This window comes from Bactrocera tryoni, unplaced genomic scaffold (genome assembly GCF_016617805.1).
Source record: "Bactrocera tryoni isolate S06 unplaced genomic scaffold, CSIRO_BtryS06_freeze2 scaffold_11, whole genome shotgun sequence".
NCBI lineage: Eukaryota > Metazoa > Arthropoda > Insecta > Diptera > Tephritidae > Bactrocera > Bactrocera tryoni.
In genome coordinates, this window is record NW_024395824.1 from 15,215,095 (window position 1) to 15,348,207 (window position 133,113).

General features: G+C 36.8%; 3 protein-coding genes, 3 long non-coding RNA genes and 1 pseudogene across 11 annotated transcripts; 2 read left to right on the plus strand and 5 right to left on the minus strand.

Moving 5' to 3' along the window:
• Nucleotides 1-531: 531 nt before the first annotated feature.
• LOC120779733 lies at nt 532-3,317 on the minus strand. Of its 2 annotated transcripts, XM_040112109.1 has the most exons (5): nt 2,711-3,317; nt 2,365-2,435; nt 1,854-2,291; nt 1,501-1,784; nt 532-1,379 (listed from the first exon to the last, which is right to left on the minus strand). In XM_040112109.1, exons 3-5 carry the CDS (start codon nt 2,287-2,289, stop codon nt 873-875), a joined length of 1,227 nt encoding a protein of 408 aa, XP_039968043.1. In that variant the 5' UTR covers nt 2,290-2,291; nt 2,365-2,435; nt 2,711-3,317; the 3' UTR covers nt 532-872. The 2 variants fall into 2 exon arrangements, with proteins under 2 accessions (XP_039968043.1, XP_039968042.1); XM_040112108.1 differs by having other exon boundaries at nt 1,854-2,435.
• A 30,958-nt stretch (nt 3,318-34,275) lies between these two features.
• LOC120779625 lies at nt 34,276-34,644 on the minus strand. Its single transcript, XR_005705688.1, has 3 exons — nt 34,557-34,644; nt 34,367-34,499; nt 34,276-34,292 (listed from the first exon to the last, which is right to left on the minus strand). It is a non-coding gene; the product is annotated as an uncharacterized LOC120779625 (long non-coding RNA).
• Nucleotides 34,645-47,421: 12,777 nt separating this feature from the next.
• On the plus strand, nt 47,422-48,398 carry LOC120779666 (annotated as a pseudogene).
• Nucleotides 48,399-50,733: 2,335 nt separating this feature from the next.
• LOC120779429 lies at nt 50,734-51,086 on the minus strand. The gene is made up of 3 exons (XR_005705654.1): nt 51,047-51,086; nt 50,930-50,961; nt 50,734-50,875 (listed from the first exon to the last, which is right to left on the minus strand). It is a non-coding gene; the product is annotated as an uncharacterized LOC120779429 (long non-coding RNA).
• Nucleotides 51,087-53,668: 2,582 nt separating this feature from the next.
• LOC120779479 (mediator of RNA polymerase II transcription subunit 26) lies at nt 53,669-94,964 on the plus strand. Of its 5 annotated transcripts, none has more exons than XM_040111761.1 (7): nt 53,669-53,802; nt 54,706-54,903; nt 54,965-56,078; nt 56,136-56,518; nt 56,576-56,966; nt 90,647-90,754; nt 90,814-94,964. In XM_040111761.1, exons 2-7 carry the CDS (start codon nt 54,838-54,840, stop codon nt 94,905-94,907), a joined length of 6,156 nt encoding a protein of 2,051 aa, XP_039967695.1. In that variant the 5' UTR covers nt 53,669-53,802; nt 54,706-54,837; the 3' UTR covers nt 94,908-94,964. The 5 variants fall into 5 exon arrangements, with proteins under 5 accessions (XP_039967695.1, XP_039967696.1, XP_039967691.1 ...); XM_040111762.1 differs by having other exon boundaries at nt 56,136-56,515; XM_040111757.1 differs by having other exon boundaries at nt 56,136-56,966.
• A 13,747-nt stretch (nt 94,965-108,711) lies between these two features.
• On the minus strand, nt 108,712-109,303 carry LOC120779482. Its single transcript, XR_005705670.1, has 2 exons — nt 108,901-109,303; nt 108,712-108,839 (listed from the first exon to the last, which is right to left on the minus strand). It is a non-coding gene; the product is annotated as an uncharacterized LOC120779482 (long non-coding RNA).
• Nucleotides 109,304-111,397: 2,094 nt separating this feature from the next.
• Nucleotides 111,398-112,639, minus strand: LOC120779481 (putative nuclease HARBI1). The gene is made up of 4 exons (XM_040111763.1): nt 112,476-112,639; nt 111,981-112,422; nt 111,785-111,920; nt 111,398-111,731 (listed from the first exon to the last, which is right to left on the minus strand). Exons 1-4 carry the CDS (start codon nt 112,592-112,594, stop codon nt 111,484-111,486), a joined length of 945 nt encoding a protein of 314 aa, XP_039967697.1. The 5' UTR covers nt 112,595-112,639; the 3' UTR covers nt 111,398-111,483.
• Between the last annotated feature and the right edge of the window lie 20,474 nt (nt 112,640-133,113).

Consider the following 133,113-nt stretch of genomic DNA (forward strand, 5'->3'; position numbering starts at 1 on the left):
TTAGTTACGTATGAAAAATCTTCGTCCGACATGACTAAAACTCGTAAGTTCTGGTAAAATCTTTAGCTCTTAATATTACATATTAAGAGGTGCCTCATCGACATTTTCGATTTCCCCATATAAATTACACAGGAATTTGCTTTTTGTTGGATTTTTAATGTACACAAACAAATAATCGGTAAGCGATAATCAACACTTATTCTTATAGGAAATTTAACGATCTACAAAAATGGTCTGGAACATTTTTTTGCTGAGTCAACTCATTCGAAGTTATTCGTAGTTAAAGGCCAACAAAAAATTATAAAAAATAATCTCCTCAATTTTTCATCTTATATTACAAATTGATGGCTAAGAAACATAATAAATCATATTTTTCGTAAAACTTATCGAGTGTTTAGCGATGTAACCATAGAATTTTCACAAAATATCGATAATCGTTTAATAAAATTAATTTTTTCAGTACTTATTTTACCATTTTTCAGTAATTTTTCGATTGCAACACAACTTTTTATTTCATATTTCTTAGATATTCATTATATCAAAATAAAACTAAAATCTTTTTCTTACAATCGGGAAATTTTTGTCGGTGATTTTTAACAACTTGCAATAAATATTGCAATTGTTCTTCATTTTTGGTAAGACATTTGTTGTACTCCTCTATTAAAGCAACACCTCTTTCTGCTACATCATTGACCACGCTGAGACTCTTAAAAAATTCCTGATTCTCTTGATAGCTTTCATCCTGTGACCAAGATTCCACATTTTTGTCAATGAAGTCAGTAGGTAAATCGAATGTTTGAAATATAGTCATTGACTTTTTCGAAATAAAGTCACTCAGATCTAGTGATAAGAATTGGTCTGAATTTCCTGGTTCAATTTAAATTTTTTTTTTTTGGATTAGTGTTTATTTCTTTTTTATTCAAAGCTTGAATCATTTTCTGTTTAATGGGTAGAGGCACATTATCATCAAAAAGAGAAATAATGGCCAACTGTTCACTCAAATACCACAGGTGATTTATCATTTTTGAACAAGCTGCTGTTGATACGGAGCTGTTCACAGTTTTATACTCAACTAAGTCTTGCATGAAGGTCAGGTCATTGTATGGTGCCAGAATCGCAGATGGAGCAGTGTACCAAGCTTTTAAATAAATTTTAACGAGAAAAATACAAACTTCACGTAAGCCATTGAATTCTCGCGCTGTTAGTTTAAATTCTTCTCTAAAGAGAAAAATTTTTAACGAATAAATGGCTTTCGCCATCCAACGAGCATGATGAACTGGACCTGGATATTTAAACGTAAAGTTCGGTTTTGGCTTTTCTCCCAAATAATTCAGCGATAGCTCCAGAAGTTCTTTATAGTCATCTCTTGGTTGACAAACCTGTAAAGTAGACATACAAATTTCAATTTAAATTGTCTTGTTGAGTGAGGAAACTCTGATATGTTCATCAAGAACACATTGCGTTTATAATTTGTATAAAGTCTAATTTATGAATTCGTACCCGTAAATTTTCTTCAATCAAGGTTACTAATGTTTGTTTGCTATTTGATAATACTTCATTAACAGTACTATCGTCCATTCCAACCTTGAAATTGGATTTATTGAGATTATCCCAATTATTCTTAAACCTAGAAAAGGACTGAACGTTTGGGCCTGAAGTGGTTGGCCAATACACCTCAAACACTCCTTTCAAAACAAGCTCAAAGATATGACGGCGACAAGGTAAATGGATCAACTCTTGATTCAAAGCTTTTTCTAATTCAGCACAAGTCCCTTGATGAATTCCTAAAAATTAAAACAAACATATAATATTTGTTATTGAAATAATTAGCTTAAATCTAATTGATAACTGACCTGTATTGATAGCTGCTGTGTCAAAACACATCCCTTTGACATATGAACTAACACCCCACTGCTTGAGAGTTTCCAGAATGGCAACTGCTTGATCACTGGCACTTCCTGACTTCAGCTTCGGCACTCCCAACAATTGTTCAGTACCACATGATGTCAAAATAATTGGAAGTCTATCTACAGTATCAGTTCCCGTGATATCGGTTAAAAGCTTCCCGTCCCAGTGCACAATATAATTAGCTTCAAGCTTCAACCCATCTTTTAACCCCTCTGCAATTTCTTTACGTAAAACATTACGACTGCGCTGAATAGTCTTATAGCTGATATTTACAGTTTTTAAATCAACTCCAACGCTCTTCAGAGTTGCAGAAATAATATACATAGCATTCCTACTAGAAACGTTTGAACGATCTAATGCAGCAACCAATTCTGGTGTCATTACTTTAATTTTGGGAACAAAAGGGGGAGTTAATTCATTTTCATAGTCTGATACTGATTTTGAGGTTAAGCTTACTGATGATTGAGATGCTATTATATCAGATTCTTGCTTGGTAATAGGAAGTTCAGTATCTCTTACCGGCTGTACTGCAATTGAAAATTTGATTATATTTATGAACAAATAAAAATGCTTTAATATGTTAGTAAGTTATTGCCAATTTCAAGAAAAATAAAATAAAATAGTCGAAATTGAAAATAAATCAAATTCGGTTACATTTAGTTTTATTTATTGATATTTTATAGTTGACAATAGTTTCTAATAAGGTAATAAATTAATTTTACAATACATTTATCATTCATAAAAATCAATTAATGAATTATAAAATTTGATTATTAAGCATCATTTTATATAGAATACTTACTTATTTCTTCAACAACCATCTCTTCCACTTGAGTATTTGGTTGTAAATCTAAATTAATGATTCCCCTTCGATTCGAACTTTTTTGTCCCGCTAGAAAAATTTTTTTGTCACGATCTAGAGAGTCAACGCTTTTCGAATCCTTAATATCAAAGAGTTCAGTCAACTTCTTTTGAAAACGAGACTGGTTATTTACTTGAGCTGCTGAATCATATCTATTTTGATTTTTCTGTACACTTTTCCACTTAGAATGTAAACTTCGCAACTTTTTTACAGCGTTTTGTCTCCTGCAAATTGGTAACCCCGCAGAATGCCATTGCTTTTCAACTTTTATTACGGTATTCACCAAACTTTTGTTAATTGTTTCCATCAATACAACATGATGATAAAAAAACACAGACATAACCTCTTTAACGGTAGGCAACTTACGGCCAAATACGTTCGGGTTGGGAGCACCAATTAAGTAAATCGGTTTGCAGCTCATTTTTAGATACCAGCAAAAACTTTCAATATTAATTTCACTTTACTGTTATTAAATACAATAATCAGATACGAATCAAAACGGCTCAAGATATCAGACAGTATTAGCGCAAATAGCGAAGACCCGTGGCCTGTGTCAGCTGATACGACCTATCTTATGGGCGCGTAATGTAAGTGAACAGCGAAAAATGCCGTAGGACGCAGGGTTGCCAATCTCGATATTCTGTAGTAATTGTAAAAGTTGTCTTCAATATGTTTGAAGTTTTCTTAAAATAACTAAAAGTCAGCGTCGAATGCTATTATTTATAAATATGTAAACTATTTTTAATAGTTTGTTTTCAGTTTTGATATTTTGTATTATGAAAAATTGTAATTGAAAACTTAGATGTGCACAAAACTATATATGCGTACTGAGCAGTGGCAACATTGTTCAAATGAAAACAAAAAAATATGGCGGATTTCTCTAGGCAAAGGAAGGAGGGGAGTAGCGGTTTTGGCTATTCCTGCTAAAAACAAAGTTGGAGAGATTGACGTAAGCTTGAATAATATTTACTTATATTGCCATATAGGTGTCGCTAAGATCGATATGTACTATACAATAATAATAATACAAAAATAGTAATGAAAATGAACAATTAAGTTCAGCATGAAAAGATTGCATGAATTTCTTTTATGAATTATTTATATATATATTTTATAATGAGATAAATCGAAAAAATATGATTTATTATGTTTCTTAGCCATCAATTTGTAATATAAGATGAAAAATTGAGGAGATTATTTTATAATTTTTGTTGGACTTTAACTACGAATAACTTCGAATGAGTTGACTCAGCAAAAAAATGTTCCAGACCATTTTGTAGATCGTTAAATTTCCTATAAGAATAAGTGTTGATTATCGCTTACCGATTATTTGTTTGTGTACATTAAAAATCCAAACAAAAAAAGCAAAATTTCCTGTGTAATTTATATGGGAAATCGAAAATGTCGATGAGGCACCTCTTAATATTAATATTAAGAGCTAAGATTTTACCAGAACTTGTTTTTAGTCATGTCGGACGAGATTTTCATGGTAACTAAGAAAAAAAAAAAAAAATTTTTTTTTTGGCCCACCTTAATATACATATGTATATTTTTGTAAATATCTATGTATATATATAATATTTATTTATTATTATTTATTTTGTTTCTTTTATTTATATTTTGTACCCGTAATTCTTATAGGGTATGCCTATAAGCGGATCTTTCGCAATTATCTTATGGGCTAGTGAGAGCTCGAGCAGAGATCACTGCACTTTGTACATGCATATGTATATATGTATGTATGTATGTATTATGCTTTTATATGCAAACCTGCTTGTTTTTGACGGTCAAAGAACAAGGGGTATTGCCAGATGGATGCCAATGTGGACTTTGAAGCGATATTTATGTAATGTGGTGAATTTTATTTAACCCGCGTAATTTGTTGGTTTTCCAATATAGCGCAGGTATTTTTGCCGTCTGCGCTTATGCTTACGGCTTTTATATAGATGTATAGTATGTGTAAATGTATGTGTAAATATTCAAATTTGTATGTACTTGTTTTTGTAGGTACTTGTGTTTTGTGCAACTGAGAGCTCGTTGAAGAGATCAATGCGCTATTTACCTAAGCATGGACGAATTGTTTGTGGGTTTATGAGTATGTATTTCTTAAGCAATTGAGAGCTCGTTAGAGAGATCAATTTGCTTTTTGTACGCAATCCTGCTTGTTTTTGTTTGTCAAAGAACAAGAGGTATTGCGGGCCAATGTGGGCTTTGAAAATGCAATATGCATGTGTATATGACCAAATTTGTATCGAATTTATGTTTAAAAATTATGTGAACTTTCAATAATTTAATAGTACTCAGTGTAGGGTAAAATTGTAGGCAGATTCTATGCCGTATAATTAAATGTACAAATATATGTATGTATGTTCGCTCTGAGAGAAGAGCGCAAAGCGAAGTGGGTAAAGTGCAGGTATATTCCAGAATGCACTTTGTATGTTATTTGTTAATTTGTTATGTTTATTATGTACTTTGTTTTTGTTGTTGATATAACATACTTGTATATTAAAAATATGCATAGAGATAAAAGGCAATTTCATATATGTATGTATGTATGTTTGTAAGACTGTTTTTGTTTTTTGATTGCTTTTTATGTTATACTTTTAATTTTTGCCTTTGCTTACTAATTTTAAGCAATCCTGCTTATTACTTGATTAACCGTGCGATTCTGTAACTTGAGACAGTCTCAAGTCTCTAAATTTGAGATTTTAAGTTAGAGACAATTTTTGAGACTTGAGATGATATTGCTATTCTGTAAGCGACAGTCACAAAATCTATTACATTTCATTATTCAGAGATGTTTTTACACTTGAATGAAAATAAATATGTCGATAACAAATATTAAATTTTCTATAACATAGTCAAAAAACACAATTATCAATGAAAATAAAAATATATGTTGACTTTGTTTCATAATATTTACGAAATTTATATAAAATTGGTTTATTTTTAACCTTTTCGTGTTTGAGTTGCTTACAAAATATAAAGAAACGACAATCGATTAATATCTATGATGATCTCTATTCAGTATATTCAAAATGGCAGACAAGAGTTCTTTTTAGTTTTGTGACCTGCTAACTACCAGGTCTGAGGCAATATTTTGAGACTAACGCTAGAGACTGTTTAGTGAATAGTAACTAGTCTCAAATTGAGACTTTGCCTCAAAATGTCTCAAATAGAGACTAGAGACTGGTTACAGAATCCCGCTATAAGTATAAGAGGTATTGCCAGATACTAGTGCAAGTTAATTATTGAATATTTATTTGGATGGATTGTTTATTGTGTTTGGAATACACGAACGTAAGCATACTTATATAGGCAATCAATTTAATACTTATTATGAGCAATTATGTATATACACATATGTATATACTGTAATATCAGTCATACATATTAGCATAATTGTATATTAAATTAAGGTGAACATAATACGCTCACTTGGTACTCCGTATATGCATGTACATATGTTGCCTTAATGACTTCTTCTTGGTTTGTTTCCCGTCCTGTGCTCCCTCCTGGCTGGCTACCTCCTTGTACTGTTGTTTTGTTGTATGTATGTATATTGGTGTTAATGTTCGCGCCCGTTTGTTTGTTTTATTGGTGCTTTAGTTTTTCGCGCCCGATTGTATGGATTTTTGTTTCTTTATTTATGTTTTGGTTTTAGGTTTCGCGCGTTTGTGTTTTTTTGTTTTTTTTTTTTGTTTGCTGGAACTGTTTTAGTGTGTATGTACGAATGTATGTAATATTTTGAATGTACTGCACTGCACTTTCTTTTGTTTCTTGTTTTTTTTTGTTTCTAATAAATAATAATGTTGGTTTTTTTATTTGTTCTGCTTGTTCACTGCACTGTTTTGTTTTTGTACTGCACACTTTTATTTGGTTGTTTTTTTTTTTGTTCGCCACTGGACTTTACCGCACTGCACTGTTTTTCGTTTTGTTTTATTTTTGTGGTATGTTGAAATGGTGATGTTGTAGTATTTGTGTGCGTGTGATGTGGAATGTAATGATGATGTGGTGTGTAGGTAAGGTATGATGGTGAATGATGAGGTGGTGTATATAATGTATGTGGTGTGGTAGTGTAAGGTTGTGAGGGGGGTCTGAGACTCATTTAACCAATAAGATCAATAAATTCTGATAGGAAATCTTTATTAATTTTTTAAAAATTATCTAAGAATATGTCCCAAAGTTATCGATGGGAATTTGAAATATTATCGAAGCTAGAAGGGAAATAGTGGCCGAGCTTCTAGCATATATATGTATGAGCGCTTAGGCAAAAAGCGAAAACTTTGAAGCGTGATTTCTCGGTTTTTCATTTTTACGATTATTCTTAATTGGCGGGCAGGATAGAAAAAAACTAAACGTCGTACGGAATTAGGGCAAAGTTTATTATCATTGGCATAAAATTATCTTCCATTTAAACTAAAAAAAATATTAAGAAAATTCAAGTTTTAACATATTTTTAAACAGCATAAAGTAAATTTTTTTGGTCCAAAGCCACTATTTATTCAATTTAAAAAAAAATTAAATTTTACACTTTTTTTGGAATTATCTTAGTTTAACTAAAAAATAAATTATTAAAAAATATGAATCTCTTTGAATTTTTTGTTTCCGATAGAAATTGCGGCCTGCATCCTGCCCGCCGTCCGAAAAATGTACATGCTAGAAGCATCGGGCAATTGCTTCCCAAAGACAGAATATCAAATATTTCGTATCCAAAAAATTTGTGAAAGATGTTCAATTATATAACTATAAAGTCTAGAAATTTCGCTTGAATCAATTATTTTTTTCCCTCCCAAAAAAATCTTCAAAAAAATCGATTTTTTGAAGCCTCGAAAGCAGGCTCTCCCCTTAACACTTGCCATTGTCCGCGATCTTCACTGTTCGGCGACACTAGAGAAATGAGATTTTGTGCGCAGACAATGCCATACACGATACACATGTTCGCTCACCGATCGTAAAAAATCAAACATTTTCGCGAACATGGATCGGTACGCAAACAAGCCCATACACGATAATCCGCAAACGCACACATACCGATCGAACGCACTTGTGTGCTCGTGTATGGGCTCTATTAGGAACTAATTTAGGATTATTTCCTATCGTACTTGAGGCCATAAACGGATCACCAAAAAAAACACGTCACGTCACTAACTCTGCACTAACTCATTTCATGTACGTATGCATGTATGTACATATGCTATATGTATAATGGAAATTCCATCGACTACATACATACAACAAATGTATGTATTTATGTATGTATGTACGTACTCGATGGAATTTCCATTGTTTACGCTTCGAAAATTTGTAACATGCGCACATTTTCAATTTTTGCTTCATTTTTTGCTACACATTATTCAAATTAGTCCAGCAGAGCATTGTTGTTTTTTGCTGTACTCATAGATTTACTCGCAGATTTACTTATAGTTTAACCAAAGTTTCATTTCAATTCAAACAATCAACGCAGCGCTAAGAACTGACATGATACGATTGCAACCGAAGCCAGCCATACGTTTACACGATCGTGATTGCCGAAGAACAGATTGTTCGTGTTGCATCAGGTCAGTTGACGCTGGCGGCTACACGAATTGATTAACAATGTTGTCTATGCTGAATTGATTTGATTGTGTTTTTGGCACGACTGTTTGTTCTGATTTTATCATACTCGTTGCAGCTCTCTGGTACACACATATCCAAATATGTATGTTCAGTGCATTGATAAATGATAAAATAACTATATTTGAATTTCTGAATGCATACATAATCATATCTGCATGTGCAAATACATAAGCAAATACATAAGCAATGTGATCGAAGATGTACATATATACAGTTACGGACAATAAAATAAAATCAAAGGTATTACTTTGAAACAACGGCAAAATTTTTTTGAAATTTTTCAATTATGTAGTAACTTTTCTGTATAATAACAAAGGCAATAATATGTACTTTTAAAAAAGAGGAAAAGATAGCGTTGTCGAGTTTTACAGTTAACAGTAATTTAAAAAGTGTAAATAGCGTGCCTCGTGCTTAGTGACAAAATAATAGAATCAATAGCGAAATGGTTTCAAAAACGAAAAATATTGAATTTAAAAAGCGTAATAAGTAGTTATATTAACTTAATTTGATCTGTGGAATGAATAATTGTATCAATTATGAATTTATTTAAAAAAATGGGTCGAGCAACTCATTGTTCAGAGAAGAATAGATTGTGCGTCCAAAATTTGCAAGGAATGGGTCACGCGTAAAAGCAAATTGCAAACATATGGAATATGGCTCAAACATTTGTATTTGATGCCTTAAAATTTCCTAAATAAGGTTGAAAAAATAAGCCGACCAGAAAAAAGTGACTGCGGAAGTCGTTCGAAATATTGCCATTCAGTAAGAATTATGTGCAAACATTTCTTTAAGAACAGTAAGAAGACGACTTGTGGAGAAAAATTGCTTTAGCACATGGTCCCAAAAGGTGAAAATGCTGAGGAAACGGCATAGATGCAATCGTATTCATTTTGCAAAACGACACATTAATTAGGATGGAGCTGAAAATTAAAAAAAAAATGGTTCGACATTTTATGGTCTCAATGCAAAATTAATATGATAGGAAATGATAGTTGGGGCGTGAGTCCGACGTCCAAAAAATAAAGAAATGTACGTCCGTTACACGACTAGGTCCTTCAAACCCCGTGGCGGCAATATAATGGATTAAGATTGTTTCTCATATTGTGGTGTGGGTCCCATTTTCGCCTTGCATTTTGGCAATTCTAACAAGAGAGCGACCCGAAACATACTTCGGGTCTTGCAAAAAATGGTTTTCAGATCATGGTGCTAGTGTTATGGCTTGGCCAGAGTAATCACCAGATCTGAATCTCATTAAAAACTTACGGAAAATTGTTAAGGAAAATGTAGCACCCCCAATCTGGCAACTTTTCTCGTGTACAGCTGTACTTTCGTGCTCTAAGAAATTTGTTTAATTTATATAATACTAGAGCACCCGTCCACGCTTCACTGTGGCTGATACATAGATAATACTACTATTACCATCTATATGATTTCTATTAGTTGGATTATAACTACTAGTTAATGAGATATAGCATTTTTGTAAAGCAACTTGTATTAGTTTACAAAAAAATGGATCATAAAGCATTTCGGTTGTTAATAAAGCATTGCTTTTCGGGGGAAAATACTGTTGAATTTGGGCTCAGGGAAATGCACCGTACAAAATATATTTGCTAAGCTGGAAACAGGCGAATTGAGCACCGAGGACAAAGATGCTCCAAAGATTCGAAAGCAATGCGCAAAGTGGGTGCCTCGCAAGTTCATAATCCAATAAAAACAACGAATAACTGATTCTGAGAAGTATTTGAGCCCTCTGTAATAAAACCGAATTCTTGCGTCGGTGTGTGTCGACTGTCATTCTAGTGAACTGCACATGATGAACCGGTTCTTAGGCCTGGAAAGACGAAAAAGTCGGATGGAAAGGTTATGACATCAGTCTTTTCGTATGCATGTTGTATAATACATACTCAAGGACTGATTACTGAGCCCGTTATAATCCATTGCACCGCGTATTTGGTTGCAGTTCTTTTCTACTATTACAAGTACATAGCAATTGAATTATTTTTGAAGAAAAATCTGTATAAAATTGTAAGCATATATTCAAATGATTCCTACAAACATGAATTTTGAACAAATGCTTATGATTTGAAACATAAATTTTGTATTTACGAGTTGTATTAAATTTTGACATAAAGAGATAAAAAGGTATCCTATGTCCTGTAACGTGGCTTTTACCACCTTACAATAATTTACGTCAACTTCGCTCCACAGTACATCATGTACCCTCACCATACCACCATACGTACTAAACTTCACCGCATTGACTACGCACCCAACTCACCTCACTACGATGATGAAAGCTGCTAGAGCTTTCCACCATACGTACTAACGCACCATACGCATACAACTTACCTCGCTACGGTGACGAAAGCTGCGCTATGCTGCTATAAAAACAAGCACTTTACACCAAATGCGATCATTTGCTCCAGCTCGCCGAACCGGACGGTCGCCCAGCATCGCGTAGGAAAGTAGCAGTAAGCAGGGGTAAGTGCAAGTAGAAGTAGATATTTCGCAGGCATTGCGCAGAAAAGGCATCACACTTCTGTGTGATGCCAGTGCTCGCAATGACTGCCATAGAATGGGGTACTTCGCAGGCATTGCGCAGAAAAAGCATCACGCTTTGGTGACGCCAGTGCTCGCAATGACTCTGCCGTAGAATGGGGTTCTTCGCAGGCATTGTGCAGAAAGGCATCACACCGAAGTGTGATGCCAGTGCTCGCAATGACTGCCATAGAATGGGGTACTTCGCAGGCATTGCGCAGAAAAGGCATCACGCTTTGGTGATGCCAGTGCTCGCAATGACTCTGCCGTAGAATGGGGTTCTTCGCAGGCATTGCGCAGAAAAGGCATCACACTTCGGACAAGCGTCAACGCCTGGCTCATAAATTCCGTTCATTTTCATCATCGTGCCAGGTTCAACAAGCGTCAACGCCTGACTCATAAATTCCGGTCATTTTCTATTATCGGGCCAGGTTCAACAAGCGTTAACGCCGGACTCATCGATCCCGTTCATTTTCATCACCGTGCCAGTCGCAACAAGCGTCAACGCCTGGCTCATCGATCCCGTTCATTTTCATCACCGTGCCAGTCGCAACAAGCGTCAACGCCTGGCTCATCAATTCCGTTCGTTTTCATCACCGTGCCAGCTTCAACAAGCGTCAACGCCTGGCTCATCAAACTCGCTCGTTTTCATCACGCTGGTCTGGCTGTCCGCATAAGTAGTGGGGGTGTGGATATAACTTTACGAGGATAAAACTCGTCTCTTTTTTGCTAAGGGTTCGACCCTGGAGCGGCTGAGCATACCTCAGCTATGGACGAAACCCCATTACAAATGGCGCCCGAGCAGGGACCTGACTTCGTGAGTGACAGTGAAAAACATGAAACAGTCACCAACGCTCATGAATCAGGTTCGCCGCGCCCCCCACACAATCACAAGCATCGCAGTACTCCAGCGAATAGGGCTCTAACGCTGGAAACGGACACGACCACTTGGATTTACTGGCTGAAGAAGGACCGATTAATCACCGAGTGCAGATGACACCACATCGCCGTCGAAGGGCGCACCGTAGCAGATCTCCGTAGCGAGCTGAGCGCCTGCATCCGTGCAAAGCGCCACAATAAATCCACGGAGGATCTGGTAAAAGCTTTGGAAAGGGAAATGAAGGAGGAAGATAACGAAGAAAGATAACGCCATACTCGTTCCAACCACCACAGTGAGAATCCCCAGCTAAGCGATAGCAACACGTGACATCACACTGGCTGCAAAATTGCCAGATTTGGAGGTTATGAACTCCGTGCGGCGATGGAACATACGCTACAGCGGTCGCAAAAATTTACACGACTTTTTAGAGCGATGCGAGGAACTCGCCGAGTGCTACTCTATAGCAAATAACCAGCTTCTTGCTACGATGCCGGAAATTTTGCAGGACAAAGCGGTGCAATGGTTTCGTGTAAAACGCAACGCCATCAACACGTGGTACGACTTTCGTTACGAGGCTGAACGGTTCTTTTCACCGAAACGTCACCTCGCACATCTGGAAGAAACCATCCATCAGCGCAAGCAATTTCCCAGAGAGAAGGCAAATGATTATGTGCTGGCTATCCAAACGCTTATTCGCCAACACCCGAAACTTCGCGATGAAGATCACACCGAGCGTATATACGACGGTCTAAGGGTGGAATATCGCTTATATGTCCGTCGGAGCGATTTCAACAGCGTAGACGAACTACTCGAATTAACGGAAGACTACGAATTGTTAAGAAGCGAGGAGGCCAGGCAAGCAAGAAACACTAATCACTGTTTGACGGCGGTAAGTACTAAGTATTGCTGCGAGAAAGTTTGTTGGCGATGTAAGCAGCGGGGACACCGAAGGCACCAATGTCGCAACCAGCAGCGAATATTTTGCTCTCGCTGTGGACGCGACGGAATCATGTCTCGAGACTGCAATTGTCCTACACATGCGCCGATGCGAGCTACTCCGTCCAAACCCAGTACAATAGCACTCAACGCAACGATTCCGCACCCAGAAGGGAAACAAGATGGCCGTTATTATTTGCCCATTACTGTCGCAGGCATGCAGATAGAAGCTCTGGTGGACACCGGAGCCACGCTCACATATATCGGTAACGAACTTCAACTTCATCTAGATAAACACCAAATTAAAGCCAGACGCCAGACCCGTCGCATTCAGCTAGCTAACCAGACGTATATACCTAGCACGAAAATGTATCCTGTTACAATAGAGCTGGGTAACAAGTCTACGCGACTACTTGTATCAGCTCTACCGACGCTTTCGGAACATGTCATCTTTGGCACGGATTTCTTAAGGAAGCGTGACCTGACTATCACCATCGATGGCCAACCTCTAACCGCTACACGCCTAAGCACACCGGCACCTACCGATCATCTTGCTATGCTAACCGAGAGGTAACTTAACGCGATAAACGAAATGAAACACGTAGTCAGCGGAATGCCACACGCATCGGGCCGCCATACCAAGCGCCAACCACAACCACCAGATGAGCCTCAAAAGCCACAACCACCACCGGAAGCACGACTTCGTGTGCACACAAATGCAACCGAGGTGCACCCGTTGCACGCAATAAGCGTAGAAGTCACCAGATCAGCCGCCCGAACTCGCCCGAGGGCATCCAAGGAGCACAGCGGCAGCAAACAGCAACCGCGGCCGGACATAAAACCAGCCGAACTAGAAGCATTGCCGCGGCAGACGCCGCTTAGCACGAACGCCCGTAAAATACCAACCACCAGACGAGTCCCAGCTGCATGTGAAGGAAATCGCGAAGCCTGTGCAACGACAGGACTGCGCCCCGCCCAAACCTCGACACACCCCGTAGGCAGAACAAATGCTCAGGTGACGCTCTCAGCAGATCGAAGCGAAGTGACGGCTGCAGCTTCAATCCGACTCGTCCAGCGAGGCACTGCAGCGAGTACCGCCACGGCCGAAGCCAGCATTAATAAGCAACTTGTAAGGAATGCGCACGAGACACCAGCAAACACAGCGACTGCCAGTGTTAACGCATGCTCGAACGACGATGGGGCGTCTGCCCCAGCAATTGACAAGACCAACGTCGAGACGACGCCGCCTCACCCAAAAGCGACGCCAACCCCGACGACGACCCGGCCTCCAACTGCCGAGATCAGCGCACAACCGGCCACGCCTGACACATCGCACCAAGAAGTGACACCGGTGACCGAAATCCCAGGGTTCCTGGAAGGGCTGGTAATGACACGACAGCACTTTATCAAGCGCTCCAAGCGAACGCTATTCTTCCGGGGCCGACGTCTAGCCCTACAGAAGCTAGAAGGCGACCGGGTTCTGGTGCGATACGGCGAGGACAGATGCGTGCTTCATTTATACGAGTAACACCTCAGAGCAGCCGTTATAATTAAGTCATTAGCTTTCATTACCATAGTTATTCCTGCATTTATACGATTACATTAAATGGGTGTCACTAGTTGTAAGCTATAAGACCTAAGACGCCTTGTACTATAGGTTAAGAAATACTATTAAATAAAGGTTTCCACACCCGCTCCCCGTTCACGGCACAGCCAGCCAGCCTCCAGCCGAACCATCGTGGGAGATCGAAACCGCTCCTTCCACCGGCCGCCAGCGAAGTATCATTGTCCGAAGTGAGGGGGGGACTGTAACGTGGCTTTTACCACCTTACAATAATTTACGTCAACTTCGCTCCACAGTACATCATGTACCCTCACCATACCACCATACGTACTAAACTTCACCGCATTGACTAGGTATGCTGCTATAAAAGCAAGCACTTTACACCAAATGAGATCATTTGCTCCAGCTCGCCGAACCGGACGGTCGCCCAGCATCGCGTAGGAAAGTAGCAGTAAGCAGGGGTAAGTGAAAGTAGAAGTAGATATTTCGCAGGCATTGCGCAGAAAAGTTATCACACTTCTGTGTGATGCCAGTGCTCGCAATGACTGCCATAGAATGGGGTACTTCGCAGGCATTGCGCAGAAAAAGCATCACGCTTTGGTGATGCCAGTGCTCGCAATGACTCTGCCGTAGAATGGGGTTCTTCGCAGGCATTGTGGAGAAAAGGCATCACACTTCGGTGTGATGCCAGTGCTCGCAATGACTGCCATAGAATGGGGTACTTCGCAGGCATTGCGCAGAAAAGGCATCACGCTTTGGTGGTGCCAGTGCTCGCAATGACTCTGCCGTAGAATGGGGTTCTTCGCAGGCATTGCGTAGAAAAGGCATCACGCTTTGGTGATGCCAGTGCTCGCAATGACTCTGCCGCTTTGTTAGGCAGGTATCGGTACGCGCAAAGGCTCGACCGTTACTATGAGGGGCACAGCTGCGCTGCTTCGAACAGCGTCAGTACCACTGCTTACGTACCGTAGGGCAGCGTTATTAAAAACTAACGTGACTAACAGGCGACACGTAAGTGGAGTACAGTTTTAGTTGATAGCTGGAGGCCAACGAAGACGGTTGGCGATTAATAAAATCTCTCCTACACAGAGGAGCCCGTCGTATACATCACCGTGCCAGTCACAACAAGCGTCAACGCCTGGCTCATAAATTCCGTTCATTTTCATCATCGTGCCAGGTTCAACAAGCGTCAACGCCTGACTCATCAAGCCCGTTCATTGTCATCACCGTGCCAGTCGCAACAAGCGTCAACGCCTGGCTCATAAATTCCGTTCATTGTCATGATCGTGCCAGTCGCAACAAGCGTCAACGCCTGGCTCATAAATTCCGTTTATTTTCATCATCGTGCCAGGTTCAACAAGCGTCAACGCCTGACTCATCAAGCCCGTTCATTTTCATCACCGTGCCAGTCGCAACAAGCGTCAACGCCTGGCTCATCGATCCCGTTTATTTTCATCACCGTGCCAGTCGTAACAAGCGTCAACGCTTGGCTCATCAATTCCGTTCGTTTTCATCTCCGTGCCAGCTTCAACAAGCGTCAACGCCTGGCTCATCAATCTCGCTCGTTTTCATCACGCTGGTCTGGCTGTCCGCATAAGGAGTGGGGGTGTGGATATAACTTTACGAGGATAAAACTCGTCTCTTTTTTGCTAAGGGTTCGTGGGTCTCAAGGCTGACCCTGGAGCGGCTGAGCATACCTCAGCTATGGACGAAACCCCATTGCAGTCCTTACCATGGTTCTAAGCTACCTCCCCACCAATTTTCAGCCAAATCGGTTTAGCTGTCTTGAGTTATAAATGGTGTAACTAACAACAACTTTCTTTTATATAATTATATAGATGTAAACAAAAAAAAATATGCATAATGTTACAGAAATATTTTAGAAAATATCGAATTAAGATTAAAGAAAGAAAAAACATTAATATTGTTTGCGACGAAACTATAATAAGACCCTTCTTAAATAAAAAATATTTCAAACAAGCACACGCTTGTGATCGGTCAACTTGTACCATATGACAGCTAAATGCTATAGTAATCTGATCTGAAGAATTTCTTCAGAAAGTCTACCGTTACCTTAAACCATAATTCAAAAATTAAACACATTGTGTACACTTTTAGTAGCAGGAATATTTTTAGTATACAGATGATTATAAGCAATAGCAGTCTAATAGTATTAGATGGCGCTACTAAAATTAAATTCATATGATTTTTACTAGCCAATCCTTTTAACATATTTTGATCACCTTTCTGGTAATTTGTGGATACCATGCCAATAAATGTTCGTCTTTTGAAGCAAACCAATCAAACCAAGTTCCGAGGCAAAAATTTATTACTATCCCTACGATGGCAAATGAGCCAATCGAATTTAACCCTCATCGAGACCCTCGGGTCTGGCCAGGCATATTTTGTTTTTAAATGTTATTTAAATATATTTAGAGTGTAGCAAACGACTTGCGATTACAGGTAGCTTCCTAGAATTTTATTGTTTATAGAATTCAGAAAAAAATTCAAGGATATCGTATCGGAAAGGACGAAAAAAGCATATTATAATATTACACCTTAGTGCACCAATGGTGCTTGGCTAGACCCTATATATTTTGTATGAAAATATATGAACTTTGATATGTTTCTATCACTTCGCACGGTTGATTTATCTGTTTTAATGTTCGTTACATGTCCAAATTGGTTTGTATGTTTACTAGGTCAAATACTTTAGCCGCTAGAGCGTTTTAAAGGTTAAGAAAAATGTAATTTTTCTCAAAATGTTACATTTTTTGTGAACGTTATTGCCACGCCCCTGATAGGAATAGAGGGGAGGTTGAGGGCTTTCCTGAAATCCTCAGGGGTGAACTAACTCGCAAAATGGTTTTGATTCTCCCCGGCGCCATACCCCCCCAACTGTAGTAAAAAAAAGGGGGACATGGTGAAAACCCATTTTCGCCTATTGCCACGCTCCCGGTGGGGCCTTGGCGGCGAATTATACATTTCCTGAAAGCTCTTTAAATTACCTAACCGGCGCAATTTATTTGACCCACCTAGGTCAAACGCTAGAGTGTTTTAAAATGTATGTAAACATCACTTGGCCTAGCCAAGCACCATTAGTCTCGACTAAGTGTATCAGACCGTTGGTCTCGACCAGGGTTAAAAACAGTCAAGTTCCAATTAGATTGACATTCGTAATAGCAATGAAGAACACACAAAGCTAAACGTTGGCTGTTTCAGGCGGACAACTTTATGTGGATTGTTCTCGCGTGAGCAAACCATCCACTTTGTATTCGCTAAAGACGGACTGGCCGAAAATATTGTACTCTCCGTTGCGCAGAGAGGCTTATCTTTGTTTAGTTTTAATTGAAATAATTAGTAGAACAAATATGAACTATTTTCTATGCATAAATACCGATCAATAAATCTAATTTAATATACATTTTTTCTTCACTCTTCTTTCAATTATAATTACATCCCCCACACACCTACGACTATATACAAGAATAGTATCGGTAATTTATAAATAAAACGAATTTTTTTCAATCATCATCCAAATTTATTTTATCGCCTTCAAAGTAGCATCCATTCGAAGCAATGCACATGCGCCAACGCTTCTTCCAATCGTTAAAAAATTTTCCGAGGTGGCCTTCAGCTCTCGCGTCGAATTTGTTTTGATGTCTTCAATTGAGTCGAAGCGTGTTCCCTGAAGTGAATATTTCAGTGTGGAGAAAGGTAAAACTCACAGGGGGCCATATCAGGTGAATACGGTGCTTGCTCAATGATATTTGCTGAGTGTTTGGTCAAAATTTAACACAAATACGTTGATTTAAATTTTAAAAATCCTATATAGTGGTAGGTCGACTGATATAAACAACTGCTGTAAACACACTAGTCGACAGATCACGCTAATTTTTGGCATCATAATTAAGGACAATTGTAACAAGCTAGGGGAAATGATGAATTCCCGATACTTTTTTGACAGGGTGTATAGATAATACTACTAATATTATCTATATGATTTCTATTAGCTATATTATAACTATTAGTTAAAGAGATATAGCATTTTGGGTGTAGCAACTTGTGTTAGTTTACAAAAAAAAATGATTCAAAAAGCATTTCGTTTGTTAATAAGGCATTGCTTTTTGGGGGAAAATACTGTTGAATTTAGGCTGTGCATCGATTGTTTATCGAGTCTAATTGACAGTCAGCCCACTGGACTGGACTGCATATTACGAACCGGTTCTCAAGCGTGGAAAGACAAAAAAGTCGGCTGGCATGGTTATGGCATTAGTCTTTTGGGATGCACGTGGTATAATATTCATCGAATGATTACTGAGGCAGTTTTAATCTACTGCACTGCGTATTTGGTTGCAGTTCTATTCTATCATTCCCAATATTTAGCAATTTTTTTATATTTTAGGAAGGATCAGTTTGGAATAGTACGTACATATATTTTTCATCGTTTTCGTTTAAACATTGCACTGCTCTGTGCAATGCTTCGAAAATATTTCTGTATATCTCAAATTATAATAGACCATTTATCAACACTCCAGTTAGATATCTTGTTTGACATGCGTTTGTGAATGAATTTGCGTTCTTCGCCCATAATCTAGTAAAGTAGCCACAATGCCTTGACGACGAAAATGTCAATGCCATTTTTTGTGATATTAAATATATCTGACAGGTTCGTTCTAAAAAACACTGCCTGGTTCAGGAGCAATAATCAGTATAACCCATATACTAACCATGCACGCATATGAAAATTTTTTTCTCCCACATTAGCTCTGTGTTATTTTTTTACTTATGTATTTCTTTCTTTTTTTGAAGTAATAAAATTTTCAAGTGATTCTTTCATGATTATATAATTTTTTTATTTTCATGAAATATAATTTTTGTATTAATGAATTGTATTAAATTTTGACATAAAAAGTATCCTTTGTCCTTTCCCTGGTTCTAAGCTACCTTCCCATCAATTCTCAGCCAAATCGGTTCAGCCGTTCTTGAGTTATAAATAGTGTAACTAACATGACTTTCTTTTATAGATATACTACTGTGATGAAATTGAAAGGTGAGATTTTAATTAAGTGATCTGTTAAGATAAGTATCACTGTTATGTTATTCTATTAAAGCAATTGAAATTTACTTTAATTGTGTGTTTGGCTAATTTTAATTTATTCCGCCGAGTCATTTTCAATTTGTTTTTGTGCTACATTTTAAGTAGTGCAATTATTAGTGTTAATTTATATTGCTTACTTAAATTTCTTTCTTGTTTTTATTCGTTTCCATCTTTGTCCACAGCTGTTTGCGAGTTTCTTACTTTTCGTGTGTTACAGTGCATCTCAAACTGCTCGCTACATTGGTTGTTATCTTTGATAACCAACTATTTTTATTGCATTCATTTGTTATAAATATTTTTGTCATTGCTCTTTCTACTTTTATTATTTAACATTTTTTATATTTTTGTTTAATACTGTTTTTGTTCATTATGACTTGTAACTTTCCGAACTGCTCTGTGAAAGGCGAGTCGGAACGCTTTGTTTCTTGTTGGCTTTGTGATGGGCTTGCCCATCTTATATGTGCTGGACTGACAGGTAGGATTTTGGATTCCATTCTTGACAGTAAGGGCTTGCGCTGGTCTTGCTTGAAATGCAAACCAACTGAAATTGAATTGTTTAAAGTTTTTAAGCAGGCGCGCAATGGTTTCAAGGAGATTGGTCGAGAGCTTGAAACCCTTACTGAAAAATTTAGGCATTATGAAACGCTCTTTCAATCATTTCAAGGCCTAAATACTCGTATCTTCCTTAAAAAGAATGCCCCCACCCGCTATTGACCTCATAAATCTTGCATCCCCTTGTCCTCAAGGAGAGAAGGTTCCGTCTGCTCAGGACACAGAGAAAACTGTTACTGAATACGGTAAGCGGATAACTTCTCAAGATCCGTCTCCAAATACCTCCAAGTCAGCTAATAAAAACTTAGTGGTAATACCGCGGAGAAAAGCAATTTTTATCTCGAGACTTGCTGCGGATACCACAGTCGAGGATATTAACAGTTACATCTCGTCGAAATTAAAAACGGTAGATACAGACATCCGTAAATTTAGTTTCAAATACAACAGGGATATTTTCTCGTTTAAGATCGACGTATCCGCTGACAATTTTCAATTGATACTTGACAACTCAAAATATTCAACAGCGAATTCGAAATCTTTAGATATGACCGGCTGAACAGAAAAGGAGGTGGCGTCTTGTTTGCTGTTCATTCTTCAATTCCATCTGAAGAAGTCGATGTTCCGTATGCAGACTTCATTGAATTTAAGTGCATTCGTATTTGCGCTAATAGTGGTCATATCTACTTAACATTGTCTTATATACTGCCTCACTCGGACATATCTGTATATATGCAGCATGCTTCATTAATAAGTAATGTTTTCTAAATGGTTAATGATACTGATTCCATGATTGTTTTGGGAGATTTCAACTTACCGTGCGTATCATGGAAATCTATTGATGATCACACCATCCCTATTAGTACTCGTTCATGTTTTAACGAGTTCTTAGATGAAATGTCGGAGTTGGGTCTTAACCAAATTAATTTAATTTCAAACGAGTTTGGTAAGCTCTTAGATCTAGTTTACGTCGATAACGCTGCAATGTTCCCTGTTGTCCGATGTGATCCTTTGGTTCGGCCAGAGGACACGTATCATCCTGCTTTGGAAATTAACATCGAAATCATAGCCAACTTTGCTTATAATAATACACAAGACCTTTGTTTTCGGTTCAACTTTGCGAAAGCTAATTTTAAGAAGATTAATTACGAACTTTCCAAAATAACTTGGCCAGATTATAGTGGCAATATTGAATTTAGTGCTTCCCACTTTAATGAAACTATTGTAAACTTATTTGAAAAATATGTTCCGAAGTGTGTTGTTACTCAAAAAATTAGTTATAATTTATGGTTTTCGAAAGAATTATGTAAATTAAAAAATAGAAAATCTCGTGCTTTTAAACTTTTTAAAAAAATTGGTTTTGTTGCTAACTATTCAAAATATTCTAAATTGCGTCGACAATTTGCTGAACTTAACAAAATATGTTATAATAATTATATAAATAAAGTAAAAAGTAATATTATACGTAATCCAAAATTGTTCTATGGTTTCGTCAACTCCAAACGCAGGATTTCTAATTTTCCGTCCGCTATGAAATATAAGTCTAGTATGTCTAATGACAATCACACCATTTCTAATATGTTCGCTGAATTCTTTAGGTTCAACTACTCTCCAAAATCTCCAAAAAATGTTCGGCATCAGCACAAGTTAGTTCCGATTTCTGTCATTAATGCACCTACCATTTCCGAAGCAGAAGTTAAATAAATGTTAAATATGCCCAGATATGATTCCCTCTTTCTTTCCGCTTTCTTAAGAAATGTGCCAAATATATATACCAACCCCTAACAAAACTATTTAATTCATCTCTTATGCAAGGCTTATTTTCATCCACATGGAAAAAGTCATTTATAATTCCTTTACATAAGAGTGGATTTAGGTCATCTATTGAAAACTATAGGAGAATAGCAAAGTTGTCTGCAATTCCTAAACTTTTTGAAGCAATTATAACAGACGACATAACCTTCCGGATCTCTCCACTAATTTCTTGTTCTCAGCACGGTTTTCGTAAAGTGAAATCTACAATAACTAATTTGCTTGAATTTGTATCAAATGTATCAATGGGCTTTAGGGAGAATAAGAATACTGATGTTATATACACAGATTTTAGTAAAGCTTTCAATAAAGTAAACCATTCAATTCTTTTGAATAAACTTGATCTTCATGGTTTTCAACCAACATTTCTAAAATGGGTTGCTTCTTATCTTGGTAATAGGTTTCAACAAGTCATATTTAATACCATGTTCAGACCGAAAATTTAAAAGTTTAGATTATATTTAAGCATTTCATAACCCAACAGTGTTTTCACTGCCGTTAGAAAGATCAAAAACAGCTGTTATTGTCATTCTAGAATTCACATCGCTTAATATTTATCAAAAGAAAAGATTGTCATATAGTATTTTGAAATAAAAGACGACTTTTTTTAATATTTTCCATGTAATAGAAATAATGGATGCATTTTTTCATTTGTTAAGTCGATTTTCAGATGAAATTAGATTCATGGCTTTAAAAAAAATTTGTTTGTTTACATTTTTTTCCCCTTTGTAGTGTCTAAATCAGCTGGGATAATGTAACAGATTTCCAGTGCTGACAAGTAGATTGCGCAAAATCAGAGTCACACAGAGAGATTTAGCGTTGATCAGTTTCAAATCATTTCAATGAAGTGATTTGGAACTGTCATTTTTGTATGGCGAAATCCTGATAAATTTTTAAGATTAGTGGGATAATACATTCAACAGCCGGAATCGTGTGATTAAGTGTCGGTCTGAACATGGTAAAACAATACTTTTTCTGACATAATCAATGTTCCTTCAGGCGTTCCTCAAGGTAGCCATCTTGGTCCAATTCTGTTCTTGTTATTTATTAATGACATATCATCTGATGTTAAGTTTTCAAAAGTTTTATTATATGCTGACGATGTAAAACTTTTTAAAACGTATACAGTAATACCCCGACTTACGCTACCCCGTTTTACGCGAATTCGAAGATACGCGGTTTTTCATTTTGATTGCCGCGCGCATCGGCTCTCTCGCTCCGCCCACTCAGTGTTCAATTTGCGACAGGTTTAAACGTGTTCCGCGTGAAATTGTTTTAAGTGCGCAGTGCGTTTTACTTATAATTTCTAATTATGTCGTCTAAAAGAACGAAGAATGAGTCATTTGAGCCTAACAAGAAAAGAAAAACACTGTCTTTGGAGTGTAAACTGAATATAATTAAAGACTTTGAAGCAAAAATGAAAATTTGTGAATTGGCAAAGAAATTTGACCTACCGGAATCAACAGTCCGAATGGTTGTAAAAGGTAAAGAAAAAATTATGACCGCTGTGAAAGACTCTCAATCTTTGAATTCAAGTATCATCCGTAAGCGTCACGGTATTATCGCACAGATGGAAACATTGCTACAGTCATGGTGTGATAATCAAGTAAGAGTGAAAAATTGTCCTGTTGATCAAAATACAGTGTGCTTTCAAGCAAAGCGGCAGATTTCTTTTGAAAAACTAAAAGAAGAAGCTGGGGAGGCGGCTGAAAATGAAGTGTTTAAAGCTAGTAACGGCTGGTTCAGCCGATTTAAGAGTCGTTGTAATTGGCATAGCATCGCAGAGAGTAGAGAAGCGGCAAGCGCTGATAAAGAAACTGCATCTCTATCCAGAAAAACTCAAAACAATGATAGATGAAGGTGGCTACACTAGTCAAACTATTTTCAACGTAGATGAAACAGGCTCTCTTTTGGAAGAAAATGCCTAAAAGAACTTTTATTGCGCGTGAAGAGAAAAACTTTTCCAGGTTTTAAAGCCGCCAAGGATCGATTAACAGTGATGGTTGGTGCGAATGCAGCTGGAGATTGTAAAATTAAAACCTCTCTTAGTTTATCGCTCAGAAAATCCAAGAGCCTTAAAAATAAATCTAAAGCTGGTTTGCCTGTCATTTGGAAGTCTAATGCAAAAGCTTGGGTGACAACTTCTCTTTTTGAAGACTGGTTTGGCCATCATTTTATTCCTGAAGTCGAACGTTACTGCCGATTAAAAGAAATCCCATTTAAAGTGATGCTACTAATTGACAATGTGCCAGGTCATCCTCCCGCAGCTCTAATTAATTTCGATCCACGTGTGGAAGTTGTATTTTTGCCACCAAACACTACCAGCTTGCTTCAACCAATGGACCAGGGAGTCATTAAAACATTTAAAGCTTACTACACAAGGCGGTCATTTGCACATCTACATGAAGCTATGAGACAAAACAATGAGCTTTCTGTTAAAGACTTTTGGAAGCAATTCAATGTTTTAGATGCAGTAAGAATTATTGGACAATCTTGGAATGAGGTTTCACAAAAAACTCTCAATGGTGTCTGGAAAAAACTGTGTCCATTTTTTTTCACCTCTGAAACCCAAGGAGAAACCATATCAGATCCTGAACAAATCGATAGGATAATAGAAGAAGTGGTCGATATCGCCAAGCAATTAAATTTAGAGGTCGATAATGATGACGTTGGAAGAATTGCTAGATTCACACAATCAAGAGCTAACAATTGACGAGGTTATAGAAATGCGTAAGTATGAGCAAGATATTGACCAAACTGATTCGCTAGACCCAGTTGAATCAGTAAATCAAATGACAATTGCAAACTTAACAGAAGGGCTCAATTCAATTGAAAAGGGTTACAAATTTACAGAAAAAATTGATTCTAATGAAAGAACGCATTTCTACTACTAAAACGAAGGATAAAAAAAATTACTGGTATACTACGAGGAAATTTTACGTGAAAAGAAGAAAAATTTAACTCGTCCAGGCAATACTGTTAGAATATATGAAGCACTTCGACATCGAAATAACTTCGGTTTAGCTTACTTTATTCATAACAATGTAATATTTTTTTATTATCCTACACTTTATTAAACATTTTTCTTCTAAATTATTGTTTTCTTTAAACTCTGGTCCCGATTAAACAAACTTTATATGTATTTATATGCAACGTTGAACCCCGACTTACACGAATTCGACTTACACGGCAACCGCTCGGACCCACCTATCGCGTAAGTCCGGGGTATTACTGTACTTCAAACAGCGAAAGATGTCAGTTGCAAAACAGACTTAAACAACCTAGTTTCTTGGTGTGATAGAAATGGCATGCCATTGAACCTTAAAAAATGCAAAACGATGTGCTTTTCGTGTAGAGCTGTAGACCCTACTTCATACGCAATACAAAGCTTTAAGTTGGAGCAAGTATGCAGTTTTGTTGATCTGGGAGTAACTATGGACTCAAACCAAACTCAATTTTAATCTTCACTCATCTTCCACGGTTTTTAAAGCTAAAGGCGCTCTTAGTTTTGTTAAACGTTGGTCTAAAGAATTTAGAGATCCGCTTACCACAAAAATTCTTTTTACATCTCTGTTACCAAGTCCTTTCGGATAAGTTAGAGTCCTTTCAAAAAAATGTTGACCTTTTGCCTTAAATCATTTGCATTGGGATTCCAGTTTAAGTCTTCCCCCTTACACTAACCGTTTAAAACTTATAAATCTCCCTACACTCGCTAGTCGTAGGGAGATGCTTGGTATAATATTTCTTGTAAAATTCATGAATGGGTCAGTCTGTAGCCCATCTCTCTTATGTGATATTAATTTTAACGTTCCCGCTCATTCCGCCGTATATGTCATGATTTCAATTCTCATTCCAGCACATTTGATTTAACAGACTCACTCTTTACCATTAAAAAAAATATTTTATCTTCTCTTAACAAGTAACATTTAAAAATAATAAACTTTAATCTAATTCTTAATTTCGGCTGTTGAAATTTTTGTTTCTGTAGGTGAGCAGCTTAAAATCGCAACGCTTAAAACTCTCTTGCCTTTTATGACTCGGCTAATTCCGCTCGTTCGCGGATTGCACCCCTCGCGTCGGTTGGACGGGATGAGGGAAATCGTTGGGTATTATTATTAAACCGAAAAATAAGGCATAATTCTGAGAGAAGGTACAAAGGTCTGGTATTTTGTTCCACAGAACGTTTTCGGTAGCCTAATTAGGTCTATGCCTAGAAGATGTGCATCTGTATCAGACGATTAAGATTACATTACAATGTACTACCAATATTTCTATTAGTTCCCTTAAAAACATTTTTTTAATTTTGATTGTTTTTTTTTTGTCCTTCGAATTTTTTAAATATACATATTTCTTACCTTGGTTTTTGAATTGTTTTTTCCAATATTTTTACTGCTACCAATAGCCCTTGACATGAAGTACATAATAAAAATATAGCTTAGTTGAATTTAAATCAAATCCATATTTTTTTTAACGGAAAATTAGTACCATGGATAATTCTATTTTATTGTCCGTAACTGTACATATATGTTGTAATAAACTTAATCTATATTAGTACCAATTTTACGACGATATGTTATGTACATATATAGTACACACATGGCATACATATATATGTACATATGTGCATATACATAAGTGAAAGTATATTACAATATATTATCAAACATAAGAAATACTCAAAAAGTAGGTCTTATTTGCAGTAGTCAATAAATATTACTTTGAAATAGCATAGTTTAACTGGAAAGTTATCACTTTTGCATGCATTCCTAAAAATTTCATTGAACCCCACAAATCCCGTTGAGGCTATTGACTTCGCAAAAGTCAAAGAAAAATTTAAAAAAGTCACCATTTATATTTGAAATGTTTAGGATCAATTAATAAAGCTATTGATGATCTTAAGACCTCAACCCCATTAACAAAGGAACGAGTTTCCGAGGAATACACATCGCGGTTTCCTGCGGTAAATTTTCTTGTGCTAGTATGCAGCTCTAAAGAAATCTAGTACTAATTTTTAATACATTTTTTCAATAAAATGCGAATATGGCAAACCTAGTTTTGCCAAGAAACATGAAATCAACAATTGTTTCTTGAAGGAAATTCAAAGTAATCGTTAAATTCATCCTAAATTAGTTAAAATCATTATTATGAAGTACATTTCATTTTGAAATGTTGTATAAAACTTACCAATCATCAACAACTTTCCTCAAATCACAAAAAAATATTTATGTTACTACACACATACTAGTTAGCAACATTAAAGTTAACTGCGATAAACAGAATAATGCTGGATAAACAATATACCAATCAACATCCGCGTAGTATAAACTACAGCCAGGCACTAATGCTGACCAACAATAATGCAACCATTGCAACAATTATCGAGCAGTTAACAAATCAACATCCGGCACACGCGGAATAACGAGACACAAATAAATAAATCAATAGTGCTAGCATAAGTAATTTTTAAGTTATAAATAATTGGTAATTGAAATTGTAATTTAGTCTTAGCAGAACAATTAACAATAAAGGTCATCTTGACCAAAAATATGCAATTTTTTTAGCCGTTTCAATTTAACCGGCAATAATTGGCGCCCGAGCTTAAAAAGGCTTGTTCGGTTCGTGAAGGTCTAAAAGTGCCGTTAAGAAATATAAAAAAAAAAAACGCCGCGAAAAAGACAGTGTTAAGAAAATACAACACATTAAAAAGAGCGTGAAATGGATAGGAAAAGAGACTTCCTGGATGCTCGAACGATACCAACAAGAAATAGCAGCGAAAGCCTACAGCCAAGGTAACAAAATCAGTGAGAGAAGGTGTACCTCAGTACGAACAAGGAAAAGGAATAAATACACAATCATCGGTTACGAGGATAATGAAGCTGCATATAGTGTAAGTAGCATAAGAAATATAATTAATAAAAAAAGGAAAATTTTAATAAATTATTAAGCTACAGAAAAATTGTAAAAAGAACGTAAATATTGCCTTAGTTTTCCGATAACAAAAGAAAGAGATTTTTAAATCAACCAAAAACCTTATGCATTTATATTAATAAATCAAAAACCAAACCGAATTCTCGTTTTAGCTATAGTGTAAGTAAATATAAATAACCAAAAAAAAAAATAAAATACGGCTTGTACAGCCAATAACATAAACTAAACTGAAAATAATATTGCTTAACTCTGCGATTCCGTAGCCAACTCAGGAGTTGACTGGACCCTCCAGGGTAAAAAAGCCCCCTTCCTAGAAGGGATAACAAAAAATATAAATATTCAAACTAAGATAGTGGTATGCAATTTTGAAAAAAATAAAAAATTTAAAAATGGCAAGTCAAAACAATCTAATTAGACCCCCGTACTCGGGATTAATCCTCCTGCTGCATCAACAGCACCGTCAGGTCCTAATAACACAATTCCGCCAGATTTGGCGAACATGATAAAAAACATGGTAACTTTAGCAATAGAGGCAAGTGTACCTAATGTAGTACATAATATTCTTAATAATAAAATAAGCCCGGTCATTACGGACCAATAGACGAACAATTCCAAAACAACACGAATGAAATGGATAAGATAAGACCTTGTGAGATCCCTAAGGAAATTTTCAGGAAATGCCTCAGAATTTAGTTCCTGGAAAAAAAGTGTCGAACGCATTTTAAGAATCTACGAACCCTCAAAAGGGACACCTAAATATTTCGGCATTTTAAATGTCATCAGAAATAAGATAGTTGGAAATGCAGATATAGCCTTAGAATCCTACAACACCCCCCTAGACTGGACAGCAATCTCCCGCTGCTTGACTGCTCACTACGCAGACAAACGAGACATAGGCACTCCAATGTACCAAATGACATGTCTCATACAAGGACGAATGACAATTAACGAATTTTACCAAAAGGTATATGGACACTTTTCTTTACTTCTCAACAAGATAGGATGTATAGAGATGGAGAAGAAGCAGTCCACTTGTTAACGGAGAATTACCGCGCTAAAGCCCTCGATACTTATATAAGAAGAAGAAGAACCAAAAAGCCTACCCGAAGTCCACCATCTTTGTCTCAAATTAGAAAACCAAAGCTTCAGAGCTTCTCACGCTAATAACCAAACCTCTATCACACCATCAACTTCCCGTCAACAACTCATAAATCAGCAACAGCCACGACAGCAATACACCCAACCCAGAAATCATCAACCATTAAACCCTCAAACCACATCCAAATTTTATCCTGAACTAGCTTATCTACCAAATCCCTTGACATATTCCAACCCACAAAACTACCATAGCAACCAACTAAACCTTAATCACTCTAACATCCAACAACATTCAAATCGGAATCCAAATCAATTTAGTCAACAATATCGGCAACAAAACCAGAATCTATATAGTCCACAGCAAAACATTGCTCCTCCTAGACCCCCTAAACCACCTTAACCGATGGACGTGAATGAGAGTATAAGGACAAGAGCCGTTAATTACGCAAATCGGCCAAAACCCCAAGAATCCGGTAAAAGACCATCAAACGCTTCAATAATAAATAACCTCCCACAAAAATGCAAAGAAACTTTCACATAAATTCTAACGAACTACCAGAGGACCAATACAACGAAAGCGTATACAACTACAATCACCAATACGACTACAATGAGCAAACATACCATGAGCCAAATCACAAGGACACAATTGAAGAAACACTCGACCTCACTGACGTATATTTTTTAGACTAAATAGCTTTTCGCTACCTTATTTCAGATACAGGACGAAGAGCGGCGAAATAATGCAAATATTAGTAAACACCGGATCCAATAAAAATTACATACAACCAAGCTTAGTAGAAAAAGCAATAGCGAACAATACTCCTTTTCTAGCGAACTCAGTAGGCGGCAAAATAAAAATTGCTCATCTACATATCTAAATCTTTTCAAATTAGAAAATTGCAAATTAAAATTTTTGCTATTGCCAACACTCACCACTTTCCTGACATATTAGGAAACGATAGCTTAAAAGCACTTTCAGCAATCATACACACAAAAGAAAATTACATAGTAATAGCAAATACGAAAACAACCTATCTGAGACCATATAGTGTACAGGACGTTAACTTAATACATATCCGGGACGAACATATGAGTACAATAGACAAACATGCAATTAGGAAACTAGTACAAACAGTTGTTGAAAAGTAAGTAAATAAATTATTAGACCACGGTATCATACGACAATCAAGATCACCCTATAACTCACCTGTATGGGTAGTGCCTAAAAAAGAGGACGCGTCTGGCAGAAACAAATTTAGAATGGTTATAGATTACAGGAAGCTAAACGCAGTTACAGTTGCAGATAGGTTACCAATACCTGAAATAAATGAAGTTCTCTCCCAACTAGGAGAAAACCGAATTTTCTCTGTGATTGATTTAAAAAGCTGTTTCCATCAAATTCCTCTTAAGAAATCTGTGGTGAAAAAAACAGAATTTTCGGTGAACAATGGGAAATACGAGTTCACCCGACTTCCGTTTGGTTTGAAAAATGCCCGAGCCATATTTCAACGGACACTTGATGACATACTAAGACAATACATAGGCCAAAATATGCTATGTATACATAGACGATATATAGTAATTATATTTAGTAGAGACGAAAAATCACACTCCGAACACATAGACACAATTTTTGAAACCCTCAGTACAGCAAACATGAAGGTTCAAATCGATAAATGCGAATTCTTCAAAAAGCTAGGATTCGTTGTATCTTCCAAGGGAATTTCTACAAACCCTTCCAAAGTACAATCAATATCAAATTTTCCATACCCCCAGACGATCAAGGACTTACGATCATTCTTAGGCTTATCCGGATATTATAGAAGATTTATCAAGGATTATGCCAAATTGGCCAAGCCATTTATATCCCTTCTTAGAGGTGAGGAAGAAAGAATGTCGAAAAGAAGCTCGAAGAAAATCCAAATAAATCTAAATGAGGAAGCTTAATCTGCATTCAACAAAATTAAATCCACACTGACATCTAAAGACGTAATTTTACAATATCCTGATTACAAGAAAGAATTTGACCTAACTACTGACGCCTCAAAGTATGCCATAGGCGCCGTTTCAGAGCAAAATGGCAAACCAATAAACTTTGTATCAAGAACATTGCACAAGGCCGAAGAAAATTACGCAGTCAACGAAAAAGAAATGCTTGCCATTATATGGGCACTGAACTCATTTAGAAACTATCTATACGGTACAGCAAAAGTTGTAATACATACAGACCACCAACCAGTAATAAAAATAATAACTCTAAACTAAAGCGATGGAAAGCCATACTTGAAGAATACAACTATGAATTAAAATGCAAACCTGGGAAAGCAAATGTAGTTGCAGATACATTATCCAGGCCTTTTTAAGTAAACTCCCTATCAGTTGCTACACATTCCGACGAAAGCTTATCACACAATCTAATTCCAGCAGCAGAAGGACCAAAATACTATTCCCGGACCTTCCATAGACATATAATCACCAAACCCAACTTTTCAACAGAGAATTTAACTTCACTATTGAAACGATACCTTAACCCCTCAGTGATAAATGGTATATTTACTCGTACCTCTGAAGAAATAATAAGGAAAATCCAAGAAATTTACCCACTTCACTTTGGTAATTATAAAATTCGTTACACCCAAACAGAAGTAAGGGACATAACAAGCGAGGATGCACAAAACGAGGAAATACTAAACGAACACAAGCGAGCACATAAAAATAGAGACGAAAATAAAAAACAACTAATACAAAGATGTTACTTTCCAAAGATGAAAACAAAAATAGAAAATATAATTAAACAGTGTAGAGTCTTCAAGAAAAACAAGTATGATCGCAACCCTAATAAACCGCAACTATTAGAAACCCCAATACCTCAATACCCTGGAGAAATTGTGCTATCTATATGCATTTCGTATTTACAGTACGGAAAAAAATTAGTTCTAACAGCAGTAGATAAATTCTCCAAATATGCTCAAGTTAAAATAATAGAGTCAAAATCAATAGAAGATATCACAGAACCTTTACGACAAATACTTTTCGCTTTTGGTATACCCAAAACAATAGTTATTGGCAACGAGAAATCTTTAAATTCAGCTTCCATACAATTTATGGTCGAAGAGCAACTCAGTATTAAAACTTTTAAAACTTCCCCATACACAAGCACAGTTAACGGACAAGTAGAAAGATTTCACTCTACCCTGTCTGAAATTATGCGCTGCCTTCAAACGAAACGCACACACCGCTCATTCCAAGAACTCTTAGACCGATGTACATACGAATATAACTACACCATACATTTCGCAACAGGGAAACGACCTATAGAGACATTTTTTGGCAGACGTGTTACAGTAGTCCCAGAGCAATATGAAAATGCACGACAGGAAAATATAGAAACCCTTCGGAGAAGGCAGGCAAAAGATTTAGAAAACCATAATAAAACATTGAAACCTATGAAAATATATACTCCTGGAGATGTAATTTATGCCAGAATAAACAAACGAATATGGTCAAAACTTAGAAAGGAACGCAAAATATAGAAAGGAAACAGTTAAGGATGACAAATCCAGTGTAGTAATCACTGAAAAAGGACGAACGGTACATAAAAGCAACATCAGACAATAGTATTTTTTTTTTCTCTTTTACTTTGTAGGTTTTTTGTGCACCTAGTGTACGCAGACTTTAAAATAATAGACTATACAAATTCACAATTAGCAACATTTGATACAAGATTGACAAGAATACAAACAGGACCTACCGAATAATACATAAAGTAGACCTAGACGCATTTCAAATGACACTCGACGAAATGGACAACACTATTAAAACCAAGATAACATCAGAAAATCCCTTTCGACCCATCTTGATAAATGAATTAACCCTTACACAAAATTACCTAAATAGACTCCGACCCAAAAATTTAAAAAATCTATAGAAACAATAGGAAAAGTCTGAAAATGGATCGCGGGAAATCCCGATCATGACGATTTAGTAATTTTAGATAATCAAATAAATAATATAGTAAACAATAACAATAATCAAGTAGTAATAAATAAAATAATTTTTGACAGGATAAACAATATAACGAGAGTATCGAATAAGATTTTAAAAGCGGTACAATCTAATGAAGATGTACAACGAAATTTTTCTATAGAATTAAAATATAAATTAAAGATTGTAAAAGAAGAAATTATTAATATTGGTCATCGTCAATTCGTATATTTTATCATATGAAGAACTAGCATTAGCAAAATCCATTTTCATAAAAAATAACTTCACATTAAATAATGTAGAAGAATCGCTAGAACTTGCAAATATAAAAGTAGCCTCAAATGAAACAATGTTATTTTATGTGGTAGGAATACCACTAACAAACGAAGAAATTTGCGATTCAATTGTTATCAAACCCATAAAGAAAAAAAAATATATTAATAAAATTCCCTATGAAAATATCGTAACCTGTAGTAAACATAAGGTATTTGGAATAAAAACAAAATGTAGTGAGAATAATCATATAAGAATTTGTAACTATAAGAATATGATAGATATTAGTAATACTACTTGTGTCCCGCAACTACTCAGAAGCGAACCAGCAGAATGCACTCAAATAAATAACCAGCACATCCCATCGATAGAAAACATCTCCCCTGGCATCTTACTAAACCAGCAAGAATGATAGAAACAAGATTGCGCAATGACGAGTTCAAATTTTGTTCGTTCTGCGCATCTACGTCACGGTTGACCAAAGTACAATCAGCTGATTTTCAGTTGCTTGTTTTTCTTTGCAATAAGAATCAATTTTGTATTGCAGGCATACAAAAACATGAATATCATCAAAAGTTAACTTAAATATAAGTGAATATTAATAAAAGATATCAATATAAGTGAATATTTTATAGCGAACATTTACCTACATATTCATTTCATGGTATTTTTGTTGTATTATTTAATTTTGTCTCTTTGCTGTGTTTGTTTGAACTATACACATTTATGCAAATAAAAATATTGAATATTTTGTGACCAACTTTCAATTTATTTTCTTATTTAATTTTCTTTTTTTGCTGTACATATTTTCAATTAAGTTTTTATTTAAGGAACGAATCCTGAAATACATTCTAGCTCTGAAAAACAATTATTTTACTTTGGTGCTACAATTTACAAAATTACTTAAATCTAAGTGCTTCTGGACGTAATTTGTACATGTACATACATACATATGCAAATCACTACCATTTAAGTCGTCAAATACTGCTTGCAAGCCTCTCATATGCTCCATCAACATATCTGTTGGTTTTGAGAGTCCTCCTTCAGATAGGTGATCCACCCAAGTATAAGACGAACAATTTTCTGAATTGGAACAAATTTCCGGGTTGTCTTTACCAAGTTTGTGGCAGATATACCCTGCCAAATTTTCAAGTTCGTCGTTGTTGAGAATCTTCAAGTCATCATTTTTTTCAATTGGGTCAGAATAGATCAACTGACACACGTTGAAAAATATTGCCTGCAAAAATATAATAAACATACATACATGCGTATAAATAAATGGAATAAATTGTTAGTTAAGATTATTATTACAATTAGGATAAGAAACAGTGGTTTAAACGAGACTCCATCCTTTTCTGCCGTTCATTAGCCTCTGCAGGAGTTAATCTGGTAAACGTGAGAAAAGCGCTAGGTAGCAACTTCGTTGGACTCCACGAACTTAAACCTGCAAGAGTGTTTGGTTAAAAAAGTAAAATTATTGTAATCAAAATGCTATAATTACCCATTTCAAACTGCAAATTTCTTTCACATTCAAAGGCGTGGGCGAATAATAAGTCAACCGTGACGTCAGCAAGAACAGCTGACTGAAAGCAAACATGCGCGTTGTGCAATCTTGTTTCTATCATTCTTGCTAAACCAGTATAATGGCACAATTGAAATCGATAACCAAAAAATACAGGGTGGGCCAAAAGAAACCAAGGGGTGTACAAGTTTAATAACTTTTTCGTTTACTAATTTGCTTTTATTTTTTCTTTAAGATTATATAGACAACACTTGGAGAATTTATAATGGAGAGGTACACAACTGAACAGAGAACCAGAACAATAGAATTTTATTATTTAAACCACAGATCAATTATTTTAACGCAAACAGCATATCGTCGACATTTTAACGTCAGAATTTCGCCCTCTGAAGCAATGATTCGTTGCTTAGTTGATCCTCATCACCAACACGGCAGCGTAACAGATTTGCTTCGAACCGGTAGACCACGTTTAAGTCGCACTGCGGAAAATATTGAACGAGTACAGCAAAGTGTTAACGAAGCACCAGAAACATCTGCCAGAAGGCGTTCTGCTAAGCTAGGACGGCGCATTTTAAAAAAGATTTACAGTTATACCCATATAAGGTGCAAGAATTAAAACCCGCAGATCATCGGCAACGTCTAAATTTTGTAGTTAAATTTCAAGAGTTGGCCAGAAATGAAATCAACTTCATTAAAATTTTGATTATGAGTGATGAAGCTCATTTTCATTTGTATGGCTTTGTTAATAAGCAGAACTGTAGGTTCTGGGGTTCTCAAAATCAAAGAGCCATTCATCAACGCCAATTACACCCCATCAGGTGTACAGTATGTTGTAGGATCACATCTGAAAATGTCATTGGGCCTTACTTCTTCGAGAATAAAGATGGAAGTGCTGTAACCGTAAATGGAGAGCGGCATCGGTTTATGATAGAAAATTTTTTACGTCCTGCTCTTGAAAACAGACCTGGTATGTGGTTTCAGCAGGACAGAGCTACTGCCCATACTGCCCGAGACACAATGACACTTTTAAGTAAAATTTTTGGAGGACGAATAATTTCCAGAAATTCGGAAATTATTTGGCCAGCGCGATCTCCAGATTTGACAGCATCCGACTATTTTTTTGGGGTTATTTGAAGAAGCGAGTGTATGTGAACAAGCCAGAGACAATCCTTGAACTCAAGGCAAACATTGGTGCAGAAATTCGAACGCTACAGCCACAAGTTTTGAAAGATGTTATGGAAAATGCTCTAAAAAGAGCCCGTCAGTGCGAAGCTGAAAACGGCGGTCATTTAGGAGACATCATTTTTCATACTTAGTGTAAAAAAATTTCCCTTTTGTATATTATATAATCTGAAAGAAAAAATAAAAAAAAAAAATAATAAACGAAAAAGTGATTAAACTTTTACACCCCTTGGTTTCTTTTGGCCCACCCGTAGTTTAAACAAACGAGGACGTTCGTTTTTGACGGTGGAGGAGTTAGCAACATTAAAGTTAACTGCGATAAACTGAATAAACAATATACCAATCAACATCCGGCACACGCAGTATAAACTACAGCCAGGAAGTAATGCTGACCAACAATAATGCAACCATTGCAACAATTGTCGAGCAGTTAACAAATCAAGTAATTTTTAAGTTATAAATGATTGATAATCGAAATTGTAATTTAGTCTTAGCAGAACAATTAACAATAAAGGTCGTTTTGACCAAACAAAATGCAAATTTTTTTAGTCGTTTCAATTTAACCGGCAATAATTTCCATACATACATACATACATATTACGCACAAAGTGTATTTTCTTTGTTTATTCTATCTTGCTCTTCTAATGTGAATCATTCACAATGCGTAACCAGCTGTCAAAATTACTTGAAGATATAATGTATTTTTTTTTCTTCAGCAATTACTTGAGAGCTGGATACGGACCTTATATACTTATGTAAACAATCACAAGATCAGCAACGTGGAGAGACTGTTCGACTTAATTCAAAAAACCTGAGGAGAAGCAAGAGCAATTGTTAAAAACGAGCCATTAGCAAATGGTGGTTTCCTAATGACATGGAGGGACCTGGTATCACAATATGAAAACAAACGAGAACAAACAAAGTGAAAGCGCGATTAAACACCTTCAGAGTACCGTAAACAATTGTCTCACAAATCTGCACAACGTGTACATAGACACTTGTAACTTGGACCCTATCTTAATCTTCTTATGTGGAGTGAAACTACCCCTCCTGGAAAACTTTTGACATAAATCTTTGAAAGCAGTAGGAAAACAAACTGACCTCATGCCAGTGACCCAATCCGACAGTGGAAAATACAGGATATTTTTGTACTTGCAACTCCAATTTTTTTCTTCGCGGAGTGTGATGGAGATAACGAATAACATTTAACTTTGGGGGGTTCCCCCGTGGATCCGCCCCTGTGCACAATCCTCTTACAGTTCTCTAATAATATAACCCAACACCCACAAGACTTAAGTGGGAAGAAGATTTTGTTATGTACTGCTATAGTTCAAGCTCTATACAAAGTGCAACTATTCACAGCTCGAGCACTAGTAGACTCCGGGCCAGAAGCCACCTTAATTTCAGAAAAATTTTACAGAAAATTGAACATACCAACGTTCAGGAAAAATGCACAAGTGACTGGATTGCACAAGTGACTGGATTGCACAACACTGTTTTGGCAACACCCACAAAAATTTGCGAACTCACCCTTCGTTCGTCGACAAGAAAACAGTTTAAGATAATGACCCATAAACCAGCCAGCGTAGCCGCTGTCATTTAATTCGCTGAACTATGTCAATGTCGTCGTATATCTCATACAGCTCATCGTTCCATCGAATGCGATATTGGACAACGCGCAAAGGACCATAAATGTTTCGCAGAACCTTTCTCTCGAAAACTCGCAATGTCGACTCATGAGTTGTTGTCATCGTCTAAGCCTCTGCGCTATATGGAAGGACGGGAATTATGAGCGACTTATACAATTCTGTTTTTGTTCGTCGAGAAGGACTTTACTTCTCAATTGCCTACTCAGACCGAAATAGCAGCTGTTGGCAAGAGTTATCCTGCGCTGGATTTCGAAGCTAACATTGTTGGTGGTGTTTACACTGGTTCCAAGATAGACGAAAATATCTACGACTTCAAAGTTATGACTGTCAACAGTGACGTGATAGCCAAATCGCTAGTGCGAGGAGTGTTTGCTTGATGACAGGAGATATTTCGTCTGCCCTCGTTCACTGCCAGACCCATTTGCTTTGCTTCCTTATCCAGTCTGGAGAAAGCAAAACTAACGGCGCGGGTGTTGAGGCCGATGATACTAATATCATCGATTAAGTTCTGCAGCTCGAATTATTTTATCCAGCAGCAGGTTTAAGAAGTCGCACGATAGGGAATTGCCTTGTCTGAAACCTCGTTTGGTATCGAACGGCCCGGAGAGGTCCTTCCAGATCCTGATGGAGCTTTCGGTGTTGCTCAACGTTGGTTACACAGCCGTATTAGTTTTGCGGGGATACCAAATTCAGACATCGCGGCATAAAGGCAACTCTTTTTCGTGCTGTCGAAAGCAGCTTTGAAGTGGTGTGTGTCGGTTTCCCTTTCACGGGTCTTTTCCAAAATTTGGCGTATGGTGAATATCTGGGTGGTTGTTTATTTGCCAGGTCTAAAGCTTCGCTGATAAGGTCCAATTAGTTTGCTGACGGTGGTCTTTAATCTTTCACACAATACGCTTGATAGAACCTTATACACCATGTTGAAGAGGCTTATTCCACGGTAGTTGGCGCAGATTGTGGGGTCTCCCTTTTTGTGGATTGGGCAGAGCACACTTAACTTCCAATCGTTGTGCACGCTTTTGTCCGACAACATTTTACAAAGAAGCTGATGCATGCTCCTTATCAGTTCTTCGCCGCCGTGTTTGAATAGCTCGGCCGGCAATCCATCGGCCCCGCTGCTTTATTGTTCTTCAGGCGGGTAATTGCTATTCGAACTTCTTCATGGTCGGGCAATGGAACGTCTGCTCCATCGTCATCGATTGGGGAATTGGGTTCTCCTTCTCCTGCCGTTGTACGTTCACTGCCATTCAACAGGCTAGAGAAGTGTTCCCTCCATAATTTAAGTATGCTCTGGGCATCGGTCACTAGATCACCTTTGGGCGTTCTACAAGAGTAACAGCTCATGCTTTCGTAATAATTTTCTTCATAGTTATACCCATTATAATTGGTGGGTTCGGAATTGACATATTCCTTTAATGTTAGATGCACCTGATATAGCTTTCCCACAAATAAATAATATAAGATTCTGATTATTACCTCCTTCCCTTACACTACTATTAGTGAGAAATATAGTAGAAAACGGAGCTGGTACAAGTTGAACAATTTACCCACACTTATCATCTGTTATTGCTCACGGAGGAGCATCAGTTGATCTAGCAATTTTTTCACTTCACTTAGCTGGAATTTCTTCAATTCTAGGGGCTGTAAATTTCATTACAACAGGCAAATTTCATTACAAGAGTATGGATGTGTTAGTATATACAATTGTGTGGGTGTATACAATCAAGGGTTAATTGTGAATCTAATATATAAAATTCTCGTGTCCCGGTGTACGTTATTGAACTCCTCTGAAACCGCTCGACCGATTTTCGTGAATCTTAGCGTGCATATCGGCTAGGGTGGAGAATCGGACAGCATCTATTTTTCATCCTCCTAAATGTTAAGGGAAATTGGAAATTGGAAAATTCCCAAAAAGTAACATTTTTCCATACAAATTTTTTTTCAATTTTTGTTTGTTTTGTTTTTCAATATTTTTATTTGACAAATATTTGAATCATTCAATTTCGGTCGCATGCTTTTTTTATTCCGGCTATTCAAAAGAAAAATTATTGAAAATTATTCAGTGAAAACGTTATGTTTCACGTAAAGTGATCAATTACAGATTGAAATTTCTTACGAAGCCAAGAAGAGGTCGCGCTAATATCGGTCGGCGTTCCTTTTGCCATCAACGTATGGCAGCCCAAGACACATGAACGACTACTCCCAGGATGCGATGACATACATGTGGAATTATGGAACGCGGTCAATCAGCAAGCGATCGTCACGATGTCACAGCACGACTTTTCAAACAACAGCAGCGATGTTTGATGGACTTTATCTTGAAGCAACATATGGTACATTTGTATTCTGTTGAGTAGCAAAAAAAAGTTAGCCGCATGCACACATTCTTCTTTGGATGGTGGATGGTGGTTACACCAGAGCAAACTGATGAACTCATTTCTGCAGAAATTCCTGATGCAGAGAAAGATACAGTATTATACCAAGTGGTGAAAACCAATATGGTTCATGGACCTTGCGGACACCAAAATCCCACTTCGGGTTGTATGTCTGACAATAAATGCACGAAACACTATCCAAGTGCTTTTCTTTCGGAAACTCAAACTTGAAATGATTGATATCCACTGTATAGGCGTCGCTCACCAGACGACAATGGCAGAACATTCAGCATTCAATTTAGAAGAATGAATATTGAAGTTGACAACACATGGATCGCATCATATTCGCCATTATTGTGTAATTCACATTCAAAACTCATATCAATGTTGAGTATTCGGACATTGGCCAAATTATTGTAACTATGATTCCTTAAGTGCACGCGCAATGTTGGCTGCCAAAAATACCGATGTTGTTCACTTAATCTAGAAGATTCAAAGTCAAATTCCGGGAGACTTGCGCTCATACAAATCGATCGATCGTCTTGACAATGAAGACGACGCCGTGAATTATCCAGTGGAATTTCTAAAGTCTTTGGAGAGGCTTGGTATGTCACCGCATCATTTGCGTCTCAAAGTTGGATCTGTCGTTATTATGTTCCGCAAACTGCGCTATCAAATACAAGGGGGCAGAATGCTTGATTCTACGAATTCCTTTGAGTTCTAACGATTTGCCATTTCAATTCAAACGTATTCCGTTTCGAGTGAAAATTGCATTCGAGATGACAATCAACAGGACACAAGGATAGTCGCATAGTGTGTGGCATAAATCTGGAAATGCTATGTTTTTCACACGGTTAGATACACCGAAACAGAACCAAAAAATATTGTTTATCAAGCTTCGTTATATTGAAAAAATTTGCAAAATCGAAAATAAATGATTTTCAACACAATATAAATTCAACTTTCTTTTCATTTCAAAACACATAATTTCAGGCAGGACAACGGCTGCCGGGTCAGCTAGTATAAATATAAATATGAGTACAAATATAACTATTACTTTGAATATAACCTGATATAATTTTTTATTTACCGCGTTGATATTCTGAAAATTCTGATGCTGTTGTTATTGTTACCTCTGCTGATGGATTTGCGCCTACTTGTCCGTCCCTTGTTTTTGGGTTCGCCTAAGTTATGTTGGCGCTGTTGAATGTTTTTGCATTGTCCTCTAATTTGTATTTAGACGAGTTAGGAGGGCAAAGCAGGGTAATGCTCATTCATTTGGTATGAGCACTAACAATACTAATGAACTAAAAAATCGTGTATTATTGTAAGGAAAGCGTGGGATGCATTGTGACATAGTTTTAATATACCGAGCAACTCACGTCTTTAGGAATATAGTAAAACCTTACCGTAATAAAAAAATGTTAAATAATCGCTGCATGCCTAACAATTATAATATAAACTTTGTTATTAATTCGTAACTATTCATTTCTTCTTTTTTAATGGCGTAGACCTTGCTTACGCGGTTACTTGAGTTAACAATAGCGCGTCGTTTCTTTTTTTCGCAATTTGGCGCCAATTCGTGATCTCTCCAACAGAGTGGAGTCCTTTTTCTTTATCTGTATCTTCCGGTGGGTACTGCGTCAAATACTTTCAGAAATCGAGTGTACTCATCCATACGGACAATATGACCTAGTCCGTGTAGCTACTGCCTCTTAAATCGCAGAAATATGTCAGTGTCGTCGTATATTTCGTACAGCGCAGCATTTTACTGAATGCGATGTTCGCCGTTTCCAATGCGCACAGCACTATAAATCTTCGGCAGAACCTTTCTCTTCAAAACTCGTAACGTCGACTCATTGGATGTTATTATCGTACATGTCTGTGTACCTTGTAACAGGACGGCACCTGTTGCCAAGAGTTATTCTGCGTTGGATTTCGAGGCTTATATTGTTTTCGTGTTCGAAGTTATGACTTTAAACAGTGTCGTGGGAGCCAAGTAGCGAGTGCGACGACTATATATTTGATTACAGGAGATATTTCATCTTACCCTCGTTCACTACCAGACCCATTAGCTTCGCCTCCTTGTCCAGTCTGGAGAAAGCAAAACTAACAGCGCGGGTGTTGCGGCTAATGACATTAATATCATCGCCGTACGCCAGCAGCTGTAAACTCTTATAAAACATTGTGTCCTCTCTATTCAGCTCTGCCCCGGCGAAGTCGGTCAACTTCAACCCGTTTGATATTTCATCAAGGAGGCTGAATTTACCGACCGTTGAGCTAAAGATGCCTGTTTGCCTACTCTTGCGTTAAAGTCACCTAGCACGATTTTGACTTATTCCTTTTCTTATTATACTAAATGCTCCTTTCAATACAGCAATTATACTCTAAATAAGGAAAGATCTCGACTCCTTTTGAATTTTTTTTAATTATCCAAAATATTGCAACTAAAATGAATATGCAGGGATTAAATACCTAAAGGAAATGTATTTATGTATACATGAATACGTAATCATATTACAATGCGAGTAGCGTCGTAGTAACCTTGCATGTTGCCTAAAATTATCAATTTTAAATAAATATATCTAATATTTAAAAAATATTCACGTTAATGAGTTTTTTAATTATTTCATTTACGAATATATTTAGTAATTTAATTAATTAAACAAAAATTCAAACGACGCATTTACGCTTGTTTTGAGCTTCAACTGTCAAAATTTCATTTTCCATTTGGCACAGCTAAACGTAAAATTTACACCACGTAACAATTTTCCGCCCCTATTCAAGACAAATAAAAATGTAACTTGAATAAATTTTTTTGCTCTCGTGTTAATATGTATGGAGGATGGGGTCATGTGTAGAAGTTCACTCAAGTGAGGAAAGTTCTCTGATCGCCATTCACTTGGGAGTGGCCAGAAACGATTCTTTTACATATGACTCAAGCAGCTCACAACTTCCGGTCTTTGACCAAGTATCCTCTGGGTAGCCTAAGAACATCCGTTCGAAGGTGAGCTAAAGTGAGAAGGCGAAACATCCCCTGCATAGGGTTGTGCGCTGGGTTTGGGACCCGCCACGTAAAAAGCCTATCCCAATGAAAAGCGACAAACAGCCTCGGATGAGAAACCCCTCTTTTGATGACGACCATGGCAAACGAAATAAGGATAACGATATCAGGGCATGCACCTGGAATGTCCGGTCCCTTAATTGGGAAGGTGCCGCTGCCCAGCTGGTTGATGTCCTCGTGAAAATAAAGGCTGACATCACCGCCGTCCAAGAAATGCGATGGACGGGACAAGGACAGAGACGAGTAGGTCCTTGTGACATTTACTACAGTGGCCATATAAAGGAGCGCAAGTTTGGTGTGGGATTCGTGGTGGGAGAGAGACTCCGTCGCCGAGTACTATCATTCACTCCGGTGAATGAACGTCTAGCCACAATCCGCATCAAAGCGAGGTTCTTCAACATATTGCTGATTTGCGCCCACGCTCCGACGGATGAGAAGGACGATGTGACCAAAGATGCCTTTTATGAGTGCTTGGAACGCACTTATGAGAGATGCCCCCGCCACGATGTCAAAATCGTGCTTGGCGACTTTAACGCCAGGGTGGGCAAAGAAGGTATCTTTGGCACTACGGTCGGCAAATTCAGCCTCCACGAGGAAACATCCCCAAATGGGTTGAGGCTGATCGACTTCGCCGGGGCCCGAAATATGGTACTAGATTCCAGCACAAAAAATTCATCAAGCTACCTGGCTGTCTCCGGATCGAAAAACTACCAACCAGATCGATCATGTTGTGATAGACGGAAGACACGTCTCCAGTGTTTTAGATGTGCGTGCGCTCCGAGGTCCTAACATCGACTCGGACCACTATCTTGTTGCAGCCAAGATTCGCACCGCCTCTGTGCAGCAAAAACGCACGCCAACAAACACAAGGAGGTTCGACGTCGAAAAGCTGCAATCACAACAGACTGCCAAACGTTTTTCTACTCGGCTTGCACTCCTGCTCTCTGAGAGCACTTATCAACAACTCGGTATAAGGGAGCTGTGGGACGGCATTTCAAACTCCTTACGTACAGCTGCATCCGAAACCCTTGGTTTTCGGAAAGTGCAAAAGAACAGCTGGTACGACGAGGAGTGCCGTGCCGCAGCGGAGAGAAAACAAGCTGCCTACCTCGCAACGTTACGATCGACCACTACACGTGCGGGATGGGATAGATACCGAGAATTGAAGAGGGAAGCGAGACGCATCTGCAGACAGAAAAAGAAAGAGGCCGAAATGCGTGAGTATGAAGAGCTTGATAAGCTGGCCGACGGGGTAATGCTCGAAAATTCTACGAAAAAATGCGGCGGCTTACAGAAGGTTTCAAGACCGGAGCATACTCTTGTAGAACCCCCAAAGGTGATCTAGTGACCGATGCCCAGAGCATACTTAAATTATGGAGGAACACTTCTCCAGCCTGCTGAATGGCAGAGAATGCACAACGCCAGGAGAAGGCGAACCCGATTCCCCAATCGATGACGATGGAGCAGACGTCCCATGTCCCGACCATGAAGAAGTTCGAATAGCAATTACCCGCCTGAAGAACAACAAAGCGGCGGGGGCCGATGGATTACCGGCCGAGCTATTCAAACACGGCGGCGAAGAACTGATAAGGAGCATGCATCAGCTTCTTTGTAAAATATGGTCGGACGAAAGCATGCCCAACGATTGGAATTTAAGTGTGCTATGCCCAATCCATAAGAAAGGTGACCCCACAATTTGCGCCAACTACCGTGGGATTAGCCTCCTCAACATCGCATATAAGGTTCTATCGAGCGTATTGTGTGAAAGATTAAAGCCCACCGTCAACAAACTGATTGGACCTTATCAGTGTGGCTTTAGACCTGGAAAATCAACAACCGACCAGATATTCACCATGCGCCAAATCTTGAAAAGACCCGTGAAAGGAGAATCGACACACACCACCTCTTCGTCGATTTCAAAGCTGCTTTCGACAGCACGAAAAGGAGCTGCCTTTATGCCGCGATGTCTGAATTTGGTATCCCCGCAAAACTAATACGGCTGTGTAAACTGACGTTGAGCAACACGAAGAGCTCCGTCAGAATCGGGAAGGACCTCTCCGAGCCGTTCGATACCAAACGAGGTTTCAGACAAGGCGATTCCCTATCGTGTGACTTTTTTCAACCTGCTTCTGGAGAAAATAGTTCGAGCTGCAGAACTTAGTAGAGAAGGTACCATCTTTTATAAGAGTGTACAGCTGCTGGCGTATGCTGATGATATTGATATCATCGGCCTTAACACCCGCGCCGTTAGTTCTGCTTTCTCCAGACTGGACAAGGAAGCAAAACAAATGGGTCTGGCAGTGAACGAGGGCAAGACGAAATATCTCCTGTCATCAAACAAACAGTCGTCGCATTCGCGACTTGGCTCCCACGTCACTGTTGACAGTCATAACTTTGAAGTTGTAGATAATTTCGTCTATTTAGGAACCAGTATTAACACCACCAACAATGTCAGCCTGGAAATCCAACGCAGGATTGCTCTTGCCAACAGGTGCTACTTCGGACTGAGTAGGCAATTGAAAAGTAAAAAGTCCTCTCTCGACGAACAAAAGCTAAACTCTATAAGTCGCTCATAATTCCCGTCCTGCTATATGGTGCAGAGGCTTGGACGATGTCAACAACTGATGAGTCGACGTTGCGAGTTTTCGAGAGAAAAGTTCTGCGAAAGATTTATGGTCCTTTGAGCGTTAGCCACGGCGAATATCGCATTCGATGGAACGATGAGCTGTACGAGATATACGACGACATTGACATAGTTCAGCGAATTAAAAGACAGCGGCTACGCTGGCTAGGTCATGTTGTCCGAATGGGCGAAAACACTCCAGCTCTGAAAGTATTCGACGCTGTACCCGCCGGGGGAAGCAGAGGAAGAGGAAGACCTCCACTCCGTTGGAAGGACCAAGTGGAGAAGGACCTGGCTACGCTTGGAATATCCAATTGGCGCCACGTAGCGAAAAGAAGAAACGACTGGCGCGCTGTTGTTAACTCGGCTATAATCGCGTAAGCGGTGTCTACGCCAATTAAGAAGAAGAAGTTAATATGTATTAGGAACTGATAACTCTGTAACAGTGGCAACTTTAATTTATATAAAAATTAGCTTAATAACCTTGCAACACGGAGGTAACAGATTGCACAAACACATTGAAACATTTTCAGCTGTTCACTAACACTGTTACATTTTCTGGAATTGAGAAAAACTATCGACATTCTAAACATATTGTAATATTGACTTCCTAGAATAGGAAAGACGAATACCCAATTTATCAAGAAGAAGAAAACGAAAAGCGCAGTTGAAGTGCTGAACACAATGAACATCTGTCAAATGTTAGAATACACACTTTCTTATATACACAGTTATGTAGTTGTGCAGCTGCCTCAATAACTGTGTCCCTAAGAACTTGTGTATTTAAATATTTGACAGATGTCGTTTGCAGTCTGTCGCGCTCATTGTGTTCAGCACTTATTTTGGATTTTAAAGAGGTAAGATCGTTATACCATGTTCAGACCGACACTTAATCACAAGATTTCGGCTATTGAATGGATTATCCCACTAATCTTAAAAATTTATCAAGATTTTGCCATACAAAAATGACAGTTCCAAATCACTTCATTGAAATGTTTTGAAACTGATCCACGCTAAATCTCTCTGTGCCACTCTGATTTTGCGCAATCTACTTGTCAGCACTGGAAATCTGTTACATTATCACAGCTGATTTAGACAAATGCAAACAAAAAAAATTTTTTTAAAGCAATGAATCTAATTTCATCTGAAAATCGACTTAACAAATGAAAAAATGCATCCATTATTTCTATTATATGGAAAATATTAAAAAAAAACCGTCTTTTTATTTCAAAATACTATATGACAATCTTTTCTTTTGATAAATATTAAGCGATGTGAATTCTTGAATGACAATATCAGCTGTTTTTTGATCTTTCTAACGGCAGTGAGAACACTGTTGGGTTATGAAATGCTTAAATATAATCTAATCTTTTAAATTTTCGGTCTGAACATGGTATTACTTGATAATTTTATAATAAATTTCTATTATATATGTATATATATATGTAATTAATTTCTTTTATATATAGAAAACGAGAAAGCTTGACAAGAATAAAACGGTAAGCGTTGTGATTTGAATGTTGTGTGTATAATTAAAAAAATTAATATTACAGAAAAACATTTGGAGCATTATATTATATTTTCATTTTCTAGATGCCAGAAAGGCCGAGGTGCAAGCGCAAAGTAAACTAAGACGCACCATTCAATTAGCCGCATCATCGGTGACTTGGAGGACGAGCATTATGTGGAGCTCGCTTCGAAACAGCCCATGTCAAGAGCACGTGAGCACGGATGCTTTTAATATAATTTACTGTCATTAGTGGTACTCATTTAACGTCGTAAACGTATGGCAACATCGCAAATTCGCAATATCGTAAAACAGCTGTTAATTTTTAGATGCATTTTATTTTACGACAATCTTGCAAATATTCGAGACCGTTTTCAGTGGCAACCATAGCATTTTGCGCAATTCGCAATCAGCTAGAAGCGTCTATTTGGTGTTTTAAAAGAAATGGAAGCGGTAAGTAAATTCATAACAATTAATTATTGGCTTGTATTATTAATATTCAATTGATTATTTAATAGAAAAAAAGATTAAGGCTAAACGGCACATTTCGTTGGTCTGAAGGCCAAACGAAAGACCTTTTGATAAATACAGTGGACGCAATCCGAACCATTTTGAGGTAATATTGATATATTTTTTTCATTTCATAATTCTACATTTTACGATCTGCTTTTAGAAACCAACAGCCCAAAGGTTTTACAACAAAATTGGCGAAAAAGCTCCAAATTTAATGAATATTAAATGGGACATAATGAGGACTAAAATGAGGCATTTGAAAACGACTTTTTTATCTGCGCTCAAGTGGAAAGAACAGACTGGTGCAGGCTTACTTGAAAGTGATGATCCTCATAGTGTGGAAGAATACATGAAAAGAATATGTATTTTCTATGAAGACCTTCACGTGATATTTGGACGTCGCATAAGTGATCAGCCACCAGGGATTTATCAATCAACAAAGTTGGTGTCAGAGTTGGACGATACATATATAGAATATATTACTCCAGAGATAGACCCCGACACAAGTTCTTCGAGTCCGTTACCCAGTCCGTCCGTTATTATGTATCCGTCTGCAGATGAGGTAGTTAGTCCGTCCGCTAATTTTGCATGCACATCTACACTAAGAAGAAATATGAAAAGATCTCATAGCAGTTCAAATCCATTTTCATTACTTTTCGAAATCCAAAATAAAAAGTTGGAACTAGAAACGAAAAAATTGGAATTTGAAAAAGGGAGAGAGGAAAACTATTTTCAATTGCAGAAATTACGGTTGGAGAAAGAAATAGAAGTAGAAATGGAAAAAGTCAGATTGGAACACGAACGATTGAAAAGCTTAAATAGCTCATAAAATGCCAAAATGTAATCATCTGTATTCCAATATAAAATTTTTTCCATCTTGACTTTTTCTTCTTAATACATTTTTTGGTTTGTTTTACTTATAGTGACTTAGTGAATATGGTCCACCTTGCTTTTTTTTACCTTATCTGTATTAAGATATTTCTAGTCAAATAATTTATGTTACTTGTTTATATAAAGAAGTTGAATTTTATTTGAAAAAATAAATAAGAAAAGAATTTTTAAATTAAGATATTTATTGATTAAACATTTGTTCAAAGATTTCTCGTCGCCTTATCTCCCCTTCATTGGTACGAGCATTTGGTTCCCATGACGACTCGTCAATACTGTGCTCCGATTCCTCAGGTTGGTAATCGGAATAATCGTCTTGTTGGAGTATAAAGTTGTGTAACAATGCACAACAGAGAATACATTTGTTAACTTTTCTCATACCATTTTCATTTTTAATTTGGAGCCTTAAGCCTTTTAAACTACCAAATCTTTCCTTCAGCATTCCAAAACAATGTTCAATTCGAATTCTATATCGACTGAATGTTTTGTTAAAGAAATTCCTTTGGCTTAGTGTTAAATTTCTAGAATTTTCTCTAAATGGCGTTATAACAGTACTCGATAATTTATATGCACTGTCACCTGCAATCCATTCACCTTCTCCAAAAAATTTATGTGCTTCAATTGACAATTCCCTGTTATTAAAAATACGTGTATCATGAACGCTACCTGGAAAGCCTAAAATCAAGTGCCTTATTTGTAATCTATGATCGCACACGGCTTGTGCCTTAACGGAGTAAATATGTTTTCGTGAAAAGTACGCTTCTGGGTCCTGTGACCGTTTTTCCGCCAATGGAATTTCGGTACCATCAAAGTATCCTATGCAGTTAGGTAACTCACTCGAAGCTTCTAAAACGAGCTTTTTGCGTTCTTCCGTATTTGGCCAAAATAAATACTGATCCTTATATTTCAACAGCGCATTAAATATGCATTCAGTTAAATTCTAAAATATAAATACATGTTAATGTATTTTGAGGAAACCTGACAAATTCTGACCTGAATGATACCACCATCACTGATTCCAAATAAACCTGCAATCTTCGAAAGAGTAGCTCCTTCACCGCTAGAACCTAAGCGATACAACACAATTGCCAGTTGCGTTTGAACTGGAAATTTTTTGCCCGAGCGAATTTTGTTGAAAAGATCGTCTCCCTTTATTAGATCCAATAAATATCGAAAGTTTTCCAAGTGACAAGTGTGATCTTCTTGAATCGTTCCCATAAGATTTCATTTAAAAATACCCTGGATTTCGGTACATTATTTTGAACAAATTGTAGCCTGTATCTGCATTCTTCGCCTAAAGCCAATACATGCATTAGGTCCTCCATTATTTCATCTTCTTTACTTTTCCTCTCTTCTGCAAAACTAAAAATGTAGTCATTTAAAATAAAACCAATTTAATTTAAATACATACATACCATTGTCCTCACAAAAGAATTCAATAATCATTAAATCATTTAACACTGCTACTTCCAATAACTTCAAAAGATATTGTTTATTACTGATTCTCGGCATTTTAGCTTTTTTATTACCTACAAATGAAAAAATGACAGACTTACCGTGCGATTCTGTACTGTGATACAGTCTCAAGTCTCTAAATTTGAGATTTTAACCGTGCGATTCTGTACTGTGATACTGTCTCAAGTCTCTAAATTTGAGATTTTTGAGACTTGAGACGATTTTGCTATTTTGTAAGTGACAGTCACAAAATCTATTACATTTCCTTATTCAGAGATGTTTTTACACTTGAATGAAAATAAATATGTCGATAACAAATATTTGATTTTCTATAACATAGTCAAAAAACAGCATTATCAATAAAAGTAAAAATATATGTTAACTTTGTTTCATAATATTTACGAAATTTATGTAAAATTGATTTATTTGTAACCTTTTCGTGTTTGAGTTGCTTACAAAATAGAAAATAACTATAATCGATTAATCTCTGTGATGATCTCTATTCAGTATATTCAAAATGGCAGACAAGAGTTCTTTTTGGTTACCAGGTCTCCAGTTTGAGTCAATATTTTGAGACTAACGCTTGAGACTGTAGTAACAAACTGCCAACCAAAATAATAACACTAACAGAAATTTGGGTACAAATTCTTTTGTTAGCGCATAGCTTACCTATGTGTTATGGATAACAAAAAGTATTTGTTACCCGTAACATACTGTGAAGAGATTTGCTTACAAATGTATGTATTCTGTTAGAACAAGGCAGCATGCAGTTTGTTGCCTATAACATATAAACATGTTAGTAGGAATAAGCAGTAACAAGAATATTTGTTACCCATTTGTTACTTCTAGCAAATTCAATTCTTTTAAATAAAATTCAGTTTTTTTTATTATTTCGCTTTATTTAATAATAAAATTAAAATAATCAAATATTTACTTGAGCTAATAGCGAGCTCCACGTAATACTCGTCCTCCAAGTCACCGGTGATGCGGCTAATTGAATGGTGCGTCTTTGTCATACGAATCCAACTGCTCCAAATGATTTCTGTAATATTAAAAATTTTAATTACACACACGTCATTCAATTCACAATGCTTACCTTATTCTCCATCTTAAGCTTTTTCGTTTACTCTATATAAAAGAAATTAATAACATATGCTTCTATTTATATAAGAAATTATTTATAAAATATCAAATTATGAAATAACGAAATTACCTCTTTAAAATCCAAAATAAACTGCGCTTTTCGTTTTCATCTTCTTGAAAAATTGTGCATTCGTCTCTCCTATTCTAGCAAGTTAATGTTACAATATGTTTAGAATGTCGATAGTTTTTCTCTATCGTACTTACGTATTCTCCCATTCAATTGAAAATTCCAGAAAATGTAACAGTGTTAGTGAACAGCTGAAAATGTTTCAATGTGTTTGTGCAGTCTGTTACCTCCGTCTTGCAGGGTATCTTGCATATTGAACTAGAGGCGTTTCCAGTTTTTTCATTCACAACAGCTAGGTCTGTTTTCCAAAAAGAAGTAGTTGGCAATAGCGAGAAACCTCATTTTGACAGATGAAAATGTAAACAAACCAAAATTACAGATTTTTTGGATTAGTATTTAGTTAAAATTAAAACAAATATGAACACTTGTTTTCAGTTTTTTGTATTAAAGATCTCAAATAAATAAAATCAATATATTTGAATAGTATTTTAATATTCCGTTTATTAATTTGAAATTTCAAACTAAATTGTATATCAGCTGATTGTTCCGCATTGCCAACACAATTCATTTTTAAGCGAATATATGAAATAAGCCTAGTGCGTTTAAGTATTTCAATTTGGAAATTCCAATTGCAAAACGTCAAAACCTACCTGATCCAGTGAACTGTCAAAGCTTTGTGGTTGAGCGGTTCTCTCAATTCCAGTGACAGGCGAATTAAGCGTCTCTTTATCTCTGCTAGCAAGTTGTCTAAATTTCTCAAGTAAAAACAATTGGGTCGGCTTTAGTGTACCGTCCCAGGATTTCGTGAAAAAAATTGGTATGGTCGGATAGAGGAGATTCTCCTGATCACGAATATATATGGTTATAGCCACAGGAAGATTATAGTTTTCGAGATATTCGCGTTTAAAATTTAAAATTTGCAATATTTTATTAAAATTTTTTCTATATTTAAAATTAATTTTGCACTTATATTTTTCAGTTTTATTTATTTATTTATTTTAAATCATATATTGCAAAAATAGCTTTTATTATACATTTAAATTATTGTTGAATTATGACTATTTAATAATAACAAATTAATTTCAAACTGTCAGATGATAAGTGTTACCTTATCGACATCATTTGTAAAAATAAATTTGTCAAATAATTAGTGTTAACGTACTAAAATATTTTACAAACTGAAACAAAAAAAAAATAAAAAGAAATATTATACCCTAAATAAAAGAAACATAATCGTTGATAAACAATAAAAAATTTAAACGGTCTGAAGGCCGCCAATGTAAATATGAGTTCTAGGGGAGTAAAAAAATGTATACACCCGGTGTTGGACCGACCAGGGTTATTTTGTTTGAAGCGCGGCCGAAGACCGCCCACGCGAAAAGGAGTTCTACGCGAAAAAAAAATCTGATACACCCCGGTGTTTGTTCGATCAATGTCGATAAGGTAACACTTATCATTTGACAGTTTGAAATTAATTTGTTATTATTAAATTGTCATAATTCAACAAGAATTTAATAGCGGGATTCTGTAACCAGTCTCTAGTCTCTATTTCAGACATTTTCAGGTAAAATCTCAATTTGTGACTAGTTACTATTCACTAAACAGTCTCTAGCGTTAGTCTCAAAATATTGACTCAAACTTGAGACCTGGTAATTAGCAGGTCACAAAACCAAAAAGAACTCTTGTCTGCCATTTTGAATATACTGAATAGAGATCATCACAGATATTAATCGATTGTAGTTATTTTCTAATTTGTAAGCAACTCAAACACGAAAAGGTTAAAAATAAATCAATTTTACATAAATTTCGTAAATATTATGAAACAAAGTCAACATATATTTTTACTTTTAATGATAATTATGTTTTTTGACTGTGTTATAAAAAATTTAATATTTGTTATCGACATATTTATTTTCATTCAAGTTTAAAAACATCTCTGAATAAGGAAATGTAATAGATTTTTTGACTGTCACTTACAGAATAGCAAAATCGTCTCAAGTCTCAAAAATTGTCTCTAACTCAAAATCTCAAATTTAGAGATTTGAGACAGTATCACAGTACAGAATCGCACGGTAAATGTATAATAAAAGCTTTTTTTGCAATATATGATATAAAATAAATGTGTACAAACGAATTAGTGATGTGTTAGTGTATATAAAATTGAAAAATATAAGTGCAAAATTAATTTTAAATATAGAAAAAATGTTATTAAAATATTGCAAATTTTAAATTTTAAACGCGAATATCTCCTAAACTATAAGCTTCCTGTGGCTATAACCATATATATCCTTGATCAGGATAATCTCCTCTATCCGACCATATCCTTTTTATCCTTGAAATCCTGGGACGGTATACTAAATTCTTCCCTTTAATTTAATTAATTTGACGAATATTTTAAATAATTTATTTAATGAGGAAATCAATCAGACGACGAAATTGCGTTTGTTTTAAATTTCAAGTTCTTGACACCTGCCATATGCACAGCAATATGTGAAATTTTGATGGCTTCTATAAAAATCATACCTAGATCGAGAAACGGCAACACTGAAAAGATCTTTTCAATACAACTCTGATGAATATGGCGAGGCCTTCATCGGTATTCTCGATGTCGCTTTCTTTCCGCCATTACGCGATTAGTTGTTTTGCATGGAAGTAACATGCGTTCGACGTGTTGTAACAACTTTTCTAAATTTGCTGTAAAAAGTGAACGTTTTATCACACGCAAAACTTGAAGCAATTTCTAAACATCAAGTTAGAGCGTACGTTATAGAATTAATTAAATTGTATTGCGTTAATTAAGCAAAGCGAGGTGATGATGTTCAAAAGTTGTTTCCGTGTCAATGACAATATACAAGCAATGTTGATAGTAGGTCGGTTTTAACACCAAAAGATTGGGTTGCAACAAGCTGGTGAATTCTTTTTTAGTATAAAATGTGTAAAGATTCACGATATTTAGTTCAAAAGTTACCAAATACTATAAAACATTTCCCAAACGCCGTGTGTGAAGTTAAACTAAGGCATCTAATGTTTGAATTAATTAGATTTTTTGTACGTGTACTTCGTGTTATTGTAAATTTGACTTTCTACAATTGCCATAAAATCAGTGTTTCCTAGAAATACTACGTTTCCTAATATAATTATATCAATTGGAGATAAATTTCTTTTACAATTTATGTATTTCAAATAGGGATAATCTTATACCATATAAAAGCGGTTTCGCCCAGTTGTGTTGTCAGATAAATTTCTAAATATCACACTTCTCTGATCGCATAGTATTTTGTTGTTTTTTATAATAATAGTATAAACGTTTATAAATACAATAAAGTTGTCATACATATTTTTCATGAGCTTAAAAATAAATATTGGAAACCGTTTCCTAAATATGCATTTTTAAATGTATAGTTTTGTGCGTTGTTGAAGCTTTACCGAAATTTTGAAGTATAAAAAGAAGTAATAAGGATGCTTGTTCAAGGCTGTGAAGCTTATGATGTCGCGGATTTCTTTTTTCTGTGCAGCGCCCCAACTGCTTCAACAATAGCAACCACAGGAAAAAATCTATATATCTGATATAATGAGTCGACATTGGGCATTTTGCGGATTACTCAATTGTTAAAACTATAAGTGGAATTAAAGTTTGGTTCTGTTCAAATTTCTCTTTACAGCTTTTGGAATTATTTATAATCTGTTGAAACAAAAAAGTAGCGATTTCTAAGGGTCCATGTTCAGCAGTTATAGTTTTGTTGTAGTTCCGGTTATTTTCATTACATAATTTATTTTTGTTTCGTTCATTATAAATGAACACCAAGCACATACATGATCTAACTCTTCGTTTATGTCAAGCGCTCGACCAAAATTATGATGTAAGTATTATGAAGTAGTCTGTTATGTACAGATGCATTAAAAGATTTTTTATTTGTATAGGTGGTTAACATGGATGCAGTCATGTCGGTTATATCAACCTTGGAGGGAACAACGATTACAAAAGAGCAATTGGAGACCACCAGATTGGCAAAATTTATTAACCATTTAAGGCGTCGTACCAAGGATGAGCATTTAGCACGCCGTGCCAAGTCTTTACTAAAGAAATGGCGCGAAATGGTGGGAATACTGCAACAGCAGCAGCAATTTATTGACGCCACATCAATTACCTCATCTGCAACTTTGCCGTCTGTATCTGGCCATAGCAATATTTCGTACCAACCACAAAGGCTGCGATCGCAATCTATTTCTCCAGCTGCATCCTCAATGCACATCGATGTGACACAACACCAATCGAATTCCAATAGTATCCCAGTCGTTGCTGTATCTTCTGCGATTACAGAACACATACCGCGGGCAACAAATGTAATATCGGCTTCTTATAATAACAATAAAAGGCTTGCAAATATCGAAAGCCAAAACGAAAGAACGCCGGATGCATCCATCCATGTTAAAAAACAGCCAACAAGTTTTGAGAATGTTCTCGTTGGTTTTGGCGTTACGGATAGAAGTAATGTGGATATATCAAGTAATAATTCGGCTTTTCGTAATAAATTAAAAAAACAACAAATTGTAATCTCGCCAGACACAGAAACATTTATAATTGACCATTCATCAAATTCAAATTCTGAAATGAGTTTGATGCTTCCTCTGACCAATCGTTCTGCAAATCTCGGTCCCATTATAATTGATATACAGGACTCAAATTCTGGTTCCAATTTAGTTACTCCCATATCTACCAATATTCCAATCACCACTAAAATACAAATACCTGGACAAGCTAAAGCAGAATCGGTTAGTTTAGATAATATACTCAATACAGCGTCTGCGACATCCCTTTCACCACTAAAACAAAAAAAGGAAAGAAAAGAAAAGAGACGTAAAGAAAAAGGTGAATACGATATTCAAAGAGAAATTGATGCCTTCGGAGATTCAAAAGCTGCCACTGTTTTATTAGAAGAAACATCAAATAAACAGCATCATCGTCAGTGTGGTGAAAGCGACGAGAAATATTCATCTTTTGCCAATGAAGAAAAGTCTCGTTTGGCATATCCAGGTAAAACTGACGTTCTTCACTTGATCAAAAACTAAATCTTTTTCATATTTTCGTTAGAAATTCTTTCGCTACTGGACAATAGTTCAATGAGCTCTATGTTCCCTCCAGAAAATTCTACGCATCCAATTGATGAACAAAATAAAGTTAATTGTTCTGCAAGTAAAAGTAGTCGTACATCCTTTAACTTGTCAACATCTGACTTAACATTTGCTGGTAAATTTAAGCCATGTAGCGCATTGCTTCCAACAACATCGAGTACCGATACTGTTTTACATAATACTCTTCGTCGGACTGTCTCACCAAAAATTACACATGTCAACAACTTTTCTTTGCACTCTGGACGCACGACGTCGAAATTTGCACCATTTCGAGATATTGGTTTTAATTCAAATGACAGCAACTCCTATAGTCAAGCTTCACAAACAGACCTCATCAATGTGGTTAGTACTGATAAAATGATGCCTGCTCATCAAAAGCACGATAATTTGAATTTACAGAATAGAGCTGTTCCAGCCATAAATGTGCCAACACCACAACTGGTGACAACATCGAATGTCCCTCCATCGAAATCGCAGTTTTCGAATAATTTTGAAGTAGCCTCGAACGCTCCGGTTTCGCCAGAGAAGAAAGTACCAAGAAAGCGTGGTCGCAAAAAAGGCTCAAAAGGGGTTGATTCTGTTATTGCAAAAGAATCTAGTCTTTCATCCCAAATGCTGAAATCATCACTGGGTATGGGTAGTAAAAAAGTTAAAACTACGAAAGAGCTCTATACTGAAATGCAAAATCGAAAGTTGGGCATAACGACTTCTTCGCCTTCACCGTCTTCATCTGGGTGGCAAATATCACAGCAGCAACAGCAAACATCACGTCCAACATCATCTTGTTCAGGCATGTATAAATATATAATTAGATTGTTTATTGAAACATATATCTGAATACAGACCCGTCATCAAATCATTAGCCGACATTTCATAACACAATCGTGCAAAGCTGTCTTAACGCGAGCGCTTTTTTTGGAATTTTGCATTTCGTTATTATTTGCAGGTACCCATTTCCCGAGGAGGTCTAAGTCACAATTATACAGCCCTAAATACGTATATTCATATTAGAAACAAACACGTGATCAGTACGTAGATACGAAAAAAAAACTTCAAAATTCATATAACATAATATAATTACATATATACCACAAGTATGGCCGATATATCCGGTACAAATTCACCAAGAAGTTCGAAAATCTGTATATTAAGTATATGGGGGCAAAGGGCTGTATTGATCCGATATTTGACATACCATTATGAGAGAACGGTTATCCCTGAATTTTAATTATATATCTCAGATATTGACCGATATTTTCGATCAAAAGGCAACTATAGGTACTGGCGTCTAAATATTCGGTACCTAGGGGCTTGAGAGTTTTGATTGGACTTGAACAATTTTTGTTCATAAGGTCACATACACTAAAGGTATTATTCGCGCAAAGTTTCATCCCGTTATATTAATTGTTTCTTGACTTATGTACTGGAAACTGAACGAATGAAATTGTGGTATATAGGAAGTAAGCGTGGTTGTTTGATTTTGTCCATTTTCATAACGTGACATAAGAATGTAAGAAGAGTTCCACGTACTAAATTTTGTCGGAATAGGTTGGTCGGGTTCCGAGATATGGAATTTCACCAAAAAATGTTCGGTGCCACGCCCATTGTCCAATTTTCACACCGGCTCCCATAAAGCTCTCTCATACCATCGCGGAGGTAAAATTTAATGTCTCTGGCGTATTTAGTTATTAATTTAATGTACTTTTAGTAGTTTTTAACTGTAGCGTTATATGGGAAGTGAGCGGGGTTATTCTCTGATTTTACATATCTATTTGCACACTGTCGGTAGAAGTTTTTATGAGATTTGTACTCAGATTTTGGTTGTTGTAGCTTAAGGCGTTTAGAAGGTATGTACGTTAAACTTGTTAGAGGGCGGGGACTCGCCCATATTTAAAAAAAAATTGTGCACGGATACTCCTTGCTACTGGGATCCTCTGTACGAAATTAAAGCTTTATGCCTTAATTTAGTGCTTAGTTATGGCATTTTAACACAGATTAACACTTACCGATCCAAACGGTTTTAGATCGTCGAAAAAACAGACCTCAATTTACAGCTTACACCCATGAAAGGACCAACAAAATTTTCTCACCACCCTGATCATCTATATATATACACATAGCCCATAAAGTCTGCGTTCACCGGACACATTTTTTTAAGAGAAGTAAAAACTCAATATTAATAAATAATTCTGTTTAAATTTTTTACATGTATTTCTTCTTTATATTCTTCAGTTCAAAATACAAAAACAAAAATGTATATTCATATTTTCATTTTTGAGATAACGCGATTTAAGTGTAACAACAAGTAAACATATACACCATAAAGTCTGCGTTCAGCTTTAAAATTAGTTACAAAAGTATTAAGAATGATAAAAAAAATTTAAGTTAAATATTATATTTTGTTGGATTACCACGTTGTTTTAAAATCTTACGCAATCGATTTGGCATTGATTTTACCAACTTATCTGTTTCCTCAGCTGTAATCCGGGACCATTCTGCCTGCATAACACTTCGTAAAGCCTCTTTACTTGTTATCGTATGCTGACGAATTCTTTTTTCCAACAGATCCCATAGATGCTCAATAGGATTGAGGTCAGGTGATTGAGGGCGCGTTTTAAGCTGTCTAGGAGCATTGTATAAGAGCCAAAGTCTGACAATTTCAGCAGTATGTTTCGGATCATTATCTTGTTGGAACCAAAACGTCGAAGATAATCCAAGATTCTCTACACTTTGTTTCAAATTATTTTTTAGAATGGTCAAATAACCCCATTTATCCATTGTAGATTCAATAAATTCAAGCTGACCCACACCACCAGCCGCCATGCAACCCCACACCATAATACCACCACCACCGTGTTTCACTGTACCAACAAGATTTTGTTTTTCAAGGGCAGTTCCTGATTTACGCCACACAATTTGTCGACCTTTTATGCCAAAAATACAAAATTTACTTTCATCCGAAAATATCACTTGATTCCAGAATTCCGGAGACTTATTTATATGATTATGAGCAAATTCAATGCGCTTTCGCCTGTTTACAAGTGAAAAATATGGTTTTTTTCGAGCGACTCTGCCATGATATCCAGCTTTGCGCAAAACTTTTCTAGCAGTTTCGGCACAAATTGTTTTCTTAAAGTTTATATTTACGTTTTCAATAATATTTATGGACGTAATTCGAGGGTTAACTTTCACCATATTTATTATTTTGCGTTCTTCCCGGACTGATAATATTTTTGGACGGCCAGATCGCGGCTTTGACGTTAAAATTCCGGTTTTTTTGAAATTGTTTACTACACGCTGGACCGAGGAATACGTTCTTCCAATAGTTTGTCCAATTTTTCTGAAACTTTCACCATCTTTCCACAACTTAATGATAATTTTTCTTTCCGACAGACTAATTTCTTTTCCTTTGCTTTCCTTTTTTTTAATATTATTAAAACGCGTCACGAGCTCTTTAAACGATTAATTATATTAAAACACAATAGAACCTACGCAAAAAGAAGAAACAAATTCGTGAAAATTAACGGTATTTCCAATTTAAGCAAACTGAACGCAGACTTTGTGGTGCCTATGTTTACTTGTTGTTACACTAAAATCCCGTTATCACAAAAATGAAAATAGGAATACATATTTTTGTTTTTGCATTTGGAACCTAAGAATATAAGGAAGAAATACATGTAAACAATTTAAACTGAATTATTTATTAATACAGTAATACCCCGGACTTACGCGATAGGTGGGTCCGAGCGGTTGCCGTGTAAGTCGAATTCGCGTAAGTCGGGGTTCAACGTTGCATATAAATACATATAAAGTTTGTTTAATCGGGACCAGAGTTTAAAGAAAACAATAATTTAGAAGAAAAATGTTTAATAAAGTGTAGGATAATAAAAAAATATTACATTGTTATGAATAAAGTAAGCTAAACCGAAGTTATTTTGATGTCGAAGGCTTCATATATTCTAACAGTATTGCCTGACGAGTTAAATTTTTCTTCTTTTCACGTAAAATTTCCTCGTAGCATACCAGTAATTTTTTTATCCCTCGTTTTGTAGTAGAAATGCGTTCTTCATTAGAATCAATTTTTTCTAAAATTTGTAACCCCTTTTCAATTGAATTGAGCCCTTCTGTTAAGTTTGCAATTGTCATTTGATTTACCGATTCAACTGGGTCTAGCGAATCAGTTTGGTCAATATCTTGCTCATACTTACGCATTTCTATAACCTCGTCAATTGTTAGCTCTTGATTGTGTGAATCTAGCAATTCTTGAACGTCATCATTATCGACCTCTAAATTTAATTGCTTGGCGATATCGACCACTTCTTCTATTATGCTATCGATTTGTTCAGGATCTGAAATGGTTTCTCCTTGGGTTTCAGAGGTGAAAAAAAATGGACACAGTTTTTTCCAGACACCATTGAGAGTTTTTTGTGAAACCTCATTCCAAGATTGTCCAATAATTCTTACAGCATCTAAAACATTGAATTGCTTCCAAAAGTCTTTAACAGAAAGCTCATTGTTTTGTCTCATAGCTTCATGTAGATGTGCAAATGACCGCCTTGTGTAGTAAGCTTTAAATGTTTTAATGACTCCCTGGTCCATTGGTTGAAGCAAGCTGGTAGTGTTTGGTGGCAAAAATACAACTTCCACACGTGGATCGAAATTAATTAGAGTTGCGGGAGGATGACCTGGCGCATTGTCAATTAGTAGCATCACTTTAAATGGGATTTCTTTTAATCGGCAGTAACGTTCGACTTCAGGAATAAAATGATGGCCAAACCAGTCTTCAAAAAGAGAAGCTGTCACCCAAGCTTTTGCATTAGACTTCCAAATGACAGGCAAACCAGCTTTAGATTTATTTTTTAAGGCTCTTGGATTTTCTGAGCGATAAACTAAGAGAGGTTTTAATTTACAATCTCCAGCTGCATTCGCACCAACCATCACTGTTAATCGATCCTTGGCGGCTTTAAAACCTGGAAAAGTTTTCTCTTCACGCGCAATAAAAGTTCTTTTAGGCATTTTCTTCCAAAAAAGACCTGTTTCATCTACGTTGAAAATAGTTTGACTAGTGTAGCCACCTTCATCTATCATTGTTTTGAGTTTTTCTGGATAGAGAGATGCAGTTTCTTTATCAGCGCTTGCCGCTTCTCCACTCTGCGATGCAATGCCAATTACAACGACTCTTAAATCGGCTGAACCAGCCGTTACTAGCTTTAAACACTTCATTTTCAGCCGCCTCCCCAGCTTCTTCTTTTAGTTTTTCAAAAATCTGCTTTGCTTGAAAGCACACTGTATTTTGATCAACAGGACAATTTTTCACTCTTACTTGATTATCACGCCATGACTGTAGCAATGTTTCCATCTGTGCGATAATACCGTGACGCTTACGGATGATACTTGAATTCAAAGATTGAGAGTCTTTCACAGCGGTCATAATTTTTTCTTTACCTTTTACAACCGTTCGGACTGTTGATTCCGGTAGGTCAAATTTCTTTGCCAATTCACAAATTTTCATTTTTGCTTCAAAGTCTTTAATTATATTCAGTTTACACTCCAAAGACAATGTTTTTCTTTTCTTGTTAGGCTCAAATGACTCATTTTTCGTTTTTTTAGACGACATAATTAGAAATTATAAGTAAAACGCACTGCGCACTTAAAACAATTTCACGCGGAACACGTTTAAACCTGTCGCAAATTGAACACTGAGTGGGCGGAGCGAGAGAGCCGATGCGCGCGGCAATCAAAATGAAAAACCGCGTATCTTCGAATTCGCGTAAAACGGGGTAGCGTAAGTCGGGGTATTACTGTATTGAGTTTCTACTTCTCTTAAAAAAATGTGTCCGGTGAACGCAGACTTTATGGGCTATGTGTATATAATGGGTTGTCAAAAAAGTTTTGCGGTATTTTTTTATAGATTTTTTTTTTATTGAAATTGAAATGAATTTTTGATGACTCATGCCCAGCTCTTGACCAATGCTACGGCTGCTACTGTGCCGGTCTCTTTCGACCAATTCAGCGATTTTATCGCAATTTTCGACGACAGGCCTTCCGGAGCGTGGCGCATCTTCGACCACCTCTACACCAGAACGAAAACGTTTAAACCATCGTTGTGCGGTGGAAATGGAAACTGTATCGGGTCCATAAACTGCACAAATTTTATTGGCGGCTTGAGATGCATTTTTGACTTTATCGTAGTAGTACTGTAAAATATGCCGTATTTTCTCTTTATTTTGCTCCATGCGACGGTATAACTCAAGAACGACTTAAAAGAAACGACAATACCGCAAGACTTTTTTGACAACCAATTATGATACGTACAACCGTTAGATGAACAAAACTATAATACTCCGTAGCAACTGGTTGCAGGAGTATAAAAATGAAACGCTAACTCGTTATGTACCGAACGACAGTAGGGAAAGACGTGAAAATTTGCATAGTTATTATTGGATTAATGGAGACCTTTTTTTTGCTTTTCCAAAATCACTGTCGATGTTGCCATTACATTCGATGAAATAAATTTCAATTCAAATTGAAAATCAATTTATCTTTGTAAAATAAATTTAAAAGCTAGTAATATCTAACCTGGATAAGCGAGAGTTCAAGGGAGCACAATCTCATTCTCGTTTATTGAGGTTTCTCACTAACCCAAGTTTCTCGCTAATGCAGATACACGGGTAGCGTTTCTCTCTTATAGAGGTACGCAGCAATAACAAGTCACAGCAAGAACGAATGTACATAGATAATATGTAATATGATGAAATTATATACGTAATATGCACAACATATATTATGTACATATATATTTTTAATAGTGTGTATATTTTACGTTCATGAGATTGCGACATATAAGTACTTTATAAGGGTAGATATCAAAATGCTTAAGAAAACAAAACAAAAACAATGGTAGGAATTTCCACGAAAGGTAAGAATGAGTCATAAAGTAGCAGATGTTAAATTTGTAATTTGTTTTGTCATTTGTTACTGTAAGTGTGTATCCTTTATGTAAGTATGTAGTTTTATTGGAGTTACATAAATAAATAAAGCTCGACTGTCGCTTATAGAGGTATAAATAAGTAACAGTCTCACAGATGTCCATAAGGGAAAAACGACTCTCTTACAGAGGTTTCTGTTTCTCGATAATAGAAGTTTTGGGAGCTTAAAATGACGGGTTCTGGCTATTACTCTCACTTGTAGAGTTTTCTCACTAATCCAGTTCTCACTTACCCAGATTTGACTGTAAAAAAAACTGTATCAAAGAGACAATGCAACTCATAACAAAATATAACGATTTTATGAGAAATGTACAGACATTTTGAATTTATTACAAAAAATAGCTGAAAAAATTGTATCAAAACTAAGAAATAACAGTCGTTCTTTAAATTTCGCTTCTCACTGATTTTGTCAGCTACTTATAGCATACATTTGATACAAGCTATTCGAAATTCCCGTCTTCATCTAACAACATAATCAATTGAATAATTTGGCAAATAAGAGTCTCGCGTCACGTCACACTGGTAAACAAAAATCCACTTTTTTTTGTGACATGACTTTCGCGATTTTGCCAATTTCACTTTACGAAAACAAGAACAATTCACTGTAAGCTTACACAATACACCTTCAAAAAAATTTAAATAATGGGACTTAGAAGCATATACTATACATATGTACAATTTTACCTACAGGCAACATCGGGCATGAAGTAGGGTAATCTTTTTTCAGACTTTTTTTTGATTGTTTGCATTTTCTGTTCCCTTATACTCTTAGAATTAATGTAGAAACCCACTTTACCATTGGAAGGTTTTGAAAAAGGCCCAAAAATAATAATTAGGTGTACCTCAAACTTTAAACGCGTTTTTCTCAAACAGACACTTTTTTAAACTGGCGGACATGATTCCAGTTCAACTACTCGACCGATTTGCTTAATTTTTTTTTTTTTAATGTTCACAAAACGCCTGGCTATCGTCCCTATATTTTTTATAATTTATTGATAATGTTCTGACAAAATTTATGTAAAAACATGGGGTAAAATTAAACAAAAAAAACGTTAATTACATTTTTATTTTTCAAAATTTTTTTATGATTCTAGTAGGGACGATAACCATTCACGTACTTTTTAAGAATAAATTGGGTTGTGTATCAGATGATTCAAACATTATAAATCGTGTCCGCCAGTGAAAAAACGCATCTCGTTCACCCAGCCATTTCATTGTTTATACACTCCACGATATACCTCATGATATTTGTGAAAAAAGTTTATTGTAGAATAAAAATTTCTATGAAAAAAATGTCAAAAAGAAAACAGGCCAGATTACCCTACTGACCCCTTAAAAAACAGCGATAGATATATTATTATATTAGTTTACTAACCAAAGAGTACCTTAAAATGTTACGGTCGCTGTTTTTCGGCGATATTTTGTTTTTGGAGTATCCCTCAACAATGTCCAGCAGTAATCGGCAAGCCAGCTGGCATCCCAATTGCCTTGGTACTGTTTCTCCATAACAGAAATGTCTTGGTGGAACCGTTTCCATGTTCGTCATTTACGGCACCTAAATTTTCGGAAAAAAATCCAGATGGGAGTCCAGAAAGTGAATTTTAAGGTACAGGTTGCAGTTCAGTCACAAGATCTTTGTAATTTTCAGCTTTCACATTTCCAAAAAAAAGGTTTAACAACGTTTTTAAGGGGGTAGTAAGGTATTTTTTTTTTTTGCTTTTTAATTTTTTTTTTATTTTATATAAATGTACAATATCTTAAGATTATTCTCTGAAAATTTGAGAGCAATTAAAGCTAAATTGACGGTGATATACACTTGAAAGTCTCCGCCCTCCGATTTGATTGTGAGCGGCTGTTAAACTTTAAAGGTGTTTTTCTCATACTTCACTTTTTCGAAGCCGGTGAACTCTGTAGCTTAAAATCTACTGAACCGATCGCTGTCGAGTTTTTTTTTTTAATTTCAACTTAATTTTAAACAACAAAATTTCTGAATATTTTGGTGAAAAATCAGTATTTTGAGTTCCGAGCGTTGTAAAAAATTGAAAAATCATTAGAAAAAAAACTCGACAGCGTTACCTGAAGAAACTTATCAACTAGTCAAATCAATTTGGTTTTTTAATTTCAAATGATCCAGTCATGAGTTATGCGGTTCACCGCGAATCACTTTTTTTTTTGGAAGGTCTGCGAAGACTTTCTGTCACCGGCTCATTTTTTAATATTTTTCTATGAAACTTTCACAGAATATTCTTTAAATATCATATAATTATGCTGTAATTATACATTGATTGTATCTTAAAAAAAATTATTGAAAATATGTTTTTTTCGCTCGAATTAACCTTACTACCCCCTTAAAGGCACTCCAGGCTCGTATTTCAGTTTCATTGAGCATTTCCTCAAATGTTTTGTCTTTCATTAGTTCTCTTATTTGCGGACCCACAAATATGCCTTAATTTTTGCTACACTGACTTGGAAATTTTAGTTTCAGATACAAGAACCCTCTTCCATTTCTGTCCATTGCCTTAACACAATTCTTCTTTAAACCCAATTTAATATGCAAAGGTGGTAGTAATACCTTTTTGCGATCAACTAGAGGTTCACTGGTAACGTTTTTTTTTTAACCCGGAGTGAGTGCCTGACTTACTGGCCGCTGCTTCTGTACATAACGACAGTCTTTCGCACGGTTGTCCCATTCGCAAAGGAAGCAACAATATTTCGTATATTCTAGTTGCATTCCGAGAAGAAGTATTATTACTTTTAGGTCTCCACATATTCCCCAACCATACTCATGGATGTGCTCTAAAAGAACTCTCACATTCTCATATGATTCTTTCAAATGAACCGCATGAGCCAAGGGCATAGATGGATATTTGTTACCGTTATGAACCAATACCTCCGTTAAACTAAGTTTGGAATCAATGAATAGACGCCAATCGCGTGGCTCATATTTCTGTCCTAGTCCGTTAAACAAAAGGTTAACTTCTGAACAGCATACTATATCTCCTATTTTAAGAAAGCAATTTGTGAAGTCTTTCTGCCTTTTTCTGTAAAAAGTAATATTTTATTGGAGACGGCTCCAACCATTTAGTCTGGATACTAAAAGTTCGGACTGCGATTTTGAAAGGCTTAGATCTCGAACTAAGTCATTATTTATTTATTTATTTAGTAAAGTCTAGGAACATTGATTCTTACAGACTAATGAAAAATTAGGATACATATTAGAATTCTAAAATAATTAAATTACTATAACATGAGTAGATAACTAAAAAACAGAATTGAGGGTATTAATGAAGGATAGAGTAGGGTGGGTTGATTCCGGACGTTTTTCGATTCGGGATTTCTAATAGTGCGGAAAAGTTGCCTTAGTACTTCCTGATTCCAATGCAACTTTTTGTTTTGAAATCGGATTGCATCTTCAACCCCAACTCCGGCCTTAAAATTTCGCAAATTCGCCTAAAATCGTGAAATTGTCTACCTAGCGCCTGAAATACGCATCTCATGGCAAAATGTATAAAAAAAAGTTATTTGTCACGTCATTTGCTACCGAAATGGTATATGTGATCATGGCCGTAGGACGAATCGTTCCCGAGATACGAGCGAAAATGCGGCGCACCACAGCGCAAGGTGAAAATCGGCTTGCGGCCACAGTTTAGTTACAATACGCAGTACATTTGGCAACACTCTCCGTACGATAACAAGGCCAATGAAATATTCGCTCTTAATTCGTTAAGTCTATGAAAATTAATTCTTACAGACTCATGGAGAATTAAATAACAGTTATATAAATAGATAACTTAAATTAAAAAACAGAATTGAGGGTATTAATGAAGGATGCCCTAAAGTGAGAAAAATCAAGAAGAACTTTCTCGGAAATCGAGTTAAACTTCCGCATAGCCCTCTTGAGGGGAGCATATTCAGCAAAATTAGTACTTTCCTTTTTGTAATAAAAGGGGGAAATGGATCTGAGACAACGCTGGGGAGTATTGAAGTTAAGTTTCCCTACCTAATAAATAGGGACAGTCAATACCACCGTTAATTACATTGAAGACAAATGAAAGGGAGAGAACGGACCTTCGATTTTCCAGTGATTTAAGATGTAAAAGCAATAAACGCGATGTATACGATGGTGTTGGGTCAACAAACTCTATGGAGCGGAGAGCATATTTAAGAAAGATCTTTTGAACACGCTCGATCCTGTTAATTGACGATATGCAATATGGTCTCCAAATAAACACTGCCTACTCCAAAATGGACCGCACAAAACATGTGTACAGTAATTTTAACGTGCAGGGGTCGGAAAAATTTGTAGAATTTCGACGGACAAAGCCGAGTCCAGAAAAAGATTTTAAAGTGATATAGTTGATGTGATTTCTAAAAGAAAATCTGCTGTCAAAGATTACCCCAAATATCTTTGATTTCAGTAACGCATTTAAGGACGCAATTAGAAAAACTGTAGCTAGAAGATAAGATGTTGCGTCCCTTACCATAAGAGATCTGTGAGCATTTATCTAGATTCAGAAAAAGCTCGATTCGGCACCAATTATGAAAAGTATCAATATCACATTGAAGTTTGAGTACATCTTGTGTGTTATTGATTAATGCAAAAATTTTTAAGTCATCTGCATATAACAAAAAGTTGGCGAAAGAGAAGCAACAGGAAATGTCATTGATAAACAGCACAAAGAGAAGTGGACACAAGACGCTTCCTTGTGGGACTCCCGAAGACGCAATGAATGGATCAGATGACACTCCATCGACACTGACAACGCATCGTCTGTTTTGCAGATATGATTTAATCCACTTCAAGAAGACCGAGTGAAACCCTAGAGATGATAATTTTTTAATTAGAATATTGTGTGATACTTTATCAAAGGCTTTAGAGAAATCTGTGTAGACACAATCTACCTGAAATCCAGGGGAGAATGCAGACATACAATAATCGCTAAAAACTGCTAAGTTTGACACAGTGGAGCGCCCAGAGACAAATCCATGCTGATTGACATTAATTATTGATTTTACTGCAAAAAATAATTTATTTTTAACAGAACACTCAAAAATTTTCGAAATAGTAGAAAGTTTAGAAATAGGATTGTAATTGGAGACATCAGCCTTTCTACCACCTTTATGAATAGGGGTAATGCATGTCAATTTACAGTCAGAAATAAAATCTCCGGTGGCGAGAGACTTATTGAAGATAAGCATGAGAGGATATACTAAGGCGTTACAATTCTTAATAAGTACGGCGGAAGCCCGTCCAAATCCAATTTGGAAGAAGACTTAATATCACAAATAGCCTTGGCAATATCGTTCTGTGAAAGACACAGTGAGCCAAAATTTATAGATGGGAAGTTATTAGCTGAAAAAGTGGAACTAGTACCAGGATCATCTTGAACATAGTTCGATTTGAAAAATTCACCGAACAAATTGGAGATTTCGACCGGAGTGCATGCCGACGTATCACCCCAGCGTAAAGCAGAGGGAATGGCCGAACACGCTCTTTTAGATTTTACAAAGTTCCAAAATAACTTAGGGTTCGACTTAATTGTAGACTCCTTATTATTAATAAACCTTTTGTAGAGGAACTTATCCAATTCATTAAACAGTTTTGTGTAGTGCTGATATTGAACAAAGAAAACATGAGATTTAGTTGAAGAGAATTTTCTGTAGTATTTACTTCTAAGATTTTTTAAACGTTTGAGGTCATTAGTGTACCAAGGCAACTTAAATGGCTGTATGTGCTTGAGCGGGATATTATAATGACGAAATTCCTGAATTGATTTCTTAAAAATGGAGAAACTATTAGCTGAATCTAGTCCCGAAAGTAAATTATCCCATTTAATGTCAGAGAGCAGATTATTGAGTCGTTCAAAATCACAAAATGTAAAATTAAAACCAAGCCCATCAATAGGTTTAACAGGAGCGAAAAGATAAGTATCCACCTCAAACGCTAGCGGAGAATGATGGATGGTGGCTGGAGTAATTGAAGAGAAGAATCCATCAAGAAACCTAAATTTTAAATTATCACTGAGAAAGACTAAGTCAAGAAATCGATCGAGACTATTTGAATATGAGTTGATTTGAATCAGATTGAGACCAAGCAAGCTATCAATGAGAAATAACTCCTGAGAAGACGAAAAATAGGAAGGAATAAGAGCAGGACTATAGGAACAACCAGACCATACGATATTGCTTAAATTAAAGTCATCCAGAACACAAATATTATTCTCTTTCACCTTGTTTAATACCAGCGTGCAACTCTAGCGGACTATTAGGAGGGATGTATGAGACTGCAATGAACAGAGCGTCATTTCTCAAATGCATAGTTGGTCCAGAATAGAATCTTCATTCTCAAGCATAATTGAGCGAGGATGATATTTGCGATGAACTGCTAAGAGAACTCCACCCCTCTTAGACATCCAGTTTTTTCGTGATCTCTGTCCTTGCGGAAGACATAATAGAGATTTGAGTCAAAATATTCACTATCAAAGCAACTGGAATTCAGCCAAGTCTCAACAATAACGATAATATCGAAATCCAAATGTGAAGAAAAGTTGCGAATAATATTTGATTTACACCTAATACCCGATAGTTTTGGTAGTACACCTTAAGACAGGAGCCAGTTGAAGAAGGTGCAGAAAACGCATGAAAAAAGTCGTGACTAACAGGTGCATCCCCTAATCTGCAGCCCTGTTTTCCCCTCCCTTTGGAAAAACTTAAAGGGGCGCAACTTAATGCCAGAAGGCCACACTGAAGAGGAGAAAACGGCATTAAAAAAAGATGGGGACACACCTAACTTAAAGTTTATCCTCTTAAGATTATTAATATTTTATAATCTTAATTAATTTATAACATAAAAGTTGCTCTCTATCAACATTAGCATGTTTAACGACAAAAGATATAATATCTTCTTCAGTGACTGAGTTTTTAAAAGCAGACAAATTAATCCATTTCTTGGGTATGACGACATCGAGATCACAATTGGCATTAACACCAACAACAGTTGAAGCAGTAGGGGATTTTTTGTTCCTAGTACTCACTTTTAACTTCACATTTCCATTAGCAGTAATTGAAGTAGAATAGTTTAGATTAAAAGAATCATCAACGGCAACTGATTGAGCAGCATTGACAGCGACAGAGGGACGATCTGGTTTAGCAGCAACTGTTGGATTGTTATTGGCTTTCGAGTGAGTGTTGATGTTCCTACCAACAGCGTCAGCATATCTATTGGCATTATTATTATCAGCAGCAGTAGAGTGAGTGGAGCAAGCAGCAGACGGAGTAGCCGAGAGTGCTTTCGAATTAGCGGGAGCGAGATAATTCATACTCACATTATCGATGGGAGCAGAAACAACAACGTTAGGTGACGGAGCATTTGTACCCACATTAGTCGTAGAAGTAAAGATAGAGTTAGCAGTAGTTGAAGCTGCACTACTTCCCACACACATTATCAACAGCAACAGCAGCGATTGTAGAGTCACTTGTACCAACAGCAGTCGCAGCAGTGAGAGAGGGGTTGACAGCAGAGATAGCATTCGAAGCTGGTGCAGAGCCATGCCTGGTGCCATTATCGGACAATTTCATATGCACAGTGCAGATCTCTGATTTGAGTTCGTTAAGCTTAGCGATTAACGAATTACGATCATAATTGCTGTATTAACACGAGCGCCTTCGCTTGTTTACTTCTCAGTGAACTTACTTCCAATACAAAAGAATTAAGCACTACATTTTCTTTATTATGATTGTTATGCTCCAACAAAGGTTCAGTTACTTCACTGTTCGATTGTTCAGCATTTTGTTGTTGCGAACTTAAAATATGAGTGCACTCAGCATTGCGCACTGATGGCGACGCAGGCGGCGAACGAATGGAATTTCTCCGAACTACCGCGCACACTTTACAGTAAAAAGCATTTTTAGATTTGAGCAAGAAATCCACATCAGCCTGTGATAAATTCACACACAAGTGAAAGATTTGATTACATTTATGGCAACTAATCTTGTGCTGAGCACGGTCAACTCTATGCGCGCAAACACACGGCATTAATAAAGATAAAATAATAGAACGCGGAGCAGAAAAAAATACGTCTGTACACGGCGACGACTGATTTGATTGCACCCTGTGAAACTAAATGCGGCACTGTTGAACATCCTCGTAAATCAAATAAAGGATCGGTTGTCATTTCCTTTACGGTTTCTGTAACATCTCTTGTTGAGCTATTCTATTCTAGTTCTTCTTCGAGACTGGTGCTTTTGGAATCGGAAGCTGATGGTAAATTACAGTACTTAACCGTATGTTTAGGCAAAAATAGCAGTCTGTAACATTATATTTTGGTTCTCTCCAAACCATTGGCACTGCAAAGGGCATTTTACGATTTGAACCTTTTAACCAAGCTGTTAACAATGTTACACAAGTTTTACAACAGATATGAGGAGCCCATGCTTTGTCTTGCTCCCCAACTTCAACACCAAAATACAGAGCGTAAGCTTTTAGTACAAGCGGAGTAAAAGTGCGTTTTTGCGATTTGAAAGTTAGTTCTCCGCACAGATAAAAACTGTTTTCACTATTTACGCACTGCCTAGGCATTGTACCTAAAAATCTTAAACACAGTAATTTCAAAAACGTAAAAGAAACTCAAAAACGTTTTGCTATCCAAACATAGAACACGTAGCCGATTCGGACACCGTTAGTCTACTGATAAATTTTGTAAAATAAAATGATCGTAAAATACGCTGTTTACTTCAAACGAGCAGGCAGAACCGGATAAATCCCTGATCGTATGGAAATATGATATGATGCAATATAATGAAATTTTATGTATTGTAAAATCTAAAGCCGCAGGTTACAGAATATCTGTGGGTGATAGAAAAATTATGTTTTCAGATTTGACTTTAGGGTATCAAACTGCATTAAAAACAACTAAAAAATTTCATGTCCGTAATTATGTGTCTACCATTGTAATCGAATAACGCGAAGAGTATCTGTAGGATTTACTTAAAAATGCGTGTGTCTTGCAATATGTTGCTATAGAGTATAACAATTTTGTTCACCTAACGGTTGTAGGTATCACCTAAAACTAATCGACATAGAACCCCCTATCTATCTCGATTATAGTTAAGTATGTTTATGTCATGAATCGAACTAATGATTCGTCTTGTAGGCTAAGATCAACGCTAATATCTTTTAAATGAAAGAACAAGTTGTACCTCTTTCTTTATTGAATATGAGCTTAAGATTAAAGTAAATGTTACAAAGAAATTTTATCTGAAAATATTGTTTAAATGCTATGTGCTATCTGTCTAATGCAAGTATAAGTGGGTTAAGGTGAAGTCGTAAGTACGTCACTTTCCCTCCCTTAAGGGGGAGATACCTTTAGAATTTTCAAAAAATTAAAAAAAAAAATTTCGTTCTAATCAATTGAAAAGCTATTCAAAAATGTAGTCCCGAAGTTTCAGTGGTTTTCTCCGAATATTTTTGAAGAAATAGGCCCTAGAACTATTGCACTTCATGCTGCGGTCTATACAACCGGATAACTTTGAGGCTTGTTTCCTCGAAAATAACTTTTTTTCGCCCGGCTGTCAAAATTGCAAGCAAATTATTCAACCGATTTGCTTGAACTAAAGCGTATTTTATTGACAATTTTATACTCAAGTGCGTGATAGAGCGCTTTTCCGAAAAAAATTGCATTTTGAAAGTTTGAAAACTGCACTTTTTACAAAATCCTGGCCTACGTTCCGATTTTTCGAAATTCTCAAAACCCCTCTACTATGCACTTGATAAAAGCTTCCAGATTAAAAAAAAACATACCTTTTTCGTCTCCGATAAGAAGCCTAACCAGGAAGTTGACGGCCGCAAAAAAATGTCAATAAACTAGATCATTGATATTTCCGCCATTTTGTTTTTTTTACATTAAATAATTTTTACTTTGTAGTTCAATAATACCTCTTTATATAATATCTATGCAAAAAAATCGGATGTGATCTGTTTTTATTCTTCCATAATAAAATTGGAAAAAATTACATTTTTTGACGGTACTAAAGGTATAGCTTATTAAATACCTTATTAGTATTGAATAATGTTTACCTTATAATGTTTTCAATTGCGATTCTGCGTTGTTTTACTCTCATCATTTTATTTCCTAATATTTAATATTTTTTGGAATTGAATAATTTTAATTGAGTAATCCCGTGTTAAGATTAAGTATAAAGTTTAAGTATAGTGTCGCAAAATTATATTCTTGACACGGGCATTGAAAATACGGTTCTTGTTAAATTTGGACATATTTAATTTTTTCTTTCTTAAACTGGTTTTTTTTCTTCAATAGTGGGTGGACTGAGCTTGTTTATTTTATATTCTTGATTGCTTTAAATGGTTTTTCCAATTTTCCTTTCTGGAGTGGATCTTTTCCGTATCTAGTGAATTCCTTATAATTATTCATTTCGGCTATTTATCATTCCTTATTTTTTTGAATATCTAATATTGGCTATCTAGCATAAAGAAATATGTTAGCCGATGTTTTTCCAGTGATGTCATGCTTAGTTTTGTGGTTGTATATGCGAACAATTGTTTCTATTTTACTTAATTCAACATCTACATTTTTAAATTAAATTATTAATCCCCCTCGGCCCCAATACACTTGTGCCAACGTTTTTTTTTATTTCAACCTTTTAAAAAGTTGTTAAAGTCCATTTCCGGAATAGCCTTCAATGGGCGTAGCTATTCACAGGCGAATACGGTGGTTGCGGTTATTTCACTCATCGTAAAAATAGCTGGTGCACTTTACGTACTTCAATAAAATAAGCGTATACTAAATATTAATACAATTCCCACGACAGCCGGTTCTACGCACCGGAATTGACTAGGATTTTATCCGACCAAGGGCTGTTTTTTCGGCGATCTAACACCGTTTGGACCGGTGTGTACTAATTTGTGTTTGTCGTCATTGGAGCAATGCCTTGCAGCAGGGTTGTTCCGTATCCTCCTGACTCGTGCTGGCATCGAGTCCTACCCGGGCCCGGAGGAATTTTTCTGCTGCGTGTGCGCAAAACGGCTCCATCCATCCCATCCTGATCTGGCCTTAAGACTCATAGGGAGTGGACCACGCGTTACGCGGCCCCATGTTGCTTGCGCAATACTGCGACACAAGTCTCCACGGCTGTGCAATCTGCACATAGTTCGCGCGCCGCGCCGCCACTCAATCCGAGTGGCCAACAGAGGACCTCCACGGTCCCTAGGAGCTCAATCAGGCAGCATAGCTACCCTCTTCCACCTCCACCACGATCTTTGGCGTTACTGCCTGTCAAATGATCGTAGGGGGATGGAGCTGGCGGAACAGATTGACGATTCGACATTCTGCACAATGAATGACGAAGCCCCCACCAGAGTTAGGGGCACCTGTAATAGCTCGCCGGATATTACCATTGCTAGCGGTGGTCTGATAAACAGCATAACCTGGCGACCTATGCTAACTCACGCATCAGATCATCTGCCCATAATAATCTCGATCGAGAAGCCTCCTGATTTTGTTTTTGTGGACAACCGCACCTTCATTAACTTTAACAAAGCTAATTGGGTCGGCTTCACAGAATTTACCGAGAGCACCTTCAACGCTCTACCTATTCCTACGGACGTTTGCGTTGGCGAACGTCAATTCCGCAAGGTGATCGCAGCAGCTACCGCTCGCTTCGTCCCGGCTGGAAGAATAGCGGAAATCCGCCCCAATTTCCCAGCCGAAACAGCTGTTTTAGCTAACGAGCGCGACACCTTACGCCATGCCGATCCCGGGGATCCACGAATAAGGGATCCCAATTTGGAGATTCGGCGTATGGTAAACCATCATAAGCGGACCAAATGGATAGAGCACCTCAAGTCCTGCAACCTCTCCACCGGTGTGAGTAAGCTTTGGGCTTCTGTGAAAGCTTTGTCTAACCCGAAGAGACATGACGACCGTGTTGAAGTTCAACTCAATGGTCATGCCTCTTCGAACCCGAAGAAGTGCGCGAGCTATTTTAGCCGGCAGTTCACACTGCACCCTTCGGTAGACAAAGCTAAACGATGTGTTAACCGACGGCTGCGCAAAATGCCAAACGAAGGCGCGCCTCACCGATGAGGAGGTTCAGGGTGTCATCAACAAGGCGAAATCCTTCAAATCCACTGGCCCTGATGGAATCAACATGCTAATACTAAAGCTTCTAGGCTCGACGTTAGTAAAATATCTCACCAAGGTCCTCAACTTGTCGCTGACCACTCTTCAAATACCCGATGTGTGGAAAGTCGAAAGAGTGGTCCCACTACTGAAACCTGGGAAACCCGCCAACAAAGGGGAATCTTATCGGCCTATAACTATCCTCTCCCCAGTAGTGAAGACACTTGAGGCCTTGTTACTTCCGACCTTCACTCACCACCGGAGCCTAGCCAGCCACCAGCATGGTTTCCGAAAAGTGCACAGCACCACTACAGCACTTAGCGTCATAAACGCTCAGATAGTTCGTGGTCTCAACCAGAAACCACCCTGCGAAAGAACGATCTTCGTAGCGTTGGACTTGTCAAAAGCTTTTGACACGCTCAACCACACAACGCTACCGCAGGACATCGAAAAAACTACGCTCCCTCCAGGGCTAAAGAGGTGGACCATGAACTATCTGAACGGTCGTCAGTCATCCATACTATTTCGAGGCGAAACATCTAAATTGAGAAGAATTAAACAGGGGCTTCCGCAGGGTGGTGTCCTCTCCCCGCTCCTGTTTTACGTCTCGAAACTCCCACAACCACCAGAGGGGGTTTCCATAACCTCGTACGCTGATGACTGCACGATATTGGCGTCGGGCAATGGAATCGATGGCATGTGTTCGAAGGTAAACAGCTACCTCTCCGACCTTTCTCGTTTCCTCACTGCACGGAACCTCACACTTTCCCCCACCAAATCCACAGCGAACATTTTTACGAACTGGACAAAGGAGTATAGACTTGAACTTAATATTGCAGTCAACGGCGTCAAAATTCCTTCCGACTGTCAATAATCCTAAGATTTTAGGTGTAACTTTCGACAGTCTAGCATAGATTCTCTCTCCCCCATACGACCGCGATTATCGCCAAGGTACAGAGCCGCAACAAAATCCTCAAGTCGCTAGCCGGCAGCGCATGGGGAAAAGACAAAGAAACGTTGTTGGCAACATACAAGGCAATCGGCCGGCCGGTCCTTAATTACGCAGCACCCATATGGTCGTCTGGATGCAGTGGCACGCAGATGAGGAAACTTTAGACCTGCCAGAACACTGCACTCCGGACCACGACGGGATGCCTTCTGATGTCTCCCATTGAACACCTCCACAGCGAGACGCTTATGCTCCCAGTTAAGGAACATAATTAACTCCTCTCCAGGCAGTTCCTGCTGGGATGCTTTCGTAGAAATCACCCCTGCAGCCATATGCTTGGAGCGGAACCGCCTCCCAGGAGCATCAAAAGGTCTTTCCTCGACTACGTCGACGACGTCGTACAATACGCCGATCGGACTTCGGACGCAACTAACTTTCGACATGTACTGACCGCCATTCACAGTGAAGCCATCAACACCTTCACCGACTCCCTTCCCGTAAATAGCGTTCTTAGAGTCAAATCTCCACCCATACTCGTAGCAGACGAAGAGCTCCAGCTGCCGCGAGAAGCGTGAGTGACCCTAGCGCAACTTCGTTCTGGATATTTTAGCAGGCTAAACTCCTACTTATCCAGAATAGACCTTGACATACCAAATGTATGTCCTGCGTGCAACGAGTCTCCGCATGATACTGACCACCTCTTTGCATGCCCTACGAACCCTATTCATCTAACACCCTTGTCCCTCTGGTCCGATCCCGTCGAAACAGCTCGTTTCTTGGGCCTCCCGCTAGATGACGTCGACGACAACACAAATGACCCTTACCATCCTAACGGGGATTAGCAACTCCGTTAAAACAACAACAACTAAACATTAATAATTATTTTAATATAATATTTGGTACAGATGTCACTGACAGTCATACAAACGCGAAATTTAAATTAAAAAGTCTTACTATTATTTGCTCACAGTAGTACATTAATGAAACTCAGGGAGCAATTTATTTGTCAATAGTATGTTGTATTGGCGAAACTAGATAAAATCGGGTCGAGCAATATCTCCCATATACCAAATATAACATTTTCAATCTTATTATTTACACTTAGCAAAATAAAGAAGAGCCGGACTCAGTTTATTTTGGTGTTTAGAATGAAAAGTGTCCGCTGAAACTTCTAATAATCTCCTTAATTTATTTTTAAAGTATTTTACACTTTATATAAATAGTACGAGTAGTTGCGTGACATTTCACAAATATATGTGTAAAATCATCAAAATGTACAGAGTCGACTCACGGTCGTCTCTTTAGTTAATACATCTTTTCCTTCCGGAAAATATCTTTTCCTTCCGGAAAATATCTTTTCCTTCCGGAAAATATCTTTTCCTTCCGGAAAATATCTTTTCCTTCCGGAAAACATCTTTTTCTCTGGTTCGCTAGTTTTACGAATTTCTTCAAAAAAACATCGCACTGAGTTTTCGTCAAAAGGATTTTGGGGAATAAAAAGTACCTTTTGAAATGGATTTTCAAAAAAGCACTCGCTGCGGTTTTTTTTGTTTCGCTTGGACTGATATACAGTCAAAATATGTCAGATGCCGTAGTAAAATTAACTGGGCGTCTAATTTTGGACTGCATTATCAGCAAATCACTTTCTTTGCCGCCAATATAGCCTATAACAATTTCCGTCGTACCCTTGTCAAAATATTGAATACCTAAAAAAAAATTAAATGCGAAAAGGTTAAAAATAAATCAATTTTACATAAATTTCGTAAATATTATGAAACAAAGTCAATATATATTTTAATTTTTATTGGTAATTATGCTTTTTGACTGTGATATAGAAAGTTTATTATTTGTTATCAACATATTTATTTTCATTCAACCGTAAATACATCTCTGAATAAAGAAATGTAATAGATTTTTGTGACTGTCACTTACGGAATTGCAAAATCGTCTCAATTCACAAAAATTGTCTCTAATTTAAAATCTCAATTTTAGAGACTTGTGACTGTATCACAGTACAGAATCGCTCGGTAAATTTAGCTTCATCGGTTGAGTTTATATAATATCTTATACTTTGTTTCATTGCTATAAGGACTTTATATTTCGGAGAATACCGCGCAAAAATATACTTAACGATAAAGAGAAAGGAGCTGTAGACGCTTTGAATGGTGAGGGTTTGACCAATTACGCCATTGCTCGGATCGGTAACAATGATGTATAATTACCAGAGAACTTACTCTGGTCGAAAAAAAATATTTACACGCGACAGGAAAGAGAAATTTGTTGACAGCAAATAAAACGACGTTAAAACGGAAAGAGAAAAGAGAACAAAAACCAAATCGCAGAACCGGAAGTTTACGCAAGAGGATAGGCCCATGTTATGTAAACGCTTATTCAGCTTGCAGTGGCCGGTGTAAAATATAACCAGCAGCGTGAGTTTGTCCCTAGGGAAGTTTTTTATTTAAGCCTGCTGTGGCTCTACCCCCTATTAGCGACTTGGCATGTCGCATGCTATGCATTTGTTGCCAATGCCGTTTTCTTTCCATATTGGTGGAAGCTGTGACCAGGCACACAGATGAGGTGCACCTAGTTACGTTCCGGTAGGCTATTCAACCGTTCTCTGCACTGTACTTGCACTTGATATCGTAGGAGGAGATCGCTCTTAGTGCCGCTTGACTATCGCTAAGTATGGTTATCCGCTTGTTGCGATAGTTGCGTTGAAGGTTTATTTCTATGCACCGACTTATGACAAAGACGTCTGCCTGGAAAATGCTCGGAAACCTTCCCCTAGGTATGGAGAGGTTAGTGCGTGGACCTGCGATCCCTGCACTGATTCCCTCCGATGTTTTCAAGCCGTCAGTGTACCACTTGATCGTATTATTCCTCAGCAGCAGCTCGAGAGTGGAATCGATCCACTCATCCTTGCTGCGAAGGGTAACCTTGAACTCCTTCGTGAAGTTAACCTTTTTGGTAATGCTGTCCCTCGGCAGGAGGGCTAATGGTATATTGCCACTTATTTCTTTCATCCTTTGGGACGAGATTGCCATGCCTTTGTCACACCCCTCTGCCGTTATTGCAGAAATGTGTGCTTGGCTACTTGACCGGTCACTAAATGAAGCGGTGTGAGTTCAAGCGTGACTTCAAGTGCTGCCGTCGGACAAGTACGCATTGCACCCGACATACAGACACAAGCTAGTCGTTGCAGTTTCGATAGTTGGAGCCCTACCGAAGTCTGCGAAGCTTTTGAGGCACAATCATGGTGTACAACCACCTAACAATCTTTGGCTTGCAGCCCCAAAATTTTCCTGCAGCCGATTGCACAGCTTTAGTGCTTCTGCCGCCTTAACCAAGGTCAGGTCAACATGCTGCTTCTACCGCAAAGTGGAATCCAGCGTGAGACCAAGATATTTGACCACGTTGGTCATCTCTATCTCTCTGCCTCCAAGTGTAAAGTTCCTGAGACCGGGTAGGGACCTACGTCTCGTGAACGGGACGATGGTAGCCTTGGAGGGGTTGATGTTCAACTCACAGAGTGTTCTCAAATTTGCCTCTGGCTATAATCTCGTCCGCGTACCCTTGGCAGCGGATCCCATAGTCGGTTAGCAGACACGACAAGACTCCATAGCAGGGGGGATGGCACGCCCTCCTGTAGGCAGCCCCTTGTTGTGCCAAGACGAATCCTTGTATCTCCTAGTGTGGTTTCAGCAATTCTGGTGCGCAAATCGGCATATATCCATCTGCGCTCCAGTGCTGCCACATTCCTTTTCTCCAGTGCCCTGGTTACACTCCTGTGAGACGTGTTGTCAAAAGCACCTTCGATGTCTAGGAAGTCGCAAATCATCACTTCCCCTCTCTCCAGCGAATCTCTATCTCAGAGGTTAACTGGTAGAGAGCAGTATTGCAGGGGTGCACTTTTCAGCGCCTTCCACCTTATTTCATGATCTACGATCTTTTCCATAGTTTTTAGTAGGAAAGAAGTTAGACTTATTGTCCAGTGAATGGTCTTTCCTTCCTATTTTGGGTATGAAGATCCCCTTCGCGGTCCTCCCTAATTTAGGGATGTACGCCATTGCGAGGCTATTCCTCATCAGCCGAATAAGGTATGACAGTAGATCATGCTCTGGAAAGATTCCATGTGGGGCAGCCTGTGTCTCCTGCAGTACCTTACCAGTCTATCCTGGAAAAGGCTTTAGTCTGCAACCCTTTTTCTCGATATGCTGCTAACTACGCGGCAGGCCGAGATGCTGAGGCCCAGGTTCTGATTTGTCATATTGTGCATGATCAGTATGTTCCCCGCCCTTCTTTCGCAGAGGATGGGACCCTTCCAGATTTCCAACTTGGGAGCGGACTCCCGTAGCCAGTTGGCGGACGGGTCGTCCTTGCAGTCCACCTGCAACATGCCTGCTTTAAATTCATCCCAAGGAAGGACGCTGCGTATTCACTGCCTCTGAATACCTCTTCCATGAGGAGATCCTGGAGCACAAGCTTCTCCGACTTCGTCGGGTAGTTAAGAGGCAGTGCAGCCATGCAGATGTCTTTCACAGCATCCGCATATCTGCACCGTCTCTCCTCCATCCGGGGGGATCCGGTGCGGAGGGTTGGCCTCCGACTGTCCTCGTGCTGTTGCCCTTCAGCCTTTTAAAGCTGAAGGGCTCCTGCGGTTTGTGCATGGGTGGCCGAAGGCGCTGCCCTTCCGCAACCTCGCCTTTGCGGTCGGGGTTGCGTTAACAGGGCAGCGGCTACGAGCCCCGCTGAACTTCCGCTTAGCTCCTTGACCCCCCTTACCTGCAGCTGCGCTGATTCCATTATCTCGTTGCCCTTGTTGTGTTTGTAGTAATTTTTGGGATTTTACTGTCGCACATATTTTCTTACGACTCTTGGCTCAACGGGGTGAGATGTCGGGTATACTTTACTTAAGGGGAACTCAAGGTCCGCCACGCCAGAGCCTCTTGACCCGTTAAGGCCGCAGTTACTTCCCAATGCGGCCCAGTGTTCGGAAGGCTCCGTTCGAATACAGCCAAATTAACCTCCTGGCTGCAAATCATCCAATGGGCACGGGAGTCGCGTAACACCCTAAATTAAGAGGTGGTAGCTCTTGGTCGCTTGGTGAGAAGCCAAGCAGCATCGCTCATGAAGGTTGGGAGATGCCGAAAATGCATTGCAGTTAAGCCCCTGCACCACGACAAGGTGCATACCACGTGTGGGAGCGGTATGCGAGCATTGCTAATTAAAATTTTCATGTGCTTCAGCTCTTGGTGGGATTATATGGTGGGAAATTGCAATGACTGTTAGGAAAAAATTATATAAGTTATACTTGTATCTAAAAACGATTTTATTTAATAAGAAAACAGCACATTGTAAAACTTCACAATATCGTATTGTTGCTCTTATTTTGTTCACACCAATGTATATATATGTGATAAAACTGTCGTTGTTCATGCTTGTGTACGGTTGATTTTTTCATATCGGGCGCACATATACGTACTCGCTGCATAACTTCTCGTTACTTGGTGTACGCGCAATTTAACCTAGCTTTTACATTCTGAGCTTCTATTCGTTACACTTTCCACGTGTTTTTTTTTTATACTTTTCATTATAAAGTTAAACCCACAATTTAATCGGGTAAGAACGTAAATTCTTTCGCAATGCCCCCTGGGGCCAACAGGCTGGGGGATAATAGGTTTGCTCTATTATCCCCGAATCCAAAAAACAAGAGGAAAAAGCCAGAAAATTCAACGCTGGAATTCTTCCCGGAATTAACTATTACTAAAAAGGATGATCCCAAGTACCTCGTAATCAAATCACAGGACGCCAGAAAAGCTATTGCATCCACTTCTTGCTTTGCAGTATACTTATAAAGGAATTCAGGCCATAAGCAAAGACATTAACAAAATCAGATCGCTTCGTGACGGCAGCCTACTTCGTTTGGTCAAGTACCAAAAAATCGATGACAAATTTTTACTTATCTCTTCACAACTCTCTGAACTCACTAAAGGGTACAATTTACGCTCCATTTATCTGTCAGCTTCCCGATGACGAAATAATTGATGGTCTAAAAGATCAAGGTGTATCCGATGTTTATAAATTTACCAAGATAAACAATGGTGATCGTGTACCTACTGGTGCTTTATTATTAACTTTTGACAAATATACTTTACCTAGTCGTATTGAAGTTGCCTGGTGTACCCTCGATATCTGTCCCTACTATCCTAACCCCATGCGCTGCAAGAATTGCCAGTTGCTGGGTCATACTGCTAAACGTTGTAATAAGACCCCATCTTGTCCTATCTGCAACCTACCCCCAAATCATACCTCTCCCTCTGAGTGCTCTAGAGTCAAATGTGTAAACTGCGATGGTGAACACCCTTCTTCCTTTAACGCCTGTAAAAAATATATCCAGTCTAAAGAGATACTTAAAATTAAAACTATCCACAAGTGTTCGATGCGTGAAGCCATCAACTTCTACAAATCTCTAATGCCTTCTACTCCCTCACGATCCTCTTATGCTAATGTAACAGCTTCCAACAACAATACTATCTCAAAAAAATACATCAACATCGAAAAGACTTCAAACACTAATGATTCTAATGACAACATTGAAGCTACAACCTCAAACAATAATTCTTCACCCCCTACCAACATACACCCAATCCACAATGATTGCCCCGAAACCCCTTCTCCCTCCGTTTCTTCCCTATACAATTCTCCTTCCCCATCCTTCTCACCCCTTTCCATAACTACTTCTCCTACCACTATAACCCGTTCCACAACTTCACCTGTACCCTCCTGCCATCCACATACCCAAGTCTCCATAGATACATAATTCTAGATATTAAATTCCAATTAAAACTTACGTTTTTCATACATATATACTTTAATTTTTTCTTTCTATGTTAACTTTTCTTCAATGGAATATTAACGGATACATTAATAACTACTTTGAACTTGAAATTTTAATTAAAAAATATAACCCCTCTGTAATATTATTAAACGAAACACATATTGCAAACAATATATCAGCTCATACTCCAAAAGCCTATGCTGGTCACTTTTAAAACCTTCCTTCCGTCACATCAAGCAAACAAGGTATTGCAATCCTGATTAAGAGAAGTATACCGCATAATATTCTCCCAATATCTCCTTCGAATATCTCTTCCGTTGCCATCGAAATTTCCTCCCCCCAAAAAATCACCTCACCAAACTTTTACTTCAGCAGACTTCTTTAACCTTTTCTGCCTCGACTCCTTTTTTACTGGTTGGTGACTTCAATGCCTGGTGCCCTCTTTGGGGTTCTTCTTCAACTAACTCCAGGGCCGCATTATTGAGGATGCTGTCCTCTGTTCGGACTGTGTTGTCCATAATGATGGTTCTCCTACCCATTTCTCCACTCATTCTACCTTCACCCACATAGATCTTACAATTTGTTCCACTTCCCTCTCTCCCAAAGTTGTTTGGCATTGTATAGATTATTTGCATGGTAGCGATCATTTTCCTATCATAGCCAAATAATTCCAATTTCTTCAAACCCAGAATATTTTTTAACACTGATTCAGCTGATTGGCCCAAATTTCAAGAATTTTGTTTACGTTACTCAGACACCCCTCCCTTCTATTATTAACCAGGAAACTTCTAGGATTCAAGGAAGATTATATGATCTCCTGCCAATCAATCTATATCACAAACCTCTCCGAAACCTCGTAATCATAACCCTCCTTGGTAGGATAGTGAGCTATCTTCTCTTAGACTGCATAAGCAACAAACATGGCTTCATTTCAAACAAAATCGTTCGTCATTAAACCTTGTTGCTTATAAAAAAGCTAATGCCATTTTCAGAAGAAAAGCGAAGCAAGCAAAAGTTAAATCTTTCCAGACATTTACCAGCAACATTAATTCCTCTTCTGACCCTAAAATGATTTGGTCAAATATAAGAAGACTACCTCGCAATATTTCTTTCTCTCCTAATCTCTCACTCAACTCCTCTCAAGGCAACCTACTATATCCACACGATATAGCTTTAGAATTCGCCAAATTTTTCTCGTCAAACTCTTCTGATTATAATTTCTCCTCTGAATACTCATCTAATAAGCACTCTTTACTTGCCTATAATTACGTTTCATCCGCTTTATCCCCTTCAGCCGAATATCTCGACTCAGATATATCTTTAATAGAACTCAATATAGCTCTTTCTGCGGTTAAAGGTAAAACGCCTGGGTTAGATAAAGTTTCCTATCCCATCATCGAACATATTCCTTCTCATCTCCTCAAGCGACTTATCAACCTTACAACAATATTTATAGAACTGCCACCATACCCCAAATCTGGAAAACCAGTGCTATCATTCCTATTCTAAAACCTGACAAACCTCCTTGCGAAGTTACCAGCTATCGTCCTATTTCCCTTCTACCCTGTCTAGGAAACTTTTCGAAAAAATTGTTGCTACTAGACTCTCTTGGTTTCTCCATTTCAATAAACTCATTCATTCAAATCAGGTTGCATTCAAAAAAGGACAAAGCACTATGGACGCTCTTTCACACCTTGACCACTTCATATGTGACGCTTTATCAAAAAAAAGTCATGTTTCACTTCTTTCGCTTGATTTTGAAAAAGCGTCTGATCGCGTGGGCATTCATGTAGTTTTAAGACAATTAATCAAATGGAAGGTTGGCCCCCGTATATATAGTTCTGTTAAACCCTTTCTCTCTAAACGTAAAATCAAAGTTCTTATTTCTGGCACGGATAGCGGCACTCCTCAGGGATCACCGCTATCAGTTATTCTGTTCACCATAGATTTTGATGAAATCATCTCTATCCTTTCTTCCTTCCCTAATATTCAGCATCAATTATATGCTGACGATCTCCTTCTATTTTCAAAATCTTCTGACCTTAGTTCTATATCCTCTACCTTTGAAGAAATCCTTTCTAAACTATCCCTATGGTCCCTTTCCGCAGGCGCTTCAATATCGTACTTAAATCCAGTTTACTCCACATTTGTAAAAAACATAATTGTCATTTTCCACCGATTTCATTCAACAATGTAAATATTTCATGTTCTCCTACACTTAAGTTTCTTGGATTAATTCTAGATAGTAAATATGCATTCAAACAACATTGTCAATATATTAGAAATATAATTACTAAAAACTCAAATATTGTTAAGTACCTAGCATGCAAGCGTTCGCTCATTGGCCCATCTTTGCTAATTAATGTTGTCAAGGCACTCAGACTCTCCGTCATCAATTACGCTCTTGAAATATATGGGCATCATTCAAAAAATCACCTAAAATTGTTGGCTGCACCGTATCACTCCGCTGTTAGAAGATCGCTTCGAGCATTCCCCACGTCACCAATCAAAAATATATTAGCAGAGTCGGGTCTTCCCTCTCTGATAGACAATATGGAAGACACCACATACAAATTATACCCCAAGATCATCCTCGGTTCTAACCATGTGCTTCAAGATGCTTTTTCTTCATCATCATCACGTATCCGACCTCCAAAAATTGAGTCAGCTATATATAAATGCACCTTTTTCGCCAAAACAAACAGCTTGCCATTAAAACCTGCTAAACTTCCTAAACGTCGTCATCCACAATGGTTGATTCCAAAAAACACGTTTGTAGATAAACTAGTTCGTTTGCCTAAATCCACCACACTTAATGCGATTTATGTATCAGAATTTTATGAAATTGCGAATACTCTGAAACATGACAGTTGAAGATTTATATTCACGGACGGTTAAAAAAAAATCCAAACCTCTTTTGCGATTGTTAGCGAGAAAGGAAAGCCAATTTCTTATGGACTGCTTTTCCCCTTTTGTTCTATATTCATGGCTGACGCTACTGCGATTTTCCATGCTGTTCTACATGCCTCAAAAAGCCCGGGAAAATATGTAATATGCACCGACCGCTTATCATGTTTCTAAGCCATTCAAAATTGCAACAACCACACTAACATCATCATTTCAATTAGAGAATATCTTATTATATATGAAAATAAAATTAAGATAATGTGGGTTCCTAGCCACACTGGGTTAACCGGAAATAATTTCGCTGATGTTTTGGCAAAGAATGCATCCAACACGCCCACAATTATACATTCAGTTTCTTTATGAATCTGATATATTCATACACCAAAATAGGCTCTCTAAATTGACACTTGATTGGGTCTCATATAACCACCATTATTCAATAGTTAACACAGCCAGAATCAAACCGCTATACCAATCAACTGTTGCAACTAATTTTATAACACCATACATTCGCCTACGGATTAGACATACTATACTGACGCATGCTCACCTCCTCGGAAGAAACAGTACCAACTGCTGTCCGTTTTGTAACTCAACAACAACTGTGCATCATATATTAGAATTTTGTCCATCACTGAAAGATAAGAGAGATAGCCACTTCAACACAGACCCGATTTCCCTCCTTTCCAACGCTGCGGAAGAAAATATAAAAACCATCTATCGTTTTCTTAAAGAATGTGATCTATTGAGGAGAATTTAAGTTAACACATTTATTCAACGGACAGCTGATAGCCTCTGAAGCTAGCGCTGGATGTTTTAGGTTGTACATATGTCATTTACATTGTATAAGCTTTTATAAATAAATAAAAAAAAAAATATATCTACATGTATAAAAAATAATACTTGTGACCATAATATATATTTTCTTTAAACATATTGCAGTGCCATTTAATGAAAATGCTTATATAAATATATGATTTGTGACATTTTTCAGTTTGGTTATTTTACCGAAATATTCAAAGAATTGAGGTTTTTTTCTATAATTGTTTTATTAAATTTTTAAGGTCTAAGTTGTCTCTGAAAATGTATTAAAATAGTATTACACACTTTAGAAAGGGAATAGATATTTAAAAAAAATAAAAAAAACATCAAGTAAAAATATATTTGCGCGGTATGGCATTATTAATTGAGAGTGGCTAAGCACACAAATAGAATTCAAACGCTAATAGGTGTGTGCTGAGCACGCATTTGTGCATATGTGTTTTGGTTCATAAACTGAAATTTTAACTACTAAATTTTATAATTTAAATGTGCAGAAATGTTATCAGTGCGTGAAAATAGTGTCCAAAATTTAAAAAGAAAAATTAATTCATATAATGTGGAATGGGAAGAAAAGCATTTATGTCAGGAAAGCTCTGGCAGCATACAATGTCTGCTATGTAAAAAACATGTTCAGATGAATAAATACAATATTCAAAGGCATTATGAAGCGCAACACGAAGAATATGATCGATATATACATAGGTGAATCCCGTACCGATTATTTTATGAGCTTATGACAACATTAAAGCAGAGGTTTGTAAGATATTAAGTTGTTCTAAATATAGTATTATTTGGAATATTGTACTTTTAGGAGTGTTCTGTTGATAGTAACGGTGCAATCCATGTTAGCTATGCGATTGCACTTAAAATGGTTTTAGGCAACGACTCATTTTTCTATGGAGATCTCATTAGAGAATGCATTTTGGAAGCATCTGGAACTTTAACCAAAGAACATATTCCGAAATATTTATTATACTTTTTATTATTTGTTGTACATTTTATAAATTTATGGTAGTTATGAAGAAACTTAAAATTGTTAGGCACTTTTAGAATTGTTACCCACAGTCCAACTACCCATATATACACGCGCTCTCATTTGTAAATAAGGAGTGGGGAAAATACGTTGCTCCCAATTCCCTCTTCATGTTTGCCCCCTGTGCGTGCCCGAACGGTGCAAAATGCCACTTAGGGCTAATATGCCCACCTCTGCTGTAACTGAATAACGTAGGTTTGTAATTTTTATTTAACTTAAACACTGACTGAATAAAATAAGTTTTTGATTTACATTTTTTGTTTCTAAATAAAATATTATTATTAAATTTTTATCTTTCAATTTAAATACTATGGCAGAAAATAGAAAAAAGAACAAACACATGCGAGAGCTGTGGAAAAAATTTTAATTAGCTCTGCTTTCATACCGCTCCCAATTTTTTGCTACCGCTACGCCAGAGCAGACTACAGCACTTCATTGACTAATTCTACAGCTATAGTTTTTTGCGTAACAAAACTCCGAGCAGAGTGGAGCACATACTTTTACATTGTTCTGCTATGGCTCTGCTACGGCTCCCGTCAAAGTGAGAGCGGTAGCAATAACAAAATGAAATGCTACGGGAGTAGCGTAGCTTTTCAAACGTTTTCTTAGGTAATTTTTTCCGATGAAATAAAGTTGAACCGTTATGTTCCAGACGGAACTGTGAAATACAAAAGTAATTAATATTGTTCCTAACTTCTATGCTAGTCTCTGTTGTATCCTGTATTATTGTTTCAGCAAGATGTCCAGGTTATCCGATGTGAATCTGCGCAACTTCTAAGTTTAGAACTGGTTAACCTAAAATCAGGTCTGGTCCTCATCTTCGCCGTCCTACGCGTTGTCATCCAGGTTTTTCCCTTCTGAAGCTCCTGCTCTTCTTTGTACGCCCAGCTCCTCCCAAGGGACTCATACCACTCATGTCTCAGCAGTGGCAGCCTGCTTGGCCGTACTGGCGCCGGAGTTAGTAAATTCCACATCCGCCAGCATTATTTCACTAGTTCCGCTATCAAAAGACCACTTATGACCACTGAGCTGAACCTGGAGTTCAGGCGCATACCCTCCTTCCGGATAAGTTTGTATGGCTCATAGGACGGGACCCTTCCAGCCTACCAGCTTGGGAGTGATCTTCCTTAAAATACACCCCATCGAAGGATACTGGGTACCCTTACTTTATATACCTTTTCTGTAAGCATATATATTGAAAAGCAGTAAGCTCCTCCGACCCTAAAGTCTCTGAAGGGTAGTTGAAAAGTATGCCTTTTAGAGCATTACACGAAAGGAATTCGTTGTTTAAAGTTAGCTTCCAGCCATCTGTGTATAATTGTCCTTTTGGCTTTTGGAGTTCCTGTGGCGTTATCTGCCCGTTTTGCGGTTTGAGTGGTCGGAAGCCCTGCCTTTTCGCTTGTACGACTAACGGTCAGGGTTGCGCTAACCGCACATCAGCTCCTGGGAAGGCACTGTTGCCTCTGACCCTGTTGTGCGCAAACTCTTCAAGAGTTTTTCCCTTCTGGAGGTGCTCAGGTAACACTTTAGGCTAGCACCGTTCATATATTCGCACCGCTCTACAGGCCCGTTACGTTTGTCTCGAATCCGAGCAGCTGAACCTTGGGAGTTTTGGTGGTGTTCGCTTCAACAGTAGCGGCCGCATTGGATGTCGCCTGGTGAGCGTCGCTGCATTGGTGCCTGTCGTCGTTATCGTCCCCGGCATGCACCTCAAACAACGGACGCTCCTCCGGTGATAGTACTTCCTTTTCTGCACCGGTGCTATATCGTCCTTTGTCGTTTGCCGTGGTTGTTGTCTTGTCGTAGTTGGTGATATTCAAGCTGTCATGTTATGTTTGTTCAGTATTGTTTGGAATTTCGCCTGAACAACGTTTACAAATTCTTCAACTTTATTATGAAAATTCACGGTCTGTAAAGATAAGATAATCTTCAAAAAATAAAAACCAAAAAATGTTCTTTCGAATAGAAAATAAACATTCCCCATTAAATTTTAAGTTTCTGTGTGTTTTCTTTAAAAAAAAGTAAGCAACCTCGAAGTGGATCTTCCTTTAATTTTAATGTATAAAATTGATTTGGCTGTGCAAAAAGGCTATACAGCTACTTTTACTTTTCAACACGGCTCGGTGTTGGCAAGCCACAGTAAGAACACAACCGTATTTATCGCCTGGCAGCAAATAATGTAATGGGTAGTCGCATAACGCGCTGGATTAGGCGGTAGGAGCTTTTCTTTGCCGAAAGCACGAGGCTTCTGACAATCTGCATGAGCGGGGCCATGCAGCACCACTTAACGGTTGGTAAGTGCCGATTATGCCTTCCTACGTAAACACTTGCACCACGACAAGGTGTCTGCCAATCGCAGAAAGCACTACAGCTAACCTTTTAAAGGGTTTTCGCTACAATTCACGTTTTCAAATTCAGACCTTCATAATATCAAAATTACTGCATCGATCCTTTTGCAATTTGGAACACGAAAGAAAGTAGTCGATACTTTCGCATAATAAAAAAAAAAAACAAAAATAACCATTGAGATAATAAACCTGATCAAAAGTATTTTCTACGAATAAAGCAGTATTTTGTCATTTCGGATGATTCAAGTTGTCAGGGGCGGCGGAATTCTACTTTTTGTTTTTAGACATGTCCGAATAATGTCTGCCATTTGCGTACTTTTTAATTCTTTCTCGTGTAAATTGTATTCAACATGACCCGAATTCAATACTTTATGTACCATGTTAAAGACATTTAAATTCACAAAACATGCTTGCTTTTGCACAAGTTAACATCTCATTATATTGTAGAACCCTCCTTACAATCACCGCATACTTTTGATGCCTGCTCCACCAATGCCACCATGTCCACAATGGCTACACGTTCTACACCAGAAAACATGACTAATATACATGCAGGTGAGTTCAAGAATGAGTAATTCCTATTCCATAATACTCCAAATTTATATTTTTTTAAGGTGAATGTGAGACTACTAGCGATACAGGCACTTCAGAACCCTCTGGGGATAGCTCTGCAGTCCCTAAGCATCTAAAGCGCTCACTATCCTTCGACAGTAATAGTAATATTCAACAACAGCCTGAAGAGAAAATTAATACAAATCCTCTGATTGAGAGCAATAAATATAGTGATACCGGCAACCAAATTGTTGTAATTGAAAAACAGTTGATTGAGATCTTAAAGAAATTGCCACCTGCATCACTTTCTAATGCCATTGAATTAAAGTGCACTGCAGAGTTAGTACCATGTACATGTAAAGTAATTGAAATATCTCAAACTAATAACGACTCTGACGAGTCCGCTAAAAATAAGGTAAAAGAAGGAGAGCCCACAAAACAAAATGAACAGACACCGAACTATCATGAAAGCTTTCTAAGCGGGGACGTGGATAAATTTGCTATTAAGATTAAAGCTAATGCCGGAAATACTTCTAAATCCGATGAAATCGTTTTAAAGCCGATATCACCGAATTCTCCATTGCCACCAACTGTTTCCAAACCGAAACCTAAGAAATCAATATTTGATCTTGATTTTGATGAAGATGAGGATCCACTGCCTAAAATAAAAGCGGAAGCCGCTGCTGCTTGTTTGAAAAAAGAACGGGAAAGCATTGTAGAAGCCGAACCAGAACCAGAAACGATTGAAACAACTGCTAGCGATTTCCAACAGTCCCAATTAGTCAATTTTAAAGTGTCCGTTGTTGAACACACTCAACTGAATGACGAAATACCTATGCCTATCCTTCCTACGTATGAAGTAGTAGAGGATCCCAAGTGTGTGGCAATGCAACGTTTTGACTTACAAACCCAAAGAATTACAAAATTTCACATTGATGCCTTACATAATTGCTTCATACCGAATGTTAATGGTAATTGGGATGATGCTAATTATACTTTTGCGCTGAACATGGCACTGAATGATGTTACCACAGCAGTCGACGTCGAACATCGTTATGTAGTAACAGATGGTAGCAATGTTGTACCAAAGTACGGTGTTCTTGCAACGGAACGCATACCTAAAGATTTAAGCCATTTACATTTTTTTGAAACCTCCAGGCCTAAAAAGGCAGCAGCGACTCCAAAAATGTTTACTATACCATTTTTAGGTGTAGCTCGTTCAGTGTTATTAAATAAATTTAAACTTAAATCCGACAAATGTAAAACATGCCATAAAGCAAATGGCACTGAATCAACCAAACGTGCGTCTCGAAATGATGGCAGTGCAGTGGAACAGTTTGAGGCCAATAATAGAATTGAAGAGTACAAGACTGATGAACAAAGAATTTGTATCAGCATCAAGACAGAAAACAATCAAACGGCATCGGGAAATTATAATCTGACATATGACGCTAAGTTAAACGAATCTAAAGGTTTAACAGATATTTGCGACCAGTTAAATGATGCAGTGCTTAGTTTGACAAAAAGTTTCGACGTAGAAGCTGGTGCTATGGTAAGCAAAAATAACAATAACAATGTCATGCTTAAAGACATAACTATTGATGTAGTCAGTCACGGCACTGACCCATTTCTGGCAGATTCAAATGAGTCAAATGGGAGTGATCGGAATGGACAAAATCTACTTGCTATTGCTGATCATTTAGATTATAGCTCAAACATAGGAACGAAAACGCCGTTGAATGTGTACAGTAACGTAGAAGTTTCAAAAGAACTACGGGAATGTAATGAGATCGACTCCACAGTTGTAACAATTAGTGATTCTAGTTGCAAATCAGAAGGCAGTTTATTTCCTAACGCGATGCTGCCTATGGACACTACAGAAAAAGCAAAAAATGCAACCTTTTCAGTAAACAATGATAAAAATGCATATATTCGACAAAGCAGCAGCTGTAGTAACTCAACTTTGAAACAAACCCAACCGTCGATTAGCTTCAAATGGAAACGTCAGTTTAAGGATCAAACGATTTTGGACGTAAACACCGAAAGGAGAAGTAAACGCAGAAAAGTTATACCAAGATCAGTAGCTGATAATGTTCACGTTGGCAGCGCTAGTCAGAAAAATAAACGACCAAGAATCAAACGGATAAAAATTGCAATAAACGGTAAAGTAGCAACTCAAATGCAATTTTCAGGTGGGAGCAGCAATAATAGCAGTGATGAAAACAATGAGAAACCACCTATAGAAGGTAACGGCGATGGAAATGAAGGAACTCCCATTGAGGATCGAAATAAAAGTGTACATAAGGTAACTGCCGAAAATGAAGAATTTGTGTCAATAAATAGTCCAGGCAGCCACATTTCGACATACAATCAGTGTAATTTAGAAAGTGGCGATGACGAGATTATTGCGAATTCAGTTGAAAACAACTATAATGATGAACAAGAAATGGAGTACGATTGTTATGAAGAGATAGATGTTGATGGTGATGTAGAGTTCGATGAATATGAAGACATTGATGATTATAGTGGTGATTTTCACGAAGTTGTCACACGAGATATATCGGCGCCTTCAACTGGCAATAACCATATAGTACTAACTATTAAAAAAACTCCTAGTAAAACTAATTCTTCCTCAAATTCTCTTTCTGCCATATCTCCAACTATCGCAAGCAGTAATACGTACGGTTCTCACGCATCAGCAATAACAATATCACCCATTATATCCAATACAACTTTTGTACAAACTAAAAATGATAATAAAGGTTTAGACATGCATGCGCTTATTGTAAAAGAGCTAGAGGTTTGCGAAGATATAAATAATCAATTAACATCAGAAGTTTTAGAAACAACTAATCTACCGTCAATTGAAGAAATTCGTCCACAACTTCAATCCGATGTTCAGATAGACACACATCCAACTATTACAACGTCGATTATACAACAATGCGGTGGTATTAAGAGGTTTGAAGACCCAGAAAATAGCCCATCTGCACCAATTACTAAGAGTATATGTGTAAAAAAACGGAAACAACACAGAAGACGTAAAATTAAGAAGAATACAAAGGAACATTTAGATTGTTTGCGGGATGTAAAACTTCATCGTGAGCTATTTTTCTCTCATGAGGTTATTATATCTGATGCAGCAGGAATTAAGCAAAGTATTCTAAATTTCAGCAGCTGTAGCTCAAGCTGTGCCAATGATAGCGACTATGATCATTGTAACGACTTAGAAGGCAACATAAGTTTTGATGCCGATGTAAAGTCTAGTGGCACTGCTAATTCTGAAATTGACATTCAATTAGAATCACTTAAAAGGGAATCATACGAACATCAGCGAAAATGTAGTTTGTCGGCATCACCTTTTACAATTTATTCCAGTTGCTCCTCATGTGATTTGTCAACAGAAAATAGAGTTATAAGTGAAGTCTGTGGCGTAAATGGCTCCGATAATGTCTCGGGTGATGCCCTGGATCTCAAAAATAATAGTGGTAGTAAAGGAGGCAATATTGATGGAGTTAAAATTGTAGATGAAGAGGACGGTGCAGACAACGATGAATCTATGCTGTCTGTAAATACTGCTATCTCGAAGGCGAAAAGTATTCCTGCGCTTGCTGATTCTACTGGTAGTAATATAGAAGATAATGTCAACGAAGAATTGCCTTTAGAAAACAACGGACTATTGTACTCTTTTAACAATATTTATTACGATGGCCGTGCTACTGTTGATGCAGAAAAACAAGAGCAAATGCTCGCAAATAAAAATTGTGATGATTATAATAACATTTATAATAAAAACAGTAATAACATTAATTTTATTAGTAACTATATTAAAGATCCTTGTTTAAAAACTCAAATTAATCTTAGTAAACAAACCGGTAATGGTAATGAATTTAAAGAGCAAAATTATATAAACATTCATGGCGATTCCAATGTTAATACTGATGCTGCTTTAAATATTAATACAAAACAACAATTTGTTGACGGTGTCAGCAATGTTGGTTGCACCGGTCTGCGTGTTGTGGACGAGGATACAGATCAGGAAGATGGCAATAATTGTGCCCGGATTCAACAATTTAAAGAGTGGCATCAAGTTCTACAATTGCGTTCCTACAATGATGAATTGCTTACTGTACTACCGTACGTAGTCCTCGATTGAGTTTAACGGATTTTCACTCTTTTATGTATATGTTTTTCGGCCTGCGTTTGTTAAATATAAATAATAGATATGATAATATAATAAACTATGATAAAATAACTTGAATTTAAAAAATTATATTTGTAATGAATATGAAATAATTAGCTTTGCACTTGTATGCAAAAAATAATACCGTTGCATTTTCATCTTTTGTTTACGGGTCCTCTACCGGGTTGTGGTACAGTTCTTGTGTGTTTAACGTTTGCATACTTTAAATTGAGGGGTGTTGTAGAATTCAATACAGATGTGCTAAATTGCCAGAAATTTAAACAAATTCTGATTTTTAAAGGCGTCACAGGATCTGATTGGATTTTCGCCTTTTCGAACATACGCGAAACCAATATCTGAATCAGTTGTGTGCTAATGTGACACAAGTTGCAAATGCATATATTTGGAAGTAATTGCAGCTATGTACAAAGATTTAACTCAGTTTCTTTTTGTGAAATATAATACTTAGATATACAATGCTTGGTTCAGTTTACATCCTCAAGTCAAAAATAACTTGGACAAGTATGCAAATACACCCAATATTCTTTTCTATTTTTAGTAGTGGTTCAACTCCACGCCTTGAAAACGACCGCCAAACTTTTAAATTTCTTCGCACTAGTCTATTTGACAAGTTTTAGCCCAATTCTGCATTGACCTTGACCATTATTGCACGTGAGGATTTGATGGATTAGCTTTACATTTTCTAATTGTTTTATCCTCAAGGTGGGAAGTTTTGCGTCGCCTTACGAATTGTGTTTTGAGATAACAGTTTGGGTTTTGATGGCATTGTGCACACTTTTTCTGGAACATATTAAAATTTATAATAAAATTAACTACTAAATAAGCAGGGGTGTTTGGAATCTGATAGTTGTCGGAATCAGAATTGAAACCGATCAAAAAAAAGTAGTAGGCGTCATAAATTCAGATATTATTGGTTTGATATTCGAAACAGAATTTGCATCAGGTTTGGGTGTCACGGAAACCAATTTTATCGGTTTTGTTATCAGAAACAAAGCAAGAAGATAGTCGCTCACAGATTTGAAATGTAAGTTAAGAAATCAAGTTATTTTATTATTTCAAATTAATTTATCTTTATTTCTAATGGGGAAAACATGAGTACAAAATACGAAATGTCTTAATTATTGAGCTTTTGGAAAAAAAATCCGGATATTTAATGATATTAGATTTACAAAACGTAATTTAACACCCAAATACGTCTTTATTCATTCGATAAATGGTATCTCTTAATATCCTTCTATAATACGGAAGTCATTAAAAACTTTAATAGGATTGTTTCCAAATGTACTCATTTGCAAGTTTTGTCACATTAGTAAACAGCTTATTCGAGTGTTTAAAAATTGGAAAAACCATAGATGGTAAAACTGTTAACACTCCTCTTCACATAGTTTCCTTTAACGCATATGAGTTACCCAAAGAAGTTAATGTCACTTGGCTTAAAGTTAAAGTTGAACCTTATATCCCATCCCCAATACAGTGTAAAAACTGCTTTGTTTTGGGCTATACAGCCAAACATTGCAAATCCGATCCGAAGTGTAACGTTTGCTCCCCTTCAACCCATAACCCCACTCCATGTAGTAAAGTAGAATGCATTAACTAGAGACCGCAACATAGATCGGACCACAAACAATGTCCCACCCTACTTAAAAGGAAAGACATTCTAACATACAAAACACTAAATAAATGTAGTTACAAAGAAGCAACTGAAAAAATAAACAACAAACCCAAATAATACGTCTCGTTAGATGGTGCCAGTAAGGGTCCAGCCAAATGCTGTACCATTGTCGGGTTTGAATAGTCCATTTCTGATGATTTGTGGGTAGATATCCGCTCCAATCTCCAACGTTATCTCCCTGTTGCTATGGAATTGAGGGTCAGCGAGAACTAAGTGTTCAAAGCGCATTTGCACATCGTCACTTAGATCTCGCTCATAGGGTGGTTTGGGTAACTTGTGGGTGATAATTGCGTTACATTCCAGACAAAACTTTGTGTCATTATTTGAGCTAATTTGTATGCTACAAATACGATAAGTGTTGAGGTATGTAATTGGCAGTTTTAATTGTTTGACGAGTTCGGCTGCTATATTCGTGATTTTGAGGGTAGGGTTTAAAATGGTTCGAACTTAATGCCATTCACCATCGTATCTTAATCGGATCTTCAATGTGGGTACTAGGGTCTGCTTAGCCAGTAAGGATGGTAGTCGGGTCTCTATCGCAAGTGGATGTTTCTCAACAACATTGGCATCGTTGGTCGGGTATAGCCTCGGATGTCCGTGTAGGGATGAATGATGTTTCCCATGACAAACGGAACATCTATTTTTGCTTGTACATCCTTCTGTCTTGTGCGACCTGGCTAAGCAATTAACGCAATAATGGTGTTTTATGACTGCTTCATATTTTTTGTTTATGTTGTATGCCGAGTACGTAGCGCAAGTCACTAGACGGTGGTCTTTTTTGCATATTCCGCAAGCGACAATCTACGGGACCGGATGGTAATTGTTGAGCCCATGCGACGAGGTTTGGGTGAGTTGGTGATTGTTGGGCTCATAGAACGAGGTTTGGGTGAGTTGGTGATTGTTGGGGCCATTTCACTAAAAAAGAAGAGAAAACTTGCATGTTATTCTGTATTTAATATCACAATTATTGTGATGGGGCGGGTTATTGTGCCTTGAGCAGTTCGGATTTCAACCACTCGTATTTTATTTTCTAAGCCGGGGAAGGCCTTTTGTATTCGACCGAGCTTCCATTCGTTGGGTGAAATATTTCTAAGTCGTTAACTTCAATATTACGTTGTGGATGTTTCCATTTGTATCGTTTGTGTAGCTCCTTAAGGTACTCTTCCTTCCATCTCTTGCAAATCTGCTGGTAGAGTATTTTTAGTTTCTGCCATCTGTTAGCGATGCTTAAGTTTGCATCCTCTAAATTGGGTTCGGCAGGGGTTAACAATGGGGTACCTATAAGGAAGTGTCCTGGAGTTAGAGGTTCCAAGTATGATTAGTCGTAGCTTATGGGGCTTATTGGCCGAGAGTTTAAACAACTTTCAATGCGGGTCTTCAAACGTGAATTTTTGTAGTTTTGCGATCTTTTTTAGGTGGGTTTTTAGATTTTTTGCGCCTGCTTCCCATAATCCACCCATATGTGGAGCTCCTGGTGGGTTGAAGTGCCATGAGATATTTTGATGGCTATGGAGAGATGTAATTTGAGTTCGAAGTGTCTGTAATAATTCACGCCGATCTTTCATTAGCAACTGTGAAGCTCCTATAAAGTTTGTTCCGTTGTCGGAATAAAGATTGGCGGGACATCCACGCCTCGAGAAGAAACGGGAGAATGCTGCTAGGAAGGCTTGCGTAGTGAGATCGCTAACGGGTTCGAGATGTATTGCTTGAGTTGAGAAGCATACAAATATACATATATATCCTTTAGTGATTAGACATGCTCTCCCAGTGTAGTTTTTGATGTCATAGGGTCCAGCAAAGTCGATACCAGTGGCAGCAAACGGCCGGGTTAGGATGGTTCGTTCAGTTGGAAGAGCTGCCATTATTTGGGTTTGTTGAGCCTTGTTGTGTATGATGCACGTTTTGCATTGATGAATTATTGTTTTAATCAGCATCTTTGCTTTGGGTATCGAGAATTCTGTCCTTAGGAGTCGGAGAACTAGCTGATTTCCGCCGTGTAACGTTGCTAAATGGGTAAATTGAGTTAGTAATTTTGTTATACGACTATTATAGGGTAATAAGATAGGGTGGCGCTCATTATATGATAGCGCTGCGGAATTGGTTAATCTTCCGTCACTTCGCATAACTCCTTTAGGATAAATGAATGGATTTAAAGTCAATAATGAACTTTTCTTATGTATTTGCATTTTACGGGTCAATGCATCATATTTTTCTCGGAAATGTGTTTTTTGGGTGTGAATAATTAACTTCATTCGGGTTGTTTTGAACTCTTCCGGGGTTATTTCGTGGTTTGAGTAATCAATTTCTCGCCTCCTTGGTGAGGCATTTGCGCAAACCTGAATAGGTAAGCGATAACGCGAATAGCTCTGGGGAATGAGGAAAACCTTTCGAGTATATCCTCTTGGGTGGTTATCGCAAACGTCTTAACGGGTTTGAATTCCACGGTAGTGTCGTATGTTTTCTCCGATGCTGGAAAATGCTCCTTTTCATGTTGTAGCCATTGGGGTCCATGCCACCAGAGGTTGCAATTAAATAGATCGGTGGATGTACATGCTCGGCTTGATAAGTCTGCGGGATTGTCTTGGCTTTCCTCATGGTTCCAATTTTCGACTCCTACTTTCTCGGTGATTGCAGCTACTCGATGAGAAACGAAAGTGGTCCATGAACAGGGTGGTTTGTTTAACCAAGCAAGAACTATGGTTGAGTCAGTCCAAAAATAATTTTTATATTGGGTTAAGTGTAGTTGGGATAGGGTAGAGCTAACACGGTTAGCTAGTAGAACCGCTCCGCAGAGTTCCAATCTGGGTAGGGATACGGTTTTAATGGGAGCAACTCTTGTTTTTGAGACTAAGAGAGTTGTCCATATTTTGTGTCCAACTGAAACTCTTATATAAAGTGTCGCGGAATATGCTTTTTCTGAAGCATCAGAGAAACCGTGGAATTCAATGGTGGCTGTTGGGTTGAAATGGGTCCATCTGGGTATTTCAATTTTATTTATGTTTTCATAATCCTTTACGAAACTGTTCCATCGATGAAGGGTGAGGGGCTTCAGGCTTTCATCCCAGTCAGTTTTATCTAGCCATATTTGCTGCATAATTATTTTTGCCGTGATTATTATTGGACTAAGCCAACCGGCTGGGTCAAACAATTTTGCTATAGCTGATAAAACTTCACGTTTGGTGTGTGCGGGTTTTTTCTCCATTGGGTTGACGAGGAAGAAAAATTAATCCTTTTTAGAGTTCCATCGAATGCCCAGGGTTTTGGTGTTCTCGGGTTCCGAAAGGTTGAGTGTTTCCTTCTCTAAAAGATGATCCTGTGGAAGTCCTTTCAGAATGTGTGGGTCATTGGAGTCCATTTTCGCAGGGCGAATCCTGGGGACTTCAGAGCGGAAATGAGTTCATCTCGTGCTGACTTTGCCGTGGTCAGGTCATGTGTTCCAGTTAAAACATCGTCTACATACATTTCCTGGCGAAGTATTTTGGCTGCTAATGGGTGGGTTTCTTCTATATCATCAGCTAGCTTCATGAGGGTACGGATCGCTAGATACGGCGCACAATTTATGCCGAACGTGACTGTTTGCAATTCAAAGTCTTCTATTGTGTCTTCCGGGGACTTCCTAAATAATATCCTTTGGAACAGAGTGTGATTAGGGTCTACGAGTATTTGCCGGTACATTTTCTGAATATCCGCATTAAAAACAAATTGGAAGAGTCGCCAATTTGTGATCAGAATGACAAGGTCTTTCTGTAAAGTAGGCCCGATATGTAAGACGTCATTTAAGCTTTTGTTATTTGACGTGGGACAAGATGCATAAAATACCACACGCAATTTCGTGGTTATACGATCAGGTTTAATGACTGCGTGGTGTGGTAAGTAATATTGGGTCGCTTTAACAGAAGGGTCATATTCTATTTTCTTCATTTGTCCGAGTTCCAAATATTCCATAATTGCTTTGTCATATTCTGCTTTCACCTCGGGTTTTTTAAGTAAAGCTCGTTCATTTCTGAGGAATTGGGCCAAAGCTATATGTCTAGAGTATCCGATATCAATATTGTCGGGTTCTTTGAAGGGTAGGGTTACTATATAGCGCCCATCTGGATTACGATGGGTAGTTTTTTGGAAAATTTCCTCACAAATTTTGTCCGATTTGGAAACTACGGATTCCTTTGGGATTTTCTCCACCTCCCAAAAACGTGTGAGTAGATTCTCAGGGTTCACTTTATTGTGAAATGGGATTATGGCGGAATTTTGGGAGGGTTGGGTTATGGGTCCGGACAATATCCATCCGAATTCTGTCTCTTGAGCTAAGAGTGAACCTAGTATATTTCGCTTTACTCCATTGAGTAAAATACTTGGATAGATATCACTACCGATTAGTATATCCACGGGTCTGGGTTTGTGAAATTGGGTGTCGGCTAACGTGAATCCAAGATTTTTAAGACACTGCTTTGGATCTATGGGGTATGAGGGTAAACTATCAGTTGTGTTTAAGAGTGAGCAAAGCGTGATTTCACAAATACTCGTTGTTGTTGCTGAAACTGCATTGTTTAGTCCGGTCACTTGGGCTGATACAGAGTGGGTGGGTATATCCAAACTTCTCTGAAGTCTTCGAGATATAAATGTGGCTTCCGATCTTGAATCAATAAGAGCTCTCGCAGAATATCGCTGGCCATTATGTTCTATTTGAACCATTGCAGTACCGAGTAATATCTGCTTCCTACTTGGGTTGGGTGGGTCTTGGGTTGATGATTTAGTGGACTGTATAGTTGTTGTGTAGGATTGCCGATTTGTATTTGTGCTTTGGGTGGGAAGTGCGGTACTTGAAGCGTTTTCAGGGTTCGAACTAGTGACGTTTGGCATTTCCGGAGTTGATTCAGGTCGAAAGCTGGATTCTCTGTGTATCAGAGTATTGTGTTTTTTGTAACACTTACGACACGAAAATTTACTCACGCAGTTCTTGTAGCTATGTGAAATGGCCAAACAGTTATAGAAATAACCATGTTTTTTGATTGTGGAGATACGTGTCTCTACATTCATTGCGAGAAATTTGGGACATTCTCGAATAGGGTGCTGCTTTTTGCAGAGCTTACAGCTTTCTGTATCTATATTATTTTGAGTAAAGTTGAAATTATTATTTTTTTGGGTGTTAGAGGATCTAGCAATTGGCGTTTCAGCCACGTTTGCATGAAAAGTGCTATATTTTTTTTCATCTGTTCTTTTAACTGTACCGGTGTGGAATGGGGGTAATTTTGCTACTGAAGCTTTGAAGTTTGCAACAGATTCGAGAGTTTTGTATTTGTGGGTTAAAAAACTGTCGAAATTTGACCACGTCGGTATATCTGAATTATCTGCTAGGGTGTATTCAAAGGTTTCGAGAGTTTGTTTAGGTAGTTTTGAACTACAAAGATATATTAATATTGGATCCCAGCTTTGTGTGTCGATCTCAAGATTGTTTAAATTGGTTAAAACGTTATTAACGGAACGTTGTAAGCTTTTCATTGCACAACCTGTTTCCTGAGTTACTTGGGGTAGGTTAAAAAGGGTCTTTAATTGGGTGTTTACCTGCAACCTCTTATTTTCGTATTGGTCGACTAAATTTTTCCAGGCAAGTATGAAACCATCATTTGTTAAGGGTGCGTTTTGAATAACCTCTCTTGCTTCTCCTCGGGTCTTCTGAGTAAGGTGAAAGAGTCTTTCAACATTACTAATCCTTGGGTTACGGATATACAGGGCTTTACAGCCCTATATATATATATATATCCCGAAAGGTGGGCCAAGTTGTGTAATCTCCGTAAAAGATGTCGGTGTCGCATGGTGGAAGGTGAACTGCAGGAGCGAAATCCATCATCGTGGCTTCTGAAGTCCTTTCCTTAATGGGTTGGGTTGACACCTGCGTTTTACGCGTATCTACATACATCTTCGTTGATGAAAGCTAAGCAAGAGAGGTACATTTGATAACTTTTTCGGTATTTTTCTTTCACTTTAAAGAAATCGATGGTTTCATGACTTTCGCGAGAAATTCTTCTGATCACATCATATGAGCGCTTTGCTTTTTCATAGAGCGAATTTAGTTCGACCCTTTAAATTTCAAGTGTATAGACCGATTCATCTTCACTTTGGGTCTGAAGATAATCTTCCACGGATTCAATTAAATCCGTTGTCGTAATTTTGAAATCTTCCATTTTCATTTTTGGGTAAGAGATATTTAATCTTTGGGTTGAACGAGAAAAATAAGTCGCGTAGAGTTACGAAAATGTAATAAAACAAACTTTAAAAACTTTTCGTATAGTGTTTTATTTATTTTAAAAATTTCAAATTAATTTTCTTGTTTATATCTCTTTGATGTTCGATGGTTAATATTTATATGAAATTATTGAATTTCCGATGAATCGATAAATAAAATTTTGCAGGGTTTTGCACTTTTTCCTACTGGGTCACCGTTTTAATTTCCTACTGGGTATTTGTCTTTTGACGTGGACAATTTTCGTCACCAACAAATATAAGCGAATGGGTGCGCTATTCGTTTGTAGTTAAGTAATTGCGGGTGTATATTTATTTATAACTAGCTGACCCCGCAGCCGTTGTCCTGCGTGAAATTATGTGTTTTGAAATGAAAAAAAGTTGAAATTGTGTTGTGTCGAAAATGATTTATTTTCTATTTTTCTACATTTTTTTAATGTAACGCAACTTAATAAACATAATTTTTTGATTTCTGTTCTGGTGCGTAAATATACAGAGAAGATGGGTTTCCAACTCGTCAACACGCCACATATATCTGGCCGTGTGAAAAACATAGCATTTCCCGGTTTCCTTGTGATTCCCTAGTAATTGAAATGGTTGTCCCTTGTATTCGATAACTGCGTCATAATCAGTCGGGTTCCATTACACGGTTTCGGCGCATGAAGATTGTGAAACATAATAATGACAGATCCAACTTTTAGACGCAAAAGATGCACTCAAGCAATTGCAGTTACGATGCTTTGACCAATGCTCCGATAAACATTCGTGATGAATTCCTCTTCCGTTGAAGTGAATTGACAAAAGGGAGGTGAAATTGATATCAAACCCCTGGAAGTATCAACCGAAATTTGCCTATTTCCAATTCTAAGCGAATATCCGTACAATGTAAAATGTCGTCGGCAATGTCATTTTTTCGTATCCCATAATTAACGCGAATTTGAAGGCTGATATGTCGAAATGATCTTCGCGAAAAGTATGCGAACTTCAGTGGCATGCGAAGTAACTATCGCATTGTCCTGCACAACAGTCTACAAACTTTCATGAATTGCAAAAGTAAATATCCTACAAAGCGCTTTATTGCAGTTCACACCAGGGATAATGGGATGCCCAACTTATTCCAGTGTGAGTGCGCCTCAAAATAAGCGTTTTTTATAACATATTCCATTGTGGCCACATAGTACAAAATAAGAATTTTTGGGCATTTAAATTAAAACACCCAACGTTTATTACGATTGCAAATTATTATATATTGGACTTTTGATATATGGCGAAACTACTTAAATCTTTTTTTATGATTTTATGATATATTAAAACAACTGACTTTTGACCTTTCAATACTTAATAAGGTGAATTAAGCCCGTTAGTTCTCAATTATTAAATGTTTTTAATCATTGGTAACTGAAAATTAATGCTACTATGCATCAAATTGCAAAATATTTCATGAAATATATTTAAATTTCGCATTTTTATGATTTTCATTGTTTCACATTTTTTATAAGTGATCTTGAATGGCGGAAACAAATCCCTCCGTTCACATATATTTTGGTATAATTTCAATCTGGCCGTCCCAGTCATTCCAATTGCAAAACGTCAAAACCTACCCAATCCAGTCAACTGTCAAAGTTCGGTAGGTGAGCGGCTCTCACATTTCCAGTGACAGGAGAGTTGGGCATCCCATTATTCCTGGTTCACACCCATTCGATACTGCTGATCTCATATCGTTCAAGGCCAATAACCGCTATGTTGCTTTCTTTGGAGACGTACTTGCAAACGTATTTGATCGATTTCACCAATCTGCGATATTCAACATTGACATGAGTTTTGAATGTGAATTAGACAAAAGTGGCGAATATGGTACGATCCATGTGTTGTCAACTTCGATGTGTTGTTAACGTCGATATTCACGCCTCTAAATGCTAAATGTTCTGCCATTGTCGTCTGGTGAGCGACGCAGATACAGTGAATATCCATCATTTCCCATTTCTGTTTCCGAAAGAAAAGCACATGAGTAGTGTTTCGTGCATTTATTGTCAGACATACAAACCAAAGTGGGATTGTAAGGTTCGCAAGGTCTATGAACCATATTGGTTTCCACCACTTCGTATAATTCTGGATCTATCTCTGAATCAGGAAATTCCGCTGTAATGATTTCATCAATTTGATCTGGTGTAATCACCATCCGCATCCAAAGAAAAATGTGTGTGTGCGGCAACTCTCTTTTTTGCCACTCAACAGAATACATTCAGCATCTAACAACACCATATATACCATAGGTTGCTTCAAGATAAAGACCATCAAACATCGCAGCTATTGTTTAAAAAGTCGTGCTGTGATATCGTTACGATCGCTAGCTGATTGACCGCGATCCATAATTCCGCACGTATGTCATCGCATTTTGGGAGTACTTCTTGCCTTTTCTTGGGCTGCCATACGTTGCTGGCAAAAAGAACGCCGACCAATATTAGCGCGACCTCTTCGTGGCTTCGTAACAAATTTCAATATGCAATTGATCATATTGTGCGAAACAAACATAAAGTTTTCACTGAATAATTTTCAATAATTTTTCCTTTGGATAGCCGGAATAAAAAAGCAAGCGACCGCAATTGAACAATTCAAATAATTTACAAATCAAAAATTGAAAAACAAAACAAACAAAAATTGAAAAAAATGTGTATGGAAAATGTTACTTTTTGGAATTGTCCAATTTTCCGACTTCTGCTCATGAAAAGTATAAGGTATGTATTTGTTTCTAAACCTTTCCCGATCCACAACAAATAACCTTTAAAAATTTCATCAAGATTGGTTCAACCGGTTTCTTAGTGTTACTAACAAACATTCATTTTTATATATGTACATATGTATGTATGTATGTATGTAACGTTTGTATGGGGGAAAAGAAAAGGGCTGTTTTTAGGGGTTTTCCGGAAATTATTCGAATTTTTCGCGCCGTAAAAACCGTCTTTGAACTTCAACGAACATTTAAGAAAAAGAATTAGCAAAATTGGTCCAGGCGTTATTGAGTTATGCGCGTACATACATTTTTGGTATTCATTTTTATTTATATAGATATAATTTCAGTTTAACGAGAAGAATGCAATAGCCGACGGCAAAATATATGCATATATTTTATTATTGCACTTCTTCTCTTGGGTAAGTATATGCAGGTATGTATTTACATATATATAATTAAATAGGGCAAATTAAATTTTTGTCAACCCAATAAATCAAATAAATTATGCTTAAGGACACAATTTGACAATTGGGTATTTTTTGACAAATGTGATTTGCACTTTATATTAATATATAGAAAAAATATGGGTTGCACTTACATACACATTTTTTCCGCTTTTGATTAAGTTTGGTTCGTTTTTGTTTTTAATTACTTGTTCGGTGTTTTTTGCTTCAGCGTATAGGGTTTTTGTTCGTTGGGTGCACTCTTTTGAAACCTTCCGGTTGGGTTGTAGAATTCCAACGATGATGTTGTTGTTAAAATTCCCACGAAGACTTTTTCTTTTAATTATCGCGGCTCGATAGGACCAAATTTGTGAGGAAATTTTCCAAAAAACTAACCATCGTAATCCAGATGGGCGCTATATAGTAACCCCACCCTTCAAAGAACCCGACAATATTGATATCGGATACTCTAGACATATAGCTTTGGCCCAATTCCTCAGAAATGAACGAGCTTTACTTAAAAAACCCGAAGTGAAAGCAGAATATGACAAAGCAATTATGGAATATTTGGAACTCGGACAAATGAAGAAAATAGAATATGACCCTTCTGTTAAAGCGACCCAATATTACTTACCACACCACACAGTCATTAAACCCGATCGTATAACCACGAAATTGCGTGTGATATTTAATGCATCTTGTCCCACGTCAAATAACAAAAGCTTAAATGACGTCTTACATATCGGGCCTACTTTACAGAAAGACCTTGTCATTCTGATCACAAATTGGCGACTCTTCCAATTTGTTTTTATTGCGGATATTCAGAAAATGTACCGGCAAATACTCGTGGACCCTAATCACACTCTGTTCCAAAGGATATTATTTAGGAAGTCCCCGGAAGACACAATAGAAGACTTTGAATTGCAAAAATGTCGGGGTATGTCGACGGATGGGGCCGATTGCGTTTAATTAAAAGATATTCGTTTAGTTTTAACGTTATAAAATTCGAGTTTAATCGTATATATATGTATATAAATATATGGGTGTGTGTGTGTTGCCAATATGGGTTAATTGGTTTAATTTATAGATATATGTAATTCTATGTTAATAATTTCATGTGTTATAACCTGTTGTGGGTGCAAATTCCTTTTTCCTGTGTTGTTGTTGTTGATGTGGAGTATCGCTGTTAAATGTTGGCTGACTTCAGAAACGCAGTTTGCAATGCAACACTGAAATGTATAGAGTTCACAAATGCCTTTGCCTTATTTATGGCAATGCCTTGAGTTCATTATTGCATGGCAACTCTTTTCAATGCGCAACAGATGTCGAACTTGTGCATCGTTTTCGTTTTTGATGCTTATGGTTTTTTTGGCGTTCGAAATGACGGAAATATTATGGTAAGTTAAATTTTTATACAAGAAATATTTTTTTAAGTTTTAATTCACATAATATTATAATGATTGTAGTTATGTGATGAAATCTATACTTATAGCGAAAAGAAGTGAAGTCACGAGAGGAAGAAGCTCTTTATAGAAGTACGTTTGCGACATGAACCAGAATTTAGTGCAAAGAAGAAAAAAAGGAATACAATTTGGGAACAAATAATGCGGGAGATTCGGGATGTTGAAAGCACATTTCTATTTTCTAAAGATGAAGCGACTAGATGTTTTATCAACATAATATGCACGTATAAAAGAATCAAGAAACGTAACAACACATCTGGTGAGAGTTCTACAAACTGGGAATTTTTAGATGCCTTAGACGAGGTCTTCGGCAGCCGCAGTAGCGTTCTTGTGCCAAGTGAAATGGTCGAAAGTTCACTTCATAATTTAATAGAAGATTTAACAAGTGATGGCCCTTCGACACCGACCAATAGCCACTCGACAATGAACTCAGATGCGACACCTGCAGATATCACAACTCCAAGGTGTGTAATAAAACGAAAACGTTGCGAAGTTCTGGATTATTTGAATAAAGAATCTGAGGCAGATGCTAAAATTATGAAGAAACTGCTGGACATGGAGACAAAAAAAATTGCGGTGGAAAAAGAGAAAGTAGTTGAGTTAAAGGAAATTCGTACCTTATTCCAGAAAATTGTAGAAAATTCACAATAATTTTAATTTGTTTACTCTAATCGGCTGAAGTCTTTTTAAGTTGAATTAAAACCAAATATCAATGCAATAAATTTATTGTTATTAATTGAATTCAATAAAACATGTTAAAACAAAATGCTCTTAACTTATAATTTAATTGATAAAGGTACATATGTACGTACTAGGCTGATAATAAAGTTGCTAATGCATCTCTCTTTGCTTTTGCATCTCTCGGTCCTGATAAAGTGGTTTCTTCGAGCGTTTCAAATTCGATGATGTTTTTTTCTTCTATTATTTCATCGGTATTGCTGCCTTCATTTACAATAATAATGTTATGAATTATCATACACGCCATTGTTATTAATTTTGGCATATATGGACGTTGAACTTCAATATATTTTAGTATTCTAAATTTCTTTTTTAAAATGCCAAATGCCTGTTCCACAACAACCTGAGTTGAGCTTAGAATTACATTATCTTTATTTGCATTGGTGTTAAGAATCCGTTATCATGATAAGGTACCATAATAAACTTTTCCAACGGATAACCTCCATCGCCCAAAAAATGGTAATTGGAATAAATATTAATTTCTTTATTAATTATGGCCTTCCTGATAGAACTCATTTGCCATACCGATGCGTAATGGCATGCACCAGGGCAACCAATAAATACATCTATGAATTTCATGCGACTGTCGACAATAGCCTTGCAAAAAAGTATTCAACTTAAAAATTATAAGTTAGGGTAAAAAACTTCAAATATTTACTTGAGCGAGGATTGAGTATGTTCCCTTTCGGTTACGATAACTGATTTCATCTTTGATTGGTTGTGAAATTGGAACATGTGTTCCAACAACGCACCCTAGAACAAAGGGGAATGAATTGAAGCGCAGAATTGAAAATTCTTCACTGATTTGCTTTTGTTCAGCTGCAGTTTTTGGAAATTTTATAACATCTCCCTTTAAGCGGCAGATCATTTTTATTATTTTAACAAAAATTTTATATGCTAGGCCAATTGCTACATCAAAACGATCGCTGACGTCTCTAAAAGAGCAATTGTTGCCCAGCTTCCAAATCGTTATTTGTAATGATTTTTCCAATGAAATTCCAATTCGTCCTGTTTTGTGCGGAGGCCACCAAGGATTTATCATGCTCCGTAATATCTTTAATCAAAAAATATGAAATATTTTTTATAAGTAATAACATTTAGTAGCACATACCTTAAATGTGGTCTTCGTCATACGAAAGTGCGAGTAAAACACGTAATCTTGCATCATTTCAATGGTTTTGCAAAAATTTGAGGTTTTAGGAATCCTTCTTTTTGAATCGCGATTCATTAATAATCTAATAGCCCGGCGCTTTCTTTTATTTAATATATTTTTAATTAACGTGGTGTTGCTTGTATTTTTTGTTTCAGCCAATTCTAAAGCGCTTTGCAAAACAAAAGCGCAGGATTGCTGAAGATTCATTATTTAATGAAACACAACAAACGATGTTCGGCGAACCAATTTTACGTTCATAAACGTTTAAAATGTCATTGCATTATTTTACAAAACAGTGTTGCCGTGAAGTATTGCTTTGCTACGTAAACGCATCTGTTTGCAATGTTGCATTGCAAACTGCGTTTATAAAGTCAGCCGTTGTGTGGATTCCTTGTTTAAAAACGTTTTTCCGTATTCACTATAATTTGTCTCACTAGTTGTGTTCAAAATGTTTCACTTTATCGCGGGATTGTGTACTTTCGCTTTTTTTGTTCACTTGTGTAGAGACGTCTCACTTCGTGTTCGCTTGTGTTTCGCTGTGTGTTGGCGGGAAAAAATATGCATTAAGGCAAAAGGCGCGGGAAAGTTATTTTCCTTTTGTTTTTCCTTCTTCGCCTGTTGCGTGAAGTTGGGGCGGTTGATAATCCTCTGCATTACGCCTCTATTACTTTATGTAATTTGTGGGAGTAATGCAGAGGAGTATTTGTTTGGATTAAACAAGTACTGATCAACAATGAACAAATAGGTCGCAATTGCTTACATGCAATCGTTTAAAAAAACGCTTGTATACTTCCCATAATTCCATTTTTTAGTTTGTACACTATACTTATTTCGGTGACGGTACTCCTTACCAACAATGCACACAACAATCCAACTATACAACTGATTCAAGTAAACACTCACAAAACATATCCTTTTCCAATCCTTCTTTATCAAACAACAACAATAACCCAATCTCCCTTTTAAACGAACGCACTCTTCTCACACAACTCTTAAACAATAATACTGTACTTCAAAACACCGAAGACAGAACTTATATCCAAAATACTCTTCTACTTTTCCCAAAAGATTCTCTTAGCTCAGAAACCGTTGACGAAATAGAATTATAAAAAACTCTTACTATTAAATACTTCTTTAATAGTGAAGTTTTTTCTCACCTAACACTCATTGATTCTTTATGGTGCTTAAGTTTCTGCAGTGGAATCTTAATTGGTTTTCACATGAATACATATTCTCACGTTCTGCTTTCCTCTCATTTACATCAATGGTATTAAAAATCATACAGTGGAACATGAATGGATATTGGAACAATTACCATGAGCTGCAATTACTTATCAAAAAAAAGAACCCAGATGTGTTATGTATTCAGGAAACTCACATTCCAATAACCAATATCCAAAAACACATTTTCCCAAACAATACACTGGCTACATTTTTAATTTATACAACATACAAACCAACAAACAAGGAGTTAGTATACTAGTTAAAAGACATACCTCATGACATTTTTAATATTACTTCAACACTGTTTACCATATCAATCAAATTAAAACTTATGCCCATATTGCGGTTTTCAACTCAACTGCATTTTGGTCGAAGTATAAAAATTCGGTATTGCCGACATCAACTCAATCTGTCAAAAAAAATTGCAGTTGAAGTATGATGGAACTTCAACTTTTTTTTGGTATTGCGGTTTTCAACTCTGTACAAGTGGGGTTGACTAGTATAAAAATAAACTTCAACTGCTTAATAGCAGTTGAAGTTCAACATTCGTGCTGTGAAATACAAAAAAATATTAAAGAAAAATAGAGGACGGGTAAAATAACTATTTTAATTAATGTTAAATTAATTTTAATTAATATTTTTTATAAATTTTTAGAAAAAATAAAGTTACAACAAAAAAGCAATTCAAAAAATTGGTGGAGTTAATGGAGAAGTTTCCAGAAGTAGGAAGAGGAAAGCCACAATTTAGAAACAATAAATTCAAATTGAGGTGCAGCGCCTCAAAATTGCTATTTTTGGTTGTTTAAGACACAAAGTAATATTTTTTTATTTTATTTTTAATTATTCTGGAATGAAGTGGTATTGTTATTTAATGAATTTATTTAATTTAAATGCGCAACAAGCATTCACAATTTGCGTAGCCTTTTCAGAAGTGTAATGTAAACCTCGTACAGATAAAAGACATCGAAATCTACTCTTGAGTACACCAGTTGTCCGCTCTACAATATTCCGGGCCTTTGAGTGTACTGTATTGTAGCGTGCTTGGGGTGAAGAAGCTTCCGCCAAGCGATAAGGCGTCATTAAAAACTTGTGCAGAGGATAGCCGGCGTCGCCTAAGAAATTACATTACTCCACTTATTTAGCAGTAAATACGATAAAGTCTTACCCAAGATCCAAGTGTTATTCTGTTTGTTGTTCTGGAAATGCACTTTCAAATCGCTAACATTGAAAACAAAAGAGTCATGACTTGCGCCTGCATGCCTAGCATCCACATACCGAATAGACATTTTATAATCCCAAAGCTAAAAATATTAAGAAATTAGACCATTTGGTTTCTAATATAATTCAGATTTTATACATACAATCATCACGTTTAAATTGTAGTAGCCCTTTCTGTTAAGATAAAGATGTTGCACTTCTTTTCTTGGTGAAATTATGCGAACATGAGTCCCGTCGATGCAACCAACTACTTCCGGGAAAGCACTTTTTGAATAAAATGAAACTTTTGAAGCGTTTTGCTCCTCCTCAGTCATTGGAATTTTAATCCATTGGGCACAAATACGTTGTTCAGTTATATTTAGAACCTCTTTAATTACTAAAGATGTCGTAGGTTGCGCCAATCCAATGTTAAAATCATTTCCACTGCATTTTTGATAACCACCGTCAGCAAGGAAACGCAGAGTTGCGCATAATTTTAATATAGGAGGTATGGCCGCTCCTCGCACATGTTTGTGGAAATGTTCCTTCATCTCATTCAGTAAAAAACAAAATGCTTCTTTATTTAATCGAAAATACCTTATGAATCTGCAACAAATATTATTAAGAAGCCACTCAGTTGTGAAAAAACTATGGTTTACTTTGCATTTGGAAGCTCCAATGGATTTGAGTGATCACAAAGGCTTTTTCGTATACGTAGCACATCAATTTTGCCCCCAATATTTTCGTCATTGTAATATAAATCAAAACTCATATCCATTTTTTATTTATTTTAATGTTTATTCACTTTTTCGCGAGAATTAAAGTTTACACTTTATTGTTTTATAAAAAATATATTTTTAGCTCCGTAGAGCGATCTTTATTTAATCACTTAATGAACAGAAAAAAAAGATGTTGTATACAAGCGGGTGCTTGTATTTATACAAAAAACTTAGCTTCAAAGTAATATGTTTATCAGTTGTAGTTTTGTGGTTTCTATTCTATTGTGGAAAAGTACTGAAGTGGAAAAGTACTGATGTGGATGACAATTAGTTTAGTTATTTGGATAGTGTTATCTTATAGTAAGTGATGTCAGCTTACTGCTAGGCAGATGTATATGTGTGGTAGCTATTATCAGTTGGGTTCAGTGTAAGTCATGTATTAACTCCCCCCTCCTTTATTGAAAAGATCTCCTGATCTTTTTATACGCTTGTGATTGCATCTTTCTTTATGAGATGTTCCAATCCTTGAGCCTTCAGTATTTGTTCATATCTTTTTTGTTGATTTTCTGTAAGTTTTAGAGTTTTACATTTCAATATGGCATAATACAATTTAAAACTTAAGTATCGGGTGATTTTTTAAGAGCTTGATAACTTTTTTTAAAAAAAAAACGCATAAAATTTGCAAAATCTCATCGGTTCTTTATTTGAAACGTTAGATTGGTTCATGACATTTACTTTTTGAAGATAATTTCATTTAAATGTTGACCGCGGCTGCGTCTTAGGTGGTCCATTCGGAAAGTCCAATTTTGGGCAACTTTTTCGAGCATTTCGGCCGGAATAGCCCGAATTTCTTCGGAAATGTTGTCTTCCAAAGCTGGAATAGTTGCTGGCTTATTTCTGTAGACTTTAGACTTGACGTAGCACCACAAAAAATAGTCTAAAGGCGTTAAATCGCATGATCTTGGTGGCCAACTTACGGGTCCATTTCTTGAGATGAATTGTTCTCCGAAGTTTTCCCTCAAAATGGCCATAGAATCGCGAGCTGTGTGGCATGTAGCGCCATCTTGTTGAAACCACATGAGTCAACATTTAAATGAAATTATCTTCAAAAAGTAAATGTCATGAACCAATCTAACGTTTCAAATAAAGAACCGATGAGATTTTGCAAATTTTATGCGTTTTTTTTTTAAAAAAAGTTATCAAGCTCTTAAAAAATCACCCGATATATTGTTGTAGCTAGTATACATATAATTATTAGGGTTACAAATATGCTTTGTATTGGGTGTTCGTCGTATGGTATAATAAATTTATGTAGTTTTTCAATGTTATTAAATTTATATTTTGAGTTTGATTCTAATATATCTAGGATTTTAATATTATTTTCTTCTTGTGACAGGATATATTTTTTTATTTCCTCGTTTTGATTGTGAAATGTTATATTATTTAATTTTATATTTTCTTTAAACTGCACTAGGTATGTTCCTGTGATAGTTTCATTATTTATTTTATTTTTGCCATTTATTAAAATATTTCCTTCATTTATTTCCATTATTTCTTAATTTGATTCTTCTTTTACATTGCATTGTGCTTTGAGGTTTAATAACATTGGTATTGTAAAAGTATCTGTTTTAGTTTCTTGACATATAAATTTTGATAAAATATTTTTACATTTGTTAATTCTTTTTATTTCGTTTTTACATTTAGATACTTTATTGTCTAATTGTAACTTCCCATGTCGATATGCTATTGGTGTAATATCATATGTTTCACATTTTTGTTTAATTATGGGGTATTTATATATAATAATAAATGTGTTATTAATTCTACAAGTGTGTATATCCGAATACATATTCCATTATATTTATTACAGGAATGTCTGAATTCTCTAATTTAATAATTTTTTCTATATCTTCCGTGTTTAACGATGCAGAGTAAAAGTTTTTATTTTTAGCGAAATTGATTGTTAAAGTTAAGTCTTCAAGTTCTTTGAGTATTTCTTGTGGCATTACTTGTTGATGAAGTGAGTGTTGATTAACCTCTGTTTATTATTATTTTTTACTATATATATACTTTTATCATGATCTGGTACGCCTGTTATAAAACTAAGTGCTGATCCTAAGAAATTTATGCTCCTTTTCTTTCTTCTAATTATTAACTGATTTTTTAACACTTCAATTCTGTTGACTAAGGCTATGTCCCTATGTAATTCCGGAGAGTTTTTAGCTAATGTTGAGAGTGTGTCATAATGTTCTAAAATTTTTGTTAAGTTTATCATGTGATATAAGTAATCTGATTCATTATAAATGTATGACGGATATGTCTCGGTTAATATAAACTTTTTATTTTCCACATTAGTTATTTGGTATTGTAGTGATTTGTTCACTAGAATTATTAATATTATTATCGGGTAGTACATTTCGTATGTTATCTTTGTGAATTAGTTTATTTTTCGTTGTAAGCACCGTATTTTCTTTATTTTCTTTTACTATGTGTTTAATATATCTTTTGTTATATTTTTGTCTTCTACTACTTTTCTCATAAATTATTTGTCCTGGTTTAAAATCTTTTTGGCTTCTTTTTTTATTATGGTATTCTAACATACGTTCTTGGTTTTTTTCTATATTATTTTTCACTTTTTCGTTAATTTCCTTTTGATTAAAAAATAAGTCTACTGGTTTTTCCTTTATCACCGAATGAATAGTCCTGTTATATTCCTTGACTGCTGAGAATATTTCTTCTTCCGTAGTTGTAGTTCTGTCGTTAGCTAAAGTCCTCGCGATTTCTAATATCGTTGAATGTAACCTTTCTACTTGTGCGTTGGAAGTTGAATGATTATTTGCTGTCTTTTCGTGTTTAATTTGTAATTTATTTAATAATGCGGTTGTGCCTATGCCGACGAATATGCTTTCATTATCGGTCATGAGTTCGGTACAGTTCAGAAAAATTTGTGATAACACTTCTTCTATTATTTCATGAAAATGTAGTTTACTTCCTAATTTACGAAAATATGCGTATTTAGCAAATCTATCTCTAGAAGAGAGATAACTTTTGCCATTTATATAAAATATGTCCATTTGTACTGATGTGCCTGGAGTATTTGGTACTGGGCTTTTTCCTAATAATTGTTTAATTGGTTTCCTTTCATATTTATTCTCCATGCAGTTGACACAATTTTTCACCACATCTTTTCTGTGTCTCAGTTTTAGTGTTGGCCAATAACAAGTTTCTAATATTTCTTTATAGTTGTTTAGAGCGTTTCTGTGTGCTCTCTTGTGTGTAAAGTCTAATATATTTTCCCTATCTTTTTGTTCTATTATATCGTGTAGTTTATTTTGTGTAAATACTTTGTAGTAGGTTGAAAATATGTTTGCTATCTTTTCTTTGTGTTTATGCCACGTCTCTAAGTCAGTGTGGAATGCTGTTACTATTTTAGGTTTCATTATTTGTTTTAACGTTTGAATCATATATTCTTCAGTGTAATATTTTATTTCGAATCGTTCGTGTCGCGGAAATATAGTTGTTGCTGTTTTTTCGTTTGTTTGTGACGGTGTTAAAATAATTTGGGTTTGAAATGAATTTAATGGTTTTGCTATCATTTTTATGTTTCTTGGTGCGGATGATTCAGCTGAGTGCATTGACGTATCTGACATTATGTTTATTTGTCGTGATAAAGCGTCTGCTACAATATTTTCATGCCCTGGTTTGTATTTTAGCTTGGCACCGCATTCTTCTATCAAATTTTTCCATCTCTTTAGTTTAGTATTCGGGTTTTTTTCTGATATGGAAAATATTAAAGACTGATGATCTGTGTATATAGTTAGGTCTGCTATTCCGTATAAATAATTTCTAAATTTCTGTAATGCCCAAATTATGGCTAACATTTCCTTTTCATTTGTAGAATAATTTTGTTCCGTTTTCGTCAATGTTCTTGATATGAATGATATAGGATTTCTTCCTTGGCTTAGTACTGCTCCTATTGCGTAGTTACTAGCATCTGTGGATAAGTCAAATCCTTTATTAAAATCTGGTTGATATAGTTCAACTTTTTCTTTTAATTTATTTTTTATTTCATTTATAGAATTTAGTGCTTCTTTATCTAATTGTAATTTTACGTTTTTACTTTTATTTTTTGAAATATTTCCGTTTTCTCCTCTTAGGTAAATTGTTAATGGCTTGCATATATGTGCGAAGTTCTTCACGAATTTCCTATAATAGGAGGCTAGTCCTAAAAATGATCGTAATTCCTTTAGTGTTTCAAGAATTTTATATCTATTTATTGCGTCTATCTTACTAGGGTCCACGGTGATTCTTCCGTTATGGATTATGTGTCCCAGAAATTCAGTTGTTTGAAAAAAATTTGATTTTTCTTCCGAAATCTTCATATTTGCGGAGTGTAGTGTTTGTACTATATTTGTAACATCTTTGATATGTTGCTCTGGGTCAGCAGAGTAGATCAAGACGTCGTCGATATAGACATATGCACACTTCCCAATATATGTTCGGAGAATATCATCCACACATCTCTGAAATGTTGCCGGAGCGTTCTTTAATCCAAACGGTAATCGAAGGAACTCATATTTCAGCTCCATTTACCGAGAAGGCTGTTTTTTCCCTATCTTCTGGTTTAATTAATATTTGGTGGAATCCAGATTCCAAATCTAGTGTTGTAAAATATCTTGCTTTCCCTAAATTCTGTAACGTCATTGTTATATCTGGAATTGGATATCTATCTGCGACCGTTTGCTTATTCAGTTTCTGAAAGTCTATCACCATTCGTTTCTTTGGTTTTCCCTCTTCGTCTAGCCCTTTCTTTAAAACTGTCCATATTGGTGAGTTGTATGGACTCTTGCTTTCTTTAATAATGTTGTTTTTTAATAATTTTTCTATTTCTTGCTTTACGAAATCTTGGTCTGCATAAGGGTATGGATATTGACGAACCCAGACTGGCTCTTTAGTCTCTGTCCTAATTTCTGCTTGTATCGTTGTTGTAAACGGTAATATCTCATTATTATAATTATTCTTCATTAGCTCGTGTATTTATTTTTCATAGGTTTTATTCCATATCGTATAATTAATTTTTTCCTTTACTTGTTCAGATATTTTTTTAAATGTTATAGAATATTCGAATAAATCTATTTTTGCTTTCATTTTTCTTAAAGAATCTTCTCCTAATATTGAATCAAATTCTTTTAATTCTTCTGTTTCGTAAAAATCTAAGTCAAATCCTACGAGATTAATTTCTCTTTTGTGGGTAACTACTGAAGTTCCATGTAATGTATTGAATTTAATAGGTTTGTCTAATTTAATTCTTTCTGCATTCACCGTCGAACTGTCATCGTAACCGGTTGCTTTTCGCTCTGTGCTTATTGAGTTTGTTAAAACGGTATAACGGTTTGTTCTGCGTTTATATTACGCTCGTGCTTTGTTTGTGAATTAATTTTTTTATCGTTTTATATCTTTTCAATCACTTAATTTCTTAATTTGTTAAACTAAAATTCGCGTTTACTATGGCCCCTGGGGCCACCAAATTAGGGGATAATAGGTTTTCCCTATTATCTCCAATAATGAAAAAGAAAAGAAAAAAACCAAATCCGATCCCGTTAGACCAATTTCCAGAATTACCAGTCTCAAACACGGACGATCCAAAATTTTTGGTCATGTCATCTCTGGACGACAACAAGCCACTTAATTCGTTATCATGCTTCGCTACGTATAAAGGTATTCAAGCAATCAGTAAGGAAGTAAGTAAAGTTACTGAGCTACGTGATGGTAGCCTACTGCTCTTTGTAAATAACAACAAAACAGCTAGCAAATTTCTTTCTGCAAAAATTTTACCTGGCGGAGGTCATATCAATGTCAAGCTTCATAATACTTTGAATACGGTTAAAGGCACCATATACGCCCCATTCCTGAATAACTTATCAGAAGAAGATATTGTTGATGGTCTTAAGGAGCAGGGTGTTTCTGCTGTACATAAGTTTTCACGAATTGCTGACGGCTCCCGTAATCCTACGGGTGTAGTTTTATTAACTTTTGATAAATACAAACTTCCTGAAAGAATTGATGTTGCCTGGAGGAACCTCACTGTCCGTCCGTATTACCCTAATCCTATGCGTTGTAAGCAATGTCAATTAATTGGCCACACAGCAAAATACTGCCGTAATTCACCTTCTTGTGTCTCATGCAACCTCCCTTCCGATCATACCCCACCTACTGAATGTAAAGAGAATAATGTGTAAAAAATTGCTCGGGCGACCACCCGGCATCATCTAATACTTGCCCTAAATATCAACAATCCAAAGAAATATTAAAAAATTAAAACTATTTATAAATGTAGTATGCGTGAAGCTGTTACCAAGTATAAAATTCAATTTTCTCATACAACTTCTAATGCAAACTCTTTTGCCTCTATAGCTAAAATTTCTAACAAAACTAATAAAATCAATAATGAAACAACACCTAATAACAAATCCAACAATCCTACCAAAACTAATCTAACAACAACTACAGACATCAATTCATCTAAACAATCCCTTCCAACCCATCCTACCTCCTCTTCTGTCACTTCTCCTTCCCCTCTCTTTTCCCCTTTATCCATCTCTGACTCTCCTCTCAATATCCTTTCCTCCTGTCCTATCACACCCTCCCCCCCCCTCTCCTGCTCGCCAGATCCTCTTGCATTACCCAATTTTCCTTCTTACAATGAAGACATTTAGTTTAAATAAAATATTCGTAGCTTAACTTTTTTCTTTTATAAGTTTACATATGATATGATTACACTTCTTCAATGGAACATTAACGGTTATGTTAATAATTATATTAACTTAGAGTTACTTATGGGATCGTACAATCCATCTATTATCCTGTTGAATGAAACTCACCTATCTTATAATGCCTCAGCTTTTACCCCTAGGGCTTATGTGGGATATTTTATTAATCTCCCACATAACACCACCAACAAGCAGGGAGTTGCCATCCTAGTTAAAAGAAATCTACCTCACGTATTACTTCCCATACCCCTTTCAATTTTTTCTTCTGTAGCTATTGAGATCCTCGCCCCCTATAAAATTTCAATCATCTGTGCTTATTCCCCTCCTGATCAATCATTTTCTACTACTGAATTTTTAAATCTTATTCCTTCCGGTTCAAATCCTTTTATCTTGTGTGGTGACTTCAATGCTTGGAGTCCCCTTTGGGGCTCTGCTTCGGCTAACTCCAAGGGACGTAGCATTGGGGATGCCTTACTAAGATCCAACTGCATTGTTTTAAATGATGGTTCCCCCACCCATTTTTCCACTAACTCTACCTTCACTAATATTGATCTTTCCATATGTTCTGCCTCCCTCTCCTCAAAAATATCCTGGTGTTGTATTGATGATCTCCATGGCAGTGATCATTTTCCCATCCTTTCCAAAATATCTACTTCTCGCCCTCATTCATTTTTTAAGCCCAGGATTCGGTTTAAAACTGATTCGGCTGATTGGGATAGGTTTGAAGAAGCCTGTTTATCGCATTCACGTTATTTCCCTTTCTTCCAATATAAATCAAGAAGGCTTCTAGAATCCAAAAAATTATACGTTCTGCTTCTAACTATTCTTTTCCCCTTTCTTCTTCTAAACCAGTCAAGCTTGCTCCTCTTTGGTGGAATAATAATGAGCTTTCTGCACTAAGAAATCTGAAACAGATCGCATGGCATCAATTTAAACGTTTACGTTCTAGTGCAAACTTAATAGCTTACAAAAAATCCAATGCACTTTTTCGCCATAAAGCTAAGGCTGCTAAGGTTCATTGTTTCCAAGAATTTACGAATAATATCACTTCTTCTTCGGATTCTAGAAAAATCTGGACTGATATGAAAAGACTGGCTGGTTTATCACCTTCTTCTCCTATCACTTATTTAAATACTCCTCGGGGCACTCTACTATATCCCAAAGATATAGCCTTAGAGTTTGCCACCCACTTTTCCAATATTTCTTTGGACTCCAATTTCTCTTCTGATTTTCCTCTAGTAAACTTTCTTCTCTTTGCTCTCCTTACCTTCCTCCTTCCACCTTATCTCAATCAGCTGAATATTTAGATGCCGATATATCTGAACTTGATTTTAATTTAGCCCTCTCGTCAGTCAAGGGCAAAACTCCTGGCATTGATAAAATCTCTTACCTTATCATCAAGCACCTTCCTCCATTCCTTATATCCCGTCTAGTCAAACTTTACAATAGTATTTTTCTCAGTGGCAACTACCCTGTCCTCTGGAAGACTAGCGCGATTATTCCTATTTTAAAACCTGGTAAACCTCCTGGTGTGGTCAGCAGTTATCGTCCCATTTCCCTTCTTCCTTGCCTTGGTAAATTGATTGAAAAGATTATTGCTACTAGACTCGCCTGGTATGCTCAATCTAATAATCTCATTTCGCACAACCAAGTTGCTTTCAAGAGGGGGCAGGGTACGTTGGATGCTCTCCTGCACCTTGATCACTTTATCTCTGATACTCTGTCCCACAAAAATCATGTTTCTATTCTTTCTTTAGATTTCCTAAAAGCATTTGACAGGATTGGGATTCATGTAGTGTTAAGACAGCTTAGTAGGTGGAGAGTGGGTTCTCGTATTTTTAACTTTGTCAAATCTTTCCTATCAACCGTAAAATTAAGTGTTATCATATCCAATGTTTCATCCTCTGTTCTACCATTAGATAATGGTACCCCACAAGGGTCACCGCTCTCGGTGATCCTATTTACTATTGCATTTGATGAAATCAGTACCATTCTATCAGATTTTGTTACTATCCGGCATCAGATTTATGCTGATGATTTAATTTTATTCTCAAAAACTTCAAATTTGACTTCAGTAACAATTACTTTCTCTGAAATTTTATTGCGTCTTTCTCGTTGGTCCTCTACTTCAGGCACATCAATATCTTTTCCTAAATCGAAACTTTTTCATATTTGTAAAAAACATCAATGTACTATCCCAACGCTCACATTTGATAATACAAACATTTTGTGTACAGATAGTATTAAGTTCCTTGGTATTGTATTAGACTCTAAGTATACATTTAAGAAACATTGTCAGTATATAAGAAAAAGACTTTTTGTTAATTTAAATATTATTAAATACCTCTCATGTAAGCGCTCACTCATCGGCTCGGCTTTACTGGTCAACGTCACTAAAGCCCTCATCTCATCTGTAATTAATTATGGCTTGGAAATTTATGGACATCATTCTAAGAATCATCTAAAGATGCTTGCTGCGCCCTATCATTCTTCAGTTCGTTGTTCTCTTCGAGTGTTTCCAACATCGCCAATTAAAAACATACTGACGGAAGCTGGCCTACCTTCTCTAAAAGATGCAGTGGAAGATAGCTTAAATAAGCTTTATTCAAAACTCATACTCAGCACGAACTTTACTATAAAAAAGGACTTTCAATCATCACTTTGCAGAAAGAGGTCTCCTAAAATACCGTCTTCTATTTTTAAAAGTGCTTTGTTTGCTAAAACCAATGAGTTGCCGCTTAAAATATTGCTGCCTTGCAGTAAATATATTCCACCGTGGAAAGTAAATGAATCTTCTTTCATTAGTGATCTTACTTTTCTTCGCAAATCCATCACTCCAAGCACTGGGTATAAATCTCGATTTTTTGGAATTATCTGCGCACTTCAAATCTTTTGGTTGGCAGTTTATATATACTGGTGATGGCTCCAAATCGTCGCATACATCTTTTGCTGTAGTTGATGATAACCAACAAAGAATATCGTATGGTTTATTATTTCCATTTTGTTCAATTTTTACCGCTGAAGCTACGGGTATTCTCAAAGCTGTCCAGTATGCCCAACAAAAGGCAACTTGGTACATTCATCATCTGTACATATAGTCTATCGTGTTTTCAAGCTTTAAAAAACCGCAGTAACTACAATGACGTCATTATTGGCATTAGATCGCTGTTGTTTTCGTTAGCACATAGACTAAAAATAATGTGGATACCCGGTCACTCTGGAATCATTGGAAATACTTTTGCGGACTCGGTGGCTAAGGAGGTGTGCATCACTCCAACAATTACATCTGCCTTGTTTGTTAAGAGTGATATAAAACGGCTTATTATTCAACAAAGATCCACTAAATTGGCGCTTGATTGGATGAATTACAGACACCACTACTCTAGAATAAATTCAAATCGTATCAAACCATCCTTTCCGTCATCGCTTTCATCTAATTATATCATTCCATATATCAGACTTCGCATTGGCCACTCCATTATCACACACGCTCACATACTAAATGGCACTCAGATCAACCAATGCCCATTTTGTGATTCAGATTTAAATCTATTGCATCTTCTGCAACATTGTCCAGCACTTCAAACTCATAGACTGTCAAACTTCAATAATACTGATCCAATAATTTTTATTGATGGATCCCTCAAGCTCAACAACATTTCGAAAATCTACAACTTTTTTTGAAGACAGCGACCTTCTTCGACACGCATATAACATAACCAGTCGGCCGATAGCCCATGATGCTAGTGCTGCGTATTTTCTTAAGTTTGTATAATAATTGTATTATTATGTAAGCTTTTATAAAATAAAATAAAAAAAAAAAAATTCTTTCTGCAAATGGATAGTCTTTACTTACATAACTACTTGTGGCACCTGTATCTATTAGTATATACACGTATCTTCCGTCTGGTGCAGTACGTCGGAGTGTTGGAAGACCGTGATGCCTTATAAAAAAATGTTTTTGTTGGTTAGTATTTTTATAACTTACGCTAGCTGCTTCATTGTAGAGTGATATGTTATCTTCATTAGTTTGTGCATCATTCATTTGGTTGATCCGCTGCGCTTTGCGTTGATTTATATTTGATGATTCGTCTCTGCTTCTCTTGAATTGTTCTCCTACTCGTTGCATTACTGTTTTGAAGGGATTCGGTGTTTGTCTGCTTGTCTGCTGAAATTGTGGTGGTTGTGGATTGTATGGTTGTCTTCTGAATCTTGTTGAGGAAGGATCTACATCCATTGGTACCACTGGCTGTGTTTGTTGCACGAAAGTTGGTTGAAGAGGTGGGTATATTTGTTGTCTCTGCCATTGTTGCTGACTCTTCTGGTATGTTCTGGGTATGTGTTCCAGTTGGTGATAATGAGTGTGATGTTGCATGGTCCTTGCTATACCGTAGGCTTCCATCAGGTTTGAGCAATTTCTGGAGTACAGTGCGTTTTTTGTTGCTGTATTTTTTCACCCTGCAATAAATGTACGTATCGCTTTTAGTTGCACTTCTTTTGATAGAGCTTCTATCACAAATTCATTTTTGTGTGACATTTCTATCTTGGATAATACTCCGTTGAGTGCTTGGTTCAGGTGATCATAGTATATGTGGAGAGGTTTTTCTCCTTGTCGTATTCTCATCATGTCTTCCTCGAGTACATAGAGTGGGCGTTGATCTGCATATGAGTCGTCTAGGCGGTCTATGATTTCATCGAAGTTTAGCTTTGTGTTGTTGTTGATGAGGATTTGTGCAGCTCGTCCTGTGATCTTTCCTCTGAGAAGGATCAGGGCTTCAGTGTAAATGTTTTGTCCACGAAATATTTTCACATTATTCATTAGAGTTATTGCTAGTTTTCTCCAATTTCTGTATTCGTGACAATCTCCACTAAACACTGTTATTGCTGATTTGAAGAGTCCTAAGTCGACTTCTTTGGGATCAGTGTATGTACAGATTTCATCCTGGGCTTCTATTATTGGTGTATTACCTATTTGAGCTTCGGCGAATTTCCTCTGCAAATCAAGTACCATCGCTTGGAGTGCTTGGATCTCTGCTGCTTGTTGTGCCATTTTATTTTGTTTTTTCTTGTTTTGTTTTTAAGTTTTGAACCGTTTTGAAAATTTGCTTGAATTTTAGTTACTGAATTCAACCTTATTTCTTGTCCTTGAAGGATTTTTGTATCGAATCCTTTTTTGTTGACAGGTCCTTTTTAGTTTTGGGACACTTTCCTAGAATATGTTTTTATATCCTTCACTTGTTAAGGAATTTATTCTGATTCCTTTTTATTAGTTAGTGTGTCGCTCGGGCGTCAATTAAAGTTTACACTTTATTATTTTATAAAAAATATATTTTTAGCTCCGTAGAGCGATCTTTATTTAATCACTTAATGAACAAAAAAAAAGATGTTGTATACAAGCGGGTGCTTGTATTTATACAAAAAACTTAGCTTCAAAGTAATATGTTTATCAGTTGTAGTTTTGTGGTTTCTATTCTATTGTGGAAAAGTACTGAAGTGGAAAAGTACTGATGTGGATGACAATTAGTTTAGTTATTTGGATAGTGTTATCTTATAGTAAGTGATGTCAGCTTACTGCTAGGCAGATGTACATATGTATATGTGTGGTAGCTATTATCAGTTGGGTTCAGTGTAAGTCATGTATTAACTCGAGCGACAACTGAATTCAATTGTTTAAATATGTCGTTTAAAAAATTTTAGCTGTTTCACTATCTGTCAAAATTTCCTTTCTTCGGTTGGCAACGCCAATCATACTTCGACTGAACCCAGTTGAAGTTCGCAATACCGAAAAAGGGTTTGGTTGATCTGAAGTTGAATTGCCTTAACTTCAATTCGACCAAGTCGGGTTGAAAACCGCAATAGGGGCATTAAGCATCCAATTTGTGTTGTTAATACATACATTCCCCCCCCCGCCAACTTTTAACGAATCCGAGTTAAGGTGTGTATTAGGGTGTGTCATTATGAGATCGGAATCGATCTTCAGTAGTCGAAGTCGATAAGAATCGATTCTTGACATTCGAAAAATCGATTATTTTACGAGAAAACTCGATTTTTGAGTAGAATCGGAATCGAGTTTACCATCCCTACTGGCAGCCATCGCGTGCACATATAATAACCTCCACACAATAACCACCACCAAAAAAATGATTTTTTTTACCATGTAATTTATATGGGAAACAGAAAATTTGAAATAGGCACCTCTTAATATTAATATTAAGAGCTCATCTTTTGAGTGACTTTCTTTTTCACATTTTCGAAAATTTTTAGCCTGTTTTTCAGTTGAAAAAAAAGTTGCCTCAGAATGACACACCCTAGTGTATATATCATCAGCCTACCAAACCTTTGCTATGGGTTGGCGGCTTCAAAGCTTGGAACCCACTTTGGGGCTCTCCCAAATCAAATCCATGGGGCTTGATAATTGAAAACTCTATAAAAAACCACCAATTGTCATTACTTGGCGCTCCCACCCACTTCTCAACTCATTCAACGTTCACTAATGTAGACGTCTCGTTTTCTTATCCCGAACTGTCTCCCAGCATCGAGTGGAGTGTTTTTTCCGAACTTAAAGGTAGTGACCACTTCCCAATATCAATAAATATTGCTACTGTCCTACATCCTACAAAATACACTCACCTCCCTTGGTCTAAGACAGACCCAGCCAAGTGGGACAAATTTCAAGCAGAAGTATTAAATAGTATGAATTACTCGCCGACAGGCAATATAAACCAAGAAACCTCTTTTATTACAAAAACTATACGCTCAGCGGCTAACAAATCAATTGCCCAAAGTGAGAGAAAAATTTCCAAAGCCTCTCCCATTTGGTGGAATAAAGAGCTTCAAGACCTTCGGACCCAAAAAATTGAATGCTGGAAAACTCTAAGAAATTCCATAACCGATGCAAATATAATGAACTTCAAAAACTCGAATCCTCATTTTAAAAGAGCGGCCAAGGCAGCCAAGAGAGAGAATTTTGAAACTTTCACCTCGCATATTTCCACTTCATCACCTTCCAAAAAAATTTGGCATGACATCAAACTTCTAACCACTATCCCACACCCCCTTATAGCAGTTATTCAATCCGAGGGAACAGTTCTATGCGACTCCATAGATATCGGAGCAGCTTTTGCACAACATTGGTCTCAATATTCAGTTGACAATAACTTTTCTGAAAAATAAATTCAGAAAAAACATCGTTGGCTTTCAATGCACTACGCTTCTATAAACCTTTCCATACCGGCAATACACTTAGACAATACGATAACAGACTGTGAACTGGAATCTGCAGTCGTACTTGCAAAAGGCAAAACACTTGGCATCGATCGTATATCTTATCCGATGCTATCAAATCTACCTGTAATTGCCAAATAAAAATTACTATCCCTCTATAACAATATCTTTGCGAAAGGCTACTATCCTCATGCTTGGAAAACTGCCTCAGTCATTACAATAATCAAACCACATAAGCCGTCGAACTTGGTTTCTTCGGTAAATGTTCAGCAGAGCGGCTTTTCCGAAAACGTGCACCAATTTTCACGCAAAATGTCTTAAAATACTCGTTTTTAGTTCTACTTTACGAATATGCGCGTGCTTTTAAAAACAATATTTTCTTTGTTTTAATAGAAAAACATCGTCTTTCCCGAAATCAAAAATTCACTTTTGCACTTAACACGTCTTTAGATGTTAAAAATATATTTTCTATCAATTATATACACGTAATTATTGATGTTCTTTAATTAATTAATTAGAGAAATTGTTTTTATTGTTATTTTTATAAAACTTCACAATCACTTCACTTCAACGAAAATGGCAAGGTTATGTTCGAAATTATGACATCGCTGTTGTAAATTCGAATCTATTGATTCATGCACTGATCGTTTTGGAATTATCGATACTCTCGATATTTGAGTCTGAACGAGAATTGATAAGAATGAGAAATACATAATAGAAAAATTTATAATTCATTATTATTGCCGAAAGAAGAAGAAGTTGGACACAGAAGAATTCTGAACGCCGGAGTGTTGGACAGACCAGGGTTATTTTTTTTTCGAGCGCTCGCAAAAGTGGATTTGTATTATAAATAACCGTTTGCTACATAAATACTTAATTATGTTTAGTCTACTGGAATGCGATTTTCTAAGGTTGATACAGTAATACTTAAATGTAAACTTATTGTCAAAATATAATCCTATTATTTTTAAGTTATTTACACGAGTTATTAAAATATTGTCGAAAATTAGATCCGGGTATGAACATTTTTTTTTATTACAAATATGTAATAATTTACATTTAGAAGTTGAGATAGATGTTCCATAAAGTGAGTCCCATTTTTTAAACTTTGTAAGTACTTCATTGTGAGGACATCAACCAGCTGAGCAGCGGCATCTTACCAATTAAGGACCGGACATTCCAGGTTCATGCCCTCAATTCGTAGTCCTTATTTCGTTTGCCATGGTCGTCATCAAAAGGGGGGTCTCTCATCCGAGGCCGATTGCTAATTTTCATTGGGGGTGTTTTTTACGTGGCGGGTCCCAAACCTAGGGCACAACCATATGCTGGAGATGTTTCTCCTTCTCACTTTAGGTCGCCTTCAAACGGATGTTCTTAGGCTACCCAGAGGATACTTGGTCAAAGACCGGAAGTCGTGAGCTGCTTGAGCCATATGTAAAAGAATCGTTTCTGGCCACTCCCAAGTGAATGGCGATCAGAGAACTTTCCTCACTTGCGTGAACTTCTACACATCACTCCATCGTCAGAATGGACGAAAATACTCCAGCTCTAAAAGTATTCGGCGCAGTACCCGCCGGGGGAAGCAGAGGAAGAGGAAGACCTCAACTCCGTTGGAAGGACCAAGTGGAGAAGGACTTGACTTCGCTTGGAATATCCAATTGGCGCCACGTAGCGAAAAGAAGAAACGACTGGCGCGCTGTTGTTGACTCGGCTATAATCGCGTAAGCGGTGTCTACGCCAGTAAAGAAAAAGAAGAAGTACTTCATTGAAAACATCATAGGTTGCCTGTGGATCTTTCAAATTAGTGTAAATAAAAGAATCACCGGCACACATAGTTATTTTAATATTTTTTATATTTAGGCATATTGATATGAGTTTATCAAACGCAATAATGAAAAGTACTACGGATAGGGGGGAGCCTTGGGGTATACCGTTGTCAAGAGGGTTTATCTTGGAAAAAGTATTATTAACCCGAACTCGGAACTGTCGGTGGATCATAAACGCTTTTATGATCATAAAAGCTTTTGAACCAACCTTCCAGTCTGCAAGTTGGCTCAGTACTGCGTGAACGCCAACTCGATCAAAGGCTTTCTCGAAGTCGGTAGCCAAGATTGTGGCGTGGTTTTTTGTGGCAATCGAATCGGATACAAAATGTTGCAGTTGCAAAAGTGGGTCGGTTGTACTTTGTCTGCTACTAAAGGCAGTTCGATTATGTTTGATACGATTATTTTTTATAATGAGCCAAAGGTAAATGTTCAGCAGAGCGGCTTTTCCGAAAACGTGCACCAATTTTCACGGGAAATGTCTTAAAAAATTCGTTTTCAATTCCAATTCACGAATATATATTTCGCGTTATCTATTTTTATGTTTTTTTGTAATAAAAACAAAAATAAATATTATGATTTTGCACGATTTTTACGCTATAAATGGCATCACTGTTCGAAATTCAATTGGGTACTGGTGATACAAGCAGCGATCGGTTTCGAAATATTGATACTCTCGATATTCGAGACTAAACAAGAATAGATAAAAATGAGAGACACGTAATAGAAAAATAATAATAATTGGAAAAATAAAAAGAAATTAAAATTACGATATTCTCAATATTCGAGTCTGAACGAGAATTGGTAAAAATGAGAAATACATAATAGGAAAATAATAATAATTGGAAAAATAAAAAAGAAATTAAAATATCGATATTCTCAATATTCGGGTCGGAACGAGAATTGGTAAAAATGAGAAATACATAATAAGAAAATAATAATAATTGGAAAAATAAAAAGAAATTAAAATATCGATATTCTCAATATTCGGGTCTGAACGAGAATTGGTAAAAATGAGAAATACGTAATACAAAAATTTATAATTCATTATTATTGCAGAAAGAAAAAGAAGTTGGACACAGAAGAATTATGAACGCCGGGGTGTTGGACCGACCAGGGTTATTTTTTTCGAGCGCTCGAATGTATAACGTTTGCAGCAAAACACAAAATGAATTTTCAGCTCAAATCTACCCTCCGCCACTGTCTTCAGTTTGCAAAAACTTTAAACATTCATCTCACATCGAAATTTTATACACTCAACCTGAATGGCTGATTAGTGAAGTTTCAATAAATACATCTCTACATAAATTCAAAAAATCCACCACCAGTAACACAGTTTTTCAACAAAACTTTGAAGTAATCAACGTCTATAAGAATAAAAATTAAATAAATTTTTACAGATGGGTCCAAATTAACTAATACAGCCTATGCTGTTACCACAGCTAACGGGACAACTATTACTGGCGGAATTCTTCCATCATATTCGTCCGTATTTACCGCCGAGGCAATTGGAATTAACATACGTATGTATTTATATTTCGTTAATATATGCTATCTTACAAAAAGGCAAATTCCTTATTTGCTCAGACAACTTCTCCTGCCTGAACGCCATACGCAACATTCGAAAGAATTCCATAGTAATATCTAAGAATAGATTAAACATAAAAGAAAAATAGCTCTTCTTTGGGTGCCAGGTCACGTTGTAATTCTTGGGAACGAATATGCTGACAACGCGGCAAAATTCTTCGAATCTGCCCCCACTTTTCTTAACGAAGTGCAAGACCAAAATGATCTCAGAAAAATGTTAAGCAGACACACATATGAAAAGAAAGTTGCAGACTGGAAGAAATTTAAGCACAAATACGCAATCCTAAACAAACTACGCGAAAAGGTACGCTACCCCAAAAACATCTCAAGACAGCAAGCAACAATTTTTACTCGATTAAGGATCGGACACACGCAAATCACTCACCAACATCTTATTGGCGGCAATCCTGTACCATCATGCCCGTTCTGCCCCAGCACATTATCCATGGAACATATATTCAATATCTGTCCAGCACTAGAGAGTATTAGGCAAAAACACTTTAATTCTAGTAAATACCAAACATTGTTAAATACACCATTTTTCGCAAATATTGTTAACATATGCCATTTTCTAAAAGAATATAATTTTTATAATAAAATATAAACTTTGTAACTTTATACTATTATATCGGTAGAGATGGCCACAGTAGCTTGTACTCCTTTCTTACCATTAGGTTTAATATTTTGTATATTATTCCTAATAAAATAATAATAATAATTTTTGGGTATATAAATTAAAACACCCAACATTTACTACGAAAAAATTACTATACAGTGGCTATTTAATATATGGAGAAACTATTTAAGTATTTTTATGGTATGTTAAAACAATTGACTTTTGAACTTTCAATACCCAATAAAAGGACTTAGCTCTCAGTTAATAAAATTTTTTAATAATTTTCCATTGAAAATAATACTAAAATGGTTCACATTACAAAACATTTCATCAAATACATTTAAATTTCACAAATTTATTTAATTTTCATTGTTTTACATTTTTTATAAGTGGTCTTGAACGATGCAACAAATAACTTCGTTTACATACTTTTTGGTAAGATTTCAATCTGACTATTTCTCGTTTCCAATTGCTAAACGTCAAAGCCTCCTGAACTCGATCAGCTGCCAAAGTTCAGGAGGTTTTCACGTTTAGCTATTGCTCTCTCACTTCCAATGAGAGATTAGTTGGGCATCTCTTTATCTCTGATTGTAACACTGCAATGTTCCCCAACATAAATGCCAGATCGGCGGAGGTACGGCGTATTCAAACCGGGATTTCGAAGTGTCATGTCATAAGATCTATTCTTTTTCTTTATATAATATGAATTCGGAAGAAAAATCATATCGGGTTCTCTTTTCAACAATGGAAGATAGAAACTAAAAAAGGCGTTAACTTAAGCAGCACAGAAGCTTTAATACCCTCACATGGGCATTTCTTATAGCATACAAGAAAATACAAATATCTTTATCTTGATATTAATCAATCGCATTAAAATCGATTTTTTTATATTTTGACAGTAAAACCTATTGAAAACATGCTGTGAAAAATTCAGACCGAAATTCATAGTATTTGATAAGTTACAGCTCGATAGTCGCCGACGTGTCGTAAGCGACTGTCTACCAGGTGCCATGACAAGTCTGCAGCTGCTACGTTTCTTAACGCATTTTTCTCGAGTCATCATTTTCTGAAACTATCATGGTCCTAAAAAAAAAGTATTCAACCGATTGCTTTAAAATTTACATATGTTCTTCTACTCATTTATAGTTATCGTCCCTACCAGAATTGTTTATTTTCGAAAATATTTTCATATCTTTTGTAAACGATTTTTAACAAAAAAAAAAAAAGATTTTCGTGACTTTTTATTGAAGTTCGACATTTTTTTTAATGAAATTGACTATATTTGGTAGGGACGATAGCCGCAGAACTACTCAATAATAATCCATTCGATTTTTTTATTTCAGATAATATGAACAGTTGCTATCACCATGACCAGTGAACTACTTTTTTTTGTTGGTGACTACTTAGATTTAAAAAACAAATGCATTAAAAATGTAAAAAACGAAAAAAAAAAATTTTGTACATTTAAAAATACAAATAAAAATATATTAAAAAATTAAAATGATTGAATTTTGTTGTCGCATAAAAAGCAACCTTTATCTACAATTACCTTTATGAAGCTGTGGCGAATGAACACCACAATTATACAAAATTACAGATTATTTATTAAAATAACTCAAAAGACTTCTTCACTTGTTGGCGTCTCTACAAGAAGTGACGCTTCTTAAAACTAAAAGCTTAGAATTCAGTTGAAACTGTAAATTTCCAGGAAGAATGTAAAGAGAATGAAATAATAGAATAACTGACAAACAGTGCTGCCAGATGTGATACGTCTTGTCTGTGTGCCCACAGTACTCCCCCTCAAATAAAGTCCTGCTGGACTTATTTAAGGTTGAGTTCCTTTACTAGATCCTAGTCCGGGTGCTTGGTGCAGTTAGGCTGGTTGATGTATGTAGCGAATTCATTTGCTTGGTGAGAGTACGGCTGTGCAGCGTACTGTTGTCACTGGTCAATTGGTATGGTTAAGTAGTTGCTGCGAATTTATTTGTTCGGTGAGAGTACGTCTGTGCGGCGTACTGTTGTCACTGGTCAATTGGTATGATTAAGTGGTTGTTGGGCAGTTCTCGGTTAGGGCTATGACGGTTGCATAGGAGCCTACACGTGCGAGACTAGGATAGGGTCTACAAGCGACCGATTGGATATTTGTGCAGTTCTCGGTTAGGGCTACGACGGTTGCTCAGGAGCCTAAACGTGAGAGACTGAGTTAAGCCCCTTATCTCCGTAGGTTCCGACTTTGCTACCGTTTGCAGCTTGCAGTCGAAAAGAAGTTACTATTTTGAGTTTACGAGAAAGCGGAGTTGCCGAAATCCGTGCCATTGTCGACAAGGAAATTCGTACACGATGTGCGGTCGTAAATGAATAGTTGGCGATGGGTTACCATTGTTGGTAGTGCGAAATGTAGGGTGCCGAAGCGTAGCGTGGCGGCCGGTTGGCAACCTGGGCGGGGGCTGATTGTGGCGTTGTGCACTTGATAGTGTTGCATGTAGCGTGGAGGCGGCGACTGATGCAAAGTGTTGCCAAAGTTGAGCCGAATTCACTGCAGATGAAGCGATACATTG

Bases quoted from the DNA above. Each gene is read 5' to 3' on its own strand.
- LOC120779733 (XM_040112108.1), bottom strand. From the start codon at position 3,191: ATGAGCTGCAAACCGATTTACTTAATTGGTGCTCCCAACCCGAACGTA. The intron at 2,436-2,710 runs GTAAGTATTCTA...TTTCAATTGCAG, and splicing joins GATGGTTGTTGAAGAAATAA to TACAGCCGGTAAGAGATACT. The intron at 1,785-1,853 runs GTCAGTTATCAA...TTTAATTTTTAG, and splicing joins CACAGCAGCTATCAATACAG to GAATTCATCAAGGGACTTGT.
- LOC120779479 (XM_040111757.1), top strand. From the start codon at position 54,838: ATGAACACCAAGCACATACATGATCTAACTCTTCGTTTATGTCAAGCG. The intron at 54,904-54,964 runs GTAAGTATTATG...TTATTTGTATAG, and splicing joins CGCTCGACCAAAATTATGAT to GTGGTTAACATGGATGCAGT. The intron at 56,079-56,135 runs GTAAAACTGACG...TATTTTCGTTAG, and splicing joins GTCTCGTTTGGCATATCCAG to AAATTCTTTCGCTACTGGAC.
- LOC120779481 (XM_040111763.1), bottom strand. From the start codon at position 112,594: ATGGATATGAGTTTTGATTTATATTACAATGACGAAAATATTGGGGGC. The intron at 112,423-112,475 runs GTAAACCATAGT...TATTTGTTGCAG, and splicing joins TTGGAGCTTCCAAATGCAAA to ATTCATAAGGTATTTTCGAT. The intron at 111,921-111,980 runs GTATGTATAAAA...TAATATTTTTAG, and splicing joins ACAATTTAAACGTGATGATT to CTTTGGGATTATAAAATGTC.